At 40.0% G+C, this 144,179-nt stretch overlaps 3 protein-coding genes across 4 annotated transcripts; 1 reads left to right on the top strand and 2 right to left on the bottom strand.

The window, feature by feature from the left end:
• Positions 1-69,980: 69,980 nt before the first annotated feature.
• On the bottom strand, positions 69,981-104,756 carry tfec (transcription factor EC). Of its 2 annotated transcripts, none has more exons than XM_085376091.1 (8): positions 104,550-104,756; positions 76,797-77,051; positions 75,941-76,042; positions 73,817-73,937; positions 72,871-72,927; positions 72,664-72,739; positions 71,568-71,715; positions 69,981-70,469 (listed from the first exon to the last, which is right to left on the bottom strand). In XM_085376091.1, the coding sequence occupies exons 1-8, from the start codon at positions 104,754-104,756 to the stop codon at positions 69,981-69,983; spliced, it is 1,455 nt and encodes a 484-aa protein (XP_085232217.1). The 2 variants fall into 2 exon arrangements, with proteins under 2 accessions (XP_085232217.1, XP_085232218.1); XM_085376092.1 differs by lacking the exon at positions 104,550-104,756 and adding an exon at positions 77,626-77,685.
• A 15,093-nt stretch (positions 104,757-119,849) lies between these two features.
• LOC146615324 (aldo-keto reductase family 1 member B1-like) lies at positions 119,850-125,401 on the top strand. The gene is made up of 10 exons (XM_085375487.1): positions 119,850-120,001; positions 121,006-121,173; positions 121,277-121,393; positions 121,486-121,563; positions 122,430-122,552; positions 123,272-123,378; positions 123,688-123,769; positions 123,938-124,021; positions 124,115-124,197; positions 124,306-125,401. Exons 1-10 carry the CDS (start codon positions 119,936-119,938, stop codon positions 124,346-124,348), a joined length of 951 nt encoding a protein of 316 aa, XP_085231613.1. The 5' UTR covers positions 119,850-119,935; the 3' UTR covers positions 124,349-125,401.
• A 1,705-nt stretch (positions 125,402-127,106) lies between these two features.
• LOC146615323 (aldo-keto reductase family 1 member B1-like) lies at positions 127,107-131,254 on the bottom strand. Its single transcript, XM_085376546.1, has 10 exons — positions 131,155-131,254; positions 130,518-130,685; positions 129,990-130,106; positions 128,920-128,997; positions 128,697-128,819; positions 128,475-128,581; positions 128,280-128,361; positions 127,818-127,901; positions 127,469-127,551; positions 127,107-127,349 (listed from the first exon to the last, which is right to left on the bottom strand). The coding sequence occupies exons 1-10, from the start codon at positions 131,218-131,220 to the stop codon at positions 127,307-127,309; spliced, it is 951 nt and encodes a 316-aa protein (XP_085232672.1). The 5' UTR covers positions 131,221-131,254; the 3' UTR covers positions 127,107-127,306.
• Between the last annotated feature and the right edge of the window lie 12,925 nt (positions 131,255-144,179).

Raw genomic sequence — 144,179 nt, 5'->3', positions numbered from 1 at the left:
ATAGCCTCTAAATGTGTTATGTTGTTGCGTGGCTTCATTGAACATTTCCCAGGGAGAGGAAATTGATAGGCAGTTTCATAATTAAGCAAATTAATGAGTTTATTCGGTGAGCAACCAAACACTTAGTACGATGCCAGCTCATATCTCCACGGAGACATGAAAAGTCTTACTTTGTTGCCAGGGTTTGTGCCACTAGTTTGTGCATGCACTGGTGTTACTGTATGTGAGCCTTGAGTTTAGATCCCTTTGTTTTTTTTCCCGCTCATCTTTACAGTCCTTTGCATATATATGGTGCAGCCACGCTGAAAAAGCCTGGTGCTTTTTTATATTGATTTTAAAGCTATGCAAATAGACTAAGAAGGACATTTTAATATCAAACATGCTACAGCAACTCCTCAGCAATTTTTTCCAAGAATTTTTGTTCATCACTAGTGGCCCCAGGAATAAAGCTTCCCTGATTTCCAATATCTAGCTGTGTCATAATGGCCCCCTGTCACAGCAGGTTGTTAATGAGCGGCCATTTTGTGTCTTTGACTGCAGTTGCACTGAGCTTCATTAATTTCTACAGGTCTCAGAGGTGAGAAATGGGTTGGGGGGGTGATGGCGGAGCCATTGTCTCCGGGGACACAACACTGACTATTCTGAACCACATTGCATTTATATATTCTTGCATGTGTGAAGAACTGTCCTCTTCAGTGTATGTTAGCCAGGGTCTTGAGTGTGTATATCGCCATAGTGACCACCCCTGCCCTGTCTGTAGGGTGTGAAATTACTTCAAAATAGGAAACAGAGGCAGGTGCGCTATGATAGATGATGACCCCTGCGCCCTCTTGTTCAGTAGCAATGGTCCGTGCCGCAACGGACAGGGCCACCCCAAGGCAGGAGGAGGAAATGACACGCTTTTTAGAGGACATAAACGCCATTAGGTCACCACAGGCTGTCTATAGCTTGTTCATTTAGTTTTCCTGTCTAATTTTAATGCTTTCTGTTTTACTCCCTGTTTTAATGTTTGGCAGCAACGATGAAACAGGTGTCAGAGTGCAGAGGAATTATGTCACAGTCCTGCTGAATGCGACTTTGTTGTGTGAACATCAACCTGCGTGTGAATATGCAGTGTGTCCACAAGCTCAAACCTTTAGAAATGTTTGATTTTACTTTAAAAAGAATTTGATTCATATCTCACATCTCAACTCCATTGAAAAGGTTATTGAATTTGGAAGCTATTACTGTGCAGGATTACCCAAGTGCAACATTTGCATAAAATTCAATCCATCTATCTATTTTCTGACTGCTTATCCAGGTTCGGGTCAGTAGGGGAGCAGTTTAAGCAGAGAATCCCAAACTTTCCTCACCCTGCCCACTTCTTCCAGCTCATCTGGGGGCACACCAAGTTGTTCAAAAGCCAGCCAAGAGATATGATATCTCCAGCAAATTCTGGGGCTGTGTTTGGGCCATCTTCTGGTAGAACATACCTGAAAGACCTCGTCTAAGGAGGCACCCGGAGGGCATCCAAATCAAATGTTTCAAACTGCCTCCTTTCGATGTGGAGGACCAGTGCCTCTACTCCAAGTCACTCTAAGGGAGAGCCCAGCCACCCTAAGATCTTGCATGAAATTATTGGTTTGAAATTGTTTCAAAGTGTGCCAAAGTTGGCATAATAACCAGATACCACCAGCATTTTGAAGGACAGATGGTGACACACTAAACACAGCAATGGTTGAAGTTCCTAGCAAGTGACCAGTAGGAACGAAGATCCAGGGGAGAATTGACTAGTGAGGGTTTGTACCACATACAGATCACCGGCATAAGTTCAGGCCATGGACTAGCTGCCTGACCCTTGCAGCAATAGCAGCTGCTTCATGCTATTGGGATAGGAATGACCCCCTTTTTACATGGCACGCTACATATTGAACCCTTTAGGTTTAAACATTCTGGACTGACATCATAGTGCTGACATCACAGTCCCTGTAATGCACAGGTGTCGAACTCCAGGCCTCGAGGGCCGGTGTCCTGCAGGTTTTAGATGTGTCCTTGATCCAACACAGGTGATTTAAATGGCTAAATTACCTCCTCAACATGTCTTGAAGTTCTCCAGAAGCCTGGTGATGAACTAATCATTTGATTCAGGTGTGTTGACCCAGGGTGATATCTAAAACCTGCAGGACACTGGCCCTCGAGGCCTAGACTTCGACACCCCTGCTGTAATGTGTTTATTGTGGGGCTTGCAAAATTGCGACACAGGCCTGGGGTGAATGTTTATGTAATGCAGTGATGGCCATTAACAGAGCAATGGCAGAGAGAGATGTTCCATACTAGCTCTCCCTCTTCATCTGTCTTTGCACTCCTCCCCTCCCTCCTCCCCGGAATCATTGCTGATATATCTCTCTCTCTTAACTTCGAACCGCCCCTCCCTCACCTCTGTACCCCCATCCTCACCCCCTCCCACCAGCAGATACAATAAATATCATGTCATGAAGATGGCAATGCTCCTTCATGGAACACTGCATGTTTATTAGAGGCAGAAGAAGTTTAAGAGAAATGCTAACAGTGTTCATTAATGGGCCGCATCCGCGTTTGATGAGGCATGGCACATCCTAGCCATCGGCCAAACGGGGAGAACAGGCGGGGTTTCAAGGGGGAGGAGGGGATGGGGCGATGGGCATAACGGCCACTGGTAAACGGCCGGTAATTGCGTCCAAATTGTACTGCAAGAAGGCCTCTCAAGGACTGACAGTGACGGAGCAATTATGGCAAGCCAAGCGAGCTGTGTCAAATTAGTCCTCTCCTCCCCTACCTCCTTACGCCAAAGCCCAACCCCTTCTGCCACCCGCTGATGGGGAGTCATATTTCTTTGCCCTACATAGCAGCATGGAGTGATAAACCTTTGATTGTGAATGATACGCAAAACTAGCCACGGCACTTGATGATTCAAATTGTAAATACCTTTTTTTCCCTCAAAAGCAAGGGATCACGTGGGTGTCTTAGGCCATATAAAAATGTTTAAGAAGAACGAAAGTTTAGAAAGAGGCGGGGGGGGATGGGTGTGTCTTGTGCTCAGCGACCCAACTGAGGGAGTCTCTACCCAGGAAGGTCATCAGTCAGTGTTGCCTGTCAGGAATGGATCACACACAGTGGAGTGCGTCTGACTTTGGTAATTACATCTGACTGCAGAGTGGGGATGTCTTCTTTTGTGGGCCCACAAAGACTGCATAATTTCTAATTAACTGCAATCAGTTCAGTCACAGGGATGTTCATCAGAGCTTTTTTGTTTTAGGGTGGGGTGGTTAGGAGTTTAGGACTTGATCATCATTCTGTGTGTTTCAGTATCGCAAGCTTCAGATGTAGAAATGCATTTTTTAACCTAAATCTAAAAGCAGCTTTTGCTTCTATTGTCTTTCCTGTTTTTCTCCTCTGACGTTTCACTAAGTCCTGCAATGTATTCTTTATGACCCTTCTGCCAATGTTTATGCACACCGGAATCTGAGAAGGAACAACTTATTGGCTGGATATGCAAACTTTAGGTGGAACAAATGGGCTTTATGAAGATCACAGTGGAGGGGATCAATAGCACTGATGATTCAAGGTGTCAATCCATACATGCAAACACATTCTAATTGATTTTCTCCTATTGATTTCACTTGTGCATCTGTGGCTCTGGTTAAGATGGGAACATGCATTTGTGTTTGATGATAGAATTCAGACAATGATTAGGCCTGCACTGTGTCAAATTAGTGTTGCTTACTTTGATTTATGATTGTAATGCATATTAAATAAACCTCAGACATTGCAAGCTGGGTTTGAATTATGATTAAAGGAGAATAATATATGGGCCGTAATGTGATAATTATCTTATAAATTATGTAAACAATTATGCCCATGAATCACATTTCCCAAATCATCTAAAAGTAGTTATTTAAATGAAATTCATTGTACTCCCCTTTTAATTTGAATTTGAAATCGTAATGCATCATTTTCTGTGCTTCTCCATGTAATAATTAATCATTCCATTTTAGGGTTAAGATAAGGTTAGGTAAGTAGTGGTTACAGTTAGGGTTAAGGTAATTCTCTGGGAAATGTAAGTCAGTGTAATGTCCTCTGAAGTGATGGACATGAGTGTGTGTGTGTGTGTGTGTGTGTGTGTGTGTGTGTGTGTGTGTGTGTATATGCACACATGCACGCACTTGTGTGCGTACGTTTGCTTCTAAGTTCTAAGTTGAGTCCAAGTGTATCAATCTTGTTACTGCCATTAATGTCACTTTCAGCTCATCATACTCAAATGATATTTAATAATAGATAGCTTTTGGGCATAAATGTTAATGCAGAATTGCATAGAATTTTATGTTCTGAGAATGAAATGCCTTAGTTAACCTCTCAACATTTAGAGAGCTACTCCACTTCAGATGGCAAAAATCCTAATAAGTGAATGCAGGCTCATAACTTCCTCTGCAAACTTTCCTCTTAGTCTAAACCAAACACATTCCCTTAATTTCACTCTGAGTTTGCTTGAATAGTAAACACATTGATTATTCATTTTAATCCTAAAAGCAGTTTTATCTAACACGTCTACAGTAATGTGTCACTACTGGTTTCTAGTTCACTTTTTGATATTTGCCATTTCCGAAGAGCAAAATTCAGTGGTTGGTTTTCTCTTATGTCAAAGCTTTTATTACATCTATTGGGAGGTTTAAAAAAGTTTCTTTAGTTACGAAAACAAAAGTCATCAGAACTGCATTCCTTAAATGAATGCAGGGTGGTGTGGTGGTGCAGTGGTTAGCACCATCCCCTAACAGTCATAAGGTCCTGGGATCGGGCACCGGCCAGGTAAGGTCTTTCTGATTGGAGCATGCATGTTGTCCCTGTGCCTGTAGATTAGGTGGCCATTGGATAAAGCAGTGACCTGTACACTAAAGCGTGTACCCTGTGTCTAGCCCTATAATACGTGGGATAAGCTCCAAGTCCAGCTGTCACCCTAAATTAGATAAGCAAAAGAAAATGGATGGATGGATTCTTTAAAAAAAAAAAAAAAGGCTAATTTTAAATGCCAGCAACTGTTTTCAAAAAAGTTCCGACAGGGTCACGATAACCATTGTTTTCCATCTCTCATTTAATAGATTTAATAGACTGTACACGATTTCTGAAGCTTGTAAGTTTGGGACCTCATTTGTTATAATGCACCTGATCCTTTTCAGTGTATGACAGGGACTGCAAGTAGGCCAGATTAACCTACAGGGAGTGCAGAATTATTAGGCAAGTTGTTTTATTTGAGGAATAATTTTATTATTGAACAACAACCATGTTCTCAATGAACCCAAAAAACTCATTAATATCAAAGCTGAATGTTTTTGGAAGTAGTTTTTAGTTTGGTTTTAGTTTTAGCTATTTTAGGGGGATATCTGTGTGTGCAGGTGACTATTACTGTGCATAATTATTAGGCAACTTAACAAAAAACAAATATATACCCATTTCAATTATTTATTTTTACCAGTGAAACCAATATAACATCTCCACATTCACAAATATACATTTCTGACATTCAAAAACAAAACAAAAACACATCAGCGACCAATATAGCCACCTTTCTTTGCAAGGACACTCAAAAGCCTGCCATCCATGGATTCTGTCAGTGTTTTGATCTGTTCACCATCAACATTGCGTGCAGCAGCAACCACAGCCTCCCAGACACTGTTCAGAGAGGTGTACTGTTTTCCCTCCTTGTAAATCTCACATTTGATGATGGACCACAGGTTCTCAATGGGGTTCAGATCAGGTGAACAAGGTGGCCATGTCATTAGTTTTTCTTCTTTTATACCCTTTCTTGCCAGCCACGCTGTGAAGTACTTGGACGCGTGTGATGGAGCATTGTCCTGCATGAAAATCATGTTTTTCTTGAAGGATGCAGACTTCTTCCTGTACCATTGCTTGAAGAAGGTGTCTTCCAGAAACTGGCAGTAGGACTGGGAGTTGAGCTTGACTCCATCCTCAACCCGAAAAGGCCCCACAAGCTCATCTTTGATGATACCAGCCCAAACCAGTACTCCACCTCCACCTTGCTGGCGTCTGAGTCAGACTGGAGCTCTCTGCTCTTTACCAATCCAGCCACGGGCCCATCCATCTGGCCCATCAAGACTCACTCTCATTTCATCAGTCCATAAAACCTTAGAAAAACCAGTCTTGAGATATTTCTTGCCCCAGTCTTGACGTTTCAGCTTGTGTGTCTTGTTCAGTGGTGGTCGTCTTTCAGCCTTTCTTACCTTGGCCATGTCTCTGAGTATTGCACACCTTGTGCTTTTGGGCACTCCAGTGATGTTGCAGCTCTGAAATATGGCCAAACTGGTGGCAAGTGGCATCTTGGCAGCTGCACACTTGACTTTTCTCAGTTCACGGGCAGTTATTTTGCGCCTTGGTTTTTCCACACGCTTCTTGTGACCCTGTTGACTATTTTGAATGAAACGCTTGATTGTTCGATGATCACGCTTCAGAAGCTTTGCAATTTTGAGACTGCTGCATCCCTCTGCAAGATATCAATCAATCAATCAATCAATCAATCAAAGCTTTATTCGTCACATGCAGGTTGCCCTGCAGTGAAATGGGACCCCCCCCCGACCTTACACATATAGCACAAACATTACATGGGGATACAGGTCGGAGATTGGTAGAATCAGAGAAAAAAACATTGAAATGTACACTACAGTGGGGAAAGTACAAGAGGAAAAAAGAGACCCCTACTCATGCTGTGCTTCCATGGTAGGACAGCATGAGAACAGGAAACAAAAAAACTCCTTTGCACAAAAAAGCACATAAATGTCCACAGCACAACATTGTGAAGACATGACAAGCCACAGGGGTGGGTGGGGGGTGAGGAGTAATCCGAAGAAACACAGCAGCCACCCTGCACAGCGCTATCATTCCAGCGCGGCACACAGACCCGCCGTGTTCCCTCGCCGGAAACAAGCATCGAAGGCGTTGGAAAGGGAGGGGGGATGAGTGAGTGCCTATCAGTGTAAGTGTATGTGTGTGCGTGTCCATAGTTCAGCGGAGACAGTGTCCTTCGCTCTATCAGGCTAAGTAAACAGTCTGCCAGCCAACCCAGGTGGCCTTCATGGGACGGGAAGAATAGTCATCACACAGTCATTATCAGGGAGTTGTTTTGGTGGGCTCCAGCCTTGGGCCTAGCAGCTGACGCCGTGGTGTCCAAATGTTGAATATTGTTGATTTGTTGATTTCTCCTTTGTGAGCAGCTCGAATTTAGCCCTCTGACACTGGTCCCTCGATCTCCCGTTGGAGAGCCGCGAGCCTCCCCATGATGGTATCAAACTTCTGTTCCATGGTGTTGTCAGTCTTTTGATTCTGAGACCTCACAACTGCAGTGATCCGTTCCGCGATGTTTTCCAACTGTCGCTCAAGGGTGTCATTTTGAGCAGGCCTTTCTCTGATGTTTCCCCTCATACGCTCAATGGTGTTGTTTTGAGCCTTCACAGCAGCTGTAAGCGTCTCCAAGGTGTTGACCATATTACGTTCGTTGTGAGAGGTCGCGCCTCGTCCCGTCGCTTCGAATCCAGCGGGCAGCCTTGTGGGGGTTTGAACAGCCGGTTCCGCTCTGATAAACCAGGGCTAAGCCAACGCCGATCAGCATGAACCCTGTTATCATGGTTCCGAATAGGTAGATATCTTCAGCGTCCTCGATCGACAGTCCCGCCAGGCACACGGTCCTCCAGTTCTGCCACCCGTCCATCGTGTAACCGGCAGGGAAAGTCCCTCCAGGGCACTCAGGCTCTCCCGAGCCCCGACTTCTCGTTGAGAAAAGGGTGTCAATAGCACTCAGAGACCAGTTGATCAAATCCATAATTCTCTTTTAGGATTTAGAGAACGACAGTGAGAGACTGTTCCAGGGAAAGTAAATGCACACAAGACAAGACAAGGGCATAGAGGCTAAGCAGGGAAGATAAGGGTGAGGAGGAGAGGAGAAAAGTGTGACCGCCTTCGCTGAGAGCTCAAGACTTTGACTTTTCTGTGCCTGTCAAGTCCTTCTTTTGACCCATTTTGCCAAAGGAAAGGACGTTGCCTAATAATTATGCACACCTGATATAGGGTGTTGATGTCATTAGACCACACCCCTTCTCATTACAGAGTTGCACATCACCTAATATGCTTAATTGGTAGTAGGCTTTCGAGCCTATACAGCTTGGAGTGAGACAACATGCATGAAGAGGATGATGTGGACAAAATACTCATTTGCCTAATAATTCTGCACTCCCTGTATCTATCCATTCATCCATCCATCACAGGGCTAACACTCTAGTTTACTCCCTTAACTTTCTAACAGCAGAGCAGAGACATCCTGCTGTAATGCATGCAGAATGTCATTTGGCATTGTCTGGCTATAATAATGACACCCCTTAATAAAATATGTTTTATATGCATTAATGGTTATCTGACACATGTGCAAGTTACCTTCTGAAATGTTAACGTTGTGCTATTTTCAAAGAAATAAGCTGCTTAACGATTTGTGAATCACTTCAGTTTTTTTTCTGTGATGTTGACTTAAGAACAAGCTTTAGAAATCAATTTTTGAAGATGTCATTTTTGCCTCTTAAACAAGTGTCAATATGTTTAGCACATTAACACCTATTCCGTCTCATTCCAATGTGTTGCCCCTAGTCTTCTGTATACGATTAGGTGGATTAAACTATTGGGAATTGACCGTGACCCTGGACCATCGACCCTGTATTGATTAGCCATTAACCCACTAACACCAAGTAATCCATTTGAAATAGGCTTCCTCAGGACATAAATGTTGATTTCTTCCTTTTTGCCACAAAAAAACCTGGATGCTGGCAACCATCTTTGCAGTCACATTACATTTTAACAGCATCGCCACTAATGTTCTTGGTGAGTACACCGAAGCAGAGCCGCCTCCAGGATTAATTATTAATACTGTCCTTTGCGGAACCCAAACTAAAAGCATGTTCACAGTTTCTTTTTAAAGATTATCTTATATAAAAATAGCTTAGTGCTCTTACGTATGGAGCCTAGATTCCTGTAAACATGTTTTGCTTGGATTTCCATGGATTTAAGGCATCATTGAGATTCACTTACATGTTACCTTGCCTGTGATTGGAGCCTTTTCCTTGTATTTGTGTTTTTTTATGCTAAATAATACATTTTAAAGTGTTGTAGTATTTGACAAAGATCTGGACTTTTATTATTTCTACTGAAATCACAGTTTGGACACAAGTTCCACTGAACCACTGGAGGCTAACACATCTATTGTTGCATACTGGTGCATGTTCTTAGCATGAGGGTGTTCTGGCTTGTCTTACTCCCTTGCTGCCCGTCCAAGCCCCTAGTGGTATGTTTTTGTTTATTAGCCTGGATTCTTGAGTCCTGTTGTTTATTCATAAGCCATTGTTTTCAAGCTTGAACTGCTCTATTCATATTTGTCAGCTGAGTGTCAGTGGATGGCACCGACACGCCTCCCACCACCTCCAGAGACTCTCATTCTGACAAGGACATTTTTTTTCCTCCCCCATCTTCTTCAAGCTCCTGTAATGAAAACTAAATACACACATCTTCCCGTGCTGTCTTAACAAACCCTCGTTTTCTCTTTTTCTTTACTCTCTCTCCTTATTTTATCCTTCTCTCTCTGCTTTTCTGACACCTTGGCCAATGGGAGTTGTTTCTGTGCTCAGTGGTTGTCAGGAGAGACAGCCAATAAGCAATCAAAGTGGCGGCCAGCGGCTGAGACAAAGGAGCACTCTGCCTTTTTCTGAGGTGCTGCAGCGGGCCATATAGAGGGGGCTTGCATGTATAATTAAGTGAGAGAGGAAGCCGGGGCCACTTAATCTTCCCCCTAATGGTGATCCTAGCTCCATCACCAGGTCCCCTCTAGGGGGGCTGTACCCCAAAGACCCACTCTCTGGGTCAACGCTGTCCCCCAATTGTCATTGGCAAATCTTTTTTATCGGCCGGAAGAGCTGTTTTCCTGGACCGTTGGCATTGATCCATTCATCATGGCTTTGTTCCTTTAAGAACTCTGAGGGCACACCAAGGGTCTACCGAATGGGCTATTTATCATCCAGCAGAGAAAAATAGAGTAAGAAGTCAAGAGATGCATATTTCACGCAGAGTTTTTCTCAAAGCTTACAATAGCTTGACATATTTTCGAGTTCAACTTGTATTGTTACAGGAGTTCCTGTCACCTGTGTGATTTATATGAACAGTAATCATGTTGGAATGGCATTGAAACATACTTGTTTGATTATTGGCACTAATAAATAAACTTACATTGTAAACACAGCTTAGTTTTACGAGATCTGTGGGACTGCTGTCCTCTGGCTGCTCAGCATTTGAATAGTTTAAAAGAATAGTTAAACACTTTTAGAAATGTGCTTATTCAGTCCTGAGATTTAGATGACAGGTTTGTTAACAGGTTTGTCTCCATGCTATTAAGTTTCAGCTGGAAATATGGGTCTAGACAGTGGGTGGGAAATTATCTAATCCCCTGCTTAACTTGTATGTTTTCTCACAAAGGAATCAGCCATATCTAAGTTTGTTTCTATCATTATTTCATTTTAATGTGAAGATTACAATTACTGATACTCCTGATCTCAACTTGCTACGTGTATAAAGCACAACTGTCCACAGAATCAGTTTCTTCCATTCCAATTTCTCCACCACGGTGGGAAAGACCAAAGAGCTGTCAAAAGACATCAGAGAGAAGATTGTAGACCTACAAAGGTTGGATTGGGCTACAAGACCATACCAGCAAGAAGCTTGGTAAGAAGGAATAATGACCATCAGTCGGCCTCAAAGATCTTGCCTCGTGGGGTGAGGACGATCATGTGAAAGGTGGTGGACCAGCCCAAAATTACACAGGAGGAACTAGTAAATGATCTGATGACAGCTGGGACCGCACTCACGAAGAACACCGCTGGTAACTCACTACACTGTAATGAATTGAAATCTTGCAGCACCCATTCATCTGCTCAATAAGACACACGTACAGGCCAGTCTTTAAGTTTGCCAATGAAAATCTAAATGATTCAATTTCAAGTAAGAAATTGCCAACAAGGCAACAAATGAGTGGCTAAAGAAGAAGCGCATTAAGGCCTAGGCCTAGTCTCCTGACCTCAGTAGTATAAAAAATCAGTGGAAGGAGCTGAAGGATTTGGAGAGCTTCTGTAAAGAGAAGAAGAGGGCCAAAGACCCTCTTCAAATGTGTGCAAACTTGTGACCAACTAAAAGAAGCATCACTTTGCTTGCCAACAAGGGTTTCTCCACCAAGTAGCATGTCATGTTTCAGTTAGGGATCAAATACGTATTTCACTCTTTGACTTGCAAACTTATAACTTTCAAGTAATGTGTCTTTTCTGGATTTTTTTGGTTGATCTTCTGTCTCTCTCCACTGGCCTGTATTTGTATAGTTAGTCCCTAAGGACCCCAAAGCGCTTTACACATTCAGTCATCCACCCATTCACACACTGGTGATGGCAAGCTACATTGTAACCACAGCCACCCTGGGGCGCACTGACAGAGGTGAGGCTGCCGGACACTGGCACCACCGGGCCCTCTAACCACCACCAGTAGACAACGGGTGAAGTGTCTTGCCCAAGGACACAACGACCGAGACTGTCCGAGCCGGGGCTCGAACCGGCAACCTTCCAATTCCAAGACGAACTGCCAACTCTTGAGCCACGATCGCCCCATCTATTATAAAAAGTAGAGACTGTTCATTTCTGAGTAAACTTACAAATTCAGCAGGGGATCAAATAATTATTTATGATCTTTCCTAACTAGTTTTGGTCTTTCAGCTTAACCTTGAAAGAAAGCACCAAGTGAAAACAGAAATAAATGAAAAGCAAAGCCCACGCGCAGCTCATGAGCTGCACTCTGCTGGTTAACTGTGTTGTGATTTGTTGCTGCTTTGAAACAGAGAGTGTTTGCTTTCATTTGATTTTGCTATGGCCTTTACAGTGAGTCACAATGATGCTCATTCTACCAAACCTGGAGGCTATCCGTGTATATCTCAGGAGGCTTTGACATAGCAACAGTTTTTGATTCCATGGGAACAAGAATGATTTCTCTATAAAGGTAAAAATACAATATGTATGACTATATATAGAGAGAGATTAGAACCTCGAAAGTTGCCACGATAACATGTTATGTCATGTTGTGTCTTCTCTACAAAAACTAAGCCAGCAACAAGTTGTGAGTTTGGAGTTATGTTGTGGAGTATTTCTTGTTCAGGCAGGTGACTATTGCAGTAACTGTCAAAGAACCTAAGGAGAAAGAGTATGAACTGCTGATCTTAAGACTTTACTTTTATCTGACTCAGACTCTTTTCTCCATCTTTAGTCTCTCTGGGAAACTAACCATCAGACATGACAGCAGTTTTTATCTTCGTTCAATTAAACAAGACATCGAATAAGTGTATTTTCGAAACAGTACCTTTAGCATACAGGTTTTGGTGTGTGGATAAAACTTGACTCGTTTTCATTATTTCTTCAATATGTGATCTTGCCAAAGCTTTTTGCATCATGTTGCTATTTGTTTGTTATGCTTGTAAGTATGCTTGCTCACTTTTATTACACCGGGTGACTCAATGCACAATAGAAAATCAGGAGCACGGCATCTCTCCCCATACTAAGCAAACCAAGATTTAATTCTCCTCGTTCTTACTGATGCAGTTAAAGGGAGCATAATGACCTATTATAGCCTACCTGCGTCATGCTTTATTCATCAGGTGGTGATGCTGTGTTTCCTTATTCAGTAGCCTCCTCATCCTCTTGATACAAAGCAGCAGCAACTAACAGGGTAGCAACCCTCAATCAAGTCCCCTGTGTCTACATTGGCACTCCAAACCACCAGTGACCCTTCACTTTCTTTGGACAGAGGTGAGGATCTGGGGACCAGGACAGGAGACTAGAGAGGACCCATGTGACTCAGTCCAAATGGAGTGTCTTGTGGTTATATCTCTAATATAGACTATAATGTGGTCCCACCACTGACACTAATGGGATGTTACAACGATTTAAAATGATTTAATGGCTCCCAGGTTGGGGCCCCTAATGGCCCTCTTTATACGTCAGTGCGTATTATGAATGGTAATGACAGTGTTGTGAAGTGCCTCTGTTTCTTTGGCTTTCTTTTTTCCCCTCTCTCCTGCTCTCTCTTTCTAAGCAGCTGTTCAGGTAGTGTGACAGGTATCAATTGTGTGGTGATAGGGCTGCAGACAGTGCTGTGAGTCAGTGGATGGTTGAAAGACTCCTTCTGCACACGTGGTGCAATAACGGGCTCATTAAAAGTCTTATTGCTCATTCACTCATGCGCACCAGACCATATACTGAACAGTTTGTTTATATTATGTGCGATATTCATGATTTATACTGACTAAAAACATGTCAGCTATTGGTTTTTAAAGACATATTTCAAAGACCAAAGCTTCCAGACTCTTAGAGCATGACTTAGCTATTCCCTAAAATATCCATCATGGACAAAATGAACATCATGCTTTATTAAAGAAGACTTGAAACAAGTAATCAAGAACCTTACTTCACTTACAGTGGGGCAAAAAAGTATTTAGTCAGCCACCGATTGTGCAAGTTCCCCCACCTAAGATGATGACAGAGGTCAGTAATTTGCACCAGAGGTACACTTCAACTGTGAGAGACAGAATGTGAAAGAAAAATCCATGAATTCACATGGTAGGATTTGTAAAGAATTTATTCGTAAATCAGGGTGGAAAATAAGTATTTGGTCACCTCAAACAAGGAAAATCTCTGGCTCTCACAGACCTGTAACGTCTTCTGTAAGAAGCTTTTCTGTCCCCCACTCGTTACCTGTATGAATGGCACCTGTTTGAACTCATCATCTGTATAAAAGACACCTGTCCACAGCCTCAAACAGTCAGACTCCAAACTCCGCCATGGCCAAGACCAAAGAGCTTTCGAAGGACACCAGGAAAAGTATTGTAGACCTGCACCAGACTGGGAAGAGTGAATCTACAATAGGCAAGCAGCTTGGTGTGAAAAAATCAACTGTGGGAGCAATCATCAGAAAATGGAAGACATACAAGACCACTGATAATCTCCCTCCATCTGGGGCTCCACGCAAGATCTCATCCCGTGGGGTCAAAATGATCATGAGAACGGTGAGCAAAGATCCCAGAACCACACGGGGGGACCTGGTGAATGACCTGCAGAGAGCTGGGACCAAAGTAACAAAGGTCACCATCAGTAACACACTACAACGGCAGGGAATCAAATCCCGCAGTGCCAGACGTGTTCCGCTGCTGAAGCCAGTGCATGTCCAGGCCCGTCTGAAGTTTGCCAGAGAGCACATGGATGATACAGCAGAGGATTGGGAGAATGTCATGTGGTCAGATGAAACCAAAGTAGAACTTTTTGGTATAAACTCAACTCGTCGTGTTTGGAGGAAGAAGAATACTGAGTTGCATCCCAAGAACACCATACCTACTGTGAAGCATGGGGGTGGAAACATCATGCTATGGGGCTGTTTTTCTGCCAAGGGGACAGGACGACTGATCCGTGTTAAGGACAGAATGAATGGGGCCATGTATCGTGAGATTTTGAGCCAAAACCTCCTTCCATCAGTGAGAACTTTGAAGATGAAACGAGGCTGGGTCTTCCAACATGACAATGATCCAAAACACACCGCCCGGGCAACAAAGGAGTGGCTCCGTAAGAAGCATTTGAAAGTCCTGGAGTGGCCTAGCCAGTCTCCAGACCTCAACCCCATAGAAAATCTGTGGCGGGAGTTGAAAGTCCGTGTTGCTCGGCGACAGCCCCAAAACATCACTGCTCTCGAGAAGATCTGCATGGAGGAATGGGCCAAAATACCAGCTACTGTGTGTGCAAACCTGGTAAAGACCTATAGTAAACGTTTGACCTCTGTTATTGCCAACAAAGGTTATGTTACAAAGTATTGAGCTGTATTTTTGTTATTGACCAAATACTTATTTTCCACCCTGATTTACGAATAAATTCTTTACAAATCCTACCATGTGGATTCATGGATTTTTTTTTCACATTCTGTCTCTCACAGTTGAAGTGTACCTCTGGTGCAAATTACTGACCTCTGTCATCATTTTAAGTGGGGGAACTTGCACAATCGGTGGCTGACTAAATACTTTTTTGCCCCACTGTATGTGCAGTAGAGTTTTACGCATCAAGTTGAAGATTAAAAAAATTAAAAACAGAATAATTTCTGAGATCATTTAAAAAGCAACAATGCAGCATGTATTGATACTTTTACAAACTTCCTTGAAAGAAGTAAAAACATATTTGCAAATCTAGATATCTGTGCTCAAAATTTCAAATGGAGAAACACATGTTGAAAAGGAAAACGTCTCTTTTCAATGCTCTAATATAATATGTGCATGGGCTATTTTAGGTTTTTAATTATTCATTGTTGTGATTGGATGAGGGGTAGTTAATTTTAGCTAGTATGTATACTTTCAGACATCATAACAATCTATAGCATGTTCTAGACCCCTTATTGTAATGTGTAAAATCTATAGTTACAGTCTCCATAATTCCCTGATACATACTTGTGGTGTGGTATGTACATGTGATGTACAAATACTTAAGGATCCAGGTAACTGTTTTGTAACTCCCAAGAGAAACATGATCCAACTTTCCATGCATAATGCAGATTTGTATGATGAATTCTTTTCTCTCTTTTTTGGGGGAGCAGGAATTCTTTAGAAAATGGGATATATCCATTTTTACTCTGCTCAATTATACACCAAAGTAAAAAATATCACTCATCCAGCAGATACTCAGCGATGTCCAGCAATCAACGTGGCAAAGAAATAGAATGGAGATATAATTGATGGCTTTAATTTTAAAGTCCTCTCTCTATTTTCTTATCCAACATGTCTGCTTTGCAATCCTCAAGGACGTTTCTCAGTGTGGATTAAAGCTATTGATCATCTATACACATACATAAGCCAGGCGAAGAGGTTAAGCTGATTGCGCATGTTGCATTTTCTAGTCCCCGAAAACTGCACACTTAAAGTTGTAATTTGTAATAAGCACTCATATGTGAAGTCACAAAAAGGAAGATCTGGAAGATCAAGTGCACACAGAATCTTATCAGACCTAATAAGGATATGATTTTTATCAGCATACAGATGATTATATGTTTCTAAGCACAAATGACAATATAAAAAAATATCAATTCCAACAGCCTTCACACTCTTTTTCCATTGTATTGTGTCTGTGGATGGTTGATGGTTGGAGCAGCTTGAGATGACCGGGTTTATTCCCTGAAACTCTTGGTCAGTTCAGCTTAGCTGTCTAGCAGACTCTCAATATGTTGTCCACAGAACAAACGGGAGGTTTGCGTATACATACGTTTCTATACCACAATATAGTGCGCGAGCGCTTCATGAGTAAGTGCTCATGTGCTTCTGTGTGTGTCTGTGTGTGTGTGAGACAGAAGGAGAGCCCAGAGGATTGACAGCTCTAGCAGTCATTACACGCTGGATTGAATGCTAGATTAGTCCAAAGTGGCTCAGGGTCAAGCGGCTGCCTGCTCCCTTTTGGCACTCAATGACTTTAATACTGGCTACTGTATTAGTCAATTACTTCAAAGGCTAGGCTGCCCTCTCATTACCTCTCCCACAGTCCTGACTCCTTGCTTTACGAAGCATCGACTTTTTATTGTATCTATTATTCAATTGGCTTATTTATATTTGATATTAAGGACAAAAGAAGACAAAAAAGACAAAGGGATTAAGTTTTTGCATTCATTCATATTGACCATAAAAAACAGGATTTTTATCCAGGATGTAAACATATTTTTAATGTGTCAACAACACAGATATTATTCATATTTTTGCGAGAGCTACAAAAACCTTGATCTCGACGAATGAAATTCTGGGAATATTTTTGCTGATATATATGTGAAAAAAAATAAATGAAATATGAAAAAGGTTGAAAAATCTTGTCAAAACATTAACACCCTGTCTGCTTTTCAAATAAAGCGAAGATAAATGTACAATGAATAGAGCTAATTTGAAGTACAGCAGGAAAAAGAAGCATTTCGATAAACCTAACAGATCCTAAAGCGCCGAAGTTTTCCAGTCTTGGACATTCTGTCTCCTGACCATCAAAATATCACGTGAGCACTCTGACATAAGATCGAGCCGCTCCGCTCTCCACCTCTCTGCTATTCTTTCTGTCTATCACAGCTCCACTCCTCCCATTAGCTCTGATGTTAAATTGCTCTTGTGTGATTGTGTCATCAGGCTCTCCCTTCCTTTTCTCTTGGGTGACTGATATGACCTTTAGGTACACCGACTGACAATTACTGTCACCGAGAAATTGAATTATTAGCTTTCTCTGCCAACGGAGCCGCGGGTAGGTGGTTGGTAGTTGAGAGTAAAATGCTGTAATTACTTAGCTAAATTGCCATATTATATTTTTTTGCCACTCCTTTTCCTTTTCCATTCTTTCTCGTATGTGATATAAAAGCAGGGTAAAAGAGGGAAAAGAAAGGTGTTGAGCTGTGAAGCTGATGAAAGAATGATTTTGAATGTCCCCTGTAACCCTTTCAGGTGTTGATTGTCAATAGGAGCAATTTGGAGATGTGTAAGGAGGGGCCAGAGGGAAAAGGTCACACTATGCCCCCCACCTTCCTTCCCTTTTTTTTTTTTTTGTCTTTTTGGTTGTTGGTCAGCATGACTTTCTCTCTTTTTCATTCTCTCTCAGCCTCTCTCTCTCCGCCAAACAGCCAACAATTGATTTGACCCCAGTCTTTCTGTTCTCCAGCCCCCCTCTTTATCACACACAACACTTGCACATACACATCCCAGACTGGTCAGGCTGAACATAATTATTTTTTTCCTCCTCTCCAGTCCTGAGCCAGCAAGTGGTTTCCTTTGCTTAGCAGCTTGTATCACAGCCTGTCAGATCTCACACTTTGATTACAGTATCTAGCTATTTAGCAAAGCCTAAACTGTGCTTTTGTTAATTAACTAGCATTTGAGGAGGATTGATGACTGCGAGGGCCTTCAGAGGTCACTTGGCTTCCTGAGAAAGTGAGAGGAAGACAATGTGGCGGTTTAAAATGCAGAAAGAGCATAGTAGTATCTAAGATAGCACAAGAGGAGAGAAAAAAGCGTGCATCTGCATCTGTATTAACCTTTTCATCTCTTCTTCAAATACACTAAATACACACATTGTCAGTTTCACGAGGAACAAATACTGGCTTCTTATTTTCTTCATTGTTAGAAGGCGTTTATATTTGACAATTAATGCAAGTATTATCTGTATTTCTTTATAGGCTACTAAATGCGACTAATGGTTACAGTTTAAATGACAGCTATCAAAACACAAAAACGTCTCTCTGTGTTTGGCAAAAATTCTAATAAATGTAATCACTAAATACGATTGATTGACTTTTATACATTTACATTAAGACGTATTCTATATTAAATTACTCCTTAATTGTTGAAGTGGTCTTCAGGAGTAGTTTTCCAGGTTTTCTGAAGGTCTTTCTTTGGGTTTGCTCTGCTTTTTCATTCATGAACCAGTGTTGTGTCACACACAACAGAGCAGAGGCAATCTTTATACACTTTACACACACAAGTTGTTCCCATTTCTTTGGTTGAATCTATGAAAAACAGCCAAAGATAACAGTTGACAGGCATAAAATAGTAAAACAGCCTTCAGTTGATGCATCTAGTGTTGGCTGCATGTTCAACAGAAGGATAGCTTTCATAAAGACATTTTTAAGGAAGTTCAGGCTGTGTTCCACATTAAAGGTGGAATTATAAAATATCGACTTTCAGGCTTGTTAAAAATGTACAAACTCATTTTTTACTTATGTACTGTATTTCCATTTATGTTTGCACATATTTCAACAAATCGCTCCACCTATCCTTTGTTTTCCATAAAGAAATGAAGGGCGACTCGAGACACAGTACATATAGTGTGTATATATACGACTACCAAAGTCTGCAAACTGTCAGCTTTAGAGAAAACAGGCAAAAATGTCCAACAAAGGAATTTGAATAGGCACAAGAGCATACAGGGAATAACACAATGAAACCAAACAGGTAGGCAATGCAGGCTGACTAAACAAACACAATGATGTGGAGACTACAGGGGACAAGGGGAGACTATAAAAACCACACATGGCTGATTGTGGGGTAGGCACAGTTGGGTGATGAAAGACAAGTAACTACCAAAGTAAAACAGGAGGTGGATAACAAGAACTGGAACAAGGAAATTCAGCAACCTGGATGAACAACAGAAGGAAGTGGAGGAAAGTAAATAACGTCTGGTAAGTAAAGTGAGAAATGAAAGCACAGCTTGGCAGTAAATGTCATAAAAACTAAACAAGAAACCAAGAAAACTCAAAAGCACGCGAAAAACACAAGGAGCTAAACTACATAAGTAGTAAACCAAGATGCCGTTTTTCCTTCAGCTGTGGAAGGTGGTGGAAAAAAGGAAACAGAGATACTGAATACTACAGGAAAATGACAAATGATTGAAAATCATAGGCATGATGGGGGAGGGGGGGTTCCAAGATTTTCTTTTCCGTCTTTAAGGTCGAGCCAGCTAAACTATCATAAAAAGGGGACAATAGCCCATAAAGGACATTTATGCTCATCGCCTCGTCCCAGCAGAACCCCCATTGCTCTTTGTCTTAATTGTCCATGAACAAGACATTGTTCTGCAAGATCAGGGTCTGAAGAAAATTTCCTCAAACTTATTCATTGTTACAAGAAACACATTATAGTGCCTTCATTATTTTCACGCTGATATAAAGAATATGTTATTTGAATTTACATAATTCTCTGTGTGGCTCAAAAGCCACTTCTATAAATAGCTTTATTCAACTTGAGCGCAGATTCAAATGAAGGGAGAAGTCATAATCTCGTACAGTTTTACATCTTCTTCCGTTTCATGGCTGTGTCGTGCACACACACGCGCACACACAAATTTTACACGTCCGCTTTTGTATACTTTGTCCCTGGTTTGTGATGCATGTCACCGTTTTTTTGTGATGAATGCCGATGAATTGCTAGCCAATGGGAAGATTAATTTGTTGTTCATCTTGTAACACACGCGACTTTCTGCTGACTTTGTGCTGCTCTAAATTGGGTTTTTGTGTGTGTGTGTGTCGTACATTTGGCAGGGGGTTGTCCCACTTTCAAAGACTTTGTTTCAGAGAAAGGCCCAGAGGTTCTGTGACACACCACCCGCCAGCTCAAACACATCGTCACACATCCACACAGTGTTGACCAAACACAGAGAATCGCACACCAAAATCTGCCTTTCCCTCTGAAAGGAGCTTATCCTCAGCCTGATTTTTTGCCCTGGAGTTTGGTTAAAAGTGTTTTATGTGCTCTCGCTGCTTCTGCTTGGCTAGCCCAGCTGCGCCTGAGGACATACAGTTGATCAATGTGCCATCACAGACAGAGGCAGGACTTTCAGCAGCGCATGACTGACTCCAGCTCGACTACTTGCGGTGTAATAATTCTATTTTGTGGGCTTTTTTCGAGTCCAGAGGTTATAGGTACAATGCTTGAAGAACATCGGTGTTTTTGCCCACTCGCCAAATTACATTTACAGGCCATTCCAGTTTTTTATTAAACTTGACGTTGGCACTGGGATTTGGAAAGGAAGGATGTGATATATTAGTGGTATGTTAATCCCAGGAGAGCGATAAAAATGCATTAAAAATGAACCCTTGTTAATTTGTTGTTGGTGTGTGGCCCTGAGCGTCGAACAGTCCCTCTGTTATTCAGGTAAAGTTTATGTGGCTTCAGAATTATTTCACTACTCAGCCTTCTTCTACTCCTATGGCCCGGCTGCGCTGCCGGGCACTACAGTATCCATAAACCCAACCTGCAGTCTCTCACCTCTCGCCTCTCATTTCTCATGGTATTAATAATACAGAGGCATCCATAAAGTGGGGAGCTGGGCTTGTATTAAAACACCACTGGCCCAGGATATATCCAAGGTCACCACAAAGCTGAACTGTTATTCTCCCCACACACGGAGAGAGGCGAACCGCTGGTCATTCCAGCAGATGGAGATGAGCACCAACACTGAAATGCTTATTTTTCTGCTTAAAAAAAATTATATATATATATATATATATATATATATATATATATATATATATATGCAATGAGTTACCCATCAGAGACCTCTCTGGGTTGCAGAGATGTCATCTGCATTCTTTGTTGTGTTAAGAAGAGTTAAATGACCACTCGGGATGGCTATGGGCTGACCTTTAACCCATGAGGATAATGAATGAAATGAGGACCGGCAGGTATAATAGACTGCTGAGGTTGATAGTATTATAGCAGAGGCGGTGGCGGAGGGGGGGTAGGCCTCCCATGCTTCCTCACGTCTTTGCTTTCTCTCTTTTTCCTCGTTGTTAAAGATGATACAGACACAGAGGAGCAATTACCGAGAGAAAGAGTCTCCCATTTCCATCTGACAACTGAGTAAAAGGCCGTGGCCTTCTCGCTTAGGCATGCAGAGGGCCAAAGTGTAACAGGAAGCTGGAGAGGGTGACAGAGGCCAGCGGCTGCTAGCATCTATTCTCAGATTCCAAGGCCTCACAGGTTTTTTGAAATATGAAAAATGAATTTCATGATGTTTCTATTATTCATTAAATCCCAGACAGGAGTAGAGGGAAAAAGGAGGAAAAGGCAGGCAGGTAGGCGACCGCGATTATCGATTACAATGCTGAAAATATAATGAAGTAGATATGAGAATTGAGTTTTCCCTCATACATTCTGAGGCTACCGACTGTCACAGCGCTGTGTCTGTCTCTGTCACCGAAAGGGCACATTTGTTGTACGTCTGCTGTTGTGTCAAGGCGATGTGTGTGGAAAAGAAATGGGTCCTTTCTCTCTCTCACTCTCGCTCACACACACACACACACACACACACACACGTACACACACGCACACAGACGTTTTTAACAATCACATTCCAAGGAATTCATTTGTCTTGGTTTAGCTTTGTCTCAGAGGTGACACACAAGCAGGGTGGTGGTGGTTGGGGAGCGGGGGCTCCTTTTGTTGCTCAAAATTGATACCGCCAACTGTGTAATAAAAATGTCCAAAACTTGCAACTCTGTTTGAGGGAGAGCTCCTTTTGTTCCTGGGGAAGCTGTTGTACAGAGGAGATAACTGCAACACTGTGTTTGGTGGCAAGATTAATATGTTGGGCCGTTTAGACCGGGGGTGTTTTCTTGCTCTGGCTGTGTCTCTGGTGTCACCATCACGGCTCTTTCTTTGAATCCGGCTCATGAGCGTGCTCATTCTGCTGAAATGGTAACCAGCACAGTTTAGCGACACATATATCCTGCTGTAGCCTGCTTTGGTTACAAACTGTGTTGTTGCCATCGGGTTTAAAATACTCCAACAAAGACAGCATTAATTCATTTAATCATGAAAGTTGGCTTATCGGCAGAGCAGAGGGGTGATGACTATCTACAAGGGGTTCCTTAGAATAATGACGACAGTTGATGACTGGAGTTTAAATCCTTTTTTTTTTTTCTTTTAAGGTGGCATATCCAAATAAAGAAAGTGAAATGATGCTTTTCAATTCATTTCGTAGTCTGATATTTTTTTCTTTTGGTCTCATGAAGTAACCTGACACGGCTGAATTACTGAACTGTGTCTAAGGACTAATGAGAGAAATTTCCCCAGAGAATCTTTATCTATTGCTCCTTGGAGAGCACCTTGTGGACTCGCTGTGCTGTCTGTCACGTCCACACACACACACACACACACACACACACACACACACACACACACACACACACACACACACACACACACCATCCACACTCGACCCCGGTCCACCCCACCTCCCAACTCCGATCTACCTCTGTACTGTCTGCCTGTCTTCCCCTTTCCACCTCTTCATCCCCCTCTCTCCACCACCTCCTTCACTCATTGACACCCCTGTTTCCTGTAACACTATCATGTAGCACAGCCATTTCACTTTTGCACCTCGCAATTAAAACCAGAGGAAAGGCGGAGGAAAAAGAATATACTTTCAACCCCCACCCCTCATTCAGCAGCAACTACTGCCTTCCCATCAGCAAGACAACCTTTCATGGATTTTTTTTTTTCATATATGCGATACACATGTATGTGTTAGAAATCCAGAGTTTATGAGAATGGCAGGCATGGAATTAATTAACAAAGGAAATCTCACCGCTGCTTTGAGCTGAAGTTGATAATTTTAGCTTTTTAGTTTCTGCTCCTGTGATAGCAGGTGGGGGCAGATGTGACAAACACTTTAATAAAGAAACGGTGGAAAGTGAGATTTGTTGTGCCAACTGGAGGAGTCCGTTATTCTGCGATGGCTGACTGATTTGACTCACATGGACAGCACTTCTGCTGAGAGAAATTGTTTCACTTGTAACAACCACACAAAAACTTGCACACACGCACACTCTCGTGTGAAGTCAAAAGCTTTGATCATTTGGTGTTGCTTTGCTGACCTCTGCAGGATCCTCCCCCAGCTCTCTCTTGTGAGTTTGAGAGTGTGTGTTTGTATGTGTGGCCTAGCATAACTTGCTTGTTGTATGTATATGTTTTTCTTTGTTTGTTTTATAGGTGTGTAGAATTTAACATTTTCAAATGGTAAGGCTGAAAGATGGTTATAGAATACTGAGCAAGGAAAATGGGAAATAGGGAAATAGGTGTGGAAATGTATTGAAGCATGCAAACATATGTGGAAAAGGCAAAAAGAGAGTTTGTGCAATTTACTTCAGTATTTTTCTTCAGGCTGTATATTTCTTCAGTGCAGCCTGAGCTCATAGGAAGCTTTCTTGTAATTTCTTTAAGCAGTCTTTGTAGTCTTCAGGAATAGTTCTCCAGACTTACGGAAGGAAATTCAAAGCTCTTCTTTGGATGATGGCTTCCTTTTGTTCAGTCCTCTGTCGAGATGATCCCAAACTGCAGCAGTAATATTGAGGTCCTGTTTCTGGGGAGGCCAATCCATGTGTTTTTCTCTCCAGGTAAGCTTTTACTGCATGGTTGCCATGGTGAAATATTACATTTTTGCCATTTAGATGCTTTTTGGATGACATTGCATTATGCATCAAAATGTGACGTCACTGTTGTCACTCAGTCCAGTTCTTGTATATTTACATACTTTACCTTTTCTACCTGTTTCCATTCATTAAGAATAACTTCTTGACCAGTGTTGGTCAAGTTACTTGAAAAAAGTAATCAGTAACTAATTACTGATTACTTCCCCAAAAAAGTAATCCCGTTACTTTACTGATGACTTATTTTCAAAAGTAATTGATTACTTAGTTACTTAGTTACTTTTTAAAAACACGATTTACAACCTGAAGAGATGATAAAGCGATAGATCTTTCAGCCCAATTCTACTTTTTCTACATAATCCATCATACAAAATGTAATCAAATGGAAAAGTCTCTTTTTAAAACTTGTTTTATCAGTTTTAATCTTTTAACTTTATGCATCAAGCAAAAATTTAATTATATGCAACATTCTCTGACTTGAATAAATTAGTTTAACATTTAAACCTATTTTCTACACATTCCATGACATAAAATAAAATACTTTTTGTGTTTACACTCACTCTTTCAAATAGATGCAAGTAAAACACAGCAGAAAATAAATAAAGTCAAAGACTAGCGGTCCTGTTCCTCTATTTTCACCTGTAAAGCAGGACTGCGGTAGGCGGAGGTTTACCCTGGTGCAGGTGTGCCGCGGTCAGTTGAAGAATCCGTGAGTTTCTCTGTGAGTTTCTCATTACCTCGTTGTGCACTCGGTGCTTGCTCAGAAGTTTAGGGGTTTTTTTCGCTTTAAAAAGAAGTTTTCTTCCCACGCACGATGGACGCTAATGTTTTTGTCACTTTTTATGGAATCAAACTCAAAGTAAGGTCAGTACTTCCACACTTTAAACGCTGCATGCTCATACTCTCTCTGCACTCGATATGTGATCCATTGTTGATCTGCACACAGCTGTTTTCACGAACGTCGCACTCGCTTACGTCACTGTCATGAGACATTCTTGCAAAAAAAATCACGGTTTTAGTAACGCAGTGACGCAGCGTTCTTACGGGAAATTAACGGTAATCTAATTACCGTTTTTGCAATAGTAATCCCTTACTTTACTCGTTTCTTGAAAAAAGTAATCAGATTACAGTAACGCATTACTAGTAACGCGTTACTAGTAATGCGTTTCAACTGAAGGGTCAGATGCATCTCTCAGGTAATGGGTCAGGTCATAGTTCTTGTTTTTTAAGGATATGACATTCACATACACATTCAGAAATGGAAACAAATTAAGTGTTTTTTGACAGGCTGCTATTAACAAAAGACAATTTAAAATTGATTCATTGCAAGTCATCTGAGATACCTTTAGAAATATATAATCTATAAGACAAAAAATGAAGAAAGCCTATCTGTGGTCTCGTGGTGTGGAGTGAATTTTCAGCTTTGGTGGAGGTCTACTCTTCTTTGTGACACTGAAGCTGTCTTTTGATTACTCACCTGCCTCAGTCCTGAGATCCTGCATTTAGGTCTGTACTCTAGAGATGATAATCTGACGAATGAGTCTATCCACATATGGAAAACATTGTCTGTTGAGTAGTCCAAAAGTTGTTCGAGCTAATTAGGACATCTCACATAAAGAGAATGACCCAGGAAATTACATTGCTTCTGTGGCTAATTTCTTGCTAGACAAACACCATCTGTGTTTTCATACATGGGAGAGCGATCTGTGGTGTGACAGTATTTGGATGGAAGAAACTGCTCAACAAACAGAGCCAAACGGCCCAGTGTAATTTAGACACACACACATATGTGTACACAAACATTCATAGACACCAAGCCCCCTTGGGAAAACACCATCACACATCGAGTCAGAGATCACAGCTACGTAAACAACAATCCCTGATTAGTGTTGCATTACTGTTCAATTTTTTATTCGTTCCAAATTGGAAATCTGAGGGCTCTGTGTTTTTGTCTCTTCTTGTACGCCACAAGTTCTTTGATATTAAACATGGATTAGCAGTGTCTAAGCTCTCGCTGACCAGACATGAATGAGAGAAGAGGGGGTTGGAACTGCTATCTCTCCTTGTAGAGGCCATTGATTTCCAAGCTACTTACGCCTTGTTTGTATGTACAGACACACTGGAGTGTAAGCCTGTTAAATGTGAAGTGCTTCACCTGTCACCTACAGGTCCCTGTCTCATCTTCTTTGGGCTTCTCAGCACACAAACTCGCGCACGTGTGCACAAAATACAATCTGGCCACTTTGCAAATCAGATTTAGATATCGTATGGGACGCGGGCTGATTTTATCACCGTACCGTCTATTATATCAGGATGTTATGAGCTACTGGGTGACATGGAGCCGACTAAATAGGGTTATCATCCATTTGGTATTCTTATTCAGGGCCTCTGTTAACATAGCTGTAGCTCTATTTTAATTTTAATGTGGCAATAGTTATGTAGGGGTGGTGCCTGGTTAAACATTTGATCTACCGTTGATTTTCTTCTTTGAACTGACTAAGAACACGAGGCAAGATCGCTCCTATAGATTAAAATTCATGTCAAGTAATATCAATCATGTGATTACTCCCTATCATTTGTAAGTTCTCCTTTCATCTCATCCTTAGTGAATAGAGTTTGACTTGAGCGCCAAACTACTCATAAGGGAAGACAATTTTGATTATTTCTCTGGGTTCCTAAGAAAATAGAAGTTTGTATTTCTCATAACGTGAGCTTCCATCTGGCCTTGGTGTTCGGTGCTGAAGGATAGCCCAAGTGATTACAGTCTGTAGTCTGCTCCAGCTTATTATGGCAAAACATCACTGGCCCCTTCTCCAAATATATCATAAATAATTATTACGGAGTGCATGTTCAGTGCTCTGGGCTATGGATATAACTTGTTTAGTTTCAAACACAGCCCAATCAATATAAGCCTGTCATCTAAAATTTATGAGAACACCAGCTTGTATTTTATTTATCTATTTATTTATTTATTTCATTTGGCTGCTTTCTTTCAGCTTCTTTTTCTTAACTAATTTTGCTGATCTTTGCATGTGTCTGTGTGTGTGTGTGTGTGTGTGTGTGTGTGTGTGTGTGTGTGTGTGTGTGTGTGTGTGTGAGTGTGTTTGAATTCCTGAAAGCACTTGTACCTTTGTGTGGATGCAGTCAAGTATGCGTGTGTGAGTCTCTGGATGTGTGCACACATTCTCTGCAGCTCGGTCCAGCAGGCAGCGCCACTCAGGGGACTCCTGGAATTATGGATTGAGGACAGGAGTCATGCGATGATTGACAGCCGCATTCCGTTGGAGGTGATTAGGTGCACGAGGCCCAAAGAAAACAGACATGATGGAAATTTCAACATCCCTGCTCTAATTTTGACTGTGGGTAATTATGATACATGATGATCTGCAGACATCATTGGCCACACAGTCTGCTGTGCTCAGTCTCCCCAGTTCTCGCTGGCTCTCTGTGCCTCACTGGCTCACTCACTCACTCGCTCTCAGAGCAGCACAAAAGATTTCTTACAAACAAATGGTGTCAAAAAGCAGGTGGGCATCATTAAGCAGCACCGAAAGTATGAAGGTTTGTTTTTTCAGCGAGTTTGTTATTATCTTGTTATATTACTGTGTACACAAAATCAAAGTCGGGGTTTAGTACATCATTTGTAACATTTGTAAGGCAGGAAAAATTTTTAAATCCCAGAATCATTTGTTAAGTATGGGGGGAAATCCCTGTGTCCAGCGTAAAGTGGATAAAAATGTTGGCTGTAGCCACTGTGGCTTCACCCGTTAGTTCGTGAACTCTTTTTCGGAAGCTTCAGTTTCTGAATACTTAAATCATTTTTTGTATTTGCACAAGAAATTTGTGTGCTACGTTTTCAGCTAATGCTAACTAACTTGACCAGCAAGGTGCTAACCAGGTACACCTGCTCAGCTGCTTAATGCAAATTTGCTTAATGCAAATATCTATTCAGCCGGTCACATGGTAGTAACTCAATGCATGTCGGCACGTAGACATGGTTAATTCAAACTGCTTAAGTTTAAACTGAGCATCAGAAGAGGGAAGGGAAGGCGATTCAAGTGACTTTGAACGTGGCGTGGTTGTTGTTATTGCCAGATGGACTGGGCTGAGTGGTCCAAAAAAATTTAAACTATCCAGTGAGCAGCAGTTCTATGTGTAAAAACGCTAGTTGATGCTACAGGTCAGAGGTGAAGGCCCAGACACCTTCAAGCTAAGCGGAAGGTGACACTAACTCAAATAACAACTTGTTAGATCTAAAGTATGCAGAAGAGCATCTTTGTTTGAGCAACATGTTGAACCTTAAAGCAGATGGGCTACATCAGCAGAAGAGCACACTGGGAGCCACTCCAGTGTGGTCTGCTCCTTGGTCTCTTGCTTCTCAGTAGGATCAGAATTTAGCAAGAGAGCATGAATCTATCCTGCCTTGTATCAACCACACAGCCTACCTGAGCATTGTTGCTGACATTGCACATTCCCTTATGACCCCAGTGTACCCAACTTCTGATGCCTGCTTCTAGCAGGATAAAACACCATGTCACAAATCTCAGATCATCTCAAACTGATTTCTTGAACATGATAATGAGTTCACTGTAGTCAAATGGCCTTTATCGACACCAAATCTCAATACTATAGAACAAACTTTGGGATGTGGTGGAACAGGAAATTCACTTCATGGATGTGCAGCTGACAAATCTGCAGTGACTGCGTGATGCTATCATGTCAATATGGACCACAATCTCTGAGGAATGTTTCCAGCACCTTGTTGAATCTATCCCACAGAGACCTGAGGCAGACACAAAAGGGGATCTAACTCAGTACTGGTACTAAAATGTAAACTCGTGCAAATAAAATGAAATTAGGTAAAAAGTGCAACCCAAACGTCTTGAACAGGCTTTTAATACAACAGATAAGATACTATTTCTCAGACAATAATAACAAAGCCAAAAGGTCCAGTTGAGGAACTCGTAGTAGTAGAACACATGACTCAGCACCCACTGTTTACTTAAAGCAGTGATGCACAAAATACCTGTACAGTTGTGAGCAATACTCACTGCAGATACCATGGGGGGCAATGGGGGGCAAGGTTATTTTAAAGCCTACCCCATGTGGCCATTAAAAGATCTGCAGTTATAGGCAGTTCTGCAGTGTCAACAGCTAGCTGTAGTTATAAAGACAATGTCTTCTCATGCAGCCCTCTGCAAGATAGTAAGTGCATTTCACAAAGTGCAATTAAATGTGAATTAAACATCTGTTCCACTGAATTTGAGTTAGTCCTTCATTCTTAAGTATCACATTCCATTTAAGTAAACTTACCTCTAGTAAGAACCATCGTGCATCTTATTAATGACAAAACTAATCGGCGTGGAATTTAACTGCTGCGTTAAATCACGCCACACAGTTTTCAAAACCCAAACACACAAGTGGACTCACTCAAACGCACGCACAGGCACGATCTGCAAAGGCCACGAGCGCACCATCGCGGATCCCGAGCCGAGTGTTCAGATCTGAAAGTTACAATATTCCTCCCAGCACTTTTCTTCTCGGCTTCTCTCATGTGCAGCCTCACTCTTTTCCCCCCATCTGACAAGAGCTGCACGTCCCGCTCTCACTCCCCCAACGTCAGGTGCGTTTAGCATGGCTTTGAACGCCATGCCGCCATATTTTATTGAACACTTTGTTGGTTGATGCTGGAGCCCTCCACAATGCCTGGCGATGAACTCATGCATTAGAGATGTGAGATGCGGACGGCGGCTGGAGAGGGTTTGAAAGAAAATACTGGGAGGGCGGGTGTTTCTCTCTGTTTTGGTGAGCTGTATAGAAGTCGTTGTGATTTAGTGTTTCAGTATTAGTTCTTGCTCCCTGTAAAGAAAAATCCATGATAGCTCTCACAGATTCCCTCTTAAGGATAAGAGCTCTGCAAGTGCTCTTAGCCTTGCTCACACACTGTCTTTCTTTCTTCAGCAGGTTCATAACATTGTTTTTTTGTTTTTTAAAAATTTGTTGCTCAAACTTGTGCTCCATGTTGACAGGAATAAAAGAGACTGTTGTCTCTTTTATGATCCTTCAGTCCGGTACCGTATCATCAACATTTCCCGTGTGACCTTTTCCTTTGCCTAGAAAGACGTTCTTGGGTGTGGAATACATAGAACAGAGTCTATTTTGCATATCTAATGTTAAACCCAGCTGCCCGTCCTATAGAATAGGTGAGAAAATACTGATTAATCCCCCAAAGGGGTGAGTGTAAAATACATATCTGCATTCTCTTGATTGTAAAGTGTAGCAATAGGAAAATTAGACACTGAAATGTGTTAAGCCTTAAATTAACGCTCCATATTTTAGTGCCATTTTCAACTGTAGCACGTCGCAAAGGCCTCCACAGACAAGAGGCATCTCACTTGTTGTCAGACAACCTTCTATCACCTCTGCTACACCTTTGTAGGATTTGCATGCGATCTGGTTATGTGTGAGCCAGTGAATTAAGAACCAGGCTTTTTATTTTTGAGGTTGCATCTTTTTTTGCAGTACTGGCATTAAAAATAATCCCAAACTGCAGAGTTAGTGCAAAGGTTTTGCGTCGCTCTTTGGATTTCTGACAGAAACTCTGTTCTCGGACATTTATCGATTCACATTTATCTGATGGTCGCTGGATTCTTTGACTGCAGCGCCACAGCCAAACAGATGTTTCATTTACAGCTAACAATTACACCCCGAGAAGTTTTGGGATGGAGGGGGTGGTAAAAAAAAAAAGGCATGAGTTTATTTAAACAGATTCTTCACATGACACGTCCTCTCTCCAGCACCCCGCAGATTTATTTAAAATGAAACAGTTTGTGCTGATTCTCTCATTTACTTCTCAACCCCCTCAGTCCGCGGAGCAATAATCTGGCTTCCTGTAGACTAAACATAAAATTAAAAAGCAATCTGGTTCTCCTGTATGTTTTATAGAAAATCTGGGGGAAAAAAGAACTCACATCAGCGACTTTTACAGATAAAAGTGCCATGGCTTGCCAAGTGAAAAGACAGATAAAAAAAAAAGAATATCTTTTTTTCCTCTCTTTTCGCCTTTGCATATGTTAGAGCAGCTTGATTAACGGCAGGGCTGTCCAAAAGCTAATTATTTTATTGAGTTGTGGGATGAGGCGGGATCCCACCCTGAGGATTTGGCTTTGGCTTTGGCTGCAAAATAGAAAAGGGCCCCCTGCATGTGATGTGTGATTTCTCCCTCCTCCTGGTGCCCGTCCTGCACGGTGACAGCAGGATGAGCCCCAGGTATGGGTGGTCTCATCTCTTCTCTATCAATAAGGAGCTTACTAGCTGTACTGGAAATGGGAGGGAATACAATACCATTGCAATTTGATTTTAAGCCCCACAGGTCAATCTCCTGAACCCCCTTTTCAGGTGCCGCCTTTTATCATTCCCTCCCCATCCTTCACATCTGTCATTTGCTTTCTCTTTCTGAGTCTCTATCGTCCCCCCTCACTTTCATTCTCTTTTGCTTTCTCTAACCCTTTGTCTCTATTACTCTTTTTTTTTTAACTCTCTGTGTTAAACCGCTAGCAGAAGTGCATTTAAGTTGCTCTCAGAGCGGTCTCTCTTTGAAGGTTGGTGGTCACATCAAAATATGCAACAGCCACAAATATGGATTTTAAATGTCAGGATGTCGTTTCTTTATGGTCACCACTGAGTGGCAAGTAGTTATTCACTTCAGTGCAAGAAAACAGATGCGCTGCACACAAAATGGGACAAACAAGTAAGAACTGGTGCATTCGTGTTTGCATTTATGCACTTCGTGCTCATTATTTGGCCCATTATAACATATACTTTGAATCCTTGAACAATAACAAATTATGGCAATCTTGTATGGAGGTGTCAGGATAATCACTTGAATGCAGCACAAGTTTTTGCTGTTTGTTAATGCAATGTGTAATCTTAAAGAACGACCCAGACAGCTCAGGCTGTGTCCAACAAGTGTCACCACACCTTAGTTCTTGTAGAAGAACTCTACGCTGACGATCACCTTGGGGGTGAATTTACAGTGCACAGTCCTCACCTCATGTGCCTCCTCCTCACTTGAACTTTGCACACTGACTAGAAATCTACTGTTTGGTCTCTGGGTGGGAGATCCATCTCTCATCACAACTGATTCAAAGTTGGGTCAGCTGGAAGTTGAGGTTGGAGGTTTTGAGGCCCGTGCTGAAATTGCAGATGTGCACATGCAAGTGGTCAGAATGGGACTTCCCGAGGGTGACCTAAAAATAGTAGCCATACTGGAAGCCGAGACACAAATATAATTCAAGAATCTTTTTTGGATTTTTATGGGTCCACTATGCAGTCAAAGTTCATTCAGGGTTTAACCCTTGTGTGGTGTTCGTATTTTTGTTACTCAGCCAGTGTTCATGGGTCTGGTGGACCCGCTAGAGTTTTGGCTTTCCAAATTAACACTATCAAACAATTTTATGTTAAATTACTCAACAGATGTTTACTTCATCCCAATTACAAGACATATGAACAGCAAACATGGTTAATTTTTTCCCTTTACCTTTGTTAGATCACATTTATGAATTAATGTGCTTCTCGTTTTTCTTTTATATAAAATGTTATAAATAAATCAGTGATAATCAAGTGGAGTGAGTGGAAAGACACAACACATTTACACGTGAAAAAATAATTAATTGTTTAATTTTTCTTTTGAAAAAAACTGAACACGGGTCTCACAGACCCGAACACCATACAAGGGTTAAAGCCTGTTTTTATATCGAGTAACTTGATGCAGTTGTTAAAGTTTCAGCAGTAATTCTTCTGAGGTTATTTAATAGAAAAAGAAGTGAAGAAAGAAGAAATGTTGTACTCATAAATAAACATTGATTAGTGCGTAATTACATCTTCCAACAAACTTTCTTCTCGTAAACTTAGAATTTATCCATTAAAAATACATAGGAAGCAGCGCCAGTTTGCGAAGCTGCCGTTTTGCCCTGCCAGCTTGATTAGAGTGACTCAGATGGACATTGTCAGATGGACAAGCATGTGGCTAGAGAACTGCCACATACATAGTACCTCTTATAAGATCTCTCTTATCTCCTTTCTACTTCATCCTCTTCCTCCTCATTCTAAGCCTCAAATACTGAGCCGAAGTCAGGGCTCTAATATCAGAAAATGTGCAGAAATATGCTTATTTATTCCGAATATTGTCAAGCGTGTAGACAACAATTTTAGATCCATTTCAAAGAAAGTTTTACTAATGCCAGCTAACAACAGCTGACAGTGGCTAACAGCAGTTAACAGAGGCTAACAGCATCAGAAAAGTACAGGATACCTCAACAACTTCATATCACTCATCAGTGAGAAGTGAGGTTCACTGACTCAGTGTCTCAGATCGGACTTCTTTCATGAATTTTTACAGCCTCCTGCAGAGTAAATAGATAGGGATACATAGTGAGGCAGAAATAAACAGCGGACTAACAGCCTACATTCGCTACAGATGAACGGATACTAGAGTTGTTTGTCTTACAGTGTCCACCATAGCAAGAATTATACCCTTGAATTGGATGGATTAAAAAACATAATTCTGCAAATTTGACCGCAATCGGCAATCTACTGACATCTAGTGGTGAGCTTTTATAAAGTGTAACTTTAAAGCAGACTACGTTAACTTTAATTCAGAAAATGAATTAATTAATGCATTTCTTAAGTTATACACAAGTTTGACTGTGATGCACAGCATGCCTGTGTGAATGCGTGCTTGCATATGGTGTATATATGTGGGTGGCTCTGCATGTGTCATTAGTGTGTTTTAGTATACCACCGAATGCCATTTTTTGTGTGTCGCTGTCTGTAGGATCTGATTGACCTCACATCCCTGTCAACAAAATGTAGAGCCAGGCCTGCGAGTTCCATAAAAAAAGAAAGAAAAAAAAAACTTTACTCACTTCTTTGTATCAAAGGCAGCTGCGTTGCAGACAACAAATTGGCTCTTCATGTCTCCCTCTCCAAATGCTAAGGTTAGGCTTTAATTGTGGCACCTGGGTCGGAAAGCAGCAGAGTTATAGACAAAATAGCGATGCTCATGTCAGTGGACGTGTTGTGAATAGTTCACATAATACCAGTGTATACACAGTGGACACGGAGCCAGCCACCTTTGCTCCTCTCCCCTGTTCTCGCTGAATAAGAATCTGACATAAATTCTGCACATATAAAATTAGTAAATGCCACTGTAGCCGTAGTTAAATATCACACAAACCCCCGGGGAGGGGGGCAGGGGGAGGCGCCGACAAGTTACCTTGGCCTATTTTTTTGTGGCGAAGACAGGGGGAGGGGAAGGGCCTTTGACTAGCAAAAGAGATGGTGGGAGGTTAGAGAGAAGGAACGGGGAGAAGGGAAAGGAAAAAGGGAAAGGAAACAGCTGTACATCATCAGAGAGAGGGTGGGGAAGGAGTGGTGGCGGTCTCCCTGCGAAAGAACCCTGCTTTCAGATATGGAGCTGTCATGCAGCAGGCGTGCTCGTCTCCCCCCGCTGCTCCCCTTCCTTTCTTCACATTGAAACTATCAAATAAAAAAAGTGTCGTGCAGAAACTTCTTTCTTCAGCCATCATTAGCGGTTAAGTGCAGTCTAATCTCTCCACTAATAAAGTTTCTTTGAAGTGAGGAAAAGGGGTGGAGTAAGGCCAAGGGTTGTTCACACACTCTATTTAGTAAATTAGCTCAGCAGAGGCATCACTGCTGGCGACGGCTGGAACACTCAGCATGAAAGCTGAACTGGCCTCATAGAGTTAGTTGATTATCAACACAGCCTTAGAGTAAATACTGGTTCTCAGTACATTTGGATGTTGGATGTTCTCCAGAATCAGTTTGCAATTCAAGGCAAGCTTTTTGGCTGTTTTTGCAGCCTTTTGGATGGAAACGTGAATATTTGATATTCTAACAAGTGGCTGTTGAATGGAAATGTATTTAAGAAAGTCAAATGGTTTATTTTCTACTTTCTTGTAATTTTTTTTAAAGTGGTCTTGAGCAATAGTTCCCCAGGCTTTCTGAAGGTCTTTCAAAGGTTTTTTGGACATTGGCTAATTTTTCACTCATTTTCAGTCCACTCTTCATACATTTTCAGAGGAATGAGAGCAACCTTGTTATGTCTACACATAACAGACAATTAATCAAAGAACCAATTTTAAACTCTATCTTACATCTTTGGGCCCTTTGTTACTAGCAGTCTGTCACAAAAACGCATCCTTTAGTTTACTTTACCAAATATGCCAAAGATAACGCAGTTTGACAGGCGTTAAATAGCATTTTTGCAACAAGGCGATTTCCAAAGACCTATTAGCTGAAAACTTGGCATTTCTCGACATCATGTGCATGTATCTTTTTAAGATTTGGGGAAACTGCTCGAGTGAAGGACAGAAATAAGAAGCGACAGGCCAAAAATGCTGTCAATAACAGATGAACAGTAACTAAAAATCACATCCTTAAGAAATAGAATAAAAAATGCAGCAAAGACCTGAAGCAGGATCTTCAGATGATTCTTAACCCCTGAATCCTCATCAGAAATAGTCTCAGTGATAGCTGAGATGGCTTCTTGATAGCCACCTTTCCATTGGTGAGGTATTTTTAATTACTGGTAAGGTAGGTTAAATTACACATAAACTGGACTGAAATCAGTTTAGATTTTGTTAAAGAATACAAAATACTGACTTTCATAATGTCAGACAATATTTTCACAGACCAGCCTTTAAGGTGTCGCGGATAAATGCAACAAAATAAAATGATACGACCAAGACAAAAACTGTGGTATTTTGTAAATATAAGAAAAAATGTGAATTATTTGTGCAATTGTGTAATTGTATTAGCAGCGTCCTCCTGAAATACGTCAACAACATTGAGAGTAATATCCTCCTCTCTGCCCCTTAATGCTCTCTGGTCACTATGGTAATGCGTAAATATTTCTTTCAAAATTAGACACACAACTACAACACGGGAAAAGACACAGGGAAACCGAGTTAACGATAAAAAAACCTGAAAACCATAAATTTCACACCTGAGCCTCAACTCTCGCGGCCCAGCACCAAACTACTTACGGACCGATACGGGTCCGTGGCCCGGGGGTTGGGGACCACTGTTATAGACCATATTTCCATGTATGACTGCACATTTCTCTAAATAAATGTAGGGTGGCTTAAGACTTTTGCACATTTAAAAAACTGAGCTCCCTTTCAGTCGTCAATGGGTAATAACTGTGATTTTGTGTGTAACATAGCAGCATCTAACAAAACAGCACATTTATTAAACAGAAAGTACTTTAATGTAATTTGTCTTATTGGATTTTCTTCATCATCCTTTTTCTCCTTCACTTTCTTCCAACCTTTCCCTGCCTTGTGTGTGTGTGTGTGTGTGTGTGTGTGTGTTTTCTTTCGTATCAGCCTGTTGCTTCCACAGCCTCAGCCTGGCACAGCGCCAGTGCTGGGCAGGAATCCCACCCCTCCCCTCCTCATTAATTTGCCAACAGATTGCCAAGGGCTGCTCGCCGTTCACAGACGAGGGGGCGGTGGTGGTCGTGAGGCGTGTTTACAACAGTTAAGTAACAAACTGACAACCATTAAAACCTTAATGCAGCACAGCATCACAGAGCAAAGACTCGACTGCCCCCACTTTGTCTGGCACGCGTGATGATGCAACAGCCAGAGCCGGGCATGCTGTTGGCACTTCATCTTAACTGGAAATCTTGGGATCCTGCCAACACCGGCAGCCAAGAAACAACAGGTCTGAGGCAGCACGGGCCTGCCAGTGAAAAAAAAACCCCAAAAAAATGCATGCAGACAAATTCATTCAACAAGTGGAATTTTTGTCGCGCGTCAAGTATAAATAATGTACAACGTCTAAACGGTGAAATTTAAACTATTTAAATGATAAAATAGTTTTGATAAATATTTAGCACTGACTAAATGTGTTCTGCATGTGTCTGGAGCATTTTTATAAACTGTAATTGCTCATTTTCTTGTGCTACAGATGTATTAAAATCAACCAATCAATTACGTCAATCACATCATGAACAAAAACAACATTTCCCTGCATAAACTGTTATTGTTGGGGCGGCTTACCTTATACAACACAGCTCAATTTGGTAGCGATTTGCAGAGTAAATGTTATTGCCCTTGCATGCATCAACGCCATATGTTTTTTGTGTGTGTGTCTTTTGTTGGAAATTTCACTGGAAGGGGGCAAAATTCCTTCTCCAAAGGGATCTTGTTAAATTACTCCGAACCGTTTAGTGTCCAGCACACAAAAATGCCATTTCGTGACCATATGGAAGCCTTTATGTAAAGTTTTTCCTTGTTGATATACAGAATCTATAACAAATGATAATGATTTGCACATGTGGGATGGATAGGGCTTGGTGTCAGTTGATGGCTTGATGGCTTCAACATGAGTTGTGTGCCCAATTTTAAAGTTGTTCCCTGCCCACTACCTGTCGTAATGGGAAGTTTATGGCTACTTTATTATATCCAGTAACTGGCAGATAGTTTGAGGGGCTAGATTTAAGATGACCATGAGAAGGAAAGTAAAGTGCTGAGCGAGCTCAAACAAGCTTAGTAGGAAACTGAGTTTAAATGTTTTCAGCTTTCCCATTGATTTGATCGTTTAATCTACGCAGATAGATTTAGCTGAAAACCCCAGACCCTCAAGTACACCATTGCGTGACAGATTCATGGCGCAGTGACTACCTCCATATTTGGATTCTGAATGGCTGGTGAGCTGATATGGAATTTTACGCATATAGTTTTTATCAAGAAATCACAACCACATGGATACATATGTACATCATAATGTGAGAGCCTCCTGTGAAGAAGGTAAGCTATCTGAATGTAAAAGGCAGATAAACATGAGATGCTGACAGCTTCCTTTGTCGGTCACTTGAATCAAAATCATTCACACAAGGGATACAAGGTGGATGAAAGGCAGAGATTGCAAACATGCGGGTAATTTCTAATGCATGTATAGAAACATGTCCTCTAGGAAAGCTGATACACCGTCACTGACCACCAAAAAATTTAGGCAAGGCGGTGACAAATTGCATTACAGGGCAAATAGGCTAGTTTTTTAGAGGCCCCAATTTGTCGTTTCCAATAAAGGCCATTGTTGCTCAAAAGTCTGGGCTCATTGCCCAGTGGCTGTTTAGAGCCAAACTGATTGGACGTAATGTCTGACAGCTGTCGGCGGTTCCATGAATTGAGTCAATTTCTATGTGTCATGCCAAGTTTTCTGTACATCAATATGTATAAGGTGAAAAGAGAGGCCGACAGGGCAAAGGAGAGCGAGAGCAAAAGAGACTGCTTTACAAAGAATGGATGACTTCCTGCTGTAACAAGAGGCCCCATCTGGCGCTGCTTTAGGTTCCCCGGGCTTCATGTGTAGACTGGGGAGAGTTTGGTCAAAGGGTGGGGGAAGTGTGGGTAGAATGTGTGGTAGGGAGTATTATGTGGTTACAGAAGGGACACTTCAGGCTCCCGAGGTAGCAATGTGAGAGTTTCTAGGTCAAGAGGGTCGACTCTGCCCTACCGTGGGCATCTGAAGTCTGGCATTTGGACTGACTTTGTAGTGATACAGATGGGTGGGCATGACATTAGGCCTGTAGGATGCGTGCTAGTGACACATATATACAGATATGTGTATAATACGTCTGGGTGTGAGCATGCAAGCCTGTGTGAAGTCTGATCAGAAGTTTTGGGAAGTCATGTCCAAGAATAGAAATAATCTGTGCTGAATAGAAAGACAGTTTAAGTTAAGTAAGTTGTGAATGCCTGAACACTTTATATGTGACTGCAGGTTCTCTTTCATTTTTGTGAAGTTAGCTACAGTGTGCTATTATATACATATACAGGGAGTGCAGAATTATTAGGCAAGTTGTATTTTTGAGGAATAATTTTATTATTGAACAACAACCATGTTCTCAATGAACCCAAAAAACTCATTAATATCAAAGCTGAATGTTTTTGGAAGTAGTTTTTAGTTTGTTTTTAGTTTTAGCTATTTTAGGGGGATATCTGTGTGTGCAGGTGACTATTACTGTGCATAATTATTAGGCAACTTAACAAAAAACAAATATATACCCATTTCAATTATTTATTTTTACCAGTGAAACCAATATAACATCTCCACATTCACAAATATACATTTCTGACATTCAAAAACAAAACAAAAACAAATCAGCGACCAATATAGCCACCTTTCTTTGCAAGGACACTCAAAAGCCTGCCATCCATGGATTCTGTCAGTGTTTTGATCTGTTCACCATCAACATTGCGTGCAGCAGCAACCACAGCCTCCCAGACACTGTTCAGAGAGGTGTACTGTTTTCCCTCCTTGTAAATCTCACATTTGATGATGGACCACAGGCTCTCAATGGGGTTCAGATCAGGTGAACAAGGTGGCCATGTCATTAGTTTTTCTTCTTTTATACCCTTGCCAGCCACGCTGTGGAGTACTTGGACGCGTGTGATGGAGCATTGTCCTGCATGGAAATCATGTTTTTCTTGAAGGATGCAGACTTCTTCCTGTACCACTGCTTGAAGAAGGTGTCTTCCAGAAACTGGCAGTAGGACTGGGAGTTGAGCTTGACTCCATCCTCAACCCGAAAAGGCCCCACTGTCACGGTCTGGCTAGGGCAGACCGTATGTTGCAGGGAAGGACTCAAGCGCAGACCGAAATGAGATGTGAATAACAAAACAAGCCGTTTATTAAGGCAAGAAACGAGGGTACAAAATAATAGGGAATCGATGAAAACTAAACAATGACCTAAACTGGGTGAACTAAAACAAAACATAGAAAACTCTAAACATAACAAACTGACAGGGATACCTGGAGCGGAGACATAGGAAACAACGGGTGAATACAACGGGTGAATACAACGGGTGAATACAACGGACGACCTGACAAAGAATGACTGAGAACACACAGACTAAATGGACACAGGAAGATAATGAGGGAAGTGGCAACACCTGGGGAAACAGCTGGCACACATGAACATAATGATGTCACAGTGGGAGAGTAAAACTGAACACGATGAACACAGAAACGCCAGACCTCTTCACAATAAAACAGGAAACAGAGTGAGACATAGACATGACAACCTGAACTTGACAACATAAGCCACAGACATGAAATACATGAAAAGCAGGGGAGACTTAACATGGTGGAAACACGAGGGGAAAATAACTAGAAACACCTAGGCATGAAAACGATGAACTTAGGAAACCTGAAGGCTACATAAACTAAACACAAAACGCTGGGTCAGCAGACCCAGGATCATGACACCCACAAGCTCATCTTTGATGATACCAGCCCAAACCAGTACTCCACCTCCACCTTGCTGGCGTCTGAGTCAGACTGGAGCTCTCTGCCCTTTACCAATCCAGCCACGGGCCCATCCATCTGGCCCATCAAGACTCACTCTCATTTCATCAGTCCATAAAACCTTAGAAAAACCAGTCTTGAGATATTTCTTGGCCCAGTCTTGACGTTTCAGCTTGTGTGTCTTGTTCAGTGGTGGTCGTCTTTCAGCCTTTCTTACCTTGGCCATGTCTCTGAGTATTGCACACCTTGTTATTTTGGGCACTCCAGTGATGTTGCAGCTCTGAAATATGGCCAAACTGGTGGCAAGTGGCATCTTGGCAGCTGCACGCTTGACTTTTCTCAGTTCATGGGCAGTTATTTTGCGCCTTGGTTTTTCCACACGCTTCTTGCAACCCTGTTGACTATTTTGAATGAAACGCTTGATTGTTCGATGATCACGCTTCAGAAGCTTTGCAATTTTGAGACTGCTGCATCCCTCTGCAAGATATCTCACTATTTTTGACTTTTCTGAGCCTGTCAAGTCCTTCTTTTGACCCATTTTGCCAAAGGAAAGGACGTTGCCTAATAATTATGCACACCTGATATAGGGTGTTGATGTCATTAGACCACACCCCTTCTCATTACAGGGATGCACATCACCTAATATGCTTAATTGGTAGTAGGCTTTCGAGCCTATACAGCTTGGAGTGAGACAACATGCACGAAGAGGATGATGTGGACAAAATACTCATTTGCCTAATAATTCTGCACTCCCTATATATATATGTATATATATTAGGGGTGCAACGATACACAAAATTCACGGTTCGGTTCGATACTTTGGTGTCACGGTTCGATATTTTTTCGATACAAAAAAATGTTCATGCATTTTTAATTTGTCATTTATTAAAATTATAAATATATATTTTAACTCAAAAGTACAGTTTTTAAATTTAACCCTAACCCTTGTGCGTGTTTTTTATTTTGACAGCGAATGTGCACCTGCGGACCACTTATGTGCAGCCCTGGTTATTTAGCTCATCATATTGCAGCCACAGAAATTCTTTTGTCCATGAAACCATAAAGCTGCACTTTCTTTTTGCCTTATAGTCTGATTTGTCATAACTTCTCCGTTTTGTGGTAAGCTTTTCTTTGGCTGTCACTTCTTCACCCTGACCTGTCTTATTTGGCTCAGCAGAACTGAAATGCTTTTACACATGCACTCACGTAAGCTCAGCGATTCTCTGCGCGATCAACCTCTCACATGTTTAAGCTTGCTGCGGGAGATTTCACTTGTCATGTTTGCATAGTAAGCTAACGATTAATAAGACGATGTCAGAGAAATTGGTGCACAAATTATCATCACTCACAGATCAGTGCTGTCGCTCTCTATACACAGTTCGCACGATTGCAAAGTGAAAGCAAAAAAACAAGCGCAAATTCAAACGCGACTTCAATATGTCACATATTGACAGTGGCTCACCGATGCCAATGACATAATTACCCATCTACATTTCTTAAAATAATGCAAAAGCATTGACATATATTTTTCCTACAATAGCCCGACGGGCAGGGAAGAGATAGATTTTGGTAGCCCGACTGAAAAAATTGCTAGCTCCGGGACGTCGGGCTAGCGATATTGCGAGCCCTGTATCTGATTGAGGAATCACTCATCTTTGGAAAAGAGAGTTTATTACAGAGAAACGGCTCTTTCCAAAATAAAAGCTATACTATCCGCTTCTTCTGGGCTATATTCTCAGCAGCATAAGGAGAATCATGTGCTAACAGCTGTCTAAATGACTCGGCTAAAGTTAGTAGCATGCTTGCTTTTTTTTGTCTGCTTCCACTTGTCTTTGCACTAGGATGATGTCGGCGTAAATGTGCAGTCATATTCGTTGTGTTCCCACTAGTGCTTTCAGGTTAATCTCGTTGAAATGACCTTAACGCCACAACACGGCAAATCTCCGTTAACGAGCTACCGCCGATCGCTCCGTGCATGGGGCTAGACGGCCAACACGTTAACGAGCTAACTGCGCTAACACACTAGTTCACACCAATGTAATTGAGCATTGCATGGCACATCCAACATACTGTTTTACTTTAGTCCATGACTCGCTTACCTTCAGGGTCATACGTCACATGAAAACCAAAATAATTCCAAACGCCAGATCTGAATGAGGTTCAATTTGCCTGTTGCAAGTAGAGCTTAACTTCTGTCTCGCTAGCTTGCCCTGCGCTCTTCCTTCTGACTATGCTGTCTGTGTTGAGCGCTCAGTGGATCTGCGCTCGACAGTGCAGCCTAGGCGGAGTAGTCGAACACAGATTCACTGAGCGCTCAACACAGACAGCATCGTCAGAAGGAAAATTGATAAAATAAATTACAAATGTTGTATTGTTCGATACATATGCGTACCGAACCGAAAGCACTGTATCGAACGGTTCAATATCGATACGAATATCGTTGCACCCCTAATATATATATATATATATACACACACCATCAGCCGCTGAAGTCTTTCTTTCAACAGATTTTGTCTGCATGATAGCCCACAACTATGCAAAAGTCACATAATTTTGGAGGCAGAATTTGCAGATTGGTAAGGTTCAACATATGAATGCTGAGTACTCAGTAGATTAGCACCAGCACAGAATTCTTGGACAATTGACCTCACAGCGAATGCTGAGGCCCAGTTCAGAGGTTCAGTTAGTACACCTAGCAGCCAGCTGCTAATAGCGCAAAACCTAGAGCCCCTGCTATTTCTAAGAAAATTGCTATAGAGAAAAAGTGTTTGGTTTTTTTTTGTATCAAACTGTAAACATTTTATACCCTGCTGTAATATTTGGCATTTTAACATGAGAGTCACTTTTGCTGCCATTGGCCATTTAAGGGACTTTTAGCACTTTGCATTGGCTTCATTTTTCAGCCATATAGGTTGTGCTAATGTAGTAATGGCTATAGTGTATATGCAGTATAGCTATACTGCATATCCAAAAAGTATCTGATTTAGAAATTCAATTTTTGTGGATTTAAATGGGGTGGGATTAAAAAAAATTAATACAGTGATTTCTGTCAAATAATGACAAACCACAAACTAGTTAACACTACAAATATTCACAGACAGAGTGCTCCCAGGTATAAAACATATCTCATAGACCTCGTATAGGAAACATTTAGCTTGTAGCACTGACCGATGTCTGATTTAGACTAATGCTGGCTGCACTGACAGTGTGTGTAGTTCAGTTTCTCAGGAGGTGCACATCAGGTTCTGTAGAAGGTTACGCTGTACATTTAAAAGAGGTTTCCAGTTGCTTCAAAAGTTATGATGTCGATTTCCCACAGAAGTCTAAATCAGTGATTAGTGAGCCAACGTGCATAAACCCAGGTTCCTTTTGATAAGACAGACTTGTGTTTATGTTAAAAGAATGCATATGTTTATGTTGGTATTATTGAAAATCTTGTGAATTTAGACTGCTTTTAATGAGATACAGAACCATTTGAAGAATCCATGACCAGCTCTTTGCCCTGGGGTGTGAGTCAAATTAAACCATTGGCTTTTAGTAGATTTCAGATCTGTGACACTGATTATCCTGCCATTAGCAGTGTCTGTTTATTTGATTTGCTTTATCGATTGGAGCCAGTCCCCGATCAAACAAACTTTATGGATGTAACAACACGACCTCCAGGTCCCTGGATAAACAAGACACGGCTTGTGGGGGGCAGCGACACCAATCTGTTCTGGAAAAGTCTCCACATTTCATAACAACTGAACAGTGCTGTGGTTTCCCATAAGAGACGTGCAGAGGAATTATCTGTGACAGCACAAGCAAAGGCATGTGATTAGATGCCATATTGTGCTGCCATCTTTTACATACAATATTTATCCTATTGATTTCTTTTGATTAAAAATCTAAGCAGTCAGTGTTGGCTTGTCACTGCGAAAATCTTCACATTTCCCCTCCTTTGTGAGGGATATGTGTCATGTGGATTAATATTTCAAAGTCTGGTAATTCATTTATGGCAGGAAGAGCTCGTTACGGGGGGGAAGAAGCGTCTTCACGCTGCATAGTGAGGAAAAAAACCCCAACAACAATCGTGTTGCTGTTGCTGTTTGTCAATGACCTGCCGCGAATTGGCGATGAGGGAGTTACGGAGCAAGATGAAAAGAAAACATGCTAAATAATACAACAAATTACATTGCAACTTTTTCCCTGTGTGTCAGGAGAGCAGATTTGAATATCTATTATTTACACAAACATCTTGTTAGCTAAAGAGTAAGCAGTTTGTTTACTAAATATGTGTTTTAGGCTGGATCAGAACACTACAGTTGCATAATTCATGGAGCCAGGAGTTGTTTGTTCACGTAACTCAAGCATTGCAAAATGTTGTGGTGTCGGGCACATCCCTGCGCATTAAATATAGACTAGTGCAACACAGAAAAAGCTCCTTCTTTCCAGTCACTTATTCAGACTCGCTTCCGCACATTAATATTGCAAACCGTACACTGGCACGACAAAGCTTTTTGTGTGTGTGGGTGTGTGTTTGTGTGCCTTTTTACCCCAGTTCACTAATATGCCTTGTCCTGAGGATTTTTCCTGTTTCTGCTTCTTCCCCTCCATCGCTGCTTCCAACCACCGCTACCCCGACAACCCCCAAAATTAATCCTCATTTTAAACGTCTGCTCTGGTAGCAGATCAGGCCAGGTGAGAGATTGTCTTCTCCTCCCGCCTTCAGGGCATCTCAAGCTCCATTTAATCCAAATGCCAATTTGTAGCACACAAATAGGAAGAGGCTGGAGCCAGCTGCCTGGTTGGCTGGCTTGTTTGGGCATTTTGTGCACATACAGTACAAAGGTGTGTGAAAGTATCTGCATGCGTGTGTGCGCATGCACACGCAAGTTCCCCTGTACGAGGGTTTACACTGGGCTCTCTCAGCTTGGTGCATCTATAATTGGAGAGCAGGGAGCGTCCAGAGGTGTGGGGTTGTCAGTCACTGTTTAGGTTGCCCCGGGGCCCCTGGCACTCCTGTGGGTATCAAAGTGGCGCTAATTAAATGTGGGCCCCGCTGTACGGCCCTCCACATCACGGGGCCAACGAAGAGCTCCCGCTCGGCTGTCTTCCCCATGCCTTTGAGATTCTGGTGCTCGCACTAATTACCCATTGTCCATTGACTTGCCCATTCTCACACACCCACACACAGACACACGCATTTCACCCCCTACCAACCCCCATCTACATCACTAACCCCCCACCCTTCCTATATTTATTATTTTATATTTTCTCTGCCCACTCTGTCTTTGGCTAGCCAGTCTAATTAATCTTATGGAAATCTCCTCCAGCCAAGGTTGGCCTCCGATGTTTGTAATTTGATTTGGTGATGATAAAAGTGAAAGCCGGGTTCTGGGATGCTGAGGGAACAGTGTCATTTCTCTGTCCTCTCGCCCTGTCCCCCTCCACATCCCAGTACTCGGGAGACGCGTGGGGGCTATCAATCTTTCCCACGTGCCCAGCAAACTGATATCCCTGAAAATTAACTTCAATTAATAACAGAAATCCCCTGATGCGGCCGTGGAGGCAAGCCGGGGCTTTGAAGGAGAACCTTCAAAGATGTCTCTCTGCAAGTCTTTTATAGGCCAGCTGGGGAGGGGGGTTTCTTTTCATTGTCATCAACCACCATTTGAACACTCATTTTTTCTTTTTCGTTTTTTTCTTTCTTTCTTTTTTTGTCTATGGCTGTGGACATTTAAATAAAACCACTGTCAACACTGAAAAATCGATTAAGTTTCCCTCCAGCTAGAAAAGAAAAAACAAAATGGCTGCTCATTATTAAATTGCACAACTTGGCCTTTGTGTGCTCGGTAATGTAAGTCTTTCCAACAAGACCTTGTTTATATCAAATGAATGACCACAAATTTCAGTCATCGTGTCAGTTTTTTATGTTTGCAGAGATTAGGATTTCCTAAAATTGAAGTTTTGACTTTAATATATTACAGAGATGTGTTAGTGTAGTAATGTAATGTAGTAATTCACACGTTCACCTAAGAAACAATGGGTTCTTGGTTTGGTCCCAGGAGGAAACACAAATTACTTTGTGTTAGGAAGGTTATCTGCTGTAATAGTAGCCGATAGTAGCTTCTTCCAAAGTATTGTGACTAGTCAGGCTTTTGTGTAATTTCAATAAAAAGTTTTTTGTCCTTAAGATTTACCAGTATACCAAAAGATTATCAGATTTTTTTTTAAATGTAAAAATGTTCATCATTATCCCAAAAGTCTACTATTAATGAAGCTATTGTCCTTTTTTTTTTTTTACATGGGGCATAATTATAATTTGAGCAATTCTTACAATTTGTGAAATGACAGGCTTTTAGGGTTTTAGCTGACCTCTTAGAATGTCTCACAGGTTTTGCTGACTTGTACAAAGGTACAGTCAGTTTACAGGCCCTGCTCCCTCAGGCATTTTTCATTTTTTCTAAATTATCCCTCTGTGTGCTTGATTGACAAATCCTTAGTTCTTCTTTTTATTTGCGGAGCCTATCAGAGTAAAGAAGTCTGATTGATTCATGATGATCTCGTATAACTTCATTTCAACTTGAGAAGTAAAAACAGGCATATGGATGGGTGCTTCTTGAAAAGAGAGAAATCTTTAGTGTGAATCTCTTCAGCATTGTTTTTTTACACTTCATCACTCTTTGTCAGACAGTATAGCTGGATAGGGGGATCCATGCAGAAGGTGAGTACCAGCAACATAGTGACTAGAGACCATAGGAAGCCAATGAGATTCAGTGACTTTAAGCAATGCAGGCAAAAAAAACTCTGGAGATTGAAGTGATTACTGATGAAATGCCAATGAGTGATGTATGTCAAGATGGCAAATACTAAGGTTTTGAAGACACTAACTGCTAACCATGTGACATGAACGATTCTGTATGTGTGATAATCACAGTGATGTAGTGAAGAATGTGAAGTCAATAAGACCCCAGTCACACAGACCTAGAGACTGGTCCGCTGCCCTTCTGGTAATACCCATTCTGAGGGAAAAAGGAACATTCCCAGTTGTGAGTGTTTCCTGGAGGTTGATTGCACTTGTAGAGAAAGTGAAGGTTAGAGTGTTCAGTTAGGCGGGTCCCCAACCAATTTGCCTTCAAAGTAATATTTTTGCCTCACCGCTGAAGCTAGCATGTTTTAAAATGTGCAACTTTTGCTTTGAAAGCAAGTCTTTGCCATTTCCGGTGACACTTTTCCAAGCGGCACTACCGCTTGGTTAGTAGTAAGCTACCATTTTCAGAAAAACATGGAAAAACGACATGCAGCCTGCTAGCAAACAAAGCAATCACTAGGAGGTTTTTGACACTGCTCCTTCTTTGCAACCGATTTTCTCAGAAAGAGAAACTGAAACTTCCAGAAACCATTGCCAACCATTTGGGTATATAAATTTTATCCTTAGTGAAAGGTTGTTGTATTGATCCACTAACGATCAACATAGCATTGCACAATGAACAAATAGCTTACTGTGTGGACTCTTCTTAGTAAACCACTTAAATTTAGGACTTTATGAATACTATGTACTTAATTTTGTAAAGCATGAACTTAAATAGGTCAGTGTTGTCTCAAACACAGCAAGTTGCGTATTTACCAGAAATGGCGATTACAATATTTGGCTGCTATTGTCCTGCTATCAAGTGTGTCTTGTAAACATTTACAGTTTGTTGAGCCTTCAAGTACAGTTCTAAGCTCTTTAACAATAAAGAGAGGGACTTAATGATCATAAAAACTAACAAAGATACAATAACTATACAAAACAAAACAAAAAACAATAATTGCTAAAAGAAATTTAATTTGTAGTTCTAAATAAATTCTAAATGCATTTAGGACTTTTTAACTCACTTTATGTCTCTTCCACGATATTATTTTTTCTCTCCTACAATGTAGGTTACAATTACATTAGCATGACCAATTATGCAAATTAGCGCTAAAGACTATATTCCCTTTTACGCCATGTAGAAAAGTGTGCAGAGTTCTAGAGTGAAGTTCTGTCGATCATGAATACAGTGATCCCTCGTTTATCGTGAGAGTTACGTTCTAAAAATAACTCGTGATAGGTGAAATCTGGGAAGTAGTCAGCTTTATTTTTTTACAATTATTGTAGATGTTTTAAAGCTGTAAAAACCCCTCACTGCACACTTTATGTACTTTTCTCAGACAGGCATGGACATTTTCACACTTTTCTCTCTTGTTTATACACTCTCAAAGTTCAAACCTTCATAGAAAAAAAAGTCCAATATTATAGAATGAAACCAAAGATCAAACCCTGTTGTCATGTCCAGGACAAGGGAATAGAGCAGCTGCCAGAGAATTCAACATTAATGAATCAATGGTACAGAAGTAGAGGAAGCAAGAAGAATGAGTTGAGTAAAGTTTGACTGTTTTATTTTGCTTATGCGCCTTATCATCTGAAAAATACAGTAACTTCTACCTGCCTTTAGCATGTCCAGAAGTCCAACTTTTTATGCAATGGTTAGCATCTTCCTCTGCCTTTTGGGTGCTAGCGCAGGTGCCTTTGAGGGTGCAAAACGTTTCGTCGACATTGTTGTGCTTGTTGGGGAGAAAACGTACAAACATACAGTACAGCACTTCAGAGTCACACTGCTAGCGATCGAAGATTTATGTAAATTTGACAAGCTGAAGCCATTCTGTACTGTACAGGAAACACGGCACGAAATTGATTGACAATGGTTTACAGCTGATCAGGACACAGAACAAAATGCGCTGTAAAGAAAAAAAAGGGGAAAAAATTGCAAAATTGCACAGAAAAAATCCACGAAACAGCGAGGCCGCTAAAGGTAATACCGTGTTATAGCAAGGGACCACTGTATCGCATTTCATCTTTGTAGCCATACTTCACTAAAATAGCAAGTAAAATTAGGCTATTAAACCTTTCAAAACAAAATCATTTTCACCTCATATTCAACCTTTAAATCTATTTTTATATTATATAAAAATATTTGACATTTTATTCCATTAAAAAATGCCTGGAACTATAAATGGCCTTTGCCACAGTAACAAATTCCTCTATGCTTGTTGTGTCCTTACACGCCCCCTAACATCTTTTCCCACACAAGGAGCTTTACTTTAAGTGGCACAAATACAACAAATACACCATGCTTATCAAGTCACAGTCCCCTGCCACCCCTACAATAAAACACAATTCTGTTTTCTTCACGCTGGCTTCTGGCGTGCTTGTATGCCATGGCGGTCACGTCTGGGGAGAGAGCTCTCTGCTTATTTATTTGTGGCTGTTTCCTCGGCTGTCAGGATAAAGAGGGCAACACGGAGCTAGTCTGAGAACATAATTTCACTCAGAGTGCCTTAGCCTGAAGCGCTGTACACAAGCACACACATCTAACAGACATGCACATACTGTATACATTGGCACACACACACACACAAACACAGACTCCCAAGCAGCGAGAGTGGCTGTTGACCTGCTGAATAATGCTTTCAGACTGTTGAAGCAGTGCAATGTGTGAGTGTCTGCATGTGTGGTGGGTGGTTAGCAGCTTAACCCTCCTGCTGACTCTTGTTAAGGGCTAAAGGGATCCATGTCAACAACAAGCAATAAAGAAGATGCCTCATCCAGAGAGATATGGGGGAGACAGAATACAAGTGCACGCACAGAAACACACACACACAGTCAACATGATGCACATCCTCACACTCTAAAAAATATTTTGTTGCCTCAACTTAAAAAAGTAAGGTAACAATTTCCACTCAGCTTTTTAAGTTACAAATTTTGCATATTATTAAGTAAATTCAGCAAGTAATTTTTAGGTTTGGCTAACTCAACTTGTTTAACAAACCAACATGATTTACCTTGACCTCCACAAGCATAATTAAGTTTATTCAACCTAATATTAATTTAAAATTTCTGGTAAAATTAAGTTGAGAAATTACATTAGTTGAGTTACACCAACGAACTTTTTTACATATATCCTACTCACAATTATCCATGCCAATTAGTTTAGGTTTCTATAGTAGCTTTTCTAAAAATCACACAAAGCCATTTCACTTATTCCAATTGATTATTTTATTACAAAACATTTTCAAAGTAATACACTTCTGTGTCAATACAACATAAATGAAACATTACAGCAGCCCTTTAATTATAAATGACTAAAAAAAAAAAGTACTTCATGTACATTAACATTAACATAAATTGGTATCAACTTGTTCAACTTGTCGCAGAATCAAGGAAATGACAAAAGATTTTAATGTTCAACAACAGAACAATCCAAAGCTAAGATTATATGTATTACAAACTTTTCTCAAAACTACACTCATCTGGGACTGCATACAAAAACGTAAGAGGCACATCGGAATACTACAGTCCAATTCACATTCGTTTCATGACAGAAGTTTGCACTTAACAGACATTACCCGTGGACTGGTTTAAGCCCATCAAGTTCCAGAAATACCTCTAGAGTGTTCTTTACTTGTTTTGGGTAGCTCAGATTGAGAGTGTATATAAGCCCCATCATTAAGGCACACACTCTGGGCACATCAAGGTCTTCCAGGACTGCTGTTCCTTCAATCACAATTTTAGCGACAGCTTTGAGAGACACTGCTGCACGTCTGGTGACTACAATCTTTACCACTTCTTCTGGGAACTGTTGTTCACCATCCTGGCAAGTAGGTAGTTTAAATGGAAACATGTCAGCATTTTATGTGCCATTTAAAAATAAAACACAAAAGAATGCGAGATTCACCTACCAGCTGTTCTCTGAAGAGATCCTCTTCCTTCTCTTTCAGATACACCTTCAGGCAACGGATTGCGACCTCTCTCTTCATTTCCACCGAACTCTGGAGAATAAAAAAAGCAAAACAAAACTTAAACTTACAGTTTATTAGGTGAAAAGTCAAAACTATTACATTTATGTGACTTGCATTGTGCCAAATATTGATTTTAAATATGTTTTTAAAAGAAATAAAGATTTAATCTTTGTAACTTCAATTTAAACTGTTACACACTGGCCTGCTTTAAATGCCCACTTTGCTAGCAATAGGATAAAGTGACTAAAAGTAAATGTAACCTAAATTTCATCAACAGCACAATTGTGCTTTTGATGAATAGGACCTGAATCAGAGAATGACATGAACTATAACTGTAACTGTAACAACTAATTCATCAATACACCTGCGAGGTACATTATATATACTTTCCAGTTTTAGTAGTAGGTGGGCTAAATGTTTCTCAATTAAATTAGGCAATTCCCCAATTTCTTCATCCTCTTCATTTGCTACATCTTCACACAATGGATTTTCATTATGTTCCTCAAGAGGATCATCTCCTGCATTCAAACGACTGACACACCGCTGTATCAGCTCAGGCTTGAAGTCATCCAATGAGTGAGGAGTGTGTTTTCGGTTCCTATGAGAAGCATATGTTCAAATGAGCAGTTACAATCCCAGTACAGGCAAGGCATAAACAGTCCACCATGGCTATGTTTAAGCCTGTAATGCTTTAAGAGCTCATTCCTTCTTGATGTTTCAAACTTGCAAATTTTGCAAGTCCAATGCATTTTGAAATTTACTGCAACCTTTTGTAATGCAAAGAATTATTGAAGCTTTTGAGTTAACAAGCTATTTTAAGTATAAAACCTTCTCTAAAACACTACAATGCAACACTGAAAAAGATTAATCATAAAGACTGAACAAAATTGAATTTTAAAATTGACATCTACAGACTGCAGTTTAAACTTGTAATAAGGTGTCAAATCCAAATGTGCAAGAGAAATTTCTTTTAAACTATTTAAATACCACTGTGGACATGCCACAATCCCACACTTTACATTATGCTTACAATTACAGAAAGCAAATGCAAGTCGTATGCACACACACACACACACACACACACACACACACACACACACACACACACACACACACACACAATATTGTTTTTTGGGTTTTTTTTGCTAGGTCAACCAACTTTAATCTCAGGCAGAATTCCCAGTCGAGCTTAGAACATCAACACAATTGATAGAAATACTTTTAGTCAGGGATAAATTCACCACATTTTACTCTGTCAGTAATTAGTTACCTCACCCGAGACCATCTTGTGGAAACACGAATTTACTCTGACACCATGATAAAAATGCAGGCAGCTACTGACCGGTTAATTTGAACATATACGGGTTCAAATTGAACATGCTCTGCTGTCGACATAGTCTATCAGCTAACCAAATGTACCCTGACAAGTGACATGTTTTAATTGTATCTGTACTCTTTTATTTGTGAGGAACGTTTGCTAGCTAAAAGAAACGGCTAGCTAAACTTAAAAAAAAAACAACAACTATACTCTGCTAAATTACGATTAAAACCATCAAATTTCAGTTTTTTTTAAATATGACATTTTAGAGTGTACAAATATAACTTGTAATTCATCTATTTAGAATTCAGTACTTACTTAACTCACCGAACACAGTCGAGGGCAAACACACCTCTTCTCCCACGAAGCCACAAGAATCCAGAAACTGTTGCGCACGATACGAACATATGCTATGGGGTTGCCCTTGTCTGTCTGAATGGTCTCAATTCAAACAGGAAGGATGTTGAAACTCATTTTTACATGTTACACAAACTTAATATTTTCTGTTGTTGATTGATGACAAAAGTATTTTATTCAATATACTCAAACATTTAAGTTAAGGAGCTGTTTTTTAATTTTTGTGTTGCACTGACTTCTAACATTGATTATTCAACTCACTAAAACGTGTACATGTAGGCAACTTACTTTTTTTAGCAGAAAAATGCTTTTTTGTTAAGTTCTACCGACAAACACAACGAATATTTTTTAGAGTGCATCCACAGCCTTCAAATACACACATAAACATAACGGACTTGTCTCAAATAAAATATAGATAGAGGTAAGAGTGATTGAAGGGGCTATTAGCACAGACAGTGCGGGACTGATAGGGGTGGGATCAGTGTCACAGCCCCGCTCGGCTCAGCCCGGCATTGCTGCACGCCGTGGGGAGCTTGGAGTGCTGCCAGCTGCCTGTTTACAAGCCAGACGTGTGTTTGATAAGGACTGCTACCAGTTGATAGAAGCCAAATCCCCTTTCAATGAAAAATAAAGTAGTGGGCTTCCTCTGAAGTAGAATGGGCCAACATGGAGCAGCTCAGTTAAGCCATGTTTTTCTTTTCTTAAATGCAAAATATGAAAGGGCTGCAAATGACTCATATTGCCACAGCACCTTACTTACAAGAGTAAGATGTATCACTTTAAAGAAATTGCACTTCCTTGGGTCCCCAGCATACACCCACCAATTGTGTAAGTAAGATAAGATAACCTTTATGAGATAGTAGATAACAAATAGATAAGTAGATAACAAATACACACACACACACACACACACACACACACACACACACACACACACACACACACACACAAACAAGAAGACAGACATGCAGAGTATCCCTTATTAGCAAGAATTGTAACAGCCTGATTGGCAGATCTTTTTCAGTTGTATAAACATACAGTGCCCTCAATAATGTTTGGGGCAAAGACACAATTTTTGCCCTTATACATCACCACAGTGGATGGTAAATCAAACAATCAATGTGTAATTGATGTCACATTCAGGCTGTCACTGAAGTTATTTTCATCCAAGAATTAAAAAATGAATCTTAAAAGGCTGAAGGTTGAAGTATGGACAGTTTTATCCTGTTAAACATCGTTTATTTATTGCAGAAATCTCTCTTCTTCCTTTAATACCCTTTTAGTAACAAGGTCATTTGAAAATGACCACAGTAAAACAAATAAACAAGACAGAAGTCGAGGTTCTTAAAACACTTCATAAGCTTGTTCCCTTTTTAATGCTAACAAGCCATGAATGTTTTACGTAATGTAAGCTTCCTGCGGGCAGATCAGTGGGTGGTTAATTAAAGTTTATTCAAATTCTGAATCAACCATTTAATCTGAAAACGATCTATTAAAGATGCTCTGGTAATAAGATGAATTAAGTTGCTCCAGTGTTGTGAGAATAAAAAAACACAAAATACTTGAAAGAAACTTCCCTGCACTGTGATTTCACAGTAAGTTCACATAGCTCCCACCTGTTACAAGAAAATTGTAATTTTTAGCCGCGGTCTCCTCCTCCTCCCTCTCGTCTCTGCCCGAGGCAGTGCCTCTCCTCCGGGAAGGTTTACATGTTGTGGTAGACCATCTACTTATTGATCGCTGCTAATGTCTCAGTGATCTCCACCTTGTGCTGTTGGAGGGAAGCTGCTGTGCTTACTGATTGGTCAGATAACGGTGTGATCAGGTGAGGAGCAGCGGTGTGTTAGGCAGTTTGTGTGAGCGTATTGTACATCTTCGTGTGCTTCTGTATCTCGCTCTTTTTGATCTATAACCACTTTAATTAGCTGTGATGTTAATTAACCCCCCTCCCTTTACATTCAGTCAAGTAATGGATATTTTATTCAATTACATCTCATCTCAGCCTTTTCTTCTCATTTCAGAATCAAACTTTTGTTTCCTTTTTTTAATTTCTTTGGTTCATCCTGTCTTGTCTCTGTATATTAAAACATGTTAAAAGGAATTAAGGGGCTTGATACGAATGCTGACATCAGATATCACATTCATAATCACTGGTGTTCAAACTCGATGTGAAAATGTAGCACAGTCGAGTTAGGAAAAGACAGCTGGATGTATATGTGGGTACAAAGACCTTGGCTCTTTGTGAAGAAACAGTGCCTTCCTCTTCCTTCTCCTCGTGCCTATGTATATTGTTGCATTAATCATTTTCTCCAAGCTGAATGTCACAGAGTCTGCCTGGTAGCCCTGAATAAACACTGTCATCCCTCTGTAGGAATAACCTTCACATATTGCTACTGCCTTGTGTATGTGTTTGTGTGTACAGTATATGTACAGTGTGTGTGTGTGTGTGTGTGTGTGTGTGTGTGTGTGTGTGTGTGTGTGTGTGTGTGTGTGTGTGTGTGCCAAGCCTGACTAAAGGTTAGGAGGGCATGTAAATAAAAGAGCAGTACATGGCAGGCTCTGATAGTTTGCTTATGTATCTGTGCATTCTCACTTGCCTGTTAAAGCACCCCGTTGTGTTTGATTAGTCTGAGGTAAGGCAGGTTATTTCTTCACACACACACACACACTGCACTTTCTTTCTTTTTTACTCTGTCACTCTCCACGTCCCTTCCTGACGTTCCTTCGCTCCCTCCAACTCTATCCCTCGTTTGTTTTCATTAGTGTGATTGCCTCAATGTCTTCCTGACCTTCAGCCATCTTCAGGTCTCTCTCATTTGCTCTCTCTCTTTTGCTCTCACACACACCCACCCACGCACACATACACACACACACACACACACATATATAAACATTCCTCTGGATGATCACTTCTGATTTTAGGCCTCATATCTTCATCCTATCGCTCATTTGGCTCTGTCGCTCTCTTTTTTCCCTCTTTCCCAGACCTGCTGGTAATAGCAACACTGTAAATGTTTCCAAGCTGATAACTGATAACTTTTCCTTTTGAACGAAGGTCTTTGTTACATTTTGACTCCCATTTTTCTTTCTTTCTTTCTTTCTTTTGAAGATCTCTAATGGACTATTGGTTCAAGTGGCAGCTGCTGTTGGAAAAAAAAGGGGGGAGGGGGCTGGAAAAAAAGAAAAGAGGAGAAGGACAGGTCAGAGGAAGGGAGATGTGTTGCTGAGTAGCCATGACCTTCAGCGGTGATTAGGGACAATTATGTCTTCAACAGCAGCTTGAACCATAAAGCTACTCAGACAGAAAGATAGAGGGGGAACAGACATGAGGATTTACCAAGGTGTGGTCATTAGCAGATGTCCATAAAATGACTGTAAACGCTTTATTTGATGCCTTTTTCACCCCCACATCTGTATTTAACACAGCAGCAACGAGATGGAGGGCTTGTTGTGTGTGGGGGGTGGGGGGGTGGAGAAATGATTAATATTAATTCAAGGGCTGATTGAAGGCAACACTCGAGTGAAGTGGCTCATGATGATGTCTCCTGAGCAACTCCCACGCACTGCTCCCGCCATGAGTGGAAAGAGGAGAGAGGAGAAGAGAGGAAAGGCGACAGGAAAGGCAGGAAAGAGATGATGCCAGATGTGACAGCGAGAGGAAGATGTTAGATGAGCCACCATCCAACATCTCCCCACCCACTCTTCCATCACCATGTTATGGATTTTAAAAAAATCCACAAGCAAAACAGAGTTCACACAAAGAACTTTCGGGCGGGTTAGTTCAAGTTTTTTTTAATTAGCATGTGCTAGAAAATTAAGTAGTTGCTTTCATTGCCTTGGCATTTAGGGATTGGCATTAGCATTAGCAGACAAAACCAAAGACTAAATATTAACTTTTATTTTGTTTTGTTTTTAAATAATATATTCTCTGTGGTAGAAGCAGTCTTTGTATGTTTAATTAGCACATTCAGAAGTATGGAAGCTTTTTTAGAGGTCCAAACAAGTAGTGTGTGGTACAGTAACACACAGTTTCCAAACTTTGGAAGCTTACAATAGTAATCTTTCAAAATAAATGACCAGAACTCTGTGTATGTGTATCTGACTGGCCAGTGCAGTGTGTTGGCAGCAATGTTGTGTTGTGCTGTGCCAGAACTTTTTCTTTTTCTTGATCACTCCGCATGTTTTTGTCAGATCTTTTTGGATCTGGATCCTATAAAAACAGAAAAATGTTTGCTAAGACCTTCCTTTTTTCTGCAGTCTTTATTTCTTGCTTTCTGTTGGAAGGCTGTTTTTGGCCTCAGTGCCTCATCGATCTAAGGCTAGTGAAGGTGGTGAAATGTGAAGTTTAGCTTAGTGTTTAGGCTGTATACGCCCTTGGCCTCAGATTCTATTCCCCTTGTGTCTTCCTCAATTTCCTGCTTTCATCCGCGGTCAAAAAAGGCTTAAAATGCTAAAAGTAAATAAAATTGTTTTCCTTTATTTGCAGATCTCTCTCAAGTGTGACTATTTAGAAGAGTGCGCCAGATTCTTCCAAATGTCTAAGCTTTCTCTCTCTCTCTCTCTCTCTCTGTACTAACCCATATAGGTTGACCAGAGGTGCCGGGTTAAGTTATGTTAATGTTACAGGGATCATCAGAGTGTAAAAGGAGATAACAACATGTTTTAAAGTCCACATTGCTGGGAGGTTGAATGGTGTTGAGGCTTGGGTTTGGATTGGCACTGGCGGCCTTTCGAAGTGTGTATGTGTGTGTGGAGCTAAGGCATAATGACTTGGGCCAAGGGAGGGGAGGCCAGAGGGGCTGGATTGGTGAAAGCAGAGGCAAGGCAGGGCACCCTTAGGTGCCATGTGAAATTAGGAATGATTAAGAAGTAAGAAAGACCAGGAGCAGCGCTTTGCAGTAAGGCGTACTTAATGAATAATGCAGTAAAAAGTCACATGCATGTACCCGGACGGACACATTGAAAGAAAGACGGACAAAAATATACTGAACTAGGTCCTTCGAGCTTTCTGCTTTACAAAGAGGCACAAAATAACTTTCATGCAAACATGCCCGGTTTGAGACACAAGTGCCTATACGTATTTCTGTGAGTCGACAGATACTACATCGACGTGAATCGAGGTCATTTGTGCTCAAATATCTAACTCAAAGCAGGTGGAGTGCCTGCTGAGAGGCAAACAAGAGTCGAGGAGGTGTTGCAGCGTCCATCAGGGGCTGACATTTATTTTGGCTCGAACAACTGATGTAATTAACTTTTAGACCTTCCTGTTCATGACTGCTTCTCCGGGCAGGTGCGCCAAGGAAAACATGCCAAAATTACCCACCCTCCCGTTCTCCCTTTCAAACACATCCACATTAATTTGCGCGCACACACTTCTTCCCTCGTTCCATCTCTTCTCTAACGGTACGTCTCTTCCAACCCCTCTTTTTCTCCCACCCCCGTTCTTTACCTTACAATCTGCCCTCACTCTTGTTTTCTTGCTCTCTTTCTTCCCGTCTCCTCCTGGCAGTACAGCGAGGTCTCTTCAAGCTTCGAGTTTTCGTAACCAACCGCAGCGGCGTTCAGTTTCCCCTCCATCGACGCGAAAAAGAGAAAAAAAAGCCACTTCCTTACTTTGTAACAATTTTGTACTCCGGGGAGAAGTACTCAGTAGGCCTACGAGTTAACTTCAACCGCCGTGACACTCCACAGTTGCTTAACGCAGCACTTTTTTTTTTTTCATCAGCCTGGCAGTTTTGTATTGGAATGACTGACAACATACAGCCATCAGCTTCATGTTTGTTCCTTGTATGTGTCTGGAAGACTACAAGAGTTTCCCATAAGTTGGAGTTTTCACAGGTTTTTTTGCTCGTCTTAGACTGACTTTCAGTTAGGCTTTTGCGTTTGATGACAAGATGAATAAATGAATAAAAATGAATGAATTCTATATGAGGTAATAGCATATCCTAAAGACATGACTCCTAACCTCCTTGTCAGTTAGCATGAATAACCCATATCACCTGTGAGGAGCATTTGGCATCTCCCTTGGGTCACTTTAGAATTCTGTGGGTGGTGCAGGTGTACTTTGTACACTGCCCCCAACTCTGCCGTATCATCTTTAATAATGAATAATGATGCCTGTGGTCTTGTCGGGTTTATTTGTCGGACTGGAAGCAGAATCTGGATTATTTTGCGAGACGAGTGATATGAGGCAGATATGAGGTTATAATGGCTGGCAGATGCGCTGGCCTGCACCGGGCCCGCAGAGCAAGCAAGGTGTTTGTTTGTACAAGCTGATTTCCCAGACTAAACGGGCTCTGTGTCCTACCAGCTGCTTTGGATCTAGACAGTCAGTTTGGAGCAGGAAGGAAAGGGCCCTCAGATTCACCTGGCAAAACAAGATGGGACCTCGGCATGACAGAGAGGATAACATCTCTGCTAGCAAAGCGAGCTGCTTACTGAGATGACACATCTGAACGGCCCGCACGTACGCCTGCTCTGTCTTCAGACTGGGCTCAGACAGAAATACAGGATCTTACAAAGTCATAGGTTGTTCTTATGCACAGATCAGGTGGTCGCAATGATAGCACTCTGGCCTCACAAATCCCACCTCAATCTGCATCAGTACTCATGTAGGCATTTGGTTTACATTAAACCGGGCCCCAATGCGTCGCTGTTTTTGCTGTCATGCGCTGTTGGCCACAGCCAGACGCCATCAATTCAGCGTCTTTGGGTCTGAAAGAAACTGTAAATCACATTAGTTACTCAGGTAAACAACCTCAGCAACTACACCCCAGAGAACATTTGATTTCACGAGCAAAGGCGCGCCGCTGAAGAAAAAAAATAAAACACAGGAAAAAGTGTTCAGATGTAAATTTTAATGACCGGTTGAGTAGCGGCACAGGTGCGTCGAAGCAGAGGTCGCCTGCAAAGGAGAAAGAGGACGGGGAGACGAGTGTTTGAATGAGTTCTGTGTGTTCTAACAGGTTTCTGCATCTCCGGGAAACCTTGCTGGTCTTGTTGGCCAGCAGGCTGCTGCCTTCTGGGAATACTGAGGAAATGTCCTCATTTTCTGTTTTTAGAGGCCCAATTCTGTTCATGTGCAGGTGCAGGTCAAGAAAATAATTCTCTCTCTTAAAAAAAGGAATACAATTTGTGTCTTTTTCAAGCCTGTTGAGTTGTTTTGTGCTAATAAGAGCTAAATGTTTTTAGGAATTTTAGGGATTTTGTGTTCTGGTTTCTGGTGAAAACAGTGCTTTTATAGTGTGGATTAAAGGTTGAGACATTATGGACTTAGCATGCATTTATTACAGCAATAAGACAGACTTGCAGTCTTTGGCTTAGAGCCTGTATTTATAGAAAAACAGTAGGCAAAAATCCTTTGCAAAAATCCATCATATGAAAATTGGGCCATTGCATTATGTTGCAAAAGAGCAGAATGAGTCGGTTTAGAGAGGGTAATTGAAGTAATGAGCCATTCTGGCTTCTTCCCTTTGATTTCCAGATATAGATGATTCACAGCAGTCGAGGTAAACTTCCCTCAGTTAGAGAATTATTGCCTCCTTGTCGTTCCTTAAAAGCCATGGGGATAACATGGCTGCAGATCGTGGTATCTCCTTTATCACCTGCCTGTTACAGCTGAAGCCACTTCATAAATAAAGCCATTGCACTTCAGATCCAGGGTGGGAGGAATTGGGGGGGCACATACACACATAAACAGGCTGACATTCACACTGCGGGCAGGTACTCAGGCTGCTGTCGCTGGGGAGCTTTAACCCTGAAACCCTGACCAGCTTAGTTCAGAGGCGAGAGGCTTTATGGGACATCGGGGAGCTGCTTGCAAGGAGTAAATAGAATCTCCAACAGTATCTGTCCCAATCTCAGATTAAGCCACCAAATCTCAGCAGTTTTTCTCTCTGACAGAGATGTGTACATATGTTTCTACAACATGCTTTCAACACGCACGTGAAAATCAGCCCATACAGAAAACAGTGTCTACGAGTGGGTCCCAGTGCAGCTAGGGGTTTATGCTGACACTAAAGAATGTGTTCATCTATGAGTGAAGGGCCTCTCTCTGCCTGTCTGTTACCTGCTTCCCTGCTTTACCGACAGACCGACTTACTGACTGATTGACTGACTGAATGAAGTGCAGTGCAGCGGAGATCTGACAGGGATCTCGACGTAATCCGATGCAGCTCCCAAAGGACCCCGAGCTAAAGCTTTCCCTGAGCGTGCTGGCAAAACAGTGCTCCATCTGAGCAGAGCCAACTTGCAGGGTGGCCCAGCTTTTTAGTCAAGCTTTCGCTGAAAAACTCCCAAGAACTGATGTCTTTTGTCAAAATGTACTCCCAAAAACAGAATCTCTATTATTTTGTGGGGCTTCTGGGGTCACCAGAGGTTTTTCTGGGTAAGTTAACTAAATGTTGCCAGGAGCCAGGAGGCTAATGGTTCAAAGGTGAGCAAAAGTTAGCAAGCTGTTTGGAGTGGATCTCCTTTTCTTCGAATCTGTGGAAAGTGTGAGGTTAAATCTGTGCCACTCTCTCCTTGTTTTCTGGTACCCTGTCCTGGAGACCGTGTGGTAGAACGTTAAAGATGGAGGAACATAATTTATAAGGCAAGCAAAAGGAGTTCATGAGCTGATGTTGCTTGGGAAAGAAAAAGCATGATAGGGAGTAACAAATCACCACAGGAGGGAAAAAAAGAGTTCAGAAAAGAGTGGAAATTTAGCTAGTGGGGGGAGGTTAGAGTAGGGTATGTGTAAGCTTGAAAAATAAGAAATTTAATTTGAAGAAAATATGATTTTGAATGAAAAGTGTGAGATCTAAATATTTACGTCTCTGCCTCCCTGTTAGCTCAGACGGTATACTTGAACCGGTCATTGATGGTGTTCATAATTTTTACATATGTGTTTGTAACACATCCAGGAGCAGCTGAGGTTTCTCCACGACGTGGCTTTCACACAGCGCGGGCTTGATTGAATTCCAGTCTGCACGTAAGTGTTTTTTGATCTAGCAGGCTTGATCCTTATGCACCAAAGCAGCGCCACACACACGCACGCACTCACACGTGCAGACGCGAGCACACGCATCCCATTATACGACATCAGGCGGGCTCAAAGTGGATCATTATTTACTAAACAGGTTGCCTAACAAGAAAAGACGGATTCCCCTGCAGGCTTGTATAAAAACCCTGGAAGCATGGCGGTGGAGCAATATCCATCATAATTGATGTGTTGCAAAGCAGATTACACACATTAGCGCACACTGTTCTAGCTATGACAGCTCCAACTGAACATGACAAATTCCATAATATGGAAAAGAAAGGTAAAAAAGCTTCTTTTTTTTTACTCTCTCTGGGTATTAAAAAAAACCGGCACAGCAACTAACAAAGAACCATTTGCATGTGGCAGGAGTAAATGTGTGTTTGTGCGCTCAAATGTTAGCGCGTGAGCATCCGTGTCTAACTGCACCTCCTCCGTGCTCTCATCTCTCCTTAACTACATTCTATTTGTTCCACTTGGGGCGGAGGGGTCCTGTAAACTGTTTGGCACAGCTCTCCCCCTGCTCTGACACAAGACTTCATTCAGCACAGCTAATCCCAGCGTAGCACTAGCTACATGGGATGATGCGTTTGAGGCCAGCTGACAGCTGCAGCATTATTTACAGCACGCGGTACAACAGATAAGCCCATTGAAACAGCAGCCGGCAGTTCATTGTGGGGAAGTGTTAAATGCGTATGTGGCCGGCTAATCAGTGGGCCGGATGCTAGAGGAATAAATAAACCTCAGAGGGGAAAGAGGGGCGGCTCGGCACGCTCACTCCCTCCTCTCTTCTTACTTGCCCGCTCGCTCTCCGTCATTCGCCTCTCACACTTCTAATCAACTCAACAGCATTAGGGCAAATCTGCCAGCAGAATTCCTATTTCTGTACGAGTGCTATTAAATTAGAAAAAGGCTGCAAATAACGTGTCACTGATTTGCACTTATCAATATTATTATTATTATTATTATTTGATTCTGTTTATGGTTCATTCGCTTGAAAACCTGCATATTTTCTCCTCTTTTTTTCATCATCTTTCCCAGCAATTTAATGAAAATATTCTCACCATGATAATTTTATTAGAAATTATCATTTTTATTAAGTAAGAGGCTAAAAAGTCATATCACAGTCATACCTTCTGTTCTGCTGTAGATGCTAAGTAATTGGATGTAATTAAAAGAGAGCCTGGAATGACTTACAGTTGTTTTTATACATTAATAATAAAAAAAGGGTTTTATTTAGAATTTATTTTCCTTACACATCCTAAAGATATCCTTTCATTTTGTTTGATGGCATAAAAAATATAATTTTATTTCCCTTTGATTAAAGCTAACATATTAAAGTATTTTGCTCAGCACTAATTGTCAAATTCATTTTAATTGTAAAAGAAGGCCGAAGCTCAACACTGTGTGTGTGTGTGTGTGTGTGTGTGTGTGTGTGTGTGTGTGTGTGTGTGTGTGTGTGTGTGTGAGTGAGACCGAGCTGTTTCAGAGCCGTGTCGTTAGCCGCACACTCACTCCTGACGACCCACTAATTAACACCCCATGTTAATCACTCTCAACCCAGCCAATAACCAGTGACATGCCATCATGCAGATCACTTTATCATACCGCAGCACAGCAGCACATCCAAGCTGGGCGATATCCCCCCCAACCCCACCCCTCGATCCTCGCTGTTTTTGTTGTACGAAACTCTCCGTCGGTATTTTGACTTCTTTCACAGGACGAGAGAAAAATATTTCATCTGTGTTACCAAACCAGTGAGTTGCCATTTAACGTGGGAAGTGAAACTGATATATTATAAACACTTCAACAGTGACAAAGAAACATGTCGTCCCCACCTTTCAATCAATCCTTTTTGTTTCCGCACATTCATTTATGTCACCATACCGAGTGCCACATGCATTAGATCTGATCCATTAGCTTGATCCCACTTCACATAGACTGGTTTAAGTGCATGCTGGCTAAAATATCTTCTCAGTGAATCTGCCATTCTGGATGAAATAATAATTTTGATATAAGTTAAGCTGATTTGCCTAAGCTACCGAGTAATTAACTGGACTTAATCATTTCATTTCAATTCATTTCCATTACCTGAATTATTTTTCCCAGTCTCTCCTGTCTTTTGTAATGTCTGCTTTAAGCGTGCTGTTGTTTGCTACCGAAGACCGGTGTCCGAACTCTGTTACAACACTGACCTCTAGTGTCGGTTCGCCCCAGCTGTGGCTCGCTGTGTGAGGGTTTTCTTTTTCTTTTTTTAAATGTGACATTTTAGCAGGCACATTGGTAGTCCTATCTAAGGTAATGAATCCGCTTTGGCCAAACTGCCTCGAAGCTTTAGCCTCCAAACGCCTGCAGCGGGGATTGCCCACGATAGGGTAAAGGTAGATTAGGAGCCAGTGTAATGAGAGGCAAAGCATCTCTTTAGCTTACCCTTTGTCTTTGCCTCCATCCACCGAGCCTTCGAGGAGAAGGAGAGACTTACTTCTTTAGCCAGTGGCATCCACACAAGCTTTAGCTTTATTTTTCATCATCCTTTGCTCCTCTCCTCCCTGCCAACTTCCTCCTATTTTCCCATCTCTACCTACTTTTTTTTCTCCTGTATTTTCTACATCCTGAGCTGTGCTGACACTTACTCATGCCAAAGCAGTCTCACGTCCTTGAAAGGGGATTGTCAGATCTTCTAGAATATGGAAAAAACACAGTCGCTTGCCAGCCACACTGGTGTGCGGCACTTGGGTAATAGGCATAATAGGGTCATGCCTGCATTTAATAAACAATTACCCATCTATAATAGATGAGTCCAGCTCCTAAGGCCCAGTGCCTGGCCTGGGTTGGAGAGAGGGAAGAGAGAGAGCGGGAAGGTGAATGAATAATGCAGCGGAGTTGCCCATCAGAGCGCCCAAAACGCAGTGCCAATTATCTTCGACTGCTAATGATGATCATCTTGATGCTCTCCCCTTTTACACCCCCTAACACTGCCATGCCTAAATCTGACATTTACCCAGCTGCTCCCACACCTCACCTCACCTCACCCAACTTGCACAACACGAGCCAGGAGGCGCGTTAACCAGCATTTATTTTATTTTGGAGGGGCATCCAAAATGTATTTATTTTTCTTCCTGTTGGTGGTCAGTGGTCATACCTGCTCTTTGTGAATTTCAAATCAATCAGGGACTTCTCTTCAGCCGCTTCGCATTCAGTCCAAGGTCACCCAGATTACACAAGGTTAAAGTGTGCACGTGCAGGAAGACTTAGGGTGGTGGTGGTGTAGAGAGGAGGGGGGCTTGCAAGTTGGATTAGCATACAGCACTGGCAGAGCAAGGGAATTAAAGGCAGCACAGAGGTACGATGGCCAAGCAAAATGGTCCCCGCTCGCTGCTGTATTTGAATAGAAAGCCTAAGATACGTGAAAACAGAGTGAGGAAGCGAGGAGAAGCTCCGTGGCCCTGAGGATCAGAGGGGGGAGGACCTGTGGTGCTCAACTCAGACTGCTAGTGAAGTCGATAGGGCCCCAGCAGACAGCTCCACTGTGGGCTCTGGGAAAAATACATAGCCATTTTGGCTCCCTCGGGGCCCCGAGTCTGTGGTAATAATGGGATCAGAGCCATGACCCTCCCAGGACACCGTACCGCTGTTGGATATTCTATTAGTTTTCTCTGCAGTGAAAAGAACTCCGTGCTCAGCTACTTTCCTCACTCCGGATCACATTTGTTTTACTTTTATGTCGGTTTTAACAGCGACTAATCGAATTACTTCAAGTTTCCAGGAAGAGACTTTATTAACAACAGAGCAGAGTGCAGCGTTTCTTATGGCTGCCGTAAAACCCTCCTAGTATATAAACTGTGGATATCTTCTAATCATATCTAATGTTCTTTATGTATGCAAGGATATTGTAAGCTATTAACATATGCGGCAAAAAAAAAGAAAGAAAAAAGAAAGAAAGCCCCATAATTGTTCCTTTTTACCATTTAATCCCAGGCACTGGAAGATACAGCAGAGATCACATTAACATTTACATTTCTGAATCCCTCCACCTCCTTGATACAGTTCCAGCTTTCAGCCCCGGCATCTCATCTGCCTTTACATAATATCAGGGCGTATTAATGCTACATATGGCACTGTCTGTGCTGTGCCGATTTACATTTTTCCTAATGATGTGCTTTCATTTTTCCTCCTCTTATCCCCCGTGTCCTTCCCTTCACCTCCAGCCCACAGCCCACTGTGATTTAAAATGCATACAACTGTGCCGCTGTTTTTTACTGCGGAATAACAAAAAAAACACACACACAAAAAAAAGAGCGGGCCGAGACACCTTCGGTTGCCCCGGCTCCATCTGTTGCACATCTGGAAGTGGTGTGCGGCACCAATAATTGGAAGTCAATTTGTTTGAAGTTATGTATTTGGCATCTGGTGCGATTCATAAAAACTCTGGAAATCGCATTAATTTTATAGCATCTTGAGAAGGGCCTTTTTAAAAAAAATTCAATTCTCTGTCTCTCGTGTTCCTTTGTTAATGCACGTGGGGGCCTCGGCGGTCCATTGACGTGGGAGTTTGTCGAGCGTTGGTCAGGGTGTGGTCCCTAATAAAATCAGCCCTTAGAGAATCATGGGAAGTATTACTCTGGTGCAATGGAAGAACACAGTCAATGGTATGAGCATTAAAATGTGATGCTCAGACTTTGGCGAAGTTTTATATATTTTTTTTCACCTTTAACTTTGACCTTAGCTTCAGATCGCTTCTTATTTTCCTGAAGGGGGGAAAAAACTCATGGGGAGGGGGGGGCGGGGTAGTTTGCCACATTTCCAGTAGATGGGTTGACTGATTGAGAAGCAGCATGGTGTTGTTTGTCACACAGCTCTGAGTCATGGCTGAAAATAGATATGACACTTGATGTTTGGTTCCTCACTGCCGGCTGTCATATTGTTATTCCCACTCAAATTTCACCTAATTTGTGCACAAGTCTTGTCACAGTCCAGATCCTGATGAGGGCTTTTACGTGGATTTCTCTCTCTCTGTCTCTCTCTCTCTCTCTTTTTTCACCTTCTCTTCCACCTATGTGTGGCAACGAAGCTCAGTGATACACACACCTGCGCGTGCATTTGTGCGGCGAGTGTGTGTTTGTGTTTACACACGAGCACATTTGATTAGGCTTGTTTGTGTGCACGAGCGAGCGCGCGGCCCCCCGTGCATATGTCTCCGAGCTTGCCATGCCTCCAAAGTGAGTCACCTCAGCGGGAGGTGATTAAGAGTTGCCAATGGCAGGCTCGACAGGTGAGCGCATTGTAGCATGCTGGCAGCTCTGGCATCTGTGCAGGTGACAGCTTCTCCTGCTCGGCGGTGGCGTCAGTGTTGGTGGGTGGCAGGAGGTCTGACAACGTTGTTTTGGTGACAGAACGACTGCGCTGTGAGGTTCACGACATCACTTGCCTTCTTTAGATTTGTCAGTTTATGCTGGGAAGTATATGGAGTACCCTGGACTTTAGCATATACTGCCAAGGCACAGTTCCATATGGGAAAGTAGTGTTTTCCAGCCATTGTTACACAGTAAAGGTTTTTTTTATTCTTCTTTTATTGGCTTTTCTTAAATAATCCACCACAAACGTTCCCTATTGGCACCACAGTCCTGCATTGAGTTTCTTTTCATTACTGCACAGTGTGATAACAACACACAGCCAGCTGCTGCCACCTGCTGTTGCAATCAGGATACAGCAGCAGCCTTTTCTTTTCTTTCCTCCTTTTTTTTGCAGTCGTGGAAGTGAGGTGATTCACCGAAGGGGACCATGTTCCTGTGGGTGCTTGTAGTATAACAGAAGGGAGGTGAAGTATTATTTTACTAGGTGCACTTTTTTTTTCTTTGCAGATTCTGTAAGAAGCTAGAATCCCATCTCTACGACGGAAATTAGGCAAGGACTATAGCGAGTGAGACAAAGATTGAGAGAGTTGCGCAATTGGAAATATACCCAAATTTGTTTTACATGTTCAAGTTTAACTCCTTACACATGCAGCTAATGCCTCTAACATGCAGGCAGACATGTTTTCTCCATCCAGCGCAGACACAAACCCTCCGAGTTTTTCAAACCTGGGCTTGATGAGCTGTGATATTCCTAATAAAAAGTCACTTGTTCTGATGTCACTGTTGCCTCATCCGACCACATTTCCTTTTGAAGCATGTGCACAACGGACCTTGAACTTTGCCTGTGATAGCTTTTTGATATGGAGGAAATGAATTAGTTAGGAAGTGTGTTTTGTCTATAGAGTGTGAATGTTTTGGTTTTCTTTTTAATTAACACCTTTTTAAAATGTTCTTGCTTCATATCCTTCCAATACTTTAACTACAACAGAGAGTGCTGTTTTGTTTTGTTTAGCATAACAGAAATCTGTATTTGCCTTCTATAACTGATTTGGAAAGTTACTCGTAAACATCACTAATCACTTTGTAGTTTGAAGTGGCTCTGCTCCAAACCAATTGATTGGATCTTCTCTTTATTTGCAGCTGAAGAGGAGATGCGAGTGGGATACGTTTCGATTTCAGTACACACTAATAAGACTCTGAAACATTAATTTGAAGAGGCTTTGATGAGAAATCCATTTGGGAAGTATTGGCGTGTTTGTTGTATTATTAATGCATGACCTCATGATTAGAAAACCGCTTGTTGATGTATGATTTTTGTCAATGACACAGCTACTTTTTTTTTTGTCAATATGAGATCAAAGAGTTTTTATTTCTGTGTCACACAGAAAGTTTCTGCGGCTAACTTGGATACAGATTGTTTATAATCGTATTCCGAAAAGGACACCATCTCCACAACCTCTTACCTCAAAGGAAACTTTCTCGGCTCTCGGCTAACAGCTCTCAGAGCAACTCTTTATCCGTCGCCATTATTCATCCTCAAGGGCTCATCAGCTCACAGTGGGCTCATCAGAATTATTACTCCTCCTCCACTTGTCTTTATTATCTAATTTCCCTCCTCTCTCTTCCTTTCGGCCTCTCGTTGCCAATCAGCCACCTTGTAAGGCTCCTCGCCTTTCACTATGAATCTTTCCAGGCTTTTTTATTCACTCCTGTTGTCATCCAGAATGTGCTTTTCTTTTCTTTTTCTTCTTTTTTATTGCCCCCAGTTTACAACTAGTCACTTTGTATCAAGTTTTTACCTGCAGGTTTGTGGGTGTTGAGTTAGAAGTAAAAGTTTTTGTAGCAAAGTGAGAAATGTGTTGCTTGGATGTGACAGATTGCTAACTGAAATTCCTGACGGTGGCTACAACAGGTGTGACACTCAGGAACAACTGTTTGAGGAAGGGTGCACCAATGAATCCAGCATGACAAGAAATAAGAAATACAAAAAAAGGGGTTTATTACGTCGTTCCCACCCCTACAAAGAAGTTTTTAAAAAAGGTGTTAGATAATAATATATATACTTTTTATGAATAAATGGAATAAAACATATAAATACACCAACATTTCAAACAAAAACATTTCAAAGACACTGATGAGGACGTGTTAGGCATTGGGGTGAGTACATCAGTACTGGTCAAATAAGGCACATCAAATAATGCAACCATCTGCAACGTATTAACATGATCTTTTGTAAAGAATTAATGCTTTCATGAAAGGAAACACCTTTGGTATGTTTTTAGTGGTTATTTTGCATATGTTACAGTGTGTGGCCACCACAGTGTGTTTAAAAAACAGTAGTCATTAACATTATGTACTTATAATTGTCTCCCTTTTTCTTATAAGTCTTTTTCAGCTGTGTCTGGGAGGCAGAGAATAGTTGAAACTGTCTGTAGTAAAGTTAAAAAGAGCAGCCGGTCCGTGGTGTGCTCACAGGATGTTTCTGTTCCCGCTCAGCTTTGGCGAACGTCAGTGTTCTGTAGCTTCAACACTCAACTGATCGACAAGAACTACACGCTTAATGCACAGGTGGCACTTTAAAGGAGTGCTGTCAGCTGTCGTTTAAATTACTTGCAACCCTAGTAGGAGTCTTAAATGTATGCTCGGAGCCATCACTCAGTCATTTAAAGGCCACGTGGATGCCCTTTACCGACAGGGATTATAGGTGATAACGAGACTGAGGGCACCCTTATAGGTCATCACCCTCGGCAGAGCTGAAGCTGCTCCTGCGGCTGCTGTCCTTGGATGCAGCTCCGGGGGAGCCGGCCGAGAGGAGCGGATCGGTGCCAAACGGCGACAGTGGGTCATCCATCAGGATCTCATCCAGCTGGTGTTCCTCCTTAAGCGTGGTGGTGAAGAAGTCTGTGAAATGGGACAGCGGGTCGGAGAAGGTGGTGCAGGCGTCAGTGCCACTAATGTGATCCTGCGGCCCGCTGACGGTGGCAGTGGATGGCACGCCAGATGCCGCAGCTATCCTCTGGAGGTAGTCGTTGTTGATGTCCTCTTGGTAGAGAGTTGGCTGCTGAGGTTGCTGGGCCTGGGGAGATGATTGCTGCTGCTGCTGCTGCTGCTGTTGTTGTTGTTGTTGTTGTTTGAGTAGGTGGGAGGAAAGTTCGACCGTCCCCAAGGCTGTGGCCATGTTTGGTAGCCCGTGAGCTCGTGCTTGAATCTCAAGCTCCTGGAAAGCAAAGAAAAGAAACCTTTTAAAAAATAATAGGTTTAGAAAATGTGTGCATGGCGAGAGCAGGCATAGGTTCAAAGGTGCTGGGGCTGGGTTGCAAAGCAGTTTGCAGCTGTAGGTGAAGCTGCCAACTGGATGCACAGATGGATGTAAGCTGAGACGTCAACTTTTTTTTGAAAAAAAAAAAGCTATGTGTAGTATCTGAATAACTATCTAAAACTGTGTGAAATTCATCAGTTATGAGCTGACGTCTTTAACTAATATGGGAGTAGCTCTGACACAATCACAGTCACACCCTGGCTCCTCCACATTCTGATGTTGGATTGGGAGGTTCACTGCGTAATCTTCTCACACTTTTACAGAGTACATTATCTGCGCTTATCACCCATCAGTGACACCACAAAGCCCTGCTGTTGCATTAAGCCCTTTGTTTGCTGCCCTTTTGTCGGGGTTGGTTATTGTTTCACACATACTTTTATCATCATTTCTGATTACACATACTTTTCTTTTCTTTTTTTTAGCATTCCCATCATTGATATCTACTCTGGTTAACCACAGTGAATGAGTGTGAAAGTCTGCATGTGCATAGTGCAATCCTATCAGCACACATTTATCAGTAAGCATCTCTTCTATTAGTGCTCTTCATCTATTTATGCCCCTGCTGCATTCCCTGAGGTCGCAGAGCTGAGGTCATTGTGTTTATTTATCAGGTAATTAGCACTGACCTCTATAAGAAAAGATTATGGGATGTGAGGGATCTTTTGTAAAAGAGAGTGGTGGTGAAGGTGGCGGGGACTGTGGGAGTCCCTAAGTTTGCGTTGTGGTGTCGTAAAGCATTCAGGTGGAAATTAGCGTGAAGTACCTGGGGATGATGGATGTGGGACTGGCAGTTACCAGCTGATCTTTGGCAGGAAGAACTCAGTATTGTAAAATAGAATTAAAATATTATGCTGTGTGCTGATTGGCTTGTAAAAATGTATATGAAATATAAGTTCCTTCTTTTTCTCTCTGTGTTTATCAAATGTGTCAAGCACTTTATCTGCATTTATACCACAGATATAAAGTAAACCCACTGAGACATTCACATCTTATTACCTGGATCCTCAGGAGCAGCCTCCTATTGGCTTGCTCCAGCTTCTTCTGACGGCTTTCCAGCTCCCGGGCGTGCTGCTGCTCCTTCTGCAGCCATCTTATGTACTCCACCGAGGCCTTGAGGATGGTGCCTTTGTTCCACCGCATGTCGCTGCAGAAAGGAGAAACGTAAAAGATAACCTTTTACACAGAACCCCCTTATGTCGGCAGAATATCCTTTGCAATAAAAAAAAAATGCAGGGAAAAGTTTTAACAGAGGTTTTTTTTCTCCCCCTTTTTTATGATATGAATAAGAAATGGTGATTTACACGGGGCAATTATTCATCCTTGGACATTACATGGGGACACTGAATGGGAATTTTAATAGAATAGTTAAGTAGGTATGTGGAAAGTCCATTCTTGTACCTCCTTGTACGGTAAAATTAATCCTCGAATAAAAATAGGTGAAGGGAAAATGAGCTAAGCAGGAAGGCAAGGAGAAAAATGGAGAAATGGACTTAAGGTGCTAGAGTGCAAGTCATTCTTTTGGAGATATTATTACTTTTTTAAAAGAGGACAGGGAAGCTGTAGTAAAATTGTCCTTTTCCACACGAGTGAGACGTTGGCCTGATCAGCGCTAATAATCTCTTTTATCCCGCGTTAATGGCACGACGACAACGCTAACCTTCCATTTAAATTTGAAGCAAAGTTCAACTGCGAAAGATGGCCGCGGGATTTCAATTCAGTTCCACGCTCCGTCTCGGTGTTCCAATTGTGCTTCAAACTTTGATTCAAATGCCGTGGCCCGCTTCTTTGCATTTGACCCTTTCCTCATCATTCATGCTTTGAGCTGAACTGCCGGGACCCGGCGAGGAGACGTACAGCTCGGAGAGCGTCGACTACAATGAGAGTTCAAGTGCACCCTTGAAATATGACTGAAATGTGCTCGAGCACTCATTTGAATTCAATGAACGACTTTTCGAGTGTCTTTGTGCTGTGAATTTAATACCCAACACACAGGTTCTTGCAGTTGTTTCAGTGGCGTGAAGTGAAGCGAAGCAGGAGGTGGGGTGGCGGGGGAGAATTTTTCAGTAAATATATTTAGGATTTTGCAACTTACGGATCATTCGACTTTGGTATGAGTGTTCCAAGCTCCTTAATCCTGTAGTTAATGTTGTATCGTCGCCTTCTTTCAACTGTGCAAGCAGAAAGAAAAAAAAGGGAGCAAAAGTTGATGAGAGCAGTGTCAGATGCTGCACCAAAGGTTATCCCAGATGTTAAGGTATTATGGAGCTGAACGGCGTGGGTTGGAGGGGGTGACACTTACTCAAATTATGGTTGTCTTTTTTCTGCCTCTCTTTGGCCATCACCCTTGTGTCGTGTTCTGTCCAAAAAAAAGCAAAAAAACCATAAAAATACACGAATAAATAAATCACGCAGGAGAACGAATGGATTAGCAATGCACACAGATTTAGAAACTGAAAGACAACAAATACAAAAAGCCACAGAAGGTCCAGTCAGGAGACGCACAATCAGCCGTTTTGAGGGGAGTTCAGCGCCGGGGTCAGAATGAGGAGTGTCTGTGCAGCGAGTCTACACTACGGACATAAATTTGACCTCCTTACACACACGCTGACCCCGGTTCATCCCCCTTCAGCATGTATGAAGCTCATTGTAAAGAAAAAGAAAAATGGTAACCCCATTTTTTTTTACCGCAAAACATTCTATAATTAAGAAGATTTAGCGAATTGACTCATCCGTCCGAGAAGGACAAAAATTCCAGTGTATCCATATTTGTAGTCACGTTCTCCTAAATTACATAATTGGGGACCTGAGATTGGATTTCCCAATTTGTCTCTTGTTGATTTAATCAGGACAATTTGAACTCTGTGCAACAGCCCATTGTCCCCTCTGCCTACTCTCAAATGAAACAGATGGCAATGTTCTTATTTGCCCATTGAGACTGAAGGATTTCATTTATTTATTTATTTTTGGTCAGGCATCCTTTCTGTTTCCTAATCAGCTTTCGTCTGGGTGTTTGTAATTAATATGAACAAAAAAACCTAAAAGGATCTCTTTTTTGTTGTTGTTGTTGTTGTTGTTGTTGTTGTCGTTGTTGTTGTTGTTGTTGTTGTTGTTGCCTTGAGATGAAAAGTCTCCACTAGTGTCTAACAAAGGGAACTTTGTTTTAGCTTCTATTTTTTTAGGTTTCACAATGTGAGCAACTCTTTAATGGTTTAGCTGTTTGGTCAGATTATGGTATGAGTTCATACCTGTGTATTCCCTTTTTACAGTGAGCTTTGTAGGGTTAGATGTAGGACTCAGTCCACCATTAGGGGCGTTCATACCTTGTTCACCCCCATAGACGTCCAACATGCTGCTGCTGAGAGACACCTAGGCAGGAGAGAGGGGAGATGCAGAGGAAGAAAGGGGAGTGAGTTAAGTGAATGGGAAGTGCATTTACATTTCACACATTCACACGCACATAAACAAACAGGGCTTTCACACTTTGACACAAAAGCCACCAAACAAACAGTTGTTTTTAACTGCTGTGTGGCTTTGTTTGGCAAAACTGACAAGAGACATGTGGAGTGATCAGAGCGTTGAAGAAAAGATTGTTAGCATCTCCTCCACTCTACCCGGGAATGTGGCAATGGAGTAAAAACAACTTAACAGAAACGCAACCTAATTGTAAGACGTTTTACCCCTGACCTCGAACCCAGGCTTGCTGCTCGCCAAGGGGGCGATTTGACCAAACATAGCGCCTTGATTTGCTAATGGTACCATTTTCAGAACCCCTCCAGATGAAAGTGCTCCTAACACTGATTCGCTCTGTGTTGAAAATAGCATCCCATTAGATGAAAAGGCTAGCTAGGTCAACTGCATGAACAGAGGCAAAACTGTTTTCCTACGGGTGTCTTCTTGTCTGAGAACACATGTATCCCCCTCTGCAATAATACGGCCTTTTCATGGAGTGGAGGGACAGAGATGTCTGGATCTTTAGCATGATGGCACACGTGTGTGTCTAATTCGCATTTGTGTATTTATGTCGAAAAAAAAGCATGCCAGAAGCCACCACGGATTCCAACTAATTTTATCTCCAACGTGTGTTAGATTTAACAACCACGCTCTTATATGTGGAAAAAGGAAGTCAAGAGAAAATGAGTGTTAGCTGGTTTTAAAAATATGTACGTATATATATATATATATATATATATATATATATATAGGAGGAGGGGACAAAATTGCATATCAAAATAAAAGATAGGAACAATTCCCCTACTACTAAAATTGTAATCACTTCAATTCCTCTCCCGTCTGCGTTCCTGAGTGTGTTGACACAGCGAAACGATGTGATGCATCGTACTGTATGACTAATTAGGATGAATTGATCCATTTAAGCACGGTATCATTTCTGAACAAGCCCATGGGGACTATGTGCATTAGGCCAATCCACTGGCTCAGTAACTCTCTCTGGCAAAATCTCTCACTCTTCGCTCCTGGCTGTTGCATTCCTGTCTACATTTGAAACCCACTGACTCGCCCTCATTCTTCCTCCTCCATTACAATGTCTGTTGTGTTTTACTCTGTTTTGCTTTATCTGTGTGTGTGCCTCTTTTTATTTATGGAGTTAGGCCTGATTCCCATTGTGTAGCTATGTTCTCTGGCCAAACTGACCTCTTGTCCCAGAGTTTTTGAATTCTTCCCTGTCTGTGAATCCTACTGGTGCATCAGTGCATCCACTTCATTTTTGCTAAAGAGTTAAAAAGTGTGCATTTTATGTGTTTTTTTTAGACTGATTTAAAGTTTTCCTTTATGTTACTAAATGCTTTAATGCACTAATCTAAATGTCAGGTTTAGATTTGATTACTTTGAGAGCATTTATTTGATTTTTTTTGTTATGCGCACATCATTACAGACTAGTATAAAAAGACCTTTCTCACATGTGATTTTCCTATGAATTTATGAATTTACTATACATTTAGCTTTAGTTGTTAAACGCATGTCATCACTTTTCCTTTAAAAAAAAAGTTCTTAATCTGCTTTGTTAAACTTCTTTAGTAATGTTGCTAATCTCAAGTGAACTTTGACTCATTTCTAGACTTAAGCTGACCTCAAACTGAGTCGGGTCCCCTTTTTCCCAAGCGAGTCAAACCAGCACCTAAGGGTTTGGGTAAAGAAACCTCACTTTCAAGTCCCCATTCAACTTTAAAAACAGAGAAGTGATTAGTTAAGGGGACTGTCACAAATCTAGGCTCACCTAGTCTAACCCACAGAGGCAGCCATGCAGAAATGCAGAAATCAGCACAAAGCATTATTTAAAAAAAAAAAAAAAGGGGGGGGGGGGGGGGTTAATGAGTAGCTATTAGAGCAAAGTTGATGTGATTCATACTTACATTGTTTTGCATTATGATGTTAGGCTCCATGCAATCCAAGCCTCCATCATTGAAACCGGATTCAAGACTAATTAGGTCATCAATAACTTCATCCATTGGAAACTAAAAGAAAACAGTGATTTCAGTGTACTCAAGGACAGACTGATGATGTTTGTACCAGAATTTCAATGCTGTCCAATTCGTTTGAAATCTCAACATTCAAACCAGAATAGACAAGGGAAAAAGAGGGAGGAACTGTGGAGAGATTAATTCAATAACAGACGAGCTCTTCGCCGCCATGTTCTCAGATTTGTTAGTGGTGCTGGCGGGAAAAAACAGGCATCTGTTACCAACCTAGTTTCCTCCTTTGAAAGGGGTTCTCTCATCAGAGACTGCATGTCTGAAGTTATTGATGAGCACATCAGAGAGAGAGGGCGATCAATAATGGCATCACTTTGTTTAGATGATTAGTTGGACCTGCTCCCTGCATTAAGATTCAGACCCAATCCAGATAGTACATTTAGTCATAATTGATGCTTCTGAAGTATGCACCGTGTCAGCTATCCATCTCAACAAAGTGTCAGCCATTATTTATCACCCTTAGAAAGAAATTAGAGGGGCAGCAACAAATCTTTCACAAGTGCTTATTAAAAATCAACAGAGAAGAAAAGCTTTGCTTTAAAGTAATAGGCTGTGCTGAAAGGAAAACCTTGTAAGGATGTTGTGTAATCTACAAAAACCATGAACCACAGTTCATCCGTAAGTGACCCAGTCTGTGGTTCAAAACTTCTGTTTCAATTTCACGGTCGGAGTTCTCTGAATTTCAGTTCCACAAAGTCATGACTGAGATTCTTTCCTTTTCCATGCGTCCACTCACCTCACTGTCATGATTGGCCATCGTAAGCAGGGTAACAGGGCTGTTGGGGTTACTGCTGTCACTGACAGGGGGCATGTGTCCGTTCCTCATGATCGGCACGGTGGCGAGTGCCTGGCCAGGGGTGTGCGGATGTGTCACGGCGTGGCCTGATGCGGCCGAGGAGGCCAGCTTGGAGCCCAGCGTCAGGTACTGCTTCACGGGCTGATTCTGGCTCTGGTGGAGATGGAACTTGGAGTTCTCCAGGTGGCTCTGTACCTGTAGCAGAACAGATCATTCAACAGTTCAGCAAGCTGACTAAGTTAGTCCAGGAAGCGCAAGGTTGGGCACTGTTTCCCATACCGCTGAAACAGCGCTGACTCAGAGTATTTGCACAGGGGTTGTCCAAAACAGCTGTTGACTTTATGAAAAGAATATCTAAAGTAACACACATAACTAGTTTGCCGTGATTAGTCACTTATGCGCAGTAAATTTACAGACTTGCAAACTGTAAGTTAGAACTCATAATAAAGTGAATCATGTACAGAAATAAAAATGTTGAAAGTGTCTTTATGGGAATTTGATCTCATTCTCTGAACTCATTTTCACAGTCTAAAAGTTAAAAAAACAAACCTAAAAGCAAAAAGCTTTTCTTCCCCCCTGAGACTTCAGCTGAATTTAACCAACTAAGCTGACTATTTTTACAATCAATCTTAATATTTAATCTTCAGTTGATCTTGAATTACATGTCAGTACAGCAATAGTCAAGATAACCTTAAAAAACATTATGAAAGCAGTGTTAAATAAACTTTACCAAGCCGCTCACAATGTTTCTAAAAGTTGGTATTCTTACATTTGAAGCTCTGGTTGCATCCCGCATTGTGTAGTAACTGCAGTCACTTAAGTGTGGCATTCTCAGAAAAGCAGATAATCTTCAAATTGATTTGTTCTGGTGTGGCAGCAGGTCAACTTTAGGGATCCACGGCTGCTGCTGCTGCTGCTGCTATCCTGTTGATCTGGTGACTTCTCAGTGAGTGTCTGTCCCTTCCAGTCTCCCTACCAGCTCTTTATAAAGGGCCCTAAGTGAACTAATTAGGCCCAAAGCTGGGTGTAAGCCTTTATGTTGCGTAGCAATGATAATCACTTCAAACACTGGACTGTTAGATCATCCAAGGTTTGATCACTGCAGGGTATCTGCCTTTAGCATCTATCACTAACTCCCTCAGACCGCCCTTTTCTTTCTGGTTGACCAATCAGTGGTGATCTCCCAAAGTCCTCTGCAACCCTCTGTAGGGGTTGTGGCAGCACAATTGACCCTTGTTCCCCAGTGAAGTTTTTAAATAACTCCTCCAATGCCATTTTTAACCAAGCCTTTCAATTCATTCAAGGCTTTTAAAGTAAATAGTTTAGTATTATGCGTTCCCCATACAATAACTGCAGTAAATCTGTTTTGAAGTCTCCTTTGGTGTAAGTTGAGGGCAAATTTAGGAAAGAACATCCCTCCTAAAATATCAAATTTTCATGCTTGTTGGTGCTCACAAAGACGGTTGCTGTCGTGACTTGCTTTATTAGTTTAGGGGCTGCAGAGTATTTAGGGGAGTACATGAAGTGCTATGATTTAAGAATGGTAGTCTTGTTGACTGTAATAGGTTGGTCAGTTTGCCTGTGTCTTGCGTACTTCCTCCCAAATCTGTTTTATTTACTGGTCAAAACAGCAAGCTCTCAGTTATTTTAAACCATGGAATAGATGCTCTTTCAGGGACTGACGGAATCAGGACCCACCAAAAACTGAGCAACAACAAGCTCAAGAAGCTTCGATTGGCCAGACCAGTATTACTCGAACATGATTTGAAAATGCCGATATTTAATGTGTTCCTAATTTCATGGTAACACATTTAGATCACAGTACTCAGCCTTAAAAACAGGCGACAGGTGTCGTTTATGTGAGATGAGGAAAGCAGCTAGCTTATTTAAAATGCCAAAAAAAAAGTATCATCAGCTGTTGGTTAGAACAGTCCAAGTGTTACTTCTTCTTTTACGCTGCCTCAGAAAAAAAAAAAATAGTCAGAACTGATTTGTTATGCAGCTATCCTTTATATCGTCATGCTTTCAGACCAAACTTCTTATTCTTCAAATGCTGTCTGGCACAAAGCTGCTGAACTGTAGGGAGTTTTTAGCTTTGACAGCTTTAGAATTGGTCTTTATGCTAAAAGTCAGCATTAAATTCCCCCTTGTCAGCTAGACTAGCTGACCTTATTCACAACTCAGCCACCTAACTAAGACCAGGCTCATCACAATACTCATCTTGTCAGTAGTGACTAAGAGTTGTTATCTGAGTTCTCCAGGCTAAACAAGATGCCAGTTGTTAGCCAATCAACATTTTTTTCCACTTTGGATAGCAGGAGGGATGCCAGGACCGCTGCACACCACATCTGCTTTGTGTGACAGCGGATTGTCCTGGTTTCACTTCAGCTTTCTCACTACTGTAAATGCCGGAGACACGCTTGTTATCCACTTAAGGAAATCTGATTAGATTTGAGGAGTAATGGTGCTTCAGTCACCAAGGCCAGCCTCGACAATGGCAGGCCTGTGCATGTGTGAAGCGGGCATGCAGGAAAATTATCAGTGCCCGCCATATACATGGGTCAGGAGAGAATATAAGAATGTAATCAATCAGGAGTTTGGGCATGTTGTAGCTATTCAGATGCTTCAGTTTTGTTTTGTTTTGGTTGTTTTCCTCTTTTTCGGCACGGCTACCAGCACCTGCTACAACAATCGAGGCAGTGTTTGAGATTATTGGCACAGAGGAGGTCATGGGTTCAGTTTTCTATTTACACACATTTGTACAGTTATTCCTAACATGCAAACCTACATTAAACTATGAAAGCTTTTGTGCCTTTTGACTTAATGCACATAGTTTAACTTTAGAACACACCTTCTTGTCAGCATATTTCAGAGTGTTTGAATAAAATAATATATATCTGTATCTTCCTCACTTTTCGCCATTAGAGATATTAGACCACTAAAATAAAAATGCCAAAACCCAGAACATGCCTTTGTCCCTACATATGTCCTAATCAAATCTAAAGCACTCTACAGTACACGCCCAAGAAATCCCATCACAAGTGAATACAACTGCAGCTCTTCAACATATCAATTCAAAGCTCTGTCAGGCTTAAAATAAAGCAACATCCCAAACCTCAGCTTCTACTTACAGATAGCAGCAGGCCCGAAATTACAGTAACACCTTCACAGCTAAACGTAAGCCCAGTTCTTTAGCCTCTATTTGTGAGATCCATTTAACAGTGGTGTCATTTACCTCGCAGTTAAGAGGCGTATTTCTTTAGTGGCCCTCTCCCCCCGAAATGCTGCACTCACAAAGCCATTGTACTAGACAACCTTGCAGGTTTTACATTGAAATGCACAAAGCTCTTGCCTAATCCAGTTTCAGTCTTGCCCAAGTTCTCCTTTCACTTCAGAAAAATCCAACAACTTATGAAACACTGGGTGATGGTGACATTAGCTAGCTGTACAAATTATGGGCAAAACCTACTAGGAGTTTTGGATTCATTTCTGCAAAATGCCGCACTTTGCGACATATTGATGCAGATTATTAACATCTAACATCTTGTTTTCCCATCTCAAATGGATGGAGATGAGTTGAAAGTGGAACAAAACTCTTCCTCGGTCATGCTTACTGTATTTTGCTGAGCCTGCTAACCAGTAAATAGCTGTAACCACCCACTAGATTGTGCAATGTGAGGAAAGATAAGACTGGGATAGCGAACTGATAGCAAAAGTCCCATTCCACGGTGCCTCCATGGTTAGTCTGGCTGTAACTGCAAATGTGTCTTGCGTGCAAACAAATGCACACATAGAATTTAACACAATGTTTTCTTCAGTGTGTGTCATTGCCTCAAAATTCCTGGGCTGTAAATAAGTCATTTCCCCTACCTGTAAAAGTTGGATCTCTGTCAAGGTGATTACTTTGACCACACAACAGCGGCTCATGGCTCTCCAGAGTGGCAGCGTCTCCCACCACAGGAGCTGCAAATCCTTACAGAAGAAGAACAACTGTCACAGCCACAGCTTCGTCTCACACCGTGACAGGAGGAGAAGAAGAGGAAGAAAAAGAGAGGTGCTGCAGCCTCCTTCCTGAATTTTTTTTTTTTTTTTTTCAGAAATATCAGAAAGGAAGCCATGACACATCAGCTTATTTGGGAGCAGCACGAGCCGTTTCCCCTCTGTAGCTGTGTGTCTGTGTGTGTGTTTGGTCAAGGAAAAGGCCTGACAGAGGCAGAAATACAGATGGCATTTACAGTAGGGGGTTGAAGTAAGTGTGTGAATGTGTGTGTGCGAAGCCATAATAAGTTGACAGAATGTGAATTCCTGCTTGCTTGTGGATCACTACACTTTCCTGCTTTTCCCACATAACATCCAGCCTAGCTCAGCGCAGTTTCCTGTCTTCATGACACCAACTTCCCAGTGGAAGTCATTTTATCCACAAAACTGTAGTCACTTTTCCAACACAGGGAAACAGGAATCTTGAGAATGTGTGCAAACATGCTAAAACACACATTTTTATTATGTTCTAGTTATTATTAGGCCAAAAATCCCTGAAAAGTCCTCCCTTTAATCCCAAGATTTACAAGTTTTTATATTAGCAGGTGAATAAATCTGAATCAGAGTTGCTCCGATACATGTTCTGGGGTGAACTCCACACTGGTCCTGACAATTTAAGAACTCAAATTTCATATAGTAATTATTTTTGATTCACTGTAATAAACACATCAGGATTAATTTGAGGACATTGAACATAATGGCTTAAACTGAATCAATTAAATCAAGCCTGTGCAGACTTTGGGTTTTAAAAGTCTTCTTTCAGCAGTTTAAATGCAGCCTGCCCCACACGTGTCTATGGTCAATGTTTTCATTACGCAAAGAATGCCCTTCTTGATGCTACTGTGCACAGTAATCTTCTGTGTATATAGCGGATCTAGATCATTAGGTAATATTTATGCTGCACTATCTGGATTCTGTTGCTGCTGTTTGACCATCAACACGAGGCATGCCCATCTCTCCAGCTTATCTGTTGCTGTGTTTTCCTGCACTCGTTTTTGTACTGTTCTAACCATTACCCATGTGTATATTTGTCCACTATTTTGTTTATTTGATGTCTGCTGTATGTACGCTCCATCAGATCTAGGCAAAAATTCCTGGCTGGCCATTTTTGGCTCATCTTGGGGCAAGCCACAAGTGCTCACCTTTGTTAGTCCCCCGTCATAGCATGTTTTAAACATCAGGGACTTCCTGTAAGAGTTGGCCTGCTTCTGAGACAACACTTCAAAGTGCAGCGCCCACATCTGAGGACTGTTTTATCCTGCTAGAAAAGGAATGCATAATGGACACAGCACCACTGCACTTTTAATGATTCTCATATGAATTAAATATTACAGCTATTTTAACTGGATTACACATGAAACTGTGTGCGAGAGCATGCGCTTGTTACCTTGATGAAATATTGAATTTAAGAAAATGGTTCACCTCAGCAGTGCTGCGAAAATAATTAAAATTCATACTTAAAGTAAAGACATCTCACTGTAAAATGATTTAAAGGTGCCCTGTGGAGGTTTGATTGTAAACAAACTTCTTTTTTTTTTTTTAAATGCCATCATTAATTACAAAAACACGGGTAATATTTTGAAGCCTGAGAGAAAATGAAATGTAAATTCGTACAGCGCCATTAGCGGTACATAACTACAGCTGTGGTTAAAAAAGAAAAACTGATTCCTGTAAGTACACAAACAAAACCTATTTAACTATATTTGACTGATATAGCAAGCAGAGGACTTAGTTGTGAAACTATTTTCTCTGGTTTTAACACCAAGTCATATATAGAAAAATATTTTCATAATCATTTTACTTAACAGTTCACTTTCCACTGAATTTTGGTTTAAAAATGTAGTGAACTAAAAATGTGAGCTACTGTAGCAAAGTGCAAATACCTGACATAACACACTAATAGACTAACAAAGTATACATTTGTGGCTGACTCATTTACCTTTAATTTTACAAATGAGTATTACATAAATAGCTACAGTCAGCTGAAGGTCTTCAGAAAGCTGAGAGAGGAGTAGGAGAAAGAGCGACGCAGTGCAGCCTGTCCTCTCTGTCAGTACAGGGTAGATGTAATTAGTCAAAATGCAATAATACAATTTTTGCTGCTAAATCAGTTAGAGCGCATTATTCTTTCTGTGAGCAGTGAAAAAGGAGCCTGTTCACAGGAACACCTGAGAGGTCGCAGACCCTCATGCACACATGCATGCACACTACTTCACAGACACGCGCTAGTTAAGAACATGAAGAAATAGCACAGAATAAATCCAGGTTTGTAGACTATGTTTTTTGGTTTATATATTTTTTTTTACTTCACAAGTGGTCTACACAAACTGTATATTTGTGAATAAAACCTTTTGCTGTTAATGACACTGTATTGTTTACATTGGTTGGTTTTAGTTTTTTATTGATAAGACTATAAGACATATAATAACTAAACATTATTTAAAAAAATGTTAAAGTGCACTGTCCTGTTGTTGTTAAGCCACCTAACACTGACCTGTATATTTTTCACACATAAAATGGCCATTTAACTCAGGGGATTAACCAATGATGCGTTTACACAGAACTCATTTTAAATTGTATTTTTAGCCACTTTGTTACTAGCAGCCTGCTGCAAATACATTTCATTTGTTCTAATTTCTTTAGTCAAATATAAGTAAAATGGTAACAGAATAACATAAAATTTGACATAAGTTGGTGCTATTGCACCAACAGGGTGATTCCCAAAGAGCTAGTAACTGAAATATTGGCATATTGCGATATAATGTGCAGTCTGTCCGTAAAAAATTGTGGGAATGGAACCCATGGAGGATAAAAGAAGAAGTTGTAGGCCTAAAATATATAACAGCAGATGAACCGTTTCTAAAAGTCCTTAAGAAATAGGGGAAAAAATCCAGCAAAGACCTGACACAGGACCTGACTGTTGCATATGGCCCTACAGGTGAGCCCTATACTGTTCACTGAAACCTCATCAGAAATGGTCTAATAAAAGGAACCAGGAAGAAATGACTGAAATATGCCACATTACACAAGAACCTGACAATCAGTCATTTGTACAACATAGGCTCTGTCTGCGACTGCATGCATTTCAGCCAGTAGCGTTGTGCAATCTTGTCAAACCTGATGGAAATATTGTATGGAAAAGTATGATCAGGTTTTAATACCATCTCAAACGTATTGAATTGTCAACTGCTTCATTTCTCATCATGACAGTGATGAAAAATTCAACTTCCAATGCAGTAAAAGCATACCCGGGCAGAAAAACACATTTCTATGACACACTGTCAGTCATGGATTGGCCTCCCCAGAACCTCTCAAAATTATTGAAGCAGTGTGGGATCATCTCGACAAAGAACAGAAAAAAAATGCAGCATAAGAGGAGCTTTGAATGTTCTTCAAGAAGGTTGGAGAATCTTTCCTTAAGAAAACATGAGAAAGTTTTTCTAAGAGAGTTCGGACTGTATTAAAGGATAACAGTAGTCATACCAAATATTGACTCTAAAGCTTGTTACAATGATCCAAACTTTGATTTTGTTATTATATACTACATTTTTAGGCATGTTTGCATATAATTAAATTAGTGCAGTCAGCATTAATCTCCTTAAAATGACATTAACACCACAACTGCATTAATCTGGCAAATCTCTGTTAGTGAGTTAGCACGGATCGCCCGATGCGTGCGTGGGGCTGCATGGCATCAACGTGTTAGCGAGGTTAGCTCGTTAACATGTTAGCGCCATCCAATGCGGTTATGGTGTTAACGTCAATTTAACGAGATTAACACTGACCGCACTAATTTACCGCACCAGGCCACCTGGTGGATTTGAGCAAGAAACACAGGACAAGTTTTCCTCAAAAGAAGTTTAAACAGAAGCTGTTGAGCAGTACAGAACAGGATTATGGGTAAACTACTGTGTAGTAGTTCTGAAAGGGGAATCTCAGCCTTGACCCTCACTGTCCAGTGAGCTAGAACAGGATAGAGCGATGTTTAGTATTGCTTCTTTGGATGATGTCAGAAAGCTGCACCATAGACAAACTTTAATCTCTCGCTTTGGCAGACGGTGAAAAGAAGCCCCAGTGAGCCCCAGCTATAACTATTAAGATGAAGTCTTATTAAAATTATGCACATGATTGATTGCAAGACAATCCCAGCTTACCAAACTAAAGACTTTTCAAGACTGGATAAAGGATTATAGACAAAATAGTTACAATACAGACAATGAATTAGATTTCCTTAAAAGAAAGATGCGGTTAAGTACGACTGTGCTACCCTACTTTTTTGTAAAGGACAGATATATTTATCTATTTATCTCAAAAGATTTGACTCACTGTGCCTTTTGTACAAATGCTGCATGTCAAACTGAGTCTAAATACACTTAGTCTAATCGATTAGGAATCTATTCTCTCTCACTAATTCAATCTGTTCTGAAGTTATACATCCTGGTGGGAAACCACAGTAAGAGACATGAGTGTAAGTAGGATTTTATTGAAGCGTTTGATCTGTTCAGTTCACAGAGACTCTGACCTCTCAGTCCTCAGTACCAGCTGTCTGCGTGTCTACACCAGGCTGACTGACAGCTTAAATTTGCTACTGGTTTTATTATAGGCATAGATTTTTATGTATCAATTTACCAATTTCAGTCATTTCTATCTGATTTGTTTAGCAGACAAGCAGAAAATAAAATCAGAAACTACAATGGTTGTCAATAATCGGTGATTGGTAATCCTGCTTTGAAGACTTGTCATTTCATAGCATGGAGGTTGGTCTTTTACCCACCTCCAACAAAACTTATACTGAAATAACACTTACAGACATAAAACTAGAACCTTTTACATCTGCACTGATGGGAGTTTAAGTTTTAATCTGGATTCTTTGACATTTCTAGCTAGATAGTTGCAATTAGTATTAATATTTAGAACAGCAAAAATAACACTCAAAGATCATCTACTGGAATATGTTTAAATCCATTATTTAATTACTTAAACACAGCCCAGCTCATATCTATATATCCGCAGTCCACTCACAATGAGTCTGCATCTATCAGTTACTAAGAAAACATAACAATTTTTAAGAATTCAATGAAACTGTCTACTGGCAATTCTTGTAAAATTACACTCTTAGATAAACACCCTGAATGAAACTATTCATATGACATGAAGGTATAGTCATGGATGAAGCACAGACTATTGAATTTAATAGTCAGGAAAGAATCGGTAGAGCTGGCCAAAAAAGATTTAATAATCTAACAGCATCAAGACTTGTAATTAAGTCTTGGGTAACCTATTACAGAATGATCAACTTAGTCTGTAGTATTCTGAATCAATATAAAAACATTAGGCAACATGATGTAACATATAAGTGGAACATTAGACGTGCTTTTTGTGTCTGAAGATAATGGAAAATACAAAAACTAGATTGTAACTTTTTCCAACAAGGGTGCACAACATTACTTTGAATGATGCAAGCCAAATCTCTGAAGTCACATGCATAGTGTTTGGCGGTTTGTATTTCCTGTCTGGATTTAGCTGTTCGGGGAGTTGCACCTTGTCGGCCCTTTGTCATTTCATCTGGTAATAAAAAAAAAACGTATTAGCTGAGATGCTACTGTGAACAGAACATGATGATTTTCCACTTATCAATCCACCTACGTTCTTCCACTTATTCAATTCGGGGTCGTGAGGGGGCTGGAGCCTATCTAGTCGGTCATGAGGCAAGAGGCAGGTTATACCTTGGACAAGCTGCCAGTCTGTTGTAGGGGTAATGGAGAGGATCGATTAATCTGACGTGCATGTCTTTGGACACTATTGGATCTATGTAAACCAGTCTAGTGGCCAAGATCCGCTGTTTGATCCTGGGAGGAGACACAAATCCCTTTGGTGTTGCGTCACAAAGTCCACCCGGTTTTAAAAGACACTTTAAAATCAAATATGTGGGCCTACCAAATGTGGTGACTCCTTGTAAATAAGGGAGCAGCTGGAAGAAGCATCTTTGTGGGAGTAAGCTGGAGTACCTGGATAGAACCCATACAGGCTTGGGGAGAACATGCCACACAGAAAGGCCCTAACCAGGTGGTGGATTCAAATCCAGGACCTTCTTACTGTGAGGTAACAGCGCTGACCACTGTCCCCTCTGATATATTGTTTTTTTTTGGGGCAAAATCATGGATTCAATTGGACCAGTTACCTGCACCCCACATTTAGCAATTTGTTTAAACACTCTTTCAAGCGTTTAATTTATTCTGTGAGCTACTTTTCATTTCAGCTTACTATTTCAGACATCTATCTATTAGTTTTTATATAGTAGTGCGCTTCAGGTGGACTGTAGTGCATTGGTTGCAGACTTCAGCATGCATTACAGAATTGTTCGTTAATTTAGCAAGCTGTTTATCCCATTTATCTGTTATTTTAAGTTATTTCATCTGTGTTTTTAACTTATCATCAATCAGTGTTTTTAACCAGTTATCTAACTAGCTGTCGCAGGAGTATGGAGTCTTTCCAAGTCTTTCCACATTGGAAAGATCCCTTTTAACTTACTCTGTTTATTTAAGTATTTAAACCATTTCTCCAGTGCTTCTCTGTTCATTCATTCTCATGAGCAATTTATAGTTCATGTTTATATTTGCCACATTTTTTTAATTAGTTGGGATACTCAAAAATCTTTACATATATCACTTAGTAACTTCCACTGTATCCCACAGGGTAAACAGGACAGGCCATCAGGGTTTGATGAGTGTTTATTCTAAGTCCTCATAAACATTCAAAAACTTTTGATGAACTAAAGTCTTTGGCCAGAAAATCAGAATCTGAAATATTTCAATATTTCAATATAGTGCTGACCTTTAAAGCTTAATATGGCATCAAAAAGAGGATCGTACTGTTCCTAACTAGTATAAAGCTTTGTGGGCTAAATTTGTAATCTACTGTTCAAAAGCTTTTGGTGGACATATATTGATTAGTCAACCCCTACTCTTCTTCCTTAACTTGATTGTGGGAAATTAAATAATGCAATAGCTGTTTAATGAGAACTAAGCAGAAAATTAAATCAGCTTTGACCTTACCCGAACTAATAATATATAGTGGAGCTGTGGACAAAGAGCTGTTTGTTTGCTCCGTCTGGCTATCTTTGTGCTTTTGCTGTTTGAACGAGCGAGCTGCTGTGAAGTGAAAAGCAATCACAAGCAGGACGCAGCTCTGATCAGACGCTGATCTGCATTTAGATCGTATCACATCACCTTCCTACATAACATAATGTGTTTCCATATATGCGCACTGACCAAAATGAAAGTATTTTTTTCTCAAGACTTCAAAAGCAGGCTTTCTCTTTTCTTTTCTTTTTAAATATCCTTCTTGCGTAGATACTACTGGATCATGCTACACTGCGAGCCACACTCTCCCACCACTCCAACTCCTAGTCTGGGGTAAATTGTGTAATTAGCTTTGCCTGAGTTCAATTTATTATTATTTATTTCATCATTTGGGTACTGCCAGTTCCAAGTGTGTTACAGAATTTCTGCCAGTGCCAACTTTTTCATTGTAGGCTACGATGCACTCCCCTGCCGCTCAAAATAAAGTTCAAATCAACTACAGGTTCACCAGTTTTAAACCTTAAATTTAACATGAATGTTTTGATTTCTGTTACCAACAAAATGAGCTGCTGCACATCACATCGATGTTCATAATGGCATTTGTTAATCTTTCTTGCGTCTTCGCCATATTTTAAAAGTAAACTGGCGCTTTTATTTGTTTTTCTATAACAGACTAGAATACCAAAGGGTTACCAGAATACCAAAGATTGTCTGCTTGCAATTGACATCCATTTTCAACATTTAGTGCCAGGAGTAGAAGGAATCTGCACCACACATTAAGGTTTGGGGGTGAAGTTTGGGGTGTTAGTGCAGTAGTGTCAGGGATATGAGTTACATGTAGAAGACCAGATTTTGGTCCAAGCCTTAACCAAGTGTTATAGCTGCCAAAGATGTCTTTCAAAGGGAAATGCAACAATTCCCTATTGACCAATCCTGTGCTTTATATTCCCAAATATCTTCCCAAAGCTCCCACCTCAATATCAGGAAGCCTTCATTTATTATTAATTGTAGAATGCAGTTAGAGCGTGTTGTTTTACTCTTAAAGATCCTTCTCAGACATTTTTACAGAATTTTTATATTTAAAAAAATCCAAATACAAAGTTAAAAATGCTTAAAACCAAACTTTCTTGTCATTGAAATGAATATTAACTTGCTGTATTTTATTTTAACTGTTGGATGTCCAACACCAGTTCTTATACTTACATTCAGTAACTAAGCATAAACACATTTTCACTCATTTTTGTAATTATAATGTTGTAAGGGATGGGCGGTTTATTTATTTCTTCCTCAAAACCCTGCTGACACTCCCTGAATACTACTTGCTCATTTCTGCATGCCTCCATTGTCTGTGTTCAAGCATGTGTTGTTGCATTTACTCTACTCCATGGTATTACTCTGTGTGTGAACCAAAATGATTGGTGCTTTACAATTTTCTGCTTCTGTGTGTGAAACGTTTGCGATGTCAGTGAACCAGAAATGACCATGAACCGTTGCTGTTTTACATAATTTATAATCATATATAATCCTTTTCATATCTTTATATACAGTATGAGCAACATAATTCAAACTGGTCATGTAGAAAGGTGCACAGTACAAAGAAATGATGGATTAAAGGATCTTGCTGGTGGTTATGCATGTTTTAACGTGTGAAATAAAAACTTTGTATACGTATAATTATAGCTAAACATTTTCTGGAGCATTTTAGCTTCATCTTTGTCTGTTTAAACAGCCATATGCCTCATATTATCCCAGAATGTTTTAGAAAATATAACTTTCTTCCACAAATCTTTGGCTATTTTATATTTTATAGGACCCTGAAAGTATGTTTCTCTTTCCATCTCAACTTATGGTAATTATCAGATGTGCTGGCGGAGAATGCGCTTGTGCGAGGATAACAAGACACGACACCAGTCTTTTCACAATTGGGAGGTCCACAAAAGACTCACTTAAAAGGCGTTTTTCAGGGTATTAATTGCTTGACATGGCTTACCCAGGTATGGGAAATCTTTGGTTTCACAGTTAAAAGACTAAAAGAGGGGAAAAGACCGTTCTGCAATAGCTAAGAGGATGGCAGAAGTATTTCACGGTGTGTAACACGCAGCTATGTTTTCCAACAAAATCACGTGTTGTGAACAGACAAAGTTCTGGCAATTGAAGTAACTCTCCTGTTATCCTTTGCTCCTTCACATCTCCTTTGGTTATGTATGCAAGCACAAGCATTTCAAGAAGGGTTTTCAGCCCAAAGCCACACTAGCTGGTTTTGACATGTGTAAATAAAATGAAGTTTGTCAGAAAAAAAATGACAAAGATACAGTTTTTAAAAACCCAGGAAATTCTCTCATTTAATGATTAACAATATCAATTAATGATATTCATTAAACACATCAGAAAATCTGTGAAGTACAATTACGTTGTTTAGTACTATGATGAAAATACTTACACTGACTTAACAGATAACAAAGTGTGCTAAACAGTTCCTGTGACATTATGACATAGAACAGCATGTAACTACTAAAGAAACAAATTGAATTACTTATTGTCAACATGCTTTATTGTCCAAAATCAAAAATTTAAACAAATCTATTTTTCCTATTTACTGTGTTTTTTACTATAACGTAATTCTACCTTGCACGTGTTTACATCACTTCAAAGAAAGCTAGTCGGGATTTGTGAATATTAGCGACCACTAAAGCCAGGGGCAACACTACCGTAGCCCTCATAGTTGCTGTGACAACAAATAGTGTTCATAACAAGTGAATGAAACAGAAGTAAAGTTAAGCTCCTTTAAGGAGATTATCTTTTAATGAGTCTGCAGTGTTTTGCTATGTCACTGATGAGGTAATACTGTCGGCCTTGTTAATTTAAACAGAATTTGACGGAGTCTGATGCCATTTAAATGCACATTATTTACTCTAACTATGCCCTGTACAAACTTCATTTTATTTAACATTTAATAGAGTCATCAAGTTCTTTTTTTGTGCTATGTGAAACCAGGCTGTTCTTTATGCTAAGCATTTAAGCAGTCACACAATACAATTATATTATTTTAAAGTTAGTGATATGAAGTTATGTAAATGTATAGAGTAAGAGTCCAAATAATTGCTTTGATTTTATTGAGCATGTAGTATAGAACGAGGGTAGACTTGGTCTGATTGTCTACAGTCTGAATGTTAAACAATAAATGGCGTTTAACATTGTTAAACAATGTAAGCAGTCAATGCACAGCAGTATAGTAATTCAACATTAGCAATTCTGAAAGCTTTGCAGACTCACACAGATACATCAGCAGAGGTTTACATCAGTATACTTTTGAAAGCATCAATGCAGGGATTGGTGCGTCAGCTTCACTTACCTGTCCGTACCAGTTATATTCCAGCATCGCTACAGGACTTGTAGGACTCACAAACATAAACAGTAAAAGTTGTATGTCTACGTTCTTTCACAACTATTTAAAAATAAAAAAATTAAGTTAAAAAGTGCAGTCTATTGCTCTTTGCTCTCAACCTGCCTGTACAACTCTTAGTTTTCCTGTGTGGAATTGATGTTGTCAAGACTTGGAGGGGGGGCAGGCAAAAATCTAAGCCATTACACACGTTTTTGTACACATGGACTGGCAAGCATATGCACGCTCACTCACACACCCCTGACTCTCCAGTTGAATTTTGGCACTCCCAGGGCTTACAACCTGTTGATAATGAACCTGAACCCATTATTTTGAGTCAATGAATTGAAAGAAATAGGGCAAAGAATGAAAGCCACAGGGCCAATTAACGGCATTCTTTGATGTATTACCCTCGCTCACCACTCAACCAGACCGCTCTGCGCCTTTTGTCTTTATCCTCTCTGTTATTCATTAATTATTCTGAGCGGGGTCAGAGTTCGACTGGCTAATTGTGCAGACTGTCTCTCTTTGAGGATGGCAAAAGATTCGCCCAACACTGACACTCCCCCTGACTGTGCCCAGCCACCTTGAATTATGCCAATTATTCCAATTCTTTGATTTTTTTTCCCCTCCTACTCTCTGTTCCATCATTGTACTCAGCTATATTACTCTTTCTCCCTCCCTCCTGCCTTTTCGTAGTTTAGTCTACATCACTGGACTCTTATCTCTCTCTCACACACACATACACGTACACACACACTCAAACCAGTACATAATATTTTGGCAATGATGGCATTTGAGCTGGACAATTAGGGTCTTCTAAGGATAAAATCTGACTCATAATTGAATTATACACTCAGCAGATCTACACTACAAAATGTGTCACACAATCTACTCACAAGAAGAGCACCATTCTGATGTATTAACCCATTATAACACATAAAAGGAAAAGTTTTGTGCTCTTTTAAGTGCACATTTGTTAAGTGTAGATCTAGTGTTCTTGCCAAGAATGAGATGACGTGATTAATAATGCCACTTTCATAACTGAATCACCAGATTAATAGTAGATAAACACGCAATCTTCCATAACAACAATAGAATTAGTAAGCTAAAAAAAATAGCTGTATTCTAAAGAAAACAAGGCTCATTTTCCCCCATGTTTCTATTTTTTAGGCTAAGCTAAGCTTACTAGCTGACCACTGAACTAATATGGAACTATAATATTGAGCAAATCACAGGAATAGGTCTTGTTGGTTTATACACAATTTATAAAATCTTAGACTACCTTCACCTGGAAGACTGAGAACCTACATAGACTTAATTTATAACAGTATGTAGAGACTCTACAGACCCCAGTTAGCATGAAAGCTCATAACAGTGCAATCAGAAACAGTGTCTAGAACACAGGTGGAGATGTTTGGTCATAATGCACAGGGCCACATTCAGAGAAATCCAGACACAGCATATCAACCAAAAGCAGCCACGGGACCTGGGCACCTAGTATTCAATGAGTTGAAAATGCACTCCTCTGTATTCAAAGTATTCTAGAGTCCTATATTGGGCCATTTATCTGACAACTAAAGTTTGGCTGAAATTGCATCATGCAACAGAATGGCTGAAATGAACAAAGACTCAAGGTGTTTAAACTTATTTGCAGTCATTGCTACACCCAATCCCAGACTTCATTCTGATTAAAATGCTGTGCCAGGACCTGAAGACAACTGTTATAAATTAAAATCTGCAAAACCTAATGAACTGAAACAACTTGTAAAGAATAGTGAACCAAAATAATGTGAAGCACTTCAAAGTGTTGCTGCTAAAAGTGGTTCTACAAACTACTGAAATGTGCCCTTCACAGGATTGCATACAGTCCTGTAGAAATATCACTCTATTCTCTTGTGTTACCCTTGTTTCTGTATTTTCATTATATGGATGGAAGCATCCCGAAAATAAAGACTTTTTGACAACTAAGGATAAAAAACGGTAACAAAGGTAAAGCAAATGAAGAAGCAAAGGAAAGATGTAATCAGGTTAGGTAACATGGCCCCTCTTTAACACCATTATAAGAATAGACAGCATATAATGGTTTAATTATCTGTCTGGCAAGTTCTACTTCTATTCATCTGAACTGAGGATGCAGTGTTTTTGTATCACAAATTTATATATATGTCCCAGATTCACAAATCATTGTATTCCATTTTTGACTGACATTTTAAACAGCATTCAACGTTTTGGGGGAAACAGGGTTGTAATAATAAAACAGTTATTATTCTATTAACTCAGTGCTATTACTTTAAAAGCCTACGTTAAATAAGCTTTAGTACTTGCAGTTAATGTCAAGTATCTCTTCAGAGTCTTTGTTCCTTGTTTGTTTTTCAAGACATGAGACTATGTAAGATGAATGAAATCCTGTGCTAACCTTTTGTCTCTCAAGTCCTTTTGGATTTGTTTTCTTCAAAGGGAATCCCATTTAGCACCTCTGGCTATGGTCCGTCCTGAAAGGATAAATCCTCAGGGTATATCTGTGTCACTGATACCATTGGCTAAACACTGTGTCCTCTTCTGACCTCCTTAATTTGGTGTGCGTGAGTATGTGCTGCTTTGCCTATCACAAGTGCTCATCTTGTCTTTTGGCAGGCACAAAAGGACAGAGGGGGCGGTTAACAAAGGGTCTTGATAATATGTTGTAGCTACAAACCCAAAATAGAAAGGAATCAATGAGGTGACAAAGTTTTTGATTGTTTAAGGCCAAGAGTGGTGTTTCCTACTGTCTTTTGACTCGAGGACCCCTCAATTTAGATTGCATCTTGGGATTTCATTCTTACCAGGAAGTTTTTGGTACAAGTGAAATTCTAATTGTGATGCTAAACGCAATTTTTTGGTTTATTTTATTTTATTTTATATGAATGTTATGTACCCTTTTGTCTTGTTTGTTGTCTGCATCTGTGTCCCTTATATTACAGTGATTTATTTGTTGAAAAGAAAATAACATGGCCCTTGTGACATGCATTATGACACATAATGTAATACAGTGGGGCAAAAAAGTATTTAGTCAGCCATCGATTGTGCAAGTTCCCCCACCTAAAATGATGACAGAGGTCAGTAATTTGCACCAGAGGTACACTTCAACTGTGAGAGACAGAATGTGAAAAAAAAATCCATGAATCCACATGGTAGGATTTGTAAAGAATTTATTCGTAAATCAGGGTGGAAAATAAGTATTTGGTCAATAACAAAAATACAACTCAATACTTTGTAACATAACCTTTGTTGGCAATAACAGAGGTCAAACGTCTACTATAGGTCTTTACCAGGTTTGCACAAACAGTAGCTGGTATTTTGGCCCATTCCTCCATGCAGATCTTCTCGAGAGCAGTGATGTTTTGGGGCTGTCGCCGAGCAACACGGACTTTCAACTCCCGCCACAGATTTTCTATGGGGTTGAGGTCTGGAGACTGGCTAGGCCACTCCAGGACTTTCAAATGCTTCTTACGGAGCCACTCCTTTGTTGCCCGGGCGGTGTGTTTTGGATCATTGTCATGTTGGCAGACCCAGCCTCGTTTCATCTTCAAAGTTCTCACTGATGGAAGGAGGTTTTGGCTCAAAATCTCACGATACATGGCCCCATTCATTCTGTCCTTAACACGGATCAGTCGTCCTGTCCCCTTGGCAGAAAAACAGCCCCATAGCATGATGTTTCCACCCCCATGCTTCACAGTAGGTATGGTGTTCTTGGGATGCAACTCAGTATTCTTCTTCCTCCAAACACGACGAGTTGAGTTTATACCAAAAAGTTCTATTTTGGTTTCATCTGACCACATGACATTCTCCCAATCCTCTGCTGTATCATCCATGTGCTCTCTGGCAAACTTCAGACGGGCCTGGACATGCACTGGCTTCAGCAGCGGAACACGTCTGGCACTGCGGGATTTGATTCCCTGCCGTTGTAGTGTGTTACTGATGGTGACCTTTGTTACTTTGGTCCCAGCTCTCTGCAGGTCATTCACCAGGTCCCCCCGTGTGGTTCTGGGATCTTTGCTCACCGTCATTTTGACCCCACGGGATGAGATCTTGCGTGGAGCCCCAGATCGAGGGAGATTATCAGTGGTCTTGTATGTCTTCCATTTTCTGATGATTGCTCCCACAGTTGATTTTTTCACACCAAGCTGCTTGCCTATTGTAGATTCACTCTTCCCAGTCTGGTGCAGGTCTACAATACTTTTCCTGGTGTCCTTCGAAAGCTCTTTGGTCTTGGCCATGGCGGAGTTTGGAGTCTGACTGTTTGAGGCTGTGGACAGGTGTCTTTTATACAGATGATGAGTTCAAACAGGTGCCATTCATACAGGTAACGAGTGGGGGACAGAAAAGCTTCTTACAGAAGACGTTACAGGTCTGTGAGAGCCAGAGATTTTCCTTGTTTGAGGTGACCAAATACTTATTTTCCACCCTAATTTACGAATAAATTCTTTACAAATCCTACCATGTGGATTCATGGATTTTTTTTTCACATTCTGTCTCTCACAGTTGAAGTGTACCTCTGGTGCAAATTACTGACCTCTGTCATCATTTTAGGTGGGGGAACTTGCACAATCGGTGGCTGACTAAATACTTTTTTGCCCCACTGTATGTCTCACTACAAAATCCACTTCATGTGCTGACATTCAGATGAATGTTTGAAAGATTAAGATAAATTTATCACATTCTCTAAACCACATATTTTGTCTTCATTTCCCTTTTCACTTGGCAGAACATTGATCTATTACAGCTTGCAGCAATGAGCAGCAAGTAGTTAAATCATGTATGTATATATACAGATCACATACATGCAGATAAATGTGATAATCTTCCTCCAATCATCTTTCATCAATTAAACTGTTCACTTATAAATCACACCATTTATTATCCATGGAGCGCATACATACACAAACATGCAAGAGAGAGACGCCAGCTGTTCTTGCTTGTCCACCTTGAGGGAGACCTCTGGCTTGTTTCCTCGCTCCCACATATCCCCAAACTCAGCAGGAAGCCCCTACTGGTCCCAATACTGTCCACTTCCCCAGCCACACACTAACACTGCTGCTCTCTTCGTTGTACCTTTTTTGCCCCCTTTTGAATCCTATTAGTGCATGAACTTAGTTTAACTGAAAAAGACTGTGGACTTCACTCAATTGGGCCTAATAGGATTAGGCTGTGGGTATGGGCTGGAAGGTTTAAATGGGAATGGAATTTTGGCAGACACCTGCTCAATCCATTGCATTAATCTTATAAAGGTTATAGACTATGTGGGGGCCCCACTGATGCCCAGAGTTGAATGGTTGGATGAATGGCTGTATTAGGTACGTAGGTTTCAACTAGGATGGCATCAGTATTAGAGGAAGTGCAGCCCAGTGATAAAAGAGGGCATACGTGGACCCAGTGGTTGCAGGTATAGAGATCATTATTCATGTAACAGTTATGATTCCATTAATTTAAATGAGATCATAAGAATTAAGAACTGTACTTTTATATACCAAATATACCATTAAGTCTTTCTGTTTATACTTAAAAAAAGTTATTTGAAATTGTTTTCCAGTTTTTATGAAAGCCTATAGAGTCATCTGAATTCCTAGAAACAAGAAGAAAGCACATGGATCCAAGGAAATGATGACTGAAGCTTGGGAACATTCTTTATTGTAAGATGTAAACATTGATCAATAATGTAAAACTGACTAAAGCTCAGAAGAAACGTCACAAGTAAATTTTAAATTTCACATGTCCAATGGTTTCCTACTGAATTTTCTCACCGCAGATACATTTTTTGAGGTTATTTTAGTATGTTGCAGTTCAATCCTGTTGGATGCTGCTATGATAACCTTTATGTTTTGAAAGCTTGAAATATGAAGTAATGTTATAGATATGATTACAAAAATAGTTTCTTGAGAGTTCCAATTCTACATCAGAAGTAGCCAATAATAGATTAAGCATTAAGCATTACTCTGTTTAAATCTTTTACACTGAACATTACATTACTGAATGTAATTACGTTGCAGAATGATTTAGAACTTTGATCATTTTAAAAATATGCTGAGAAGTCTTATTCTATTATAAACCCAGACATTCCCTATTTTATTTTTAGATCTGATTAAAGATTACATGTTAATGTTTTCAGTTATGTTGAACATCCATCCATCCATCCATCTATCCATCCATCTATCTATCCTTCCTTCCTTCCTTCCCTGGACTTTCCAGTATCACACCAGGAATGTCCAGACCTGCCACTCATTTACAACATTTTAAAATGCTTTTAAAGAGCTCAAACTCATATCAACAAATAATGCTAAACATCTTGGGTGTTCAAAATTACATAAATAAGTCTCTTCATATCCCAAATAATTACAGAGTGTTAGCCAAAGTACTCAGCCCTATCAAAAGGGACTTTTTCACTTTATGACAATATTGGTATCATATTATTCTAATGGAACAACAATTACAATTAGTTGTTAGAAAGTTATATGAACATATACTAATCAAAAAAAAATCTAGCTTAGGCTTCAATTCACAAATTCACTTCATTAGGTCAGAAATGCCTGAAGGACTGCAGTCACAGAGACTGCCAGAGGACATGAACCCACTCATTGTCACGGGAAACAACACCATAAAAGTAAAGAAATGGAGATAGATAAGAGTGGCACAGGGGAGAAAATGGCTTGATGTGGTTCATGCTCTTAAGATAATTACTAGCAGTTACTGTCTCTTAATACACTGAAAACAGTGGCTTTTTACCATGTCACTGATCACTTTACTGCTTGATTCACACAATACCTAATCACTTCAACACAAACCGTTCAAATATGTGAGGCTTAAAGAAAAAATTTTGAATTAAATTATATTTTTTAATCTTTGTGTGAAACAGATATGTAAATCAATATGATTATGCATGCAGACTCAATGGGTTTGATTAATGAAATAAATTAGTGAGTAACTCACAGCACTTCAAAACCTACAATCAAACTAAAACCACTAGATAAAGATCAAGATTGCTAAAGTAAATTCACAATTTAAAACTTTAAAATTGAAAAAAGTTGTGAACAAAACAAATAATTTTCAAAAATGTTGAATTTTTCTTGAAGCTCTTGTCATTCTGCCCTTTGAACTTTGGGTTGTCGACACTGGAATGCTTACAGGTTTGCTGGCACAGATTTACAGGGAGCACAAGACATTTCTCCTCAAGTGCAACATCTTCACGTACTTGCTAGTATTCTTGCAGCATCATTAACACATTAGTCGGTATTTTAACACCTAATAACAGGTTGTAAAAGTCTTAGAGTGCAGTTGATCCTCTTCATTTTTAATCACCATTCTTCCCAGGGGTGTCATACCAAGTCTTAACCAACACCTCATAATGTCTTTCCCGGAGGTCTCTACATGTTTCTGGATGCTATGAATAGCTTTCTTGGTGGCCTTAAAACTCCCCTCCCACCCCACCTAGAGGGATTATGATATGTTTTAACCAGAAGTGGTCTGTGCTTTCTTCTTTGTGTCAATTATTGGGACAGTCTAATGAATGGCTTGATCTGTGGTGTTGTAAGAACAGTTGGTGCAGGAGGAGATCAGGGGCAAGCTGGACAGGTGGTGGTGGTGGTGGTGGTGGTGGTGGTGGTGGTGGGTGTGTGTGTGTGTGTGTGTGTGTGTGTGTGTGTGTGTGTGTGTGTGTGTTGCACAAGCTGGAGTTAGTTAGTTATTTTCAGTGTGAAACACTGAAGAAATGAATGTGAAGCATTTAGAGGGTCATTCTTGTCTAATCCTATTAGTGTCTTAGAGCTCTTTTATATCAGAAAGGGTCAGGGAAAATACCTCTGTGGGAAAAATATCACAAAGATAGCAATTTCATCACTAAATAATGCAGAAAAAAGAAGAAGAAAAAATACTTTTACTCATAAGCAATTTGAAAGAAACAACAACTATATTCTATTTTGGTTTATAAAAATAATTATATGTCAATTTGAGCTCATCTGTATCTGTGAGTATGCATTAAACCAGGTTTGTAATTACAAGGAAACTTTTAATATTGACTCTGTGCTAGCGTTGTAATAGCATCACTGTTACATATTTAAAATTTTGACAGTTTTTTTTCATTGTCATTAAACTGTGTGTCTCAGTTTGGGTGTAAGGAGAACTTCTCCCTTTCACTCATAGCTTTGTTAGTGAGTAGAAAATCCAATTTCAGTTTAGTATTTGCGGTCATGAAATGTACAAAAAAAAGATAAAATTACAGTACTTTACCTGTGTGTAGTCCTGCTTTGGACGGACTGATTTAAATATGAGAGACAAGGAAACTGTTGTCTCTGTGAGGATAACTGTCTTAGAGAAAACAGGATTTAAAACCGAGGCTTTATTTGATTAGCTAATTTTATTTACAGTATACTGTGTAAATCTGACTCTGTTGAGCATAATGAAGAAGCCAAAAAGCTGCACAATTGGTCTGGCCATAAAAAAGCCTGAATTAGTTGATATTTGATAATTAGAATTTTTATGCACAGATCTAATCAGGAAATGCACATATAAAACTTTAGTCTTTACCCTCAGCCTGTGTTTGACTCAACGTAACAACTTTTAAATGATGAATTCGAAGTCTATACTCACATCATAAACAGAAAATGTGTTCTAATTATGTACATGACTCTTTAATGAACCATTTTATGGTGTACAAAAATGACAGAAATGGTAAAATAAACTGTTACTTTTCTTTCCCCCAGTGCAAAAAATACACAATTTTTTCTTTCTTTTATGCCTGCTAACTGAAAGATGATTCAACTACATGCTTACTATTATTTTATTTCATAGTTGTGAAGTTTAATTCTAGTTTAAGGGACTCTCGGTTATTCCAGGTTCACAGAGTCAATGCAGGAAATATGTCTGTTTTCATTTATATGTTTAATATTTCCGATGCCTTGATTCATCTCTTTGAATTATTGCATAGGACCTCTGTTTCTTCACTCATGCATACATCCAGTCCTGTGGGCTAACCCGGGCCAGCCCAGGCGCTGAGCCAGTCCAGATGGGTGGTCTACACCCATCACTGCTGCTCTCTCATGCTTTGGCCTGTTAATGTCCTTGTTGCCCTGATACATTTTTTCTATCTTTCTTCTTCTGATTCTTCTCCTTTCAGCCCTCACTTCAATCTTAACTAAGTCCTTATTTCTTTTCTACCTTAAATGCTTTGTTAGTTCGTTTCATTTCATTCAGTCACAAAGACAGCGTTGCACTAAAAACCTCCTTGTGATTGCTTCGGTCACAAGCAGATTGCCACATTCTGCCTTTGTTTTGCATGGAAGAAAGTGAATTGTCTGTATATACTCACGAAGGAATCATGGAGCGGTAGTGAAACTTATAAAAGTGCAGCACAAACCAGAAATGAAGAACATTCACCTTCAAAGGAAACGTTACCTTAAAACCAACACATTTCAAAAGGTGCAACTTATGCATTGAAGGCAAAGGGTCTCTACTTCCAGTTTGTGTCACACATTTCAGTTTCACTACTGCTAAGCCAGTTTTAGGCCAATGTTTGCAAATAAGTCTTTGTCCTTTATACAAACTAGGAGCAACTGCTAGGGACCAAAGCAATCACAAGGAGGTTTTGTTGCAGCGCTGTATGTCAACCTCCAGCAACCACTCACCAACCAGTTGGAGGATACACATTTTTCCATATTAACTCTTTTTTAGCAATGGTTTACTGACCGGTTTCTAGACATGGCTGAGGCAGCTGGCAGTAACCTTCAGTAACCACTTACCACTGGTCAAAGAATAACACTTTTTCCATACCTACACTTCACCTATATTTTCATTATATTTTCTGGTTACCAAATAATCTCTCAGCCTGTGTGACTGGGATTTAGAGCCCATAATCACTGATGGTCTGCTAGGTGTAGTGGAGTTGTAGCTGACCTTCTAGGTGGAACAAGAAATACTTTTCCAGTGTGGAATCGATCTGATTTAGAAATCTGCAACGTTTGCAAATTGAGGAGTCTTCATTTAATTTTATCCATTAATTCAGTGGTCCCCAACCTTTTTTGCGCCACAGACCGGTTTATGCCCAACAATATTTTCACGGACCGGCCTTTAAGGTGTCGCGGATAAATACAACAAAATAAAACCAGTACGGGTACCGAAAAAAAGAAGATTTATTCATAACACACGTGAAAAGACCAAGGAAAACCGAGTTAACGATAAAAAAGATAACAAAATAACGCTGAAAACCCTGAAAACCATACATTTCACACCCGAGCCTCAACTCTCGCGGCCCGGTACCAAACGACTCACGGACCGATACTGGTCCGAGGCCCCGGGGTTGGGGACTGCTGCATTAAATCATTACACACCCAGCAACACACTGAAGGTTTTTTTGTGTTTCCTCACTGACTCAAATGCCCTGCTGTGAATATTAGACAAACAATGTTTGTGTTGTTGGTTGTATAGTGAGATTCACTTGCAGTAGACAATATGGGCTAGCTATTTGACTGAAATTATATAGAGTTTTAATGCCAATATAATTAGTGTAGAGAGAAATTCAGTGTGTAAGTAAAAAACATTAATTCAGTTTGGTATTTGCCTAATTAACAATATACATTTATATAGATGGATAGATGGATAGATAGATAGATAGATAGATAGATAGATAGATAGATAGATAGATAGATAGACTCAACTAAGTAGTTCTTTTAATTAGGAGAAGGAAGTTACCTGACTCTACCTAGCCACTAGTGAAAGGGCTAGCTTTTACCTTGAGGCAGACATCAACTCACAAACACCCGCAAGTATTTGTGCATGTACACAAACACACACATCACACATCAGAGAAACTTTAGCACATGAAAGGCCTCCCACTGAAGTGAAAAACATGCTCCAACAATGCTTTGAAGTCTACTAGTCATCCATCTGATGTTTTCCGTTCCTCCTCCTCTAAAAGTCTGATTCATGCATCCCTTGCAGAACTTACCTCCCCAAAGCCAAGAGACGACTCCAGCCGATCTGGGAGTCATTTGACTCTTTTCACAATACCCCCCTAACACATCCCAAACATCCAAAATTCAGCCTTACTTTTTGCATCAAAGCAAAGCAGGAAAATAAATGGTCCTAGACGACGCATGCAATCTTTGTGCAATCTAAGAAAATACACACATATGCAACAGTACATGATATGAATACCCAAATTATGCATACTTTCAGTGGCATACAGTAATTGCAGAAGCCAGTTATGGCTCAGTGAGCTGTCAGCACATTGTGTGTGTGGTTTTTGGAGTTCCTTGGACAATCTGGCAACAATATCCAGAGACAAAATATCAAGGAAGTGACCCCTAAAACTTGGATCATTCAAATGGTTCTTGCCATGTGTGAACAACAGCCACAAATAGGCTAGTATATATATTATATATATATATATATATATATATATATATATATATATATATATATATATATATATAATATATATATATATTAGATCTTATTAGCAAATACTAAGAAAAGATTATTAACAGTAAAAAAAAAATCCAACAAATGAGCATTTCTTCCACAGTCACCTTTACTGTGAGACACAGTTTTGTTGACCTTTTCAAAGGCCTCTAAATAGCTTTGATGAAAAGAGAGTAACGTTTCATTGGTATTTACATGTGGCAGGCAAGAGGAGGTTCACCAGGAGAGTCCCCTCTGTGTTTACGACCTGATTGCATTCTATATTTATGTCAGTTGATGCATTACATAGAGCTTCGTAATTATACATGTGACAACATTTTTTTTAACCTGACAGTTCAGTAATTAAATACCTGTGGTGATATATGGGCTATTAGCACAGTGTGTGAATAAGAAAAAACACACATTGTTAGTCTTTTTAGCTACAGGTGTTAATTGTTTATGCTCAGGTCACAGTTTTATTTCCTCACCATTAGTGTAATGTAATGTAAAGTGACAGAGAAAAACAAAGGGAGAGGAATGCACCAAAGAAACCCAAAACAAACAAGGATATGGCAGATACCATAGATAGATAGATAAATTTAATTAATTTAATTAATTTTGAATTTGATGGCAGCATCACATCTTTAAAAGTTGGGACAGGGCCTCTTGAGTCCAGAGGACATGGTAGCCACGATTTCCAAAAACAAATTCCAAAAACTGATTTGTCTGAACACAAAGCATTTAAGCCATTTACCTCCATCCATTTGAAATGAGCTTTGGCCCAGAGAAGATAAGGAATGCCGCTAATGCATTTCAGTGGGCACAGAAATGCCACTAAAACTCTGTCATACGTCTTCTCTGCATGGTAAAGCTTTAACCTTTATTTCTGGATGTCACGGGGAACTGAGTTCACGCAGTGATTTCCGTGATAGAATCATGCCTGTTTTTAATGAAGTGCTGCTTGAGGGCCCAAAGATCATGAAGCATCTTATTTTGATTTTATTTACCAATTGTCTGCACACAGAGATTTCTCCAGATTCTCAGAATCTTTTGACAATATTAGGTATGTTATATGATGAGATCATCAAAGTCTTTAAATTCTAAGTTAAGAAAATTCATCTTAAATTATTCGACAAATTGTAGACACAGTTTTTTACAAATTAGTGAACCTACTAAGACGCTCGCATCAACCTAATGAGTTCCAAAATGTTCTTTTGGCTTTTCTAACTGTGTATTTACTCCATCCCGACTTTTTTTAGAGATGATTTTTGACATCAAATTCAAAATAAATTTTTATGGGACATTCCTAAGTTTAAACATTTGAGATTAATGTTCTATTGTGAATATAATTGTGATTTTTTTTCATTGATTGTACTCATTTGTATTTTTGTATTTCCTTCTGATATCTGTACCTAAACCCCATATAACGGGATTCTGATTGCTAACAGATACCGATCATGCCTATCATTGGTTGCTAGTGTACATTGTAGGTTCTGGTCATGAAGGTAAACCTCCGCCATATTACAATCAATAACATTCACTCTCATTAGCAAGTCGTTTCAGTGGCACAGCACTGAGTTGAAATTAATTAAACTCTGCCACATCACCTTTTTCAAATAATTCTCTGTATTTTATTGACAGTCCTTGATATCTGTTCAGCAAAGCGCCACAAATCTCTTCTTTCAGTCAGTTGTATTTATCATATTTAATAATGTTTCAGTGGTATTTGATGATCTCATAACCTCATAACTCATAACCTACCTTCCACATGTTTTTGGACTGCCTCCAAAATGGAGCTGGTGGCCTGGTGTAGACTTCACCATAGGGACACTGGGAGCGAGCATTACGGATGGCGCCACTGGGATGAGAGGGGCAGAACTGAGGCCAATGTGGATGTGGCTCAGAATCATATAAACCCTGTCCATTAATCATGCACTGGTTGTCTGGACTGGAGCGCGACTGGAACATTTTCGAACAACCCAAAACTGGATCTAAGGAAAAAAAGGAAATAACAATTAGTCAGCAAATTAACCAATTCTTGTAATGAAATTGTTACATTATCCTTATTAAATCATGATTTATACTTGAATTTCTCAGCAAATATCTTGTTAAAGAAAGGGAAGCAAGAGGGCAGAAAGTGGCTGCACTGTTGGATTTGGGGCCTGTGTTTGCATGAGTTTATATTCGTTACTAAATCAGCAGGGTTTTTTTAGACAGCTATAGACTCCAGCTGATTAGTTACCAAAGTCTAACATGCTGTTAATCTTGAAAGTAGGGCGTTTTTCCTAAAGACATTAGAGGAATAATTTCCAACTACATTAGCACACATCAGTCACAGTGGGATGTATCTATCACGTGGAAACAACTTGTAGGAGACTTTAGGCATTTAGCAGAACAGCTGTCCTTCACAATTCACTTGCCTCATTCACATAAGTGGTTATGCAAAAAGGTCACTAACTTTACTACTACAACTGCTAATACTACTACTTCCTTAGTGTCTTTTTTTGTTTGTTTCTGTCTGGGAGCCTTGCTGTCTCCCATCAGATTTGAGAACTTGATTGCATCCACTTACAGGATTCCCTCAAATGTATTGAGTTCAGGAACAATAGTAACTTACTTGAGTTTATTTGTGAAATGACTAAATGGCTCCACATTTGATTTACTAAAGGTTTAATTCCATAAAACGTTTAGTATTTCCATTAACGAGTGAATAGACGAGCAAACGTGATTACTTGTACGACTGAAATAACAACAAGCAGCATGCCCCAGATGAAAGCATCTCTGAGGCTGTGGCCTAAGCAGAATCAGTTGATGTATAAAATCAAAAGCAAGTTTGATTGGAATAAAACATTTATGTCAACCAGCCTTTTATATTTAATTGTTAATATTATCAGCCATTGAAATGGCAAGGGGCCTATTAGGCAAATAGCAGGCCTATTGTATCGTCTTTTATTATTATATTTATTATTTTACTTGCTGGAAACCAAGACATTAAAGATCTATTAGCAGTGCCAGACAGGGGCAAACACATTTGATTTTTCTAACTTAACTCTATTTATCACTTAATACATTACTGTGCACCTCTTCATTTCTTTATATTTTGCTAGGAAGATGGAAACACATGTAGCAGTTTATCAAAACACGCAAACGTATATGCAAATACAGTATACAAGACAAAAACAGTTTTACACGTCAATATTTGCTGTGACCACATTTATTCTTCAACACAGCCTGAACTCTCTTAGGCACTTTAACTTTCTTCTCATTTCTTTACGGAGTGTTCAGGAATGCTTCTCCAGGCTTCTTGAAGGACATTTAAAGACCTTCTTACCTTTTGGTCTCTTCGCTGCTAAGAAGTTCCACACACAGCTTCAATAATGCTGAGGTCTGGGTTTTAGGGAGGCCAATCCACGACTGATAGTCAATTTCTATCCAGGTATGCTTTTACTGGATTGGCAGTAAAAAAAAATGCTGAAAAATGAAGTTTTTGCCAATCAAATCCTTTCCAGACTGTATTGCACTGTGGATCAAAATCTAATGCTGATGAGTTCGTGATTCCATCAGTTTTGACAAGATCTCCAATGCTGCAGGCTGAAATGCAGTCCCAAACCATGAGAGAGTCTCCAGTGTGTTTTACAGATAGCCCTCTTGCCACAAGTGTCCAGTGCAGTTCTTGTTTAATTTGGAAAACCTAAGAATTTTCTCCTTAAGAATGTCTTCTTCACAGCCACCTTTCCACAGGGACCACTTCTAATGAAGCTTCAGTTAACAATAGTTGGACAAACAGAAAGCCAGATGCATCTCTTGGGACCTGTGTCAGGTCTTTATTGGATTTTTTTCCCCCCAATTTCTTAAAGACATGACTTTCAGATTTAGTTCATCAGCTGTCAGTTGTTTTATGGGACTGACACTTCATCTTTTGTCCTCCACTTGTTCAATTTCCTCAGATTTTTTAAAGACACATTTCCCACCATGCTGAGATATGCCAAGTTCTCAGCTAATAGCTGTTTGTGAATTACCTTGTTGGTGCAAAAATGCTGTTTTATGCCTGTCAACTGTGTAATCCTTGGCATTTCAACTAAAGAAATTGGAAGAAATTATGTGTTTTTGAGACAGGCTGCTGGTAACAAAATGAATAAAGATACAGTGTGATACAGTTCTTTGCTAAGTTGTCTGTTTTGTGTTGACACAACACTGGCTCATCACTTGAGTGAGCGGCCTTTTTATGCTTGAATGATTCACGGGACAGTGCTAAGTGGCTTGACCATTCCCCTAAAAATGGTCGGACTGGAAATGAACTATTTCTCAAAACCACTTTAAAATTATTATAAGAAAGTCTGACTCCTAGAAAGTAAAATATAGATGAAAAGAGGGGTTATTCAAGACTTTTACAGAGTGCTGTGCTTAAAAAGTCTGAAACTATGTTTTAACTGGTTGGGAAAAGAAATCTCACTTTCTTGGAGTTATTTTTATTTTTTGCCTTCAAAAGATTCAAGAAGATGTCTAACATGGAGAATCACTGGTGACATGAAAGGAATTAAAATGTTCCACTCTAAAATAAAGGTGATTGGTCCTCGCGGAAACAGACTGGGGAGACAAGCCCAGAAGTAGGTTAGTTGGGGAGAAGTCGACAATAGCCGATGATCCTGAGGGGGAGCCAAGCAAGGGTGCAAATGTGGAGGTAAGTAAGCACTTCATATCAAAATTACAATATCTGAGTGCAAATTAGCTGTCATAGAGGAGTAGTAACACAGAATACATGCAAAATAAGAGAGCATTTATTACAGCAGAACAGCAAGCAGAACTGATTGAACACAAAGAGGGGGAAGGGTGAGAGACTCGAAGGATGTGCGCGATTATAATCTTGCAGTGTCTTCTTCCTTCCCTCCTTCTTATTATGTGGGAGGTTAATTAGCTAGGCATATGGCTGTCTAAGCACAGTGCAAACAGTGCTTAATTGCCTTTTATTCTGAAGCCAACATCGCAGAATCTGCCAGGCACTTCTATGCACCGTGTAAAACCGTGTAAATGACGTAGGCCTGCCATGAGAAAACAGGTTTTTGTAAATGTAGAGAAAGGGTTTTGTCCACCTAGCTGCATTCCTGCAAAAATGGTCATCTGGAACAAGTGGTTTGTTTGTGTGGGTTTAGTGTGAGTCTTTGTCTGTGGTTTGTGGGCCTCTCTGTTAGGCCATGAGCAAGGCATCTTTCTTAATTAACAATTAACTAAGTGTTTTGTGGGGATGGCAATGCCACTCAACAAACCTTTTGTCACCCAGTTATCCCTACTCCATTACTAATTCATAAAGTGCACATTTAGATCAAATGGATGGCTGGAAGTGAAACACAGTATCACTGCCTGTCTTCTTAAGTGAATGTTTAATGCCAGTTTTCACAGTTTCAAGACATTATAAAACCAAATCCCAAAATATTGGAATGCTGTGTAAAATGTAGATTCAAAAAATGCAACATCTGCAAATCTCATAAATCCATAATTTGCAACAGAACATGTATCAAATGTTTATACTGTGAAATATTACTATTTCTTGAAAAAACAATCTCCAAAAAGCTGTGTCAAATTTTTAAAAATGTGATTCTGCAATCAAATTCAACATGTTTTTCTTTAAGTGATACATTTTCTCAGTTTAAACAGTTTTTCTATGTTATATTGTGAATAAAATCTGGGTATATGAGATTTGCAATCTTGTTTTTATTTATATTTTACACAACAGCCCAACTTTTTCCCAAATGTGTGAAAGCACTGTGTGTGAGAAACTGCAGCTGCCTTTAAATTGCCATACAGTTACTACAGTCATATGTGGCTAGATGCATGTCATATCAACAGGGGTACAGTTTGTGCCTGTAATAACCATTTTATCATTTACTCTAATATTCCCCTTACATTACAATAGAATGAATCAGTTGGAGAAAGGGACGATAATTATTTAATTGATTTCTTTTAAAAATGTATATTTTAAAAGCACAGCCTGAATGTGTTTTTTGTCTTCCTTCCTTTGAATCCAGGTTGCGTCTCATTCTTGCACTATTATAGACCAACATGGATTATTTGAATGAATTTACCTTATTCATTCATTTTCCTTTTTATTCATTTACCTTAATCTGAGATTTCTAAGACAAAACGCAACCACATAGCATCCTGTGTTCGCTCAGTCTCTTTAATTACGTTACCCTAGTTAACATGGCTCATTAAAAGTTACACGTTGAATGACCATGCAACACTCTAAACAGTGTGACTATGATGTCCTGATCTCATGAGACCACCATCTTATGACCCCTTGCTTGTTTAACAAGTGTTACCCCTAATTGAGCCTTTTGATTTGCTTTTGTTGCAACTGAGAACTAACACCAGTATTAAAGGTCTCCTGCTGCTCTGAAGACACCGACTACAGTTAAACTAAGCCACGGGGGTCACTGAAAAACAACAAGCAGCAGCACTACAGGGGTTACATCTCTTTTCATTAGGTTACAGGCCTGGTGCCATTCTCTGTAGATGATAGATGACCTTTTTATCTGTCATGAGTGACTAGTTTTTATCTTGATCTTGACAAATTTAGTTATGTTTTTGTGCTCTCCTGCTATGCCCTTCCAGTCCATCCACAGATGGCTGCCACTTCCTGAACCTGGGCTGTGTCTGTGGTTGCTTCCTGTCAAAAGGGAGTTTTATCCTTACCACTTTAGCCAAGGCCTTGCTCATAGGGAATTGCTGAATTGTTGGGGTTTTCCCTCCAATATTGAAGGGATTTGTAGTATAAAGCACCTTGACTGTTGATGTGAACTGCACCGTTTGAAAAACTAACTTGAACTGAATTGAACTGCATCAGAGTTTTAGTAATCAAACACAGTCTGTATATAAAAGATGGCCATAGCCATTGTGATGCTATCATTAGTTTGTGGACTCACCCTCAGAGTGAGGAGAGAAACCAAGTACACTCGACATTCTTTCATTTCATTTCATTTCTTTATTTATTTCACACATGGTTCAACAGTGTTTCATTTCCTACATACAGATCCTCCTTCCCATTAACGGCACTGTCTTACCATTCGCAGTGTGTCCAGTTAAGCACTCCTTTACAATCTTTTTTTTCCTAAATTTACAAAACATACATCACACTGTATTGGAGAAAGCTTCTAGTCTATGAGCGAGGTAGTTTCCACAGAGAATTTGATATACTGAAAGTGGACTTGTTTTTTACGCAGGGGAAATTATAAAGAATGCATATTTAATGCATGACCTTTTTCTACAGTCATTCCATCTATCAACCAAACCAAGCTCAACCATCTCCAATTTACATAAAAAATTTTATGTTAGAAAACTTTCATAATGGTTGTTGTGAAATTTTTCCTTCATATATCACATACATTTTGGGGGAAAGGGTCAGTCTGCCCACTTTAAGGCCTTTTTCCACACACTGTGTTAACTATTCTAGTTATAACTGAGAAGATAATTTTGTTAAATATATAATTTTTTTTGTCCTCTCAGTATATTTTACTCTGATTTATCAGACTTTCTCGGGGCAGTTGGTCTCAAGATTATAGGTAGGTAGAGTAGGTCTTAAAAAATAAAGATTCCATAATGTTCTTCTATTTGGGATAGACTATGTTCTGATATTTTCGTTTTTCTGGTACGGCTTCTGATATTTGCACAATCCTATCTAAGCATGAGAATTACATGCAAATAGCATTTTCTTCATTTTTGTGACTAAGAATTTCCGTTAAAAAGTAGGATGTAGAATCCTACATTTTTCAGCATTGTGTAATTCAACTACATCCCATTCAGATATCGTCACTAGTTGTCTTTTGCAATTTGACGTTTTTCATTAATGTGTGATCAAATACGGGACTTTGAAGGAATGGGGGACCTTTTTTTTCATATTTTAACAAGCCAGTAATCTGACATTACATTGATGGCTCGGTCTCAAATGTTAGATCCCGATTAATGGTAAGAAAGACCAGTGAAAGCTTCTGGCTTTTATCTTTAATAGTTTTAAGATGTTTTTCCTGAAGACAATCTGATATTTGAAGCTAATATCAGATTGTTTCCAAGCTAAAATATGACAGCACTCATTATATGTTCAAACTTTGTACCATAAAAAATGATACAACTTGAAGATGCTCAGGTAGGAACTGTTCTAAAAGTTGAAACCCTTGTCCATCTTTTATATTCAGTCTACGTTATTAATTGACTACTTTGATCATGACCCCGATAATCAAATAATCTATTTTAAATCATAACTGTCTCTGTGTCCATGTTGCACACACAAACCTTTACCCACCCATGTTGAGGCAGGAAGTTAGGAGTATCATTGCTGAGGATTTTCTGAGTGTCTGTGTCACAGATGAGAAAACATACACACACATACACACACACACGGACGTCTGCCTCATTAAAACCTATCCCATAGATGTACTACTTTGTGCAGCTCTTCACTCATCATCACCTCCAATCCGCTCAAGCCTTGCCTCCCTTTGAGCTTCGCTACTTATTTTCATCAAGGCTTCTCTCCCCACCTTCTGCCTCTCTCTCGCTCGCCGTCTTATCCACAGTGGGCTTTGTCACTGGGCTGCCATGTATTTAGGAACCTATTTACTTGCTTTTTCCACCCCTAATTCTCTCTTATTGTCACTCCCAGCATCCCACTGCGTCAGGAACAAGGCCTCCACAAGAGTTTTGTTCTCTGTGCCCAAGACATGAATCACTGAACCAAGATAATGATGAAGAGCTCAGACACACTGCAGATCAAGCCTCTATCACCGATCGTGCCAGCAAACACACACCGCTCGTAGGAGGTCATTATTACAGAGGGCTTTCAGTTTGTCTGAAGAGCCGAGGTATTACAAACCTGTGCGTTTTAACTGGTCATCAAATTTTGGGTTAGATTGCAGTCACTTAAATAGGGTTTTGAGATCCATGCAACAATATTTATTCCAATGTCACTTTATTATGATTCTGTTTTCATTCCATTAAAGAAAAAAAATTAATAAGCTGCACTGGGTGATGAGGTCCACCTATAAAACATTAAGCTCCGAGAATTCATTAAACCTCACAGCATGTCTCTCAGATGATGATAATAACATTATATTTAGCTAATCTCATATAATATGATCTTTGAGGCCTAAACAAAATTGTGACTGAAAACTGTTTGCCACATGTTAAGAAGCCCCAGATATGCTTGTCTGTATTAGTCCCACTAGCTGACAACGTGACATATAGAAGCTCAAAAATGATGATAGCGAAATCAATTTAACTAAAATAAACTTAAAACCAGAGGGGTCAATGCAAGGTCAACGGAGAGACTTGACGGTTGTTCTGTGGGTACATTTAATAATAGTTATGAAACAGATTAGGTTTTGTGAAAAAGAAAAAGGGGAATCGGCTTTTATTGTCTAACAAATATGAAACTGCTGGGAATTTTTGTCACATAAATAAACCAAAACAACACTCACCTGGGGCTAACCCTTAACCACAGAATCATGAAGTTGATACTTGTGCAAACTCATCCCTGTGGTTGTTATGTGTCTGCAAAATAACTGCCAGGATGTGCGTTAATTATGAGATCTCCAGTTAAAAGTATACATTTTTAAAACTAAAGCACTTTCTCTTCTCTAACGCTTGCTAAACTGAATGCTAAAAGATGAAAATGATAATTCTGATGAAGGAACAACAACAGAAAAGGGGATGAAACACATGCTAAAGCATGCTCGTGCATTGCCGAAAACAACCCCTCTCCAGAGATGGGAAACAGAGAGGTTCTGTATGTGTCAATCAGATCCATTTAGTGACATCAAAGAGCGGATTCAGGAAGAAGCTGTTGAGAGTGGATGAGCATTCACCTTCCCTTTTCATCGGTCAAGGGCCACAGCTGAGAGGAGGTTGCCACAGGCTCACTTTGAAGTCAGTCCTCAGAGCAGACAATGTTTACATTCTTCCAGCACATTACCCCATTAGCCCATCATTTCTTACATACATCTGTCTACCGCCTGCAGAAATGGCACCTAGAACCTACTACTTGAAGCCACATGATACTGGGCTTGGTCTTCCAGGTTTCTTATTCTTATTTTTGTTGTTTCTCAAAGCCGAGATTATATTTTTTCACAAAGTCTTAACAACCATGTGTAAACAAATATGTGCTTCTGAGGAGGTGAAACAGACCAAATTGTCATTTTCATATTATCCACAAGGTGGTGCTGTGGTGCTCTCACTTACTCACTTCAGAAGCTTTAAAAAGAAAGAACAAAAAACCCCAACTTTTATTTCCTTCTTGAAACTGTTTTGCCCCCACAAACAGAAGAAACAAATCCTAGAATATTTGAAAGGCAGAATGAGTGTCAGTTTTCAAATGTCATTACTGACAAGTCATGACTCAGAGAAGAATGATTTCTCAAAATTGCAAAACATATGGAGGGCAATGAGTGCAGTCAGTCATGTCAAAGTACCACTTCCACAAAGCTGCACGCTACTCCATATTTGCACTCCACCCTTTGAAGATAGACTGGAATTGCAGCGCTGCACACATCTGTGGTGCTGCACACTGCACCCCTGCACACACCACTGACACAATTTCTTTCACCTTCTCATATTTTTGATTAAAAGCCATACTGAATTCTGTCATTGACCTTTTAATAACAGCTAAAAGCCCCCAAACATAACTGGATGCAATCTCGTAATTATACCTTTTATGATCATTTCTGTTCATCATACTGCTCTACCACTGATCTTCATTGTGACTCACTGTCCCATTAGTCTTTTACACACATCCCCACTCTTTGCCACACCGCTCAGTCTCTCCACGCTTTTTTTTCTCTTCCCCAAGCCCCCACGCTGCACACGCACTCCAAAAACAACATTCCCGTGATGCAAGATTAGAGAAGTTTTTCTTAAAATATTGTAAATAATATCAGATGACTGAAAACGAGGAAGTCCCCCATGAGGAACTTTTCCCGCTGTGTCATTCTGATTTCTAAAAGCGGCACCCAGACAAACATACACAAACAGACCACATGCCCACGCGATAATAACTTGTTGTTAGGTTGCAACTGGAAACAAAGGATGCAGTGGGGCTTGATGCAGCATGGTTATCTTGTCCAAATATTAACTTTACTTTTAAAATATGAATATAAAAATGAATATAATGAAGAATCAAATTATTTTAGTGTATAGCAGCAAACTAAAATATCCTCATTGTGTTACATAACCATCTCTGAGATGTCCCGTCTCAGAAATATGAGAAATGTGAGCCTTGCGTAAGAAAAAGTTGAGCATTCGAGTTATCGTAAAATGATTATGCTGACACCACTCAATAATCTTAAAATATGAGCAACATGTTTATATCTCAATAATGTCTATCCAAATTGCTTACATTTCTCAGCACTATGCTCACACGTGAGCACAAAATCTATTTATTTAAGAACCCAATAAAACATACCTGCCTACCGGGAAGTATCAAACTTCCTGTTAAACAGGATGTTACTTGTGGAGAAGTGAAGGACAATTCTTCCTCTTCATCACACATGACAGCAAGAACAGGTGATACGCATTATACATATAGAAGTAAAATTATAGCCTGCACAATATTAATTGCATTCTAGTGTGTCTGTCAAAGAAAACATTCTCATTTACCTGTTTGTTTGGACTCTTTGTTGAAAGTCTCGTTGGTATATTTTATGTAGCTTTTCTATATCCAAGTGCAGCTTCAGTTTATCCAAGTCAAAGTGCTTGTTGACGTGTGACACATGGAAGCCCGAGCCAGTGAAAGGGCCCCAGATTTAAACCAAATTCTATTTCCTCTTTTCAAGCGGGGTGCAAAGGGAAGCTTTTACGTCAACTGCCCCTCTGCCACTCTAACAGGAAAAAAAAAATCACAGATTCTTGCAAGTCATTGTGTGACATAATGATGGTTACTTTAATCTTAGCGTCTTAAAGTTTTATGTGAAAAGTGTAAAGTGGTGAACAGAACTTACTTTATACCTGACTTTGAGGGGTTTTTTACTGGAAATTCTCAACAAAACCACAGTACTTACCAGGTAAATTACACTCCAGCTGATAATGCAGCATGCTGCCTCACTTTGATATTGTTGTCAAGGTCGACACTAAAAATAAAGGCTTGACTTTCAAGTGTAGACAGAATACTGTTAATTTCATATTCTTGAGACAGTTTGTTCATAACTGATCAGGACTACTTGAAATATAAGAACAAAACACACAAGTGTTTTCGGTCAGCTTTATGAAATTGTGGCATTTGGTTCCAGATGGAAAGGGCTTCAACACTGCATTCACGGTCACACTATAATCTGCATGATAACAATGATGAACAACCCATCAGGGACGATTTAAGAGAAAAAGCCTTCAAATTCCCCTTCAGATGCATGTTGATTGTGTTTATTCATGGCAGTTAGGTTGATGAGGGAGCAATATGGAGGAGGCTGGATGGACACTTGTTACGCGTTACCGTTAAAATAGCAGACATCTCTTGACAAAGAACAAACAGCAAAGGCAGACTGAAATCAAGGCGTCTGTGAAAGCTCTCAGGAATGCAAATTCAAAAGCACTTCATTACTTGCTTTTTCCCTGCAATCTTGTGTCTGAGAGACTGAACTAAGTGGTTAATCAAGCCAAAAACCAAACCTCGTCTGAGGGGCCAGAGAGGAGGCACCTCTGCTCGCAGACAAGGCCAAAGCTGTGAGTATGTCAGCACATGTGAAAATACACAACTATGTGTTTTTAGAAACTCATAAGAAAAGGATAACACTCAAAAATAATTATTATGAGATATCCGTGACTTGTTTTTGATTTTGATACTCTGTGGGTAATTTCCTTGTTAGAATTACGGGAAAAGTACTGGCATCTAGATTTACCAGCATTTAACTGTTATTTTGTATTATATCAACAATAACTGTATTTGTTTTTAATAAGTCTCTGTCGAGAGTACAAGCTTTCTAATACTGTCAGCTTGTCATTCTATGGTTATTTCAGTGTTCCTACTGTTCTCCCTATGAACAGTTTAATGTTCTTGCCCATGTACCATGCAGTAAGTATCTTGTCTTCCTCGAACTAGCACATGATGTTAGCTTTTTCGCAACTCCCATAGGTTACAGGAATGTTGCTGTGATAAATTTTCCAACAAAAACCCCCAAAGATGAAGTGATTAATCACTAAATATGATTAATCACATATGGAGGAGGGTGTATGGACATTAGGAAACTATTAAAAACCTACAAAGTCTTAACGCAACACATCATCTTAAACTACATTGTCCCTATCAAATTAAAAACTGTAAGCGTGTTGTGATAATGGCCCATTATAATGGAACGCACATAGCACATTCACCACAATTAAAGTCAACACACTGATTATTAATTAGAAGGAAAAAGATGCTGAATTATACCATAAGACAGTGGTTTTCTCATCAACATCAGCATTTACAGTATTCAACTGTATTCAAAACACACACAAAAATGGTAGATTACTTTATTATTACTGTATTTTTATTTATTTTACATTTTTAAAGCAATTTGTTACAGTGTACAACTCTTCTACTCTTAGAATGAGTAAGTTGGATTATTTCTATGACATGTACTGTATGACAGAAAAACAAACAAATACTGTAATGAATCCAAAGGGAATTCAGTCAAAACGTCAGAGATGCTGTCGGGTTATGTTAGTACATAGTCCTTTTCACACACACACATTCCCTAACATTATTTAAGAAAAAAAAAAGAGTCTGAACTATTCTGGTAGAGATAGATTCTTCTCTTTCTCGCTTAATCAGGGTCTTAACACAATTTTAAGGCTATGTGAGCCTTCACACACCAACAGAGAGGGCACAAGTCCTCTGTTGTCTGAAGTTAGATGCATTAACACGATATCTCAGGATGGAACTTGAGCACTGATGTTCCCCTTCAAACTGTCTTAACTGATTTAGTACCATAAAAGCGTTCGATTCGTTTTTACATATCTCTGTAAAATATGATAGAAAAAACAGTCGTGAATCTGTGACTGCGTGCGTGAAGTGCACGCTCACATTAATATGGTAATTTTATACATACTGTATATCACAAGACATGCCCCTGCATTAGTCAGTAGAAACTATCCAGCAACATCCTGTAGACTAAGTGCCAAAATATGTTCAACTTGCTGCTTTATAATACGGATAAAAGCTAATAAACAGTATTTATTTTTGTAGTTGATTAAAAATTACCAGCAATCGCCAATCAACTAATCAGCCGATTAAGTAAAAGCTTTAGATCTAAATCTATTTAGACTGTCTGCTGAATTTAAATATCAGCTGGATTATTCTAAGTTTATTCTTCCTTGATGTCTGCAGGGCTCGAATCAGCCCAAATTATCTCCCGTGCCTCCAAGAACATGTAATGCACCTGACAAATGACCATGATTTACTTATGACGTAGGGATTTCTCTCCCTGATCTTGTTATTGTTCAACAGGCGGAATGTGCGGAATGCCAGTGTGTGAGTGAACTCAGCGAGAGCCGACACTCGACATTAGATTTATGGGTGAAGATTATGACCCAGGGCGCTCTGGCAGAAACAGAGAAAAAGACAGCAAAGCCAAGGCCAATGGTACAGACGAGAGGAGGAGAGAAAAGGCAGGGAGAACGGAGCAAATGCCAAGAAATGAAATGAGGTGTTTGATCTCTCCAGGACAGGCCAGGTCTTACCCGTGGAGTGTCTGATCTGATGTAGAACCACTGAAAGCACCTCCAGCTGCACAAGGCATTCATTACAGCCACACGTACTGGAAGAGGAGAAATACATTGGAATCTATGTATTTATTTGTGACGCCCCTCTGTGCCCGTTCCACTTCACCATCCTATAAAAATCTATCTGTTCTCTGCAGATTCTTTGAGAATATACTCCTCCAACACAAACCTACCCTCTTTGTCCAAAAGTTTCCTTGAGAGACACTCGGTTTAACTCGAAGCCTCTGTTGTCTCTTCAAATGCCCGCTCGTTTTTCTTTTCTTTTATTCTAATCGATGCACTTGGCAAAGTGAAACGGTGTCTGCCTGCAGACGCAAAATAAGAAGCTCTGAAATGAAAACCTCCCTTTTAGGTGGCAATTGTATGTGGCTGTATCTTCGTCTGGTTTACCTGCGGGTCTTTGATCCTGACAGTGTGCGACTGCGTTTGATTCCTGGGGTACTTTGACAGTTTGCAGGCTGGCAAAAGGCCCTCCAGTGTCTGAAGTTAGATCAGAGGAGAGAGGGCCTGAAAAGCAGGCGTCCAGCTGGGAGAAGATCAGAAGAGACACAAACTTTAGCGAGAGCCATTGTGAGGTACACAGTAGCTGCTGGCTCCCGTAACTTTTCTCTTTGTGTGTGTGTGTTTTTCTTTTTTTCATATGGCTATCTTCTCCCTCTCTTATCTTCGTCGCAGAAGTTGAATGGCTCAGTTAAAGGTCTGCGAGGTTTTATCTGATTTCGCCAAAACAAGTCACCTTGTATTTGTTCCCTCTTTCAACTGTCTCTGAAGGTTTAAGGCCGGTGTGTGCTGAACAATGCTACACATCCTCTTTAAGAATTTAGTGTAAGAATATAATGAAGATCTCCTAAAAAAAATAATCCTAGAAACATAAAACAAAAGTCTTTAAATATCACATCCTATGTCCAGTCAGTGTGCTTAGAATAATTATTGTAAATTGAAATTAAAATGTAAATGTGAGCATGAGTTTTTGGGAGCCTCAAGTTAAAATATCAATCATTTCATTTACTGTAATTACTGCGTACACTGACAAATGTCTAAAATTATGGAACTGTATTTCCTTTGAGCCTCAGTTGGGTGATTTGAGGAGACTGTTTCACAGATTTGTAAAGCGTAACGGTGCCCTCTAGTGGTGCAATGGTAGACTCGAACAAAATTGAAGATAAAAGCAAAGAGGTTTTATTTTGCCAGTTAGTTCTGGAGTTTGGTTAGGTGAAATCATATAAATGCCACACTGCAAGACAGAAAACAAAACTGTGCAGGTATCGTACTATGCAAAGGTCTTGACCTGTCCCTCAATGTCTTTATATTTTTCTTCCAATGAGTCACACTCGGTTGTATTTTTTAGGTGGCCTTGGACAATAGTTCTCCAGATTTTTCTGAACTGTTCCATATTATTTCTTTGGATTTTGGCTCCCTTTTCACTTATTTGTCAGACATGTCCTTTTACCTCATCATAATAATTATTCAAGCATAAAAAAGGCACCTAACTCAAGAGATGAACCAGTATTGTTCCTGCACATAACAGTCAACTTGGCAAAAAAACAAACAAACAAAAAACCTAGCTAAATGTTGTGTTTTTATGCTATTTGTTATTGGCAGCCTGTCAAAAACTTTGTTGCAGATTCTTTAGTTAAATCTATTAAAAAATACCCCAAAAATTAGTTTTATTAGTCCCACCTGTGGGACTAATAAAGGTCATCTTAAAATGTATTTCTGCAGAAACAAGGTGATTCGTGTTACCCAAAAACTCTACATATCTTGGTGTGGTGTGCAGTGTGTCCTTTATTGAGCACAAGTTGCAGGCCTAAAAACTAAATTCTCCGGCTATTGGAGACTAACTGAAATAATTTCTGAAGACTACTTAAAAAAAACTACCAGAAACGCTTGCTTGAAAAAGTTCAGTCTGCATTAAAAAAAATAAAGGTGGTGATACCACATACTGACTGTTAGAATTGTACAAACTGTCTTTTTGTTTCATTTTCATCTATGCTTGTTCCCATTTTCCTAGCAAAATATAAAGAAATGAGGGGTAGTATGAGATTTTTGCACTGTACTACATGTTTTATTGTTTGTTTGTTTTTAGGTCAGTATTTTCTGGAGCATTATCCATAGTCCTTCAGTATTTTATTAATATTTATTTCTAAGTTACTTACGATTGTAAAGGTACTTGAGCTTCCCTTTAAAAAAATGTCAATCAATGTAAAATGATGCTGCTTATCAGTAAATACACTGGAAGGTGCGTGCGACTGCCGCCTGTAGCACATCCTGCAGAAAAGAATTAAAAGACATCATTAATCGATCGATCGACGATGCTAGCGATCTACTAGCTCTCTGCGGTGCACTTGGCATTTGCTCTCGCTCGTCGTCTGCTTTCAACCACATTCAGGTTCTGCTCGTTCACTACAGAAATGGCAACTTCAGTGAAACTCAACACCGGTGCACAAATGCCCATTTTGGGACTGGGGACGTGGAAGGTGCGTCTGCTTTCATTTATTATGCCGTCCGACTTTGCACAAGTTTGTAGTTAGCCTTTTATGTAGGCTAACATGCCAACAGAAAATATGGTTGGAGGACGAATAATGGCCGTTTAAAACAAGTTTCTATCGTATTATCTTTCGACATTTCGAGGTAAATTGCATATACCGTCTACAGAAATTACTGCTCGACATTATTTTCACTTTAGGACCCCACCTTTGGGAGTGGAGCCAACCTTGGCCGAGTTTCTAGAACCATGACAAAGTCTGTGCGAAGCTGGGGCAGTCCTCTAATGCCCCACGTTTGCTTCACTGTTATTCAGTGCGCAGAATCAAGAGTAGTTTAAGGATTTGTTACAAGTCGTGCTACGTAACTGCTGCTGAAACACAGCTGATACATTTACCCTGCTTGTGTAAACAGTAAGGGCAGCAAGTTTAGTGTACTTGAAAGCTGAGATCGCTGTATTCTCCTTTTAGATATATATATATCCATCCATCCATCCATCCATCCATTCGCTACCGCTTCTCCTTTTCAGGGTCGCGGGGGGCGCTGGAGCCTATCCCAGCTGTCATAGGGCGAAAGGCGGGGTACATTTAATGAATATTAAATGTATTGACCTTTCCTTCTTAAATAAAGGATGGAAATTGAATTTGTCCCCCAGATGTTGCTTTTAGCTAAGTGGGTATAATGGAAAAAGTAGCAATTAACATTAGGAAAACAGTTAGACTATAGCATCACTGGACGAAAGGTATATGTGAAGAGGACACGAGACAAGGGCAGTGTAGATGTAACCTATTTAGTGGTCCTTTCCCAACAAGACAAAATCAGGAACTGGAACTCGTGTTTTCTAAGTTACATTTTGTGAAGTGTGCAAAATGTTATCTGCATAGAGACAACAGGTCCATGTATAAGTCTACCATGATGTTTTGGTACAGCAGTCTAAATGATTCTTTTAACTGCCAGGGTGAAGTACCACAACAGCTAACCATCTCTTGTTTGTTAGTCTCCACCTGGCAAAGTTGCCGAGGCAGTGAAAGCAGCCATTTCTGCAGGTTACAGGCACATCGATGGTGCCTACGTCTACCAGAATGAGGTAGAGGTGGGTGAAGGTATCCACACTATGATCAAGGATGGTGTGGTCAAAAGAGAGGATCTTTTTATTGTAAGCAAGGTGAGCTATTGGTGCAAAAAGTACCTTTTTTTGTTTGTTTGTTTGTTTTTAAGATTTTATACTAAATTGATGAGCAGTGCTTATGTGTGCTTTCATTTCCCAGCTGTGGTGTACTTTTCATGAAAAGTCCTTGGTTCGGAAGGGTTGTGAGAAGACTCTCAGTGATCTTAAACTGGACTACCTAGATCTCTATTTAGTGCACTGGCCCATGGGTTTTAAGGTAGGACCACTTTTGTTTTAAACATAAAAATATTTTAACTCTTTGCTGCCCTCATCTTGTTTAGTGGCATATAATCCTTTGTCATGTTACAGGCAGGTGATGAGCTTTTTCCTTTGGACAGTACAGGACAAAGCATCAGTGATAACACCAGCTTCCTGGAGACATGGGAGGTAAGTTAATAAGACTGTGTGGGATAGATTACACTTTGCCATACTTATAGTGCTGTGCTAATAATTTTGTGTATGGTGTGAGGATTACAGAGGTCAAAGTATATCACTTTAGTGACAATGGCAGACTTCATTTTGTTTTGTGGAGGTAAGAAATTGCGTTGCGTGTCAAACCAGGAAAAACTGCACCGAGAATGTGTGACAGGGTCAGTCATTTTGGATCAGGAAGGATCGTGGTTTAAGGGAAAAGATGGTCATGTTATACAGATACACGGCACTAACATTTATCAGAAATGTCTTCATTGGCACATTATTTCCTCAGTCCCATCTGCTTCCAATCAGTCAGCATTTTTTATGCAAGACAGTTCTCCTTGTCACGCTGCACAATGGGTAAACCACTTCCTTGACGTTGACAAAAATGAAATAATGAAATGACAAGTCCAGAGTCCTGAAATGAACCCAACTGAGAACTTGTGGGATTTTCATTGAGGACAAAGTTATGGCCGAGGAAACCACCACAGTTATCAAACAGTGAAAAAATATGGGAAGAGAGAAAAAAAACAATTCTGCAGATATACTGAGGTAATTACAAGAAATAGGCCTCCACTACTTCCAACTTTCTTTTTTTTCTGTAGCCATTAATAATTTCATTATTAATGAAAATATCTTTTCTGCTTCAGTGGTTACTTGTCTGTAATTCTGATTAGTTACTTTTATTTATTTTTTTAATCTGTTTTTAATTTTTCAGACAAAATCATCATCTTGAAGGAAAAAAGGGTTTTATATCATTGCATATCATGCGTGCTCACACCAAAAGTCCTTGTGCACCAAAGTCCTTGTGTTTATTTTTTTATCCCAAATGTTCTCAGGGAATGGAAGAGCTGGTAGATGCTGGTTTGGTCAAAGCTATTGGGATCTCCAATTTCAAAAAGGAGCAGATTGAAGCCATTCTCAACAAGCCGGGCCTCAAATACAAGCCTGCCAACAACCAGGTATGCTAAATGATTTGTATTGTATAAAATAACCGTTTCTGTTTGTTGTTGGAGTTAGCTGTTGTGAAAGTTAAATACTCAGGGCTATGAAGGAACAAGAAAACATTAATGTTTCATGCTTGCTGTTCTTAAAGGGCAAGAGGCCGTAATAGCATTATCTGTCTCCTCCTGTGAGGCCTGAGAAATAAATGTCTTGTTAGTTCATGATGGGCCGCAGCAGTTTCCCCTCAGGCTGGGCCAATTAGTTGAGGTGACCTTATATTTTTGTTTGTTCTCAGAATCATGGTTTACCATCAACGTCACGTTGTGTCTTATATTAGATTAAAGCACAATTCTTTTCCTTTTTGTCATCAGAGCACAGCAGTGCTATAGCTGCTTATCAGGAAATTTATCACTGAAAATGATGCCAAATGGATCCAGCAGACTCTGAAGGCTTATGGTCTTGTATCTTCTTCTAAGCCAGTACTAAAATACTTCATTTAACCATGCTAAGAGTCTTTATATACAAATATTAGTCCTTTGACAAGACATTCAATGCAGAATTTTTAAGTGAAGCTGTTTTTCCTTCTCTTTTCTTCAGTCATTTAATGGAAATACTAAAGTGGTAATAATAATAAATAATAATAATAATAATAATATGTGCATGTTTTGAAGGGGTTCAGTGAAATGATACATGCATAGATTTATCACTCTTATTTGCTTCTCATTTTTCCCACTAGGTGGAGTGCCACCCATACTTGACCCAGGACAAGCTGATCAACTACTGCCACTCCCAGGGTATCTCTGTGACAGCTTACAGCCCCCTGGGATCCCCTGACAGACCATGGTCAGTAGGCATGGCAAATATGTTTGCCTCAAAATGACTTCAACAGGCCTTGAAAAGTGACCAAATACTCCACACTCACATTGGTTGATTCCCTTTATAATATTTATCAATACTGTTCAGCGTATTATATCCCTTTAGCGAGTTTCAACTCATGACTCTTGTTCCTCTTTCTCTCTGTGGCATATGTTGTCACGAGTTTGATATTAAGTAACAAGCCAATGAGACCAGGGTCTCATTTATTTATTTTTTTACAGAATACACTATTTTGTACACAGAGAAAATCTCATTGAACATGTATTGAAAATGCAGGGCTAAACCAGAAGATCCCTCACTCCTGGAGGATCCCAACATTAAAGTCATTGCTGAGAAACACAAGAAGACACCTGCTCAGGTACAGCTGTCCTTCTGGGCAGAACATGCCACTGATATATTCTATTTTATTTTGAGTAACTTCTATCCAAGAGAAAAAAGTAAAATCAATCTGCCTGTTGTACTCTGGAACATTATATTGAGCGTAATCACCTTATCACGTTAATAGCCTGAATTCTTTTATTTCCAGGTTCTGATCCGCTTCCACGTCCAGAGAAATGTGATTGTGATCCCTAAGTCAATCACACCGCAGCGCATTCAAGAGAATTTCCAGGTCTTTAGCTGGGGAGATTGATTATCCTTCCATTTTGTTACTTAAACTTCTTTTGATTGGGTCATTATTCTTATATTTTATACACATTTGCAGGTGTTTGACTTTGAATTAACTGAGGAGGAAATGAAGACTATACTGGGATTTAATAGGAACTGGAGAGTCTGTCCAATGCAATGGTGAGACAGGATAATTGTGTGCGCTTTAAACAAAGAGTTGTGAGTTGGATAACAGGGAGTCATGACTTGAATTTCATTTTTTTCTTTTCTCCCTCTCTCTCTTTGTAGTGCCACAAAGCACAAGGACTTTCCATTCAACGCTGAATTCTGAGAGGAAAACTGGAAAGTTTCCACATGTTAACGCTGGGTCTTTGTTATTGCTTACTTTCCTCTTCTTTATGTGTTTATGCTGTTGGGTTATTGCATATAAAATCAATCAAATCTGGAAAAAAGTTCCCACTTCACACTCAAGCACGTGAAAGTTATTGTACAAAAGAAGTCAGTTGACATGAGGGGTTAGGTGGAAACACTGATTTTTATTTTTTTTAATTTATTTTATTTTTTTTCATGGAATGACCCTGCTGTAGCTTTGACTCCTTTTACATTTCTCAGGTAAAAAAACACCTGCTTCCTGTGTTACCACTAAAGTTTATACACACACTCCAAAGACAACTTGATGCTTAATTTGATCTTTGGGTTATTATAACATATAATTGTGTTTTGGATTTTGCACTCCTGTAGTGGCATATTGGCATTGAGCCTTGGGGTGAAGTAAATGTATTTGTTAAGTTACTGAAGAGAATAAAACATAGACTTTACAATGTCATTTAGTTTGTAGTTTTTCATGTCTAGTAGTGTCACATGCAAGAGCAATCTTAACTACCTTTAAGCTTTCATGTCCAACAATTTTTAAAAATGTATTTCATTTATATAGAAAATTTGATTTAATTTGCATTAAACGTGAAACCTGCAGTCCCTGACGGAGGCAAAAAAATGGCGAATTTATAAACTTATCTCTGTGAAGCACATGTTGCCTTAGAGTCATGCCATACAGTATTTGGTGCTTTGTATTACTGTGTATTACTGTGTTATAATGGTGTGGCTTTTGCTTCTCATGCTCGTTTTATTGTCGAGCAAAGCGAGCGCGTTCACTCCACACTAGGGTCTGCCCATCTATCTGCAGTGAAATCTATTGTCAGATGGAGGCAGTGTACAAGTTATGTGCTACAACCGGTCTGTAGGCCACTCTTTCTTGTGTTGTTGCTGTTCTGCGAGCCGGCCGTAGAAAAGAGCGAAGTTGTAGGATACAAAGAGCTGACGTTAAACTGAGTGTTTAAAAACAATTAAAAGTCTTACTCCTGCCATTGTCTGTGCTTTTCATGCTTTGTTTTATGATCTTTGAAGTTTATTTACTGTTCTCCGTTTCCCATGAACCCCTGTGTTCCGTATTCCGGCGCACTTGTCAACCAGCTGTCAATAGCCAGTCACATAAGTCATCCACTTCCAGCGACATACAGTCAGGATCTTCGAAGACTACCCTGCAGCACGCTTGTTAGAGCTCTTCTCCCCCTGTGTGACTGAAAATTGTACACGGATAGGTACATTTGTGGGACTAGAAATCCTGCTTCAGTTGTTGCTAGTTTAATAAAGTCCCGTGGAAGAGAATAAAATAATTATATTTAAAAATAAGAAGGAAGGACCAGCCCAAGCAGAGATTTATTGTATTCAATTCAGGTTTATTTAACGTTAACGGAGATTTGCCGTGTTAATGCGGTTATGGCGTTAACGTCATGTTAGTGAGATTAACGCTGGCAGCACTAGTATAAATAAAAAGAAGCACAATGAGGAACTGTAAAATGTACAGCTCAAATTGGCTCTACAAAAAGAATAAAAACTTCATAAAAGAGTTTATGAAAGTTGGCTACACTATTGTATTTCGTGAATCTGTTCACTCCCATAAAGTGATGCTAGCATTGCATCACCACACAGAAGTAGCAGTACCTTTTTGGTCTTTTAAAAAATAGTTTGTCTTATGAATGATTTATGAATTAAACACTCTTGGCCCACAGGCAACATGTTTAACATTCAGGGCATATAGTTGTAGAGGTTTCTGTCATGTCAGCAGGGTGCTGTCATCTTGTTGCTCTTGGGCAGCAAACTGCATATTTTCTTATTACACTGTCTTTTCATTTTTTTTAAATTATGTATTTATTTTAAAATGCAGTAACACAAAAGACATCAATGTCTGATAAAATAAGGAATAGAAGGGGATTTGACCTTTCACCCAAGGGTGAAGCAATCCTTTCAGGAACCAAAGCACCAGCAACTGGTAAAATTAAAACAAGTTTATTTATTCCCTCAGAGCAACGGTATACAGTTAGGATTCTCTTCTTAGGGCACGTGATTTAAATTTTCATCTTATTATCAGGCAACTTCAGCATTTAATGCCAGCTGATCATTTAATCATTAGTGCCTCTAATGTTTCGAGATGACTGAGTTATGGGATATACACGTAGTCAAACTATGCACCACAATGAACTTGTACTAACTTACAGAAAATGGACACTATATATTTTAATGGGAGAAAAGACTGATTGGACAGTTATGATCATCCCTTCTGGCAGTGAGGATGAGTGCACCCCAGGATTAGGTCAGGGGTCAGGCATCCAATGTGATATGTGCTTTTAGATCTTATTAAGGTACCCACATGTAAAAGCCACACCTGCCAGTGGTTTCCTCCCAAAGTCCTACATAAGGTAGTAGTGTCTGACACAATAAGAGATGATGATGATTGATTTACCAACAAAGTCCCCCAAGCTCCCAAAAGTAAGGTGCTTTTTTTCCCCCTTTCTCCTAAGAAAAAAAAATTAATACCATATAGGTATGAAAGGACAAATGTTTGTTGTTGTTTTTTTTTTAATCATGTCAACAAGAAGATGCTGGGTTTTTTGTACTGGTAGATCTACAGTTTAATTACTGGCTTATTTTGTGCCTTTTCATCCATAATTTTAATTACATGGATTACAACATGATGCATTTACAAACTGTAAATTAGTTCTGGCAGAACTATTTGACATTTTCACTGAAATGCCTCTCTCATTCCAAAACCCTCACTGTGGCTTAAAAAGCAGCTGAACTCACATTCATCCAATGCAAACACAAATGTCCTAACAGGATTTTTAACAAAGCCACACAAGTTGCATTGTTCATTTTATTGATTTATTTTTAAATTCTGGAGGAAACATTCATGCAAAACTGATATAAACAAGGCATGGTGAACCATATTAACTTAGTATTCTGCATTAAGGGGAAAGTCTTTGTGTTTTGAAGCCCTGGAAAGAGAAGACAAGAAATAGCCATTAATTGATAGCACAGTTTATTTTAGAATAATGCCACGTCTTTATTTTTTCTGTATCCCCTTTACCCTTAATCTTCCTTTATTTTTACTCACCACTGTAATGTGAAGCCTCTCCAGTCCTTATTCAAGCTGAGGATGTCCTTCATGTCATCTTTGCTCAACTTGAAGTCAAACAGCTGAAAAAGAAAGAACCGAAAAATAACTTATAACCTGCACAAACTATATGAGCTGCTCTATGGAACCCAACACGTATAATGAAAATCCAAATGAGAACATAGAAAAACACAAATTTTTGCATAAGTCCATGACCTAAATTCCCCCCAACAATGCAGATTTCTACACAAATAAATCTAAATATGATAACTGCTCAGTGTGAATACACTATATTAGCTAAAAAAGACTAAAAACAAAATCTGCTCATGAATATTTATGATTACTGTACCTGGAAGTTCTCCTTGACACGATGGGGTGTTACTGACTTTGGAATGACAACCACATTTCTTTCGATGTGGAACCTAATCAGAACCTGGGGATATGGTTCAAACGAGCAGTGGTCATTCAGTTCAGTATTATTTAACTTTCCCATGATTTAAATATTTTTTTAATAAGCCTTCTAATCCACCACATGACAGTATTGATTTTCTTCTTGCTGACGTCAGTAATTTAACTTTTGAAATGTTGCATTGCATAACTGTAAGCACACAGGTTTTGGTTTTCCATGGGAGACAACATGCAGCCAATAACTAAGATATTCAATATTAGTTAAATACTGCATCTCGTTGTTCTCTGGTTGTGCTGCACACTCGTGATCCTACTGTCTGATATCTGACCTTTTACCCAACATGAGATGTCTCATTTAGAAATTCAAATTTCAAAATTCCTGACTTGTGTAATTCCTCAGTACCTGTGCTGGAGTTTTCTTGTACTTTTGAGCAATGGCCTTGATCTTAGGTTCCTCCAGCAGCGAGGGTTCATCAGATGAAGCCCTTTAGTAGAAGAGGACAAGAAAAACAATGTGACACTGTTAATATCCTTGAGAAGTAAAGCTGATTATACTCCTACATTAGCTTTGTTTACAATAGATTGTACATCCTCTTACCAGGGTCTGTCAGGGGAGCCTAGAGGACTGTATGCTGTCACTGTGATGCCTTTTGAGTGGCAGTAGTTGATCATCTTCTCTTGAGTCAGATATGGGTGGCACTCAATCTAAGAAAACAACCACATTTCGGGGACTTTGTTTTATTTTTATTTTCATTTCATCTTTTAACAGTGCATGCCTCCAGAATTCAAAATAAATAAAAAACAATTTTGCAAAATCTACCTGGTGGTTGGCAGGCTTGTGCTTGAGGCCAGGCTTGTTAAGTATGGCTTCAATCTGGTCTTTGTTGAAGTTGGAAATGCCGATAGCTTTGACCAAACCAGCATCCACCAGCTTTTCCATGGCCTTTAAGATAAATCATAAACTGGTTTTAGCACAGCATATTTTAATTTGGTTGTCAGCAAGTCCACGGGATTATCACTGTGCAATAAGTCATTTATATTACCTCCCAAGTGTCCAAGAAGTTGCTGTTGTCAGAAATAACCTGCCCATTCTCATCCACAGGAAAAAGATCATCTCCTGGCTGCAGTGGCCAAAAGATGTGTTCAAGACAGTATTAAATTTAGACTGCATAGTTCAGTCTGATAATACAATTCAATTTTATTTTATTTATATAGCGCCAAATCACAACAAAAGTCGCCTCAAGGCGCTTCGTATGAGAAAAACCCAACAATCATATGACCCCCTATGAGCAAGCACTTTGGCGACAGTGGGAAGGAAAAACTCCCTTTTAACAGGAAGAAACCTCCGGCAGAACCAGGCTCAGGGAGGGGCGGCCATCTGCTGCGACCGGTTGGGGTGAGAGAAGGAAGACAGGATAAAAGACATGCTGTGGAAGAGAGACAGAGGTTAACAACAGATATGATTCAATGCAGAGAGGTCTATTAATACATAGTGAGTGAGAAAGGTGACTGGAAAGGAAAAACTCAATGCATCATGGGAATCCCCGGCAGCCTACGTCTATTGCAGCATAACTAAGGGAGGATTCAGGGTCACCTGGTCTAGCCCTAACTATATGCTTTAGCAAAAAGGAAAGTTTTAAGCCTAATCTTGAAAGTAGAGATAGTGTCTGTCTGGAAGCTGGTTCCACAGAAGAGGGGCCTGAAAACTGAAGGCTCTGCCTCCCATTCTACTTTTAAATACTCTAGGAACAACAAGTAGTTCTGCAGAGCGAGAGCAAAGTGCTCTAATAGGGTGATATGGTACTACAAGGTCATTAAGATAAGATGGGGCCTGATTATTTAAGACCTTGTATGTGAGGAGCAGGATTTTGAATTCAATTCTGGATTTAACAGGAAGCCAATGAAGGGAAGCCAAAACAGGAGAAATATGCTCTCTCGTTCTAGTCCCTGTCAGGACTCTTGCGGCAGCATTTTGGATTAGCTGAAGGCTTTTCAGCGAGTGTTTTGGACATCCTGATAATAATGAATTGCAGTTCATTATAAACACTATTATATCACAGAGATTTTAGAGAAAGTTAACTGTATTGTAAGGACTGGACAGAAGTTTCCAGACCTTGGTCCCCATTGGGAAATGCATGAGGTAAAGATCCAGGTAGTCCAGCTTCAGGTCCTTGAGAGTCTTCTCACAAGCTGTTCTCACCAGAGATGGAAGGTGAAAGGTGCACCATAACTAGGAAAAATAAGCAGGAGTTTTACAAACAAGGTGTCTCATTTCCCCCAACGCTGTAAACATGTTATAGTATGACCATTGTACCCTCATTATTTCCTTATGCAACTAACAACATAACTACTATAAAGGTACTGCTGCTTAGCTGCTCCTTTATTTCCAGAGTGGTTGCTTTTGATTCAGCTTAGATACCCTTCCTGACACAACCCTTCCACCGACCCTTGGAACCAGCACTAGGAATTCACTAGCTTGTGTCTTTATCCCATCTCAGCTGGGGATCTTTCATGTAAAGGGATCACCATGGTGTGGAAAGCCACATGCCTCAGGTTGTCTTCCAAAGCCACTGCTTTGGAAGACAACCTGAGATAATAAAATGGTTTATACACATTTTTATTGGCTCTCTCTAAAGCTCACCTTGCTCACAATGAATAGGTCTTCCCTCTTTACCACTCCTTGATCAATCATTGCATGGATTCCAGCTCCAACTTCTTCTTCATTCTGATACACATAAGCGCCATCTATGTGTCTGTAGCCACAACTTATGGCGACTTTCACGGCCTCAGTCACTTTTCCTGGTTCTGACTGCACAGGTAAGGTGATAGAAAAACATGGAATGAATAAAGCAAGTGTGAATCGCAAGAAGGCAAGCAGTTTGTGACCGCTGCGTTGTTATGGTAAAATGATGTTGGAATAAAGACCAAAAAGGACAAGATAAGTACTGCTGGAGTTATTGGACTGTTTAATTCATTCATGCATACCAGTGACATCGCGTCACGTAGGATTAGCCTCTACAATCCAGTTTATTTTACTTTAGTTGCACTATGTAAATAACATGTTACTTTGGTTTCTTTTGTAACCAGACTCTATCAGCAAGATAGGGAATTTGTTATATAAAAACAAATTAAATATAAATAGTACAGATAACATAGACGAGTGAAACCAGTGAAAAATAATGAGAGTAGCAGAAATATTCATTGAAAAGTAGGGTGAGCATGGACAGATTAGCAGTCTCCCACAGAGCTAGTTTAAAACAAAAAAATCTAAGACTTACCCTCCAGGTGCCCAGACCCACTATTGGCATCTTTGCTCCATTGTTAAGTGTAACAGCAGGTATCATCTTAGTAGCTTTGAAGTAACGTTCTCAACCTAGTCGGAACACTCACTGTTTGAATGTACTGACTCATGCTACTATATACTCTCTCTAGTAGTAGGAGGAGACCGTCTCTTACATAATCATAATATCAGTGAAATAGGAAGGCTTTCAATGGGCCCCGCTTTTCTTACACACAGTGCAGAAATATTCTGTTAGGTGTACATAAAATTTTTTAACGGGTAGTTCTATAATTTCCACAATTTGGATAATGTGGAAAATTTGAAAGTAATGTCTTTATTCAGTCTGAGCATAATTCTGAAAAGCTGCAAACAAAATTATTGTGTTACTGAAACTGACATTTGACTGCATCTCACTTTAAATTGGTAACCTCTTATATGTGTAAACATAAATCCGCAGACAAAGTAAAATGAAATTTTTTAATTGACACTTACCATTGATACCTCTTACAACGATGCAGCAATAGATGACTCCTCTAGAGTTTACAAAAAACATGTCTGTGACATCAATTAGTGTATAGTCACTATAACGTTCACAACCATATACAGTGCTGTAAACTTGTCAGAATCGAGGCAGTAAGCAGTCTCAGTTGTGTCAAGAGTTTACAGGAAAGTGAAAAGTTAGTATACAACCATCACAGGAACGCAAAGTATTGTAAATAAGATTATGCAATTTGATAAAGTTTCTATTAGCACGGCTTGCGATTTTAGGTCAGTCTGAATGAATTAATCCCCCCTCAAAAATAATCTTTGAACACAGGACGCGGAGGAGAAGAGACAGCAACGTGTGTTAATTAAAAAGCTTCAGCGGAAGATTGCTGCAGGGTTTATTCAGCAAACCAAGGTTAGGAAAGCCTTTCAAAATATATGCTCCCAAGACCAAAAATCTGTCAGAACTCACTTACTATAAACTAGTGGGAAACACACACAAAAGAAAAATTTTCTTTTTCTGACTGAGTTGGGTTTACAGCAGTAGGATAGTGAAGCAGTAACTTTTTGTTGACTAAAGGCCTGTTCTGTCAAGGTGAAGACGTTGTAAATATAAGTGCGTTTATTGAGATGTTGGTGCATGTTATCTTCAGAAGGCAAAAGATAACATGTGATTCAGCACTCTGTTCTCAGAACAAAATGCTGAATCATGCAGTGAATATTACTTCAGCAACACACTGAAAACTACAGCTGCAGATTCAATGATATGTTAAACGTGACATGTCAAAATGGAAATATGTCTAAATGCAGATGTTCTCACAAAGATCACAACGTTAATGATAAAAACTTTAAAAACTTTTCTCTGCTCATTAGAGTTAATATAGATATACAGTCCTCCTCTTTGTCAGGAACAGTTTGTTCTTATGCATAAGAACAAACTGTTCCTAAACAGGGTCAAGCACCCATGGCTGAATTCCAAAAGAATAACTATGTTATGTAACCGGAAGGTCACCGGTTCGATCCCTGGGCTCTTTGTTCTGGTCGTTGTGTCCTTGGGCAAGACACTTCACCTACCGCCTACTGGTGTTGGCCAGAAGCGCCGATGGCACGATATGGCAGCCTCGCTTCTGTCAGTCTGCTCCAGGGCAGCTGTGGCTACAACTGTAGCTGCCTCCAGCAGTGTGTGAGAGTGAATGAATAGTGGAAGGATATATATAAATGCAATCCATTATTATCCTGATAATATGTATGTTTTTATCAGTTGCGTTAAAAATGTAGACACAATCTATGTATATATATTTTCACAATTTTTTGTTTTCAAACTGATTTTGATTATGACTTCTCTTTTACACCAAACTTCCTTCAAGGAGATAAAAGTTAGGCCCAAGGTTTTCTTTCCAAAGCACCAGATCGAAATCTACTCGATTACCTTTTGAATGTGGTGGAACAAGACAAATCGCACAGACAAATCTGCAGCAATTGTGCGATGATATCATGTCAATATGGACCAAAATTTCTGAGGAATGTTTTCAGGACATTGCTGAAATTGATGCCATAAAGAATACCAGAAAAATATGTGTGTGTCCTCAGCGGCCACACCGAAGATGTGAGCAAGTGGGTGAAAATTTTATCTGACAGACAACTCACCCAAGCAAAGCAAAAGGGTTGAACTTTGCTGTGACACCAAGACAAATCCCGCTAGTGGAACTGATCACAGTCACAGAAACAGCAATTCAAAATAACAACATTGCAGATGTGGAAGCAGAGCAACTACAGATGAAGGTTTCGGCCTGTCCCAGCAATGCAAAGGTTGCGGTGATGATACAGCAATGCAGGAGGAGGAGAAGAAAGCATTCACATCGCTTAATAATGAGAACAGCAATACCATCCGTCCAGCAGACAAGGGTAAGTGCACAGTTTTGCTAAACCAGAAAGATTATTGTGAGAAAATTTTGTCACTGCTCAGTGACCCTTTGCATTAGTACCCACTTGAATTGACTCACCACGGACGGACGGTGAGGCAAGAATATACCTGCTGCTCAGTCTGTGGCTTTTCGTCAGACGCTGGGAGCACGGAGTTTGGTGGGGTTTTTCTCCCGTTGCCGGATTTCAAAAAAGGTGGTTTTGATTTCCATGAACAAGCCGAGTTGGCAAAACTACAGATATTCTGTGCTTATGTAGAAGTACAGATACTACTGTTAAAAACTACTCCAGTAAAAGTTGAAGTACTGAGTCAAATTCTTTACTTAAGTAAAAATAGAACTGTACAAGCTCTGAAATGCACTCAAAGTAAGAAAGTAAAAAGTAGCTCTTTGGAGGATGTTTCTATTTGTGTGCAAAGCTATATGAACCTTGTGTTATATTATTGTGTTATATTAACATAATGATAAAATAATATTAATAGATGGGAATACAAACGTTCAGTCTAACTTTTTTAAAATTCTAATTATACTCAGCTTGAATCTGAAGGGAAAAAAAGGAAAATATATCTATTTTCTGTTGCCTACATTGTAGAGGATGACTTTGCCTCAAAACAGGAAAATGTGTACAGTAAAGTGGGATTCAGCAGGTGGGGGAACCCTAAAATTGGTTGTAATCGCTGAGTGTGGAGGGGGAAAAAAATCATAACTGACAATAATTTCTATTGAGAACTTCAGGAGACTTTCAGACTAGTGTACAGGCTGTGATCAGCTGACCTGCTGCTCTTTGTGGATTTACACAACGTAATTAAACCAGATGTCAGCAGATATTTCATGAGTTGTCCTGCTGATTCCATCCTCCACTGACAGCAAGCATTGTTTCTGCTGCCTTTTTTCTAGATGGTATAAATTTGGTATGAAGGTGCAATTCAGTCAATGAATCTAAGCATCATCAGCTGAGGTTCATATGAATGTCTGCTACACTTGATGCAACCTTACTCTGACCATGAACGACAGTCACTGGGCACCAGTCACACATTGTTCTTTACTTTAGAACCATCACAGTACAGCGAATTAACCTGTTTATCCTGCACTAACCTGTTTATTTTCATGCAGCTTTTAAATAGCAGTTAGTCTACCTCGATTTGTTTTACAGCACATTTCACAATATGAAAAAAACATAATGTTGAATGTACAGACCGAATATCTGATTTAAAAACATGAGGAATTACATGTAAGCTTTACATTTACAGTTTATCAAAAATAATCTTTGAACACAGGACGCGGAGGAGAAGAGACAGCAACGTGTGTTAATTAAAAAGCTTCAGCGGAAGATTGCTGCAGGGTTTATTCAGCAAACCAAGGTTAGGAAAGCCTTTCAAAATATATGCTCCCAAGACCAAAAATCTGTCAGAACTCACTTACTATAAACTAGTGGGAAACACACACAAAAGAAAAATTTTCTTTTTCTGACTGAGTTGGGTTTACAGCAGTAGGATAGTGAAGCAGTAACTTTTTGTTGACTAAAGGCCTGTTCTGTCAAGGTGAAGACGTTGTAAATATAAGTGCGTTTATTGAGATGTTGGTGCATGTTATCTTCAGAAGGCAAAAGATAACATGTGATTCAGCACTCTGTTCTCAGAACAAAATGCTGAATCATGCAGTGAATATTACTTCAGCAACACACTGAAAACTACAGCTGCAGATTCAATGATATGTTAAACGTGACATGTCAAAATGGAAATATGTCTAAATGCAGATGTTCTCACAAAGATCACAACGTTAATGATAAAAACTTTAAAAACTTTTCTCTGCTCATTAGAGTTAATATAGATATACAGTCCTCCTCTTTGTCAGGAACAGTTTGTTCTTATGCATAAGAACAAACTGTTCCTAAACAGGGTCAAGCACCCATGGCTGAATTCCAAAAGAATAACTATGTTATGTAACCGGAAGGTCACCGGTTCGATCCCTGGGCTCTTTGTTCTGGTCGTTGTGTCCTTGGGCAAGACACTTCACCTACCGCCTACTGGTGTTGGCCAGAAGCGCCGATGGCACGATATGGCAGCCTCGCTTCTGTCAGTCTGCTCCAGGGCAGCTGTGGCTACAACTGTAGCTGCCTCCAGCAGTGTGTGAGAGTGAATGAATAGTGGAAGGATATATATAAATGCAATCCATTATTATCCTGATAATATGTATGTTTTTATCAGTTGCGTTAAAAATGTAGACACAATCTATGTATATATATTTTCACAATTTTTTGTTTTCAAACTGATTTTGATTATGACTTCTCTTTTACACCAAACTTCCTTCAAGGAGATAAAAGTTAGGCCCAAGGTTTTCTTTCCAAAGCACCAGATCGAAATCTACTCGATTACCTTTTGAATGTGGTGGAACAAGACAAATCGCACAGACAAATCTGCAGCAATTGTGCGATGATATCATGTCAATATGGACCAAAATTTCTGAGGAATGTTTTCAGGACATTGCTGAAATTGATGCCATAAAGAATACCAGAAAAATATGTGTGTGTCCTCAGCGGCCACACCGAAGATGTGAGCAAGTGGGTGAAAATTTTATCTGACAGACAACTCACCCAAGCAAAGCAAAAGGGTTGAACTTTGCTGTGACACCAAGACAAATCCCGCTAGTGGAACTGATCACAGTCACAGAAACAGCAATTCAAAATAACAACATTGCAGATGTGGAAGCAGAGCAACTACAGATGAAGGTTTCGGCCTGTCCCAGCAATGCAAAGGTTGCGGTGATGATACAGCAATGCAGGAGGAGGAGAAGAAAGCATTCACATCGCTTAATAATGAGAGCAGCAATACCATCCGTCCAGCAGACAAGGGTAAGTGCACAGTTTTGCTAAACCAGAAAGATTATTGTGAGAAAATTTTGTCACTGCTCAGTGACCCTTTGCATTAGTACCCACTTGAATTGACTCACCACGGACGGACGGTGAGGCAAGAATATACCTGCTGCTCAGTCTGTGGCTTTTCGTCAGACGCTGGGAGCACGGAGTTTGGTGGGGTTTTTCTCCCGTTGCCGGATTTCAAAAAAGGTGGTTTTGATTTCCATGAACAAGCCGAGTTGGCAAAACTACAGATATTCTGTGCTTATGTAGAAGTACAGATACTACTGTTAAAAACTACTCCAGTAAAAGTTGAAGTACTGAGTCAAATTCTTTACTTAAGTAAAAATAGAACTGTACAAGCTCTGAAATGCACTCAAAGTAAGAAAGTAAAAAGTAGCTCTTTGGAGGATGTTTCTATTTGTGTGCAAAGCTATATGAACCTTGTGTTATATTATTGTGTTATATTAACATAATGATAAAATAATATTAATAGATGGGAATACAAACGTTCAGTCTAACTTTTTTAAAATTCTAATTATACTCAGCTTGAATCTGAAGGGAAAAAAAGGAAAATATATCTATTTTCTGTTGCCTACATTGTAGAGGATGACTTTGCCTCAAAACAGGAAAATGTGTACAGTAAAGTGGGATTCAGCAGGTGGGGGAACCCTAAAATTGGTTGTAATCGCTGAGTGTGGAGGGGGAAAAAAATCATAACTGACAATAATTTCTATTGAGAACTTCAGGAGACTTTCAGACTAGTGTACAGGCTGTGATCAGCTGACCTGCTGCTCTTTGTGGATTTACACAACGTAATTAAACCAGATGTCAGCAGATATTTCATGAGTTGTCCTGCTGATTCCATCCTCCACTGACAGCAAGCATTGTTTCTGCTGCCTTTTTTCTAGATGGTATAAATTTGGTATGAAGGTGCAATTCAGTCAATGAATCTAAGCATCATCAGCTGAGGTTCATATGAATGTCTGCTACACTTGATGCAACCTTACTCTGACCATGAACGACAGTCACTGGGCACCAGTCACACATTGTTCTTTACTTTAGAACCATCACAGTACAGCGAATTAACCTGTTTATCCTGCACTAACCTGTTTATTTTCATGCAGCTTTTAAATAGCAGTTAGTCTACCTCGATTTGTTTTACAGCACATTTCACAATATGAAAAAAACATAATGTTGAATGTACAGACCGAATATCTGATTTAAAAACATGAGGAATTACATGTAAGCTTTACATTTACAGTTTATCAAAAATAATCTTTGAACACAGGACGCGGAGGAGAAGAGACAGCAACGTGTGTTAATTAAAAAGCTTCAGCGGAAGATTGCTGCAGGGTTTATTCAGCAAACCAAGGTTAGGAAAGCCTTTCAAAATATATGCTCCCAAGACCAAAAATCTGTCAGAACTCACTTACTATAAACTAGTGGGAAACACACACAAAAGAAAAATTTTCTTTTTCTGACTGAGTTGGGTTTACAGCAGTAGGATAGTGAAGCAGTAACTTTTTGTTGACTAAAGGCCTGTTCTGTCAAGGTGAAGACGTTGTAAATATAAGTGCGTTTATTGAGATGTTGGTGCATGTTATCTTCAGAAGGCAAAAGATAACATGTGATTCAGCACTCTGTTCTCAGAACAAAATGCTGAATCATGCAGTGAATATTACTTCAGCAACACACTGAAAACTACAGCTGCAGATTCAATGATATGTTAAACGTGACATGTCAAAATGGAAATATGTCTAAATGCAGATGTTCTCACAAAGATCACAACGTTAATGATAAAAACTTTAAAAACTTTTCTCTGCTCATTAGAGTTAATATAGATATACAGTCCTCCTCTTTGTCAGGAACAGTTTGTTCTTATGCATAAGAACAAACTGTTCCTAAACAGGGTCAAGCACCCATGGCTGAATTCCAAAAGAATAACTATGTTATGTAACCGGAAGGTCACCGGTTCGATCCCTGGGCTCTTTGTTCTGGTCGTTGTGTCCTTGGGCAAGACACTTCACCTACCGCCTACTGGTGTTGGCCAGAAGCGCCGATGGCACGATATGGCAGCCTCGCTTCTGTCAGTCTGCTCCAGGGCAGCTGTGGCTACAACTGTAGCTGCCTCCAGCAGTGTGTGAGAGTGAATGAATAGTGGAAGGATATATATAAATGCAATCCATTATTATCCTGATAATATGTATGTTTTTATCAGTTGCGTTAAAAATGTAGACACAATCTATGTATATATATTTTCACAATTTTTTGTTTTCAAACTGATTTTGATTATGACTTCTCTTTTACACCAAACTTCCTTCAAGGAGATAAAAGTTAGGCCCAAGGTTTTCTTTCCAAAGCACCAGATCGAAATCTACTCGATTACCTTTTGAATGTGGTGGAACAAGACAAATCGCACAGACAAATCTGCAGCAATTGTGCGATGATATCATGTCAATATGGACCAAAATTTCTGAGGAATGTTTTCAGGACATTGCTGAAATTGATGCCATAAAGAATACCAGAAAAATATGTGTGTGTCCTCAGCGGCCACACCGAAGATGTGAGCAAGTGGGTGAAAATTTTATCTGACAGACAACTCACCCAAGCAAAGCAAAAGGGTTGAACTTTGCTGTGACACCAAGACAAATCCCGCTAGTGGAACTGATCACAGTCACAGAAACAGCAATTCAAAATAACAACATTGCAGATGTGGAAGCAGAGCAACTACAGATGAAGGTTTCGGCCTGTCCCAGCAATGCAAAGGTTGCGGTGATGATACAGCAATGCAGGAGGAGGAGAAGAAAGCATTCACATCGCTTAATAATGAGAGCAGCAATACCATCCGTCCAGCAGACAAGGGTAAGTGCACAGTTTTGCTAAACCAGAAAGATTATTGTGAGAAAATTTTGTCACTGCTCAGTGACCCTTTGCATTAGTACCCACTTGAATTGACTCACCACGGACGGACGGTGAGGCAAGAATATACCTGCTGCTCAGTCTGTGGCTTTTCGTCAGACGCTGGGAGCACGGAGTTTGGTGGGGTTTTTCTCCCGTTGCCGGATTTCAAAAAAGGTGGTTTTGATTTCCATGAACAAGCCGAGTTGGCAAAACTACAGATATTCTGTGCTTATGTAGAAGTACAGATACTACTGTTAAAAACTACTCCAGTAAAAGTTGAAGTACTGAGTCAAATTCTTTACTTAAGTAAAAATAGAACTGTACAAGCTCTGAAATGCACTCAAAGTAAGAAAGTAAAAAGTAGCTCTTTGGAGGATGTTTCTATTTGTGTGCAAAGCTATATGAACCTTGTGTTATATTATTGTGTTATATTAACATAATGATAAAATAATATTAATAGATGGGAATACAAACGTTCAGTCTAACTTTTTTAAAATTCTAATTATACTCAGCTTGAATCTGAAGGGAAAAAAAGGAAAATATATCTATTTTCTGTTGCCTACATTGTAGAGGATGACTTTGCCTCAAAACAGGAAAATGTGTACAGTAAAGTGGGATTCAGCAGGTGGGGGAACCCTAAAATTGGTTGTAATCGCTGAGTGTGGAGGGGGAAAAAAATCATAACTGACAATAATTTCTATTGAGAACTTCAGGAGACTTTCAGACTAGTGTACAGGCTGTGATCAGCTGACCTGCTGCTCTTTGTGGATTTACACAACGTAATTAAACCAGATGTCAGCAGATATTTCATGAGTTGTCCTGCTGATTCCATCCTCCACTGACAGCAAGCATTGTTTCTGCTGCCTTTTTTCTAGATGGTATAAATTTGGTATGAAGGTGCAATTCAGTCAATGAATCTAAGCATCATCAGCTGAGGTTCATATGAATGTCTGCTACACTTGATGCAACCTTACTCTGACCATGAACGACAGTCACTGGGCACCAGTCACACATTGTTCTTTACTTTAGAACCATCACAGTACAGCGAATTAACCTGTTTATCCTGCACTAACCTGTTTATTTTCATGCAGCTTTTAAATAGCAGTTAGTCTACCTCGATTTGTTTTACAGCACATTTCACAATATGAAAAAAACATAATGTTGAATGTACAGACCGAATATCTGATTTAAAAACATGAGGAATTACATGTAAGCTTTACATTTACAGTTTATCAAAAATAATCTTTGAACACAGGACGCGGAGGAGAAGAGACAGCAACGTGTGTTAATTAAAAAGCTTCAGCGGAAGATTGCTGCAGGGTTTATTCAGCAAACCAAGGTTAGGAAAGCCTTTCAAAATATATGCTCCCAAGACCAAAAATCTGTCAGAACTCACTTACTATAAACTAGTGGGAAACACACACAAAAGAAAAATTTTCTTTTTCTGACTGAGTTGGGTTTACAGCAGTAGGATAGTGAAGCAGTAACTTTTTGTTGACTAAAGGCCTGTTCTGTCAAGGTGAAGACGTTGTAAATATAAGTGCGTTTATTGAGATGTTGGTGCATGTTATCTTCAGAAGGCAAAAGATAACATGTGATTCAGCACTCTGTTCTCAGAACAAAATGCTGAATCATGCAGTGAATATTACTTCAGCAACACACTGAAAACTACAGCTGCAGATTCAATGATATGTTAAACGTGACATGTCAAAATGGAAATATGTCTAAATGCAGATGTTCTCACAAAGATCACAACGTTAATGATAAAAACTTTAAAAACTTTTCTCTGCTCATTAGAGTTAATATAGATATACAGTCCTCCTCTTTGTCAGGAACAGTTTGTTCTTATGCATAAGAACAAACTGTTCCTAAACAGGGTCAAGCACCCATGGCTGAATTCCAAAAGAATAACTATGTTATGTAACCGGAAGGTCACCGGTTCGATCCCTGGGCTCTTTGTTCTGGTCGTTGTGTCCTTGGGCAAGACACTTCACCTACCGCCTACTGGTGTTGGCCAGAAGCGCCGATGGCACGATATGGCAGCCTCGCTTCTGTCAGTCTGCTCCAGGGCAGCTGTGGCTACAACTGTAGCTGCCTCCAGCAGTGTGTGAGAGTGAATGAATAGTGGAAGGATATATATAAATGCAATCCATTATTATCCTGATAATATGTATGTTTTTATCAGTTGCGTTAAAAATGTAGACACAATCTATGTATATATATTTTCACAATTTTTTGTTTTCAAACTGATTTTGATTATGACTTCTCTTTTACACCAAACTTCCTTCAAGGAGATAAAAGTTAGGCCCAAGGTTTTCTTTCCAAAGCACCAGATCGAAATCTACTCGATTACCTTTTGAATGTGGTGGAACAAGACAAATCGCACAGACAAATCTGCAGCAATTGTGCGATGATATCATGTCAATATGGACCAAAATTTCTGAGGAATGTTTTCAGGACATTGCTGAAATTGATGCCATAAAGAATACCAGAAAAATATGTGTGTGTCCTCAGCGGCCACACCGAAGATGTGAGCAAGTGGGTGAAAATTTTATCTGACAGACAACTCACCCAAGCAAAGCAAAAGGGTTGAACTTTGCTGTGACACCAAGACAAATCCCGCTAGTGGAACTGATCACAGTCACAGAAACAGCAATTCAAAATAACAACATTGCAGATGTGGAAGCAGAGCAACTACAGATGAAGGTTTCGGCCTGTCCCAGCAATGCAAAGGTTGCGGTGATGATACAGCAATGCAGGAGGAGGAGAAGAAAGCATTCACATCGCTTAATAATGAGAGCAGCAATACCATCCGTCCAGCAGACAAGGGTAAGTGCACAGTTTTGCTAAACCAGAAAGATTATTGTGAGAAAATTTTGTCACTGCTCAGTGACCCTTTGCATTAGTACCCACTTGAATTGACTCACCACGGACGGACGGTGAGGCAAGAATATACCTGCTGCTCAGTCTGTGGCTTTTCGTCAGACGCTGGGAGCACGGAGTTTGGTGGGGTTTTTCTCCCGTTGCCGGATTTCAAAAAAGGTGGTTTTGATTTCCATGAACAAGCCGAGTTGGCAAAACTACAGATATTCTGTGCTTATGTAGAAGTACAGATACTACTGTTAAAAACTACTCCAGTAAAAGTTGAAGTACTGAGTCAAATTCTTTACTTAAGTAAAAATAGAACTGTACAAGCTCTGAAATGCACTCAAAGTAAGAAAGTAAAAAGTAGCTCTTTGGAGGATGTTTCTATTTGTGTGCAAAGCTATATGAACCTTGTGTTATATTATTGTGTTATATTAACATAATGATAAAATAATATTAATAGATGGGAATACAAACGTTCAGTCTAACTTTTTTAAAATTCTAATTATACTCAGCTTGAATCTGAAGGGAAAAAAAGGAAAATATATCTATTTTCTGTTGCCTACATTGTAGAGGATGACTTTGCCTCAAAACAGGAAAATGTGTACAGTAAAGTGGGATTCAGCAGGTGGGGGAACCCTAAAATTGGTTGTAATCGCTGAGTGTGGAGGGGGAAAAAAATCATAACTGACAATAATTTCTATTGAGAACTTCAGGAGACTTTCAGACTAGTGTACAGGCTGTGATCAGCTGACCTGCTGCTCTTTGTGGATTTACACAACGTAATTAAACCAGATGTCAGCAGATATTTCATGAGTTGTCCTGCTGATTCCATCCTCCACTGACAGCAAGCATTGTTTCTGCTGCCTTTTTTCTAGATGGTATAAATTTGGTATGAAGGTGCAATTCAGTCAATGAATCTAAGCATCATCAGCTGAGGTTCATATGAATGTCTGCTACACTTGATGCAACCTTACTCTGACCATGAACGACAGTCACTGGGCACCAGTCACACATTGTTCTTTACTTTAGAACCATCACAGTACAGCGAATTAACCTGTTTATCCTGCACTAACCTGTTTATTTTCATGCAGCTTTTAAATAGCAGTTAGTCTACCTCGATTTGTTTTACAGCACATTTCACAATATGAAAAAAACATAATGTTGAATGTACAGACCGAATATCTGATTTAAAAACATGAGGAATTACATGTAAGCTTTACATTTACAGTTTATCAAAAATAATCTTTGAACACAGGACGCGGAGGAGAAGAGACAGCAACGTGTGTTAATTAAAAAGCTTCAGCGGAAGATTGCTGCAGGGTTTATTCAGCAAACCAAGGTTAGGAAAGCCTTTCAAAATATATGCTCCCAAGACCAAAAATCTGTCAGAACTCACTTACTATAAACTAGTGGGAAACACACACAAAAGAAAAATTTTCTTTTTCTGACTGAGTTGGGTTTACAGCAGTAGGATAGTGAAGCAGTAACTTTTTGTTGACTAAAGGCCTGTTCTGTCAAGGTGAAGACGTTGTAAATATAAGTGCGTTTATTGAGATGTTGGTGCATGTTATCTTCAGAAGGCAAAAGATAACATGTGATTCAGCACTCTGTTCTCAGAACAAAATGCTGAATCATGCAGTGAATATTACTTCAGCAACACACTGAAAACTACAGCTGCAGATTCAATGATATGTTAAACGTGACATGTCAAAATGGAAATATGTCTAAATGCAGATGTTCTCACAAAGATCACAACGTTAATGATAAAAACTTTAAAAACTTTTCTCTGCTCATTAGAGTTAATATAGATATACAGTCCTCCTCTTTGTCAGGAACAGTTTGTTCTTATGCATAAGAACAAACTGTTCCTAAACAGGGTCAAGCACCCATGGCTGAATTCCAAAAGAATAACTATGTTATGTAACCGGAAGGTCACCGGTTCGATCCCTGGGCTCTTTGTTCTGGTCGTTGTGTCCTTGGGCAAGACAC

This window comes from Diplotaxodon limnothrissa, linkage group LG17, assembly GCF_057381915.1.
Source record: "Diplotaxodon limnothrissa isolate DT_005_m linkage group LG17, D_limnothrissa_male_GT1.1, whole genome shotgun sequence".
Lineage (NCBI taxonomy): Eukaryota > Metazoa > Chordata > Actinopteri > Cichliformes > Cichlidae > Diplotaxodon > Diplotaxodon limnothrissa.
Note: the sequence above shows the minus strand (reverse complement) of the source record. Positions and strands in the feature narration are given on the sequence as shown.

Excerpts from the sequence above, each read along its gene's own strand:
- tfec (XM_085376091.1), bottom strand. The coding sequence starts at position 104,756 with ATGTTCCAGTCGCGCTCCAGTCCAGACAACCAGTGCATGATTAATGGA. Across the intron at positions 73,938-75,940 it reads ACATCATAATGCAAAACAAT|GTGTCTCTCAGCAGCAGCAT; the intron begins GTAAGTATGAAT and ends TCTCCTGCCTAG. Across the intron at positions 72,740-72,870 it reads AAAAGACAACCATAATTTGA|TTGAAAGAAGGCGACGATAC; the intron begins GTAAGTGTCACC and ends CTGCTTGCACAG.
- LOC146615323 (XM_085376546.1), bottom strand. The coding sequence starts at position 131,220 with ATGATACCTGCTGTTACACTTAACAATGGAGCAAAGATGCCAATAGTG. Across the intron at positions 130,107-130,517 it reads ACCTATTCATTGTGAGCAAG|TTATGGTGCACCTTTCACCT; the intron begins GTGAGCTTTAGA and ends TATTTTTCCTAG. Across the intron at positions 128,362-128,474 it reads GGCTCCCCTGACAGACCCTG|GGCTTCATCTGATGAACCCT; the intron begins GTAAGAGGATGT and ends CTTCTACTAAAG.
- LOC146615324 (XM_085375487.1), top strand. The coding sequence starts at position 119,936 with ATGGCAACTTCAGTGAAACTCAACACCGGTGCACAAATGCCCATTTTG. Across the intron at positions 121,394-121,485 it reads ACTGGCCCATGGGTTTTAAG|GCAGGTGATGAGCTTTTTCC; the intron begins GTAGGACCACTT and ends GTCATGTTACAG. Across the intron at positions 121,564-122,429 it reads GCTTCCTGGAGACATGGGAG|GGAATGGAAGAGCTGGTAGA; the intron begins GTAAGTTAATAA and ends AAATGTTCTCAG.